Source organism: Glycine soja, chromosome 15 (genome assembly GCF_004193775.1).
Source record: "Glycine soja cultivar W05 chromosome 15, ASM419377v2, whole genome shotgun sequence".
NCBI classification, from domain to species: domain Eukaryota; kingdom Viridiplantae; phylum Streptophyta; class Magnoliopsida; order Fabales; family Fabaceae; genus Glycine; species Glycine soja.
Genome location: NC_041016.1, coordinates 9,029,832 through 9,174,010, shown reverse-complemented (window position 1 = coordinate 9,174,010; position 144,179 = coordinate 9,029,832). Strand labels below are relative to the sequence as shown.

Here is a 144,179-nt window from a genome sequence, read left to right as displayed (position 1 = left end):
CCAAAAAGCTTATATTTTTCCAACATAGAGAATAAAGGTAAATGTCAATAATAATTTAAAGCCATCCATGTCTCAAACCTTAAGCTCTTGAAGTCTTTTACGGGTTCTATGTTCAGAGATAACGGTTCTAAGCAACTCCTCATGCTCCTCCTTAGTATGAAAGCGCATGAATAAGTCATACTTCCGACATATTGTCTTCTCCTCAGGTGTTAAATCCTTCTCAAATGGATTTGGGTATAACAAATTTCTTTCAAGTATGAAATCCTTCCTACGCTTTCTTTCATCAAGCCTGCAACATTTTTCAATTTAAAGATGAGGTGAGCAATGCTAAGCCAATACCCTGATAATGTCATTACTCTTAATGGTAGACTGTAAATGATTCAGAAAGAGAAAAATATAAAAATAAATTGGTTGTTTACCTTTTTGCATAGAAACGCAACACCCGTAGTTTCAGCTCTCGCTCATCATCAGTGTCAGTGTCCTTAAATTCCATTTCAGCGAGTAGTTGTTCAGCGTCATTATCATATTCAGGATCAAATTCCTGCCTTTTGGCGTTATAACCACTCGATTCTACTAAAGAAGGACCTTCATTTCCAGAGGAAGTAGGCTTTTTTCCTCCAAAATCTCTGTCTAGTTGAGAATCTGCCAATGACGGGAATTACAAAGTTTGATACAGAACAGTGTCAGTAATTTCCTCAAAGAATATGCATGGTGGATAGGTTAGCTAATGTCAGTGAGGAAAAGATATAAAAGTGTCAAGAGTTCAAAGCAAGAAGCTGCTCCCCCTTTACCTTACCTCAGCCAGCATTCACAAAATCTGTTTTAGTTATACTAGTAACGAGTATAGAAGAATTGCAACATTTCCTCAAATTTAATTTATTGCTAAGGTTGAAAAATCATGCAAAAACACACAAATCCTTCACCTCTTTTTTTATAGGAATAAAAGTATAAGGTATTATTCCAAGAAGTTGGTTTTTTAAATTTTCTATGGAAGTGAAAGTCCAAAGGATAGAATTCAATTGGGGTTCAGGACCAAAAATAAAGATGCACACCTTCCATTTTAATGATTCCAGGACCACCTTTTCCACGGCCCACATTAGATGCCTTTTGGTTTGCAGCATGTGTGTTACCCAAGGGGCCATCGGACTCTGCAATATATAAACAAGTTAGAGATCCAAAGAAGATGAACACAGGTAACTTGATGCAAGAAAGGCTAAAATTAGCTATGAACTTATTTTGCTATACCTGAATTCAAACCGGATGCCAAGCGATTAGAGGAGCCAGCTTTATGCGAATCTTCAACCCTGAATCAACAAATCAACATCAAAGAATGTGGTATAGAGATGACATGGAAGATAGAGGATATAAAAAAAGACAGCTTTACTTGGCTCTAGATGGAGAAAAGGAAGATTCTGCCTTTATACTAAGATCCCCCATGGAAATTCCTGTGCCAATCACAAGTGACCAATGATTATAAAAATGTCACCAAAACAAAAAAAAAAACTGTCAACCATGCAAAATAATCTGAAGCCACATATGATGTAAACTTATTCTCCTTTTTCTAAAATATTTTATGCAAATAACAGCATCATGAGGTACATTCATATTAAAACAATCTGCAGCAGGCATCCAGGTTTATTATTATTTGGACATAAACTTAAGTAAAAGCCAACAAGCTCATGTCATCCAAAAGAAATGGTAAATGAGATATGTCTGCTTATAACAACATACTATGCAAGTGAAATTAAGTTAAAAACTAATGCATGTGATGCTATGGATTGTGACAAACCTTTCTTGTCTTCACCCTGCCCTTTGGCCATGGCAAGAAGTTCTTTTCTGTTTTTCCCAACAACATGAGACATGTCCTAGAAAATAAGACAGGTCAGGATGTAAATACCATAAAATAAATATAATAAAAAGCATTCGTTGCAGCTTCATTTGATGCCCATCATACCGGAACAGGAAAGAACGGGGAGTTCAGGTATACATTCCTATAGTGTTCTATGCATGACTCTTTGTTTTTGGTTCCAACATGCTCAGCAACTTCTGTCCAGTTTCCCAAGCCATACATTTCAATTCCCTAAAACCAAAAAATTATTGCTCAAAAGATCAGATATAAGTAAGAGCTTTCTTCTCGGAACACATGCTTTACAGTTTTGAACCACTAGTCACCATTACTCCTGGGAAATAAATTTGAAGTACCTCTAGAAGCAAGATTTCATCATCTGCATTCCAGTCTGGGCAAATAAGAGGGAAAGACAAATTATCCTGTCAAAATAGAATCACATAAAGCAAACCATCATAAGAACAACACTATTCGCAAAACTAGCAGTAACACAATTTTCTCAACAGCTTGGGACAGATTCACTTAAACATAAATTCTCACAAATATGAATCAGATTTTTCATAAGGTAACAAAACAATTTCAGAACAAATTTCCAATGTAAATTAAGTGATTAATCCTGCAATTGACCAGAGACAGTCAGACTGCTCAATTAGCAGTCTGGCGGGAAAAATAACAAAACTTTCTCTGTAACAAAAGCTTTAAATTAACTAAACATTAAAATGAAAACATTTGAGATTAATGTTTACTGACCATAACCCTGTAAGGGTGGCTGCTTTTATGAGGTGTCACCTCAGCTCCAACAGAAAAGCACTCTATACACAAGTCAAAATCTGGGCACATGGCACACTTAATACGGATTTTTCCTGTTATATCTTTATTACAATAATTGCAGTGGTACAGAGCCTTTTTCCCTTCACCTGCTCCTTGGCCTGGTTCACATGAAAACCAGTAAAATTTTATTTTCAAACATCCATATACATGATCAAGATCAACAAGGAAATTTAAGGTCCAAGTAATGGTTACTTCTATAAATTTTTGTGTGTGAAAAATAATTAGTTGGTTTCTTTAACCTAACAGACATTCCACATGCCTTCCAGCACGACTTCAATAAATCCCAACCTTTCTCCTTGTTTCCTTCATTATAAGTGGAAAAAGAAATTCCGGGCCACACTTACATAATATCTTCAGCAAAAGATTATCCAGTGTGTGCATTGAGAGATGAGTAAAACTTTGTATTTGATGGATGTTGACAAAATAATTTAAAAGTTACATCTATAATACACCATAGTTACAAACTTTTAGTGGTTAAAATAAATACATCATAATATATTCATTGTCAATATGTTGTACATACATGAAGATGGTCGAGATTATCTCATTTTACAGCAACTAAGTGAGATTGGATACATAGATCACACAATGTCACCCAGTTTTGAAGAATTCATAATCAATTATCATTGATAATTGATTATGAATCATAAAACAATTACGTTCATATGTAAAATAGCACTGATAAATGATAATCGATTATGTCCCATTGATAATGATTATCAGTGACCGAAACACAGTTACTGCAATTTCTGCACATATCAGTAAAAAAATAAAAGGTGCGGGTCTCCCCACCTATTTCCACACGATCAAACAACCCCACCTTTTCATTTCTCACCTATTTCTTCTCCCTCTCTCCTACTTCCCCCACCATTTCTCAAATACCAAAAAATCCTATAATTTCGTAGTATATTGTATAGGATCAAAATTGTTCAAAAACTGCAGAGAGATGGAAAACTTACCTGCAGCTCCAGATTCTGAATTCTCTCCACTGGCAGCATTCTTTTTTCTCCTTGACCTACACAACCAAACAAAATTAAACAGAGAAAACACAAGGGGAAACCAAAAGAGATTTAGTTGAGCATCAAAGTGAAAAATAAGCATAGCATTTTAATGCATGTGATCAATTAAACACATTCAGCACAACAACAAAATTCAACTGCAATTGGCATCCTTTCTCTCACAACGAGACTTGCATTTGGACGAAGGAGTAAAACCATTAAGTGTAATCAGATAAAGATAAAAAGAAAAGGAAGAAAAAAAAAACCTCTGGTTGGGGTCCTCGTCGGCGTGGTGAAAATTCCCACGAGAGCGACCCATTGATTCTCTGCGCGAACTCCTGAATGAATTTGAATTTGTTGAGGCGCAGGATCAGAATGGAAGAAAAGGGTAGCTATACTTTCTACTTTTTACGATAAAAACCCTAGATTTTTTTGAGGTTGCAATTAAGGAATAGTGCAATTGGATCACTCGAATTGATACAAAAACTGAAGCTTTTACGTTGCCGCTGAGGATTTAGGTATTTACGCGCTAAAATGCAGCGAAAAAAAATATGAAAGAGGCAATTGTCGAAAAAACTGCGACAAAAGAGGATTTTTTTAGCGTTGCATAGGGTCAAACCAAGTTGAGTTCGATGCCGTAAGTGGAACTCAGTTACGAGGAATCTGTTTCAAGTGTAACTGATTTTTTTTCTCTAATTTAAAATAAATTGTCTTTTTGAATTTAAATTTGATACATTTTTTTATTAAAAAAATTATTCACACGCTCTTTTACGGTCCATTTCAACTTATCTACCTAACAATGAAAATTGAAAATAATTACATAATTATTTCCAAAAACTTCATGAATTTAAATTACTTTACTCCTACTCTTATACTTATTTTTATATTATAAGTTAGAATGTACAAGTTAATACCTCTCCTTTTTCTTTTATCTCAATTTAGATTATTTATTATAAACTAAAATATATTTTTTTCTATCAAATCAGACAAAAGTATAATTTAGGATAAAATATATTAAGTCCATATGAATTCTATTAAACTTTATTTTTATTTTTTAATTTTAACTTTATTTATTTGATTCTAAACTTTATTAAAAATAATTGTTTTTGTTTCTCTTATGATGAAAATTAGGCATAACAAGTGTATATGTCTCTTAGGATCAATTTAGATTTGGTTTGATTTTGATAAAAGAGATGGAGAGAATACATATTTTTTTTCTTACTTTCCTTTTTATGTTAGTTTTCTTATTTTCTTTAATAGGTTTTGATAGATATTGGTGATTTTCAAACATTTCCATAACTATAACAAGTTTTTTTTTTTAACAAAAAAAAGTGGTAGTGGGTTTTCACCATTAATTTGTATTATGTTTGGATAGTTTGGAATAAGTCTACTTGGAATCTAATCTGACCCAATTATGTTGGATAGAATTTTTTAAGTGTTTAAGATCTAATGATAAACGGATTGGATAATAAATTATTATTTTTAACTTAATCAAACCCATATTATATAATTAAATTTATTATTATGTATAAATTAATTTTTAAATATAAAACACATTAATTCTTAACTCACATACTCTATTAAATTACCCATAATTTTTTAAAGTGTATGTTTTCATCTCAGCTTTGATTTTATTTATGTTTTCTCAAGCTAATACATACTTTATTTCAATAAAAAATAAAATATCATATTGGTATTAATTTTTATTAATCAAATATTATTATAATTTGATCTCTTTTAAGTATATTAAATCATTATATACTTACAAAGTTTTTAAAAAAAAAATTATTACTCTAAAAAAAATATTTTTTAAATATTCATACTTGATAATCGTGACTCATTTATGATCCGATTAGTTTTGGTTATGTTTATAAAAAAATTACACAAATCCAATCTAATCGGTATTAGAAAAATCGGACCCAAGAATGCTCCTATACCGTGCTCCTTCTACATAGCCCTTCGCAAAATAATTGGTTGCACCCTTGCTAGTAATATTTGTAACTTTTTGCCTAGTGGTAACTGCTTGATTCAACAAATGGAATTAGAGCAAATGAGTTCAAATTCGAGATTGTTGACTTAGCATCCAACATCTCCCCTGGATTTGATGGACCTTGAGAATTCTTTAAGGAAACCAAGTTGTGCCTTTACTAATAGTTATAGATTTCGGTCCAATGGTAAGTTCTTGATTTAACATGTTTGCATCCTAAAAGCTATGAAACATTGACCTACACTGAAAGTGTTTCAAGTTTGGGGTTTGTTCAACTTTAGAATCAAGATACCAGAAGCTAGAAATGATTTTTATGGGAGTAAATACAATACTCGTACTTACCTATCAACTTTGTAAGGATAATCTGGTATTTTTTTTATTAATTATATTAGTTAAAAGATAGGCGGTGCGTGCCTTAATTATTATTATTATTTTCGTTAAATATGATTGTAAATAATTGTTTGAAAAAAGATGATATAGTAACTACTTGTGATTGTGGGAAGCTTTTTAATAGTAGTTGAAAGATAAATTAGAAATAATAAATATGTACATAAAATGAGATAATCGCCTTTATTAATAGTCATAAATAATTTCATTATTTTTATTTTTGTTTTTTTTAAATCAAACAATCTCATATTTTTTTAAAATATATTTTTCATACCTTTAATATATATTTTTTTCAATTTATTATCTATAAAACATTTTATTTTATTATCTGATATTCTTATTTAACAAGAGTATCACATTATTATATAAGGATGATATGATAGATTAGCAAAGTTTCACATAATCATTTAATAGATTTAGACTAACCACATATATTCAAAGTAAAAAATTTGAAAATATCATGTAATAAAATGAAAATTTATTTTTTAGGTAATAACCTAAAAAATGAGTATGTTATAGGTATTGAAAACATTTAATTTTTTTTCTATTCATTTCTCTTAAAGTAACCATATGTTTAATAGAGAACAAATAAAATTTTAAAATTTAAACCGGAGGAAAAGTGGAAAAAAAATAAAAATTTAATTTTTTTTCTTGAGGTAAACTTTTTTTTTTCAACCAAACAAAACAAAGTACGTTGTTACATGTGTTTTCTTTTCTTTGACTTTGAATCCTTCTAAACTCATTGTTTCTACTCTATATTTTTTCAGACATATTTATCTATTTTCACTCCTTTCATCTTTTTAGTTTAAATTAGGTTTTTATAGTTTCGGATTCTTATCAAAATGATTATAACAAAATTCACGCAAGGGGAAACAATTACAGAGCATCTGCATCTGTTGCGCGTGCGGTGAGTACTGAGTAAGTAGGAAAAGAAAACAATTGTTGAATGAACAGAATAGGACAGTACAAGTTGTGCACTCTTGATCCGATCCGCACTGTTTTGGTGTCTTTTTTTTTTTTTTACAAATGTTTAAAATTGAATCAAATTGTCTATAAATAATTAAATTGATAAAATAAAATTGAAAACATCCTAAATTAAAAATAATAAATTTAAAAAATCACATTTTTTATGATTTGGTTTGATTTTAAATTCCGTATCCAACCAAACGGAATAAACTAAATATTATAATAATATTAATTTTTATTGTGATAATTAATGATAAGTATTAAATAATTTATTATTTTTCATTCTCATTTTATATATATATATATATATATATATATATATATATTACTTTAATATGTTAAAAAATGATATATTAATATTATTAAAAAATAAAAATAAAAATAATTACAAAATAATTAATAATAATATTTTATATTAATACTAAATAGAAATAAAAATAAAATTCATATTTAAAATAATTACTTAGGTTTAATTGATAAATTTAAATTATAATAATAAATTAACAAATAAAAAATCATAAAATTAAACCGAATCAAATTAAAAAAATTAATTTAATTTGATTTAAATTTAATATTATATTTAAATGAAACCAAATCAAGTTATATTTTTATTTTATATTTAATTTAAATGACTTTTTTATCTAAAAATTAAATTAAACCGAATCACATATAACCTATGCAATCAATCAAAACACAAAGCCCGCGCCCAACACGTGAAAATTTGAATTAGTACCAGCGGCAAACGGAACATCCGCAATCATCCGCCACGTGTCCCCGACCAAGACATCCTCTGTTCTTTTCTTTCTGACTAACACAGCTCTCACGCACACTCCTTGTTTCTCGCCTCAAGTTAGTAACCCTTCCTCTCTTCTTCTTCTTATTCTGTTTCAAAAACCATTTTTTATTATTTTCCGGATGGCGTCCGGTACTGTGAAACCTTCTTCTCGGTACCGTTCCTACGATTCACGCTCCTCCACTTCCTCTCATTTCTCCGACCCTTCCTCCTCCCATGAATTCAACAATCTCAAAACCAAAACCTCTTCTTCTTCTTCTCGCGCTCTCGTCAAGGCCAAACCCTCAAACACCGCCAAGGTGGACCCCACCTTCACCACCATGGTCAAGAAGTTCATGGACAGGAAACCCAAATCCTCCTCCTCGGCCGCCGCCACCGCCACCAGGTTGATTATTCCCTCCGATTTTCTCGCGAAGGATTTGAAGAAGGACGCGAAGAAAGTGGCGGGGTTCTCCGCGCTGCAGAAGAAGCTCTTCGGAAAGGGCGCTTCCGAGAAGAAGGAGAAGGTGAAGGCCTTGACCGAGGTGAAGAACAACACCAGGACATTGGCCATGGTGCTCAGGAGCGAGAGGGAGCTTCTCAGCATCAACAAAGAGCAGGAGCAGCAGGTTTCTCAGCTCAAGCAAATGCTTGAGGACAAGAACAAAGAGGTAAAAAAAATCTTGTGTTTTTCTTCGAGATCCCGCTTTGATCAGTGATGCATAAAACAATGTATATTAGTAGGAGCAATTCTCACTTCATAAACTGGCTTTTGGGGTTGAATTATGTTTAAATATGATACTATTAAAGTTTTCCTTAGTGATTATTGTTGGATTATTGGATTTATTGATTCATCTGTTATCGGGCTATTATCAAATCACTTGCAAACTTATGTTGGAGAGTTCAGTGACATGCCTAAAATACCATATATAAGTGGGAGCAATTATAATTACATGAGTTAATTTTTGAGTTGAGTTAAGTTCAAAATTTTAGAGATGTTTTGGATCTGATTCACATTGGGAATGGAAAAGGGCGTGTGTTTCAATAATGGGTGTTTGGATTTTGAATTTGCAGGTGGAGAAGTTGAAGGATTTGTGTTTGAAGCAAAGGGAAGAGATCAAATCGTTGAAGAGTGCGATACTGTTCCCTGATGTTATGAATTCTCAGCTTCAAGAGCTTCTAGAGAAGCAAGGTTCGGAGCTGAAGCAGGCAAAACAGGTTATTCCAGCTCTGCAGCAGCAGGTTTCTTCTCTCACTGGCCAGCTTCAAAGCCTTGCGGAGGACCTTGCTGAGGTATTATACTATATATAACTTGCATCCATTTATGGCAACAATTTATTGTCAAATCGGGGAAATGATGGTCATTGAAATTGGTTACTGATTGAGATGAACATGTTTTAACTACATATGATTATGCCTTTCATTGAAGCTTTCAATAACTGTATCTTCTTTAGGATACGTTTGAGTTCTATTTCAAAATTTGTTTTCAGTTTTCAAAATGCTACTAAAAAGGTTGTTCAGATGGTGGAGGAAGGCGCAAGACACTCAATGGAGTGTGGAATTGATTAAGTCAAATAAGATGAAATAAGATGAGAAAACATCTTCTAGAATCTAGATGTTTCTATTTTTGGTTGTTGAATAGTGTTGAATTGTTTTAAATACTTTTTTTAAAACAAAATTGAGAAGAGAATCAAACAAGTCGTGATTTGTTTTTGCTTTTTCATTTGCTTGTTAGGTCAAGGCTGATAAGTATTCAGCAAAAGCAGGTCTTCCAGGTTATGGAAGTTCTCCAAGAACACCAACACATGCCCGGGAAGATGCTTCTAACTTTTGGGTAAGCTTGCAATTATAATTCAAAATTATAATTATATATGATGGATTACTGGTCACAGAAATAAAAAAAGTCCTGCTATTAAGCCATAGAAAATGTCCTTAAGAAATTCTATTTTTACCTTCTAACCTGATAAGCATAAAAATTCTGCTATTAAGCCATGGAAAATGTCCTTGAGCAATTCTATTATTACCTTCTGACCTGACAAGCAATTTGGTTAATCTGCTCAACAATTTATGCAGGAATTCAGCTCTGATGACCAATCTGACGACCTATTACTGAATGATCTAAATCCATGCTTAACCCCCTGCGCTGTTAAATCAAGATCAAGGGTAACTAAACTTCTCTAGTAAAATTGTTGTGAATTTTCCCTTATGTTTCTGAAATTGGTTTCTTATCAAATGACTCCATTTCCTGCAGGAATTTGAGGGTAGGGGCTCTGGCTCTATGCATGATGAAAGCTTATCTGATGAGGATGATGCTAAAGTCTATCCTGGGATGAAGTTTAGCTCTCATGATCGCAAGTTTTCCAAAAGTTCCGACTGTTGCCATAACTCAAGCAAAATAAGCGTGGCAACCAAAGCAGGTCGAAGATCTGATGAGAGCAAATTGGCCTATGGAGGTAGAATGAACCATAAATTTGCATGAATAAATTTCAATCCCCTTGTTGAGATTTCTTATACCTTTTCCCCGTTACCAACTTTCAGTTTTGTTATTATACCGTCAATATGTCTGTTTCAGAAGTTGGACATTGTCTCTTGAAACATGTAAGATTAAATTACTCCTCGTTGTATATGTTGCACATGAGCATAGAATAAGGCCAAAATCAAGATCCTTCGATATGAACTACAAAGTACAAATCCTTAAACCCTGGATTTTATTTAGTCTTGCAAAGAACAATCAAGATCAATTTTTACATTTGGACTACCATTAGATCGCCTGCTTTCTATGATACTGTTTTTGCCTGCAAATACAGATCAATTTTAACGAGTCTAGTATCTATGTGCATGTTTGGTTTTTCATCTAACTTACTGTCACATGAATTTCGAGACAAATTCAACAATTGAATGCAAATTTAAGGGTGTAGTTGCTTTTGCAAATGGCCTCCTAGTCGGCTACCAATGTCTGTTTGAAACGGATACACAAACATGCTCTACATTTTCACCTATGGCTTTGTGACTTTGACAATTTGGAATAGAGCACGTTGACTTGAGAGTTGAGCATAGATGATTAGAGAAAAAAAAGGAAACACACCTTATAAGAAATGAAATATTCGTTTATTAAGCAAAGTTAAGTTCTCATTTCACTCTTTATCAACACATTGCTGATCTAAAGTGAATTATTATGTTTTCGACATGTCTACTTGATATATATAACATTTCACAAACATTCCTCCTGCCTTAGGCCATCCCACGACTAGTAGCTGTCCTAATAATCTGAAACAGAGCTGTCAACAAAACAACAATGAGTCATACATCTTAACTGAAACAAAGTGGGGGCAAGTCATTAAATTTTTAAACCATAGTCTTATTTTACTAAAAAAAATGAGATATTGCAATAGCATTAATGTAATCAAGTTTTTTTTTTAAATTTTTTTTGTTTGTTTTGCAAATCATTTAAATTTTAATATGAATAACTCTGGCAAGAAAACAATGCATAAATTTCATTAGAGATTTGGACATTCATGGAACACTTTCATGGGTTGAAGTGTCCAAAACAAAAAAAAAAGATATATGTAAACAGGAAATGAACATGTTTCGTGCACAGCTTTTCTACTCCTGTAGATGTGGCAACAAATTGTAACGACTCAATTATTTGCAAACAAAGTGTAATGTCGCAGACTGATGGGATATTTTTTGTGTGTGAACATATTGAAATATTGATTAATTTGAAAGTATAAAATTGAACTAGACTGTTGGTGTGCACAACTGCAAATAAAAATGTTAAGATAACAGAAGAACACACATGATCCAACGACAACAAAGACGAAGAATCCAAGCACGATGGGGCCCACAGGATAGGCATATCCCTTCTTAGAGTTTTCTGAACTTTTCTTGCTAATATTCTTTTCAAACCTTGCAATTTTCCTGTCCGCTAGGCGCTTTGAAGTAGTCTATGAAATCAAACAAGTTAAAGCAAACACAACAAATATCACCAATAATACAAGTGACAAATAACTCAGCTCAGTACTTTAGAAGAGAACGCAGAACCAAGAAGCATGTGACAAATAACTCAACTTAGATGAAACTAGTTCAGAATATACATAAACAAATTACACAACAGAGATTAGTCATAGTTAAACTAGGTAGATACTAGGTATCAATAATATTGTTTAAAAAAAGCTTAGCAAATACAGTACCTCGTTTTAACATGTTATTTTTTGTAAAATCCACTGGGAAATGTACATTGTTACAAAATAAACAAACAAGTAACAAAGGGGTTTTCTTTTTCGAAGGCTTGGCTAGGTGAGAATTCAAAAAAGATAAAAGAAAAGAGCTCGCTTCTATTTTATTTTTTTCGATACAAAGCTTTCTTCTAATTGATCACTTTCAAACAGCCCCACTTCCTTCATAATCAAAAGACTCAAAAAAGGTGAAATTTACGGAAAACAGCCCTTTCTTCTGACTTCTGAAACTGCAATGTCAAAAGGCAAAAAAGAAAAAAGATAACATTTTGCAGAGTGCAGACATTTTAAAAAGCATACGAAAAATCAGGAATTGAAATACCAAAAAATAATAATAATCAGGAATCGGGAACAGAAGAATGCAGCTTTATCATTCATGTTTTTTGTACAAATTTTATAGTTACAACGCCACGTCAATTGCAATTTTTTTTATAAAGCCTCAATTACAATTTAAAACCATGAACTTTGTATGCGAATATCATATCAATACAATTCAAAACAGTTTTTTTATTGGCTATGAATCGAAATAAAAACACAACAATAATATAGTACAGTTTTATGCTTGTAAGCTAAGATTTTTTTTGCTTTTTTCAGAATTACCTTCAGAAAAATCATGAACTAATAGAACCAACAAATCTGATTCTCAAACGACTCTGTAATACACAGTAACTAACACCGCACATACAAACTCCCAAAATCCACTCTTTTTTCTTTTTACCATTATCAAATATACGTATGGTTATTATTTTGTACTAAAAAAAGGTTAAAGAAAACCACAAACAAAAGCAGTAAGACAAGTCAAGGGGATCACAATGACATTCAACCAAATGCAGCACGCAGCATTATCACAAGGCAAAATTGTTCAGAAACAAAAGGAAAATAAAATGGAAAAGCAACCAAAATTACAGAACAAAATGGATGAGGGAGAGGAACTTTACCATAGTGGCGAGCAGATTAGAAACCAAGCCAACAACCCTTTAGGCGCAGTTTTAAGACCAAAAATTATATATTGGTATTATTATTTGGTTGTAAAATAGCTGCAAACTGAATAATGCACCGTTCCACACGTCCACAGTTTGCACTCTAACCTGACCACTGTTTTTTGTGCTTATTAAAAGGAGAGAACAAACATTTGTGTATGTCATACATATGAGTGTGCCACCTCCTTACGCTGACTCGTGGATTCTAAACCTACCCCTCTCTTCCACTTTAGGACGTTTTATTATTGATTTTTTATTTTTGGGGAAAAATATATGAAATTGGTGAGATATCTCTTGCGTTACGCCTCATATTAAATGAGTATGTAATTACGGACGTTACAATGGATAATTGGGGAGTTTGTCTTATCAACGGATACGTTGTGTTCAGGAATTAAATACAACCATAAATCTGGTCAATATATTTAATAAAATTAATTTTGCATTAAATTGAGTTTGACTAAAATTGATTTTAAAATAAAATACTAATTTGATTTTTTTTTAAAGTATACTACTAATAAAATTTAAAATAATTTCTTAATTCAAAATAAAAAAAAATTAAATTAATTTTATTTAAAATTATTTTTTAAATTGGTAATTATTTTTCAATGTAATTTTTTCAGAACATTTTTCAATGTAAATTAAACATGTAAAAATTTTACGTTAACTAGCATTTTAATTTAAGTTATGCAAAATAAATTGACAGGAATGGAACAGATTTTCTTAATTAGGTATTAATTTTTTTCTTGAAGATTTTTAAGTACTATCTTGGATTGTCTTATAAATGGGAAAAAAAGTTGATTGAAAAGTAGTCAATTTGATGTTACCAGCACGTAAATATAAAATATTACTTTTTTTTACACAGCCGTAAATATTATTTATATCATATTAATTATTATAGTATATTCAATATCTTTATCTCTTTTTTAATTTCTATATTTAATAATTTGACTACATAACATATTCAATAACTATGCAAACATTTACTGTTTTTAAATTGTCAATAAATATACTTATAATTTGACTACATATTAATTATGATATTTATTAAATATAATATAATATAAAGAAATAAAATATAGTTGAATACAGATATTAAAGAGTAGCTAATAATTATGCATTTTTTACACTTTCACTTTTTTGTAGTTATCAAAAAAGTTAATAATATATATATATATATATATATATATATATATATATATATATATATATGGATGAATCAAATTATATTGGTATAATTTTAATAATTATTATATTATTTTTATAATTTGATATAGAATATGATTTTTATAAATTTTTATTTGTGTCAAATTTTATCAAAATTGAATAACAATAAGATGATAATTAAATGATTCATATTTTTAGTATATTTTGAAATGTTTATATTGTGTTGATTTTAATATCTATGATCAAAATAAAAAATAATTTTAGATTAATATGAAATTTTTCATATGTGATATATATAAAAAGAATTTTCAATCTAAGAGTGAATTTTAAGAAAAAATTATTCAATTAAAATTTATAAAATGATGTAATAATTGTTAAAGTTACATCAATCTAATTTAATGTTTTCTCTTTTTCTATACGATAATTTATGACTGAATAAAAATATAAAACTACATTATCCTGTCAATAATTCTCTATTTTCTCAATATTACATGTATAATTTATTCTGAATTTTTATTTTATATTTTTATTAATTTTTATTCAATGAAAATTAATAAATATATTATATTCAAGGAATATTACATTTGACCATATTGTTTAATTTGACTATATATTATGTCTTATAAATATTGTATTTAATATATTAATATATATTAAAATCAATTCATTTTAAATATTTAATCACATTATTTAGTTTGAATACTTACTTTATATAATAAATATAATATTCAATTTTAGTCAAAAATCAATTTTATTTATTATATTTTCATCATACTATTTATAAAATATATTAATTAATTAATATAAATAATATTATTAATATTATATTTATTAAATGTATTTGTTTAAACATAATATATATAATATATCTTTAGTAAACATGTGACCTTATAATATATATTCACAATTAATTATTATAAAAATTACTACTATGCTAAATATTAATGACATTATTTAGTTTGACTATTTATTATATCTAATAAATATAATACTCAATATTAGTATAATCATTTTCTTAAAAGAAATATATAATCATTTCAGCTCAACTGAATTTTTTATTATTTTTTTACAGTAATTTTTTTAATTTTGTCACTAAGACAAGTATTATTTTTTTTCCGGGTTATTCTTACCCCTGAACCCTCTAAACCTTAGCTTCTATTCCATCCGAATTAAAACTATTAATGTTTTTTTTTCCCAAAAACTATTGATGTTTTATAGTTTAACAAATTACAACAACATCTTTTGAAATTTCGTGTAATTATACAAATATATTCAGTTTTTTTAATCATATTCACTTTTCTTATATGAGGGTCTTAGTGTAATATTTTTTATTCATAAAAGGGAATTAGTGTAGAAAAATAAAAAGAGTTGAGTTCATGTGTTAGTATTTAATAAAAGTTCAGGGCATTACGGTAATTTACTCTTTATAGTATTTAAGTCTCATTAATTATTTTTCTCCACATAAATTTCTATTTAAAAATTATGATTTATTTCATAATCACTCTCATCATAAATATTAAATAAATGAAGATATTTTAAACTAAATATATAGTTTGGGAATAATATCAAATATTTTTTAAACTATATACATTAATTCATTCAAGAGAGAATACTATTCTTGAAGCTTGTTTTTCAGTGTTTGAAATTTCACTGTTTTTTTTTTCAAAAAAGAAAATAACCCCTTCCCTCTTTTTTTCTTTGGGGTGCAAGAGAAATTGATGAGATTTTAAGTTTAACCAATTATACTTCACATGCACAAATGTATTTTATACTACATTACTTGAATTGGATATGTCACATCTTAATTTATTTGAGAATTATTTAATTTGAGAAAATATTTTTTTATTTCTTATTTGTATAGAAAACACAAAAAGTAAGTTTTTTTATTTAATATATTGAAATTTTTAATTATAATTTCAGAAAAAAATAATTTTTTTAATAGATTGATCTCTATATATCAGTATAAAAATATTTAAGCACATAGCTAATAAAAAAATGTAATAAATATAACATTTGAAATAACTATTATACATACAAATTAATAAATTTACCATAATTTCGATTCGGATAAAAATATAAAAAGTAATACATTAACTATTTACTCTTTTATAACATCAAAACGCCCCTTAACTTTTTCAAGCATCGTGAATTGCGCAAGATAAAGAGTTATCCGCATTTCAGCTTTTATTTATTTATTATATCATTTAAAATCAGTGACTGCTTTTATATTTGCATAAGAAAAGGAAAGCAAAAAAGTTGATAAGAGATTCGGGCACGCTACATGAAAATCTGAAACATGCCATTTCTTTTCTCACACTGCCAGAACTTTCCAAACTAAAAATTACCAATGTAAGAAATCTGACTTCCCAGCTTAAGGTTCCGTGGTTATTATGCACGGCAAAATCTAGTACTTGCATATGGTAATATATCATGCCTCTCAATTTGTTATATTCTTTTAGTTCTTTTTAGTCATACAGTACTCCCTTAACAGTTTGACCATTTACCATTAACTGTTAATTCATTTCTTTACAATAGTGCTACAATGCACTTGAATAAAAAATGGAATTTAACAGCTTTTAGTTTTATCAATTGATAATAATTTGGCATGACTCATAAAAATTATGCAAGTTGTTTGTAATTTCAGTATTATTATCACTAACTTCAGAATGTATTGGTTTGTTTTCACGAGTAAACACATTCTATCCGATTAATATTCATAACAATGATATCGAAAATGACTACATAACGTAACCCAATAACTATATACTGAGTTTGTTGATTGATATCACTTTTAATTATTAAGATCAAGATATTATCATATTGTTTGAAGTTCAATCTTACATGTCACCTATTGGCCTTTCGTATAGGTGACAAAATGTCTATTTACTTTAAATAATTTATAATTATAGTTAATGGACATATTATAAAATTCATAAATTTTTGAATGATTCAAGTTTATAAATATTGATGCATAAACCACCAACCCAAGTCGCTTGTCACAACTTTGTTTTGGGCCAATTTTTGTTCCAACATTAGAAATAAAGGCTGTGCAAAGTGCAAAAAATATGAATCGTGTTTATATTATTCGCCGTGTTTGTGTTTGCACTTACAACCATTTAAACGCAAGTAGCTGCTTCTCTGTTTTGGACTTTTAATGTATTAATTGGAACTCGTGCTAACAGATTCACAAACTTAGCCTTAGCCATACGGGATGTAAGGATATGCAAAAGTGGCTAAATTTATCAAAGAACCTAAACTTTATATTACTGCCATCAATTATTAAGTGATCATTGCAATAGATATTACCATAATCATTCACTACTACATATACAAGAAGAACCTTGAACCACTGGTAGTAGTTTCTAACCTACCAATGCACATTTTTGGTTTTGTTACCACCATACAAACGGAAGAGGCTGAAAGCAGAAATACAAGACATGACCACCATGCTAAGGCTAGCCACAAAAGCACTAGCTATCCCTTCTCCCACTTGGTTGCAGAATTTCCCATACATGTTGCATATCTTCATCCATTGCAGTTCTGGCTGGCCAACCCTTGCAATCATACCCGATTGCCCTGCCGCCGCCAATGCCACCACTGTTACATAGGCCATTACCTTCATACATAGAAATTTTATGTCATTAGTGTAATTATTACATTATATAGCACATGTTTAACTAAAATACTAACTTATGTTAGTGCAAAGGTTTCTCACTATGTGAAAGTACAAGTGAGAATCATTATATGTGGCCGTACCTTTCCATATGTAAACAAGTTGTTTTCAGATTCGAATTCATAGCCAAGGTCACCAAAATGCAACTAAAAGAAAAAATGTGTAAATCTAGTACCGAGGTGTTTCAAGATTAGTACTTGTTTAGCTAATCAGCTATAAAAGACAAGGAAAAAATATGTTCTGTAAGATGAGGATCCATTTAACGAAAGTGAATAGAAAATTCTTTCATTCGGTAAAGGTGTATTAAAGTTGTAGGATAAGACCATATCTACCATGCCCATTGTGTTTTAATTGATTTGGTCATTACTCATTCCAACTACCATTAAAAATCCCAACAACCAGCACACACTTGGGATACCCCCCCCAATCATGGAATTAAGTATGTCTTACGGTGAATAATGCCCAAGTCTTAACATCAATCAGGTACGGTTCCCTAAAAGGGTCCCCCACGGTACCAGTTACCCTTGCTTGACAAGACAAACTTGAGATCCTTATGTTTTGCTGTCTAAATTTGAGCCTTAATCTCAAACCGACCCAAGTTGGGCCTCTGACACATGTAGAGAGCATAAATTCTAGAAAAGAAAATATCAAATGTTCAAACTGCAATTCCAGGAAAAAACATCTCCTTTGATGGTTTAGTCTAACTAGTGATATGTGTTCACAATTCCATTTCATTGATCAATTAGGTAGACTAAAAGGAACTAATTGGATGCAATCAATTAACAATGGTTCATATGAATTTCTTTGAAACTAAGAACAGCCTACCGAGCTAGGCTTCAACTTTAGGCAATTGTCGTAGGGAAAGCTATCAAAATTCAATAAAAAACAGGAAAATCAATATGTAATGAGTATCCAATAAGACAGTGATGCAAGCATTTTGAATGTTGATACTTAAGTTTTGGTCAGTACAAAAGAAAAGCAAATATGCAGTGTTTTTTATGTATATAAAATATACCTGATCACCAGAAAAAATGGCCCAAGCTAGGGGCTTGCTGAAGAGTACTCTTCCCCTGATCATACTAAGGATACAGCGCAACCCTTGGATTAAGGAGTAGCCAGCAGCTAACCCATTTGCAACCACCAGGAACCTGCAAAGTTTTGGCAATAAAAAGCAAGGTTTTAAACTGTGGTTCCTGTTTGAGATTTTGTTGCAATTCTTGGTATTGCGGAAAATTGCAGACAAATGTATCCACAATTGTGATTGTAGATACCCAAAAGTTGTGGCTGAAACCTTGTTATAGACTTTTTTTAAAATCTTGATCAAAAGAGAAGATTGGAGAGCAAAGAGCTTACACCAAAGACTTCATGTCTGTAAATTTAGCTTCCTTCTGAAATGAGAAAAACTCCTTGACTTCGGAATCAGTCCCCACAAGAACAGCTGCAAGAACCCCTAAACCAAGGATCACACACCTCAACACCAATTCTGTTATCTTGATCTTCCTATCTAACACTTTCACATTTGTGCTGTGGTAAACTGGGACATTCCCAGGACTAACACCTACACCCAAATAACTACTCATTTCTCCTCCAAAATCAGCACTCAGAAACAAGAAACACAGTTCAATATAAAAGAGTTCCTCAAATCCACCTAGAGAGAAAACCAGTGAGAACTATGGATGAGAACACCAACCTTAACCCCCTCACTACTTATTATATATAGACACAACACAAGTTGTTATTTCCCCCCCTTATAAGATAGTGATGGTGGTGCTTAATTAGCTGCAATGCTGCACAGCGTGCCAAGTAGTGAAAACTTAAGGTTTCTAGGACAGACTAGAGAAAGTGTATAGGTAGATAAAAAAGGCACTTCCACCTATGCGTACAAGGCCATTAAATGGGTCTGCTCTGACCTCTGGTTCAGCATTTAAGGATTGGTAAATGCAAAGAAGAAAAAAAATGTGGTTTTGAGCGCTCCTTTATTGTGTCTAGGAAGAAGTAACAGTTTTCCCGTCCCTAGAAAGGATCTGATATGATAAAAATGAATTGAGGAGACTACCTTAATTCTGATCATATAAGGACACTGGTTCAATTTATGATGCCCCATTTTTCTTTTTGGCCTAGACCATACCAAACACATGGTGAAGGAAGATATGGTGCCTAGTTTTTACCATTTTTTTTTTCTGGTGTTTAGGGAATGGATGGGGGTGCTAAACAGAACAAAAAAGTGACCTTCCCTGTGGTAGAAAATTTACTTGATAAAGCAGAATAAGAGTTAGCTTGACCTAGTGTAGAAATTTGGTTGTTGAAAAGTTACTCAAAGAGAAAAGCTGGTGGAGGAATCAAGGGTCATCAAGAGTATTGATTATTTGGATCTTTTGATAGGTAATGTGCAGGTAAGAGTATTTGTGATTATGCTCAAAAAATCTGTCATTAGTCTCATTAATAAAGAATTGAGTGTGTTCACACATGACATGAAAGGATAACAAACCATGCCAAGTATAAATGAAGATAATGCCGTCCCACGACTACATATCAACAACTTGGTTCCACTAACACAGTCCATAACGCTTGCATAATTTACCCTTAAGAATTGCAAGATTGTCTTTACATGTAGAAAGAGAGTTTATCTCAATTCTCAAGTCCTTCCAAGGAAAGGCACGTTGTATTATCCTTTGCTTCTTTTATAGATGGAGTTACTATAATATGATTTTGACTATATTTTATTTTTCTAGTACATATCTTGTGACCTGCATTTGCTATTTCCCAATTCCCACCATGCCTGTCCATTTGAAGTAAAATAAAAATAGGAGCTTTTATATCATGGAAAGCTATTACTGACTGACACATACCTTTGCGTATGGTGCAATGCCGTCTGAAGCACTGAGCATATGTTCACGGCCTTGCTCTCTCAATTTTGAGTGTTAATTTTATTTTATCTTTTATGCATAAGTTATCATATTTTAAGCTTGTATTTATATAAAAAAAACATATAATAAAATATGAACGACCTTGTAAACAAACCTATAATTTTAATAGCTATATGGTTGTACATTGACGATTTACTTTTCTCTTTCTCATAATCACCCTCTTGTTAGGCATCTCTTTAGATGTAAAAATATTGATGATTGTTCAAACTTGAGAACCTACTTGATGCAGATGGGAAAGGGAGGGGTTAAGAGTGGAGGGCCTATATCAACACGCGTCTTGGGTTGGAAGAGATATTAAAAAGTGTGACTGATTCATGTTCAAATATGATATGATATTATGAATTGTCTCAATACATGGCTTTTGTGGGATATCCCTCGGAATTCACGGCATCAAATGAGTGATAGCATTAGCAGCTCTCTGTCCCTTCTCATAGGAATAGAATCAACTTGATGATGCTACTCTCCCATGCCCTTAGATCATAACGTGATAGCATTCGATAAGATGAGATTTGCCAGAGTATAATAAGTGCATGTTTAGTTTGTAGTAGGATAAATTATTATTTTGTTACTTAATATATAAATTGATGATAATTAAAAATTATTATTTAAGTTTGAATGCGTACAAATGTAATAATTATATCTTGAACAATTCAATAATAAATTGATTCTTAAATTTTGTTACTTATGTCAAATAAATTATCAAAAATTATAATTTAATGTTTGAATGATTTCACAAAACTTAATATCTAAACATAATTATCATACATTTTATTCATTCAGATATTAAATTAATTTTTTATATATTTAGAGATTAAATTATCATCCATTTAAGGACTAAAATAATCATTTACTCATCTTCAATTTAAAATTAAAAAATATGTTATAAAAGTAAAACTAAAAAAACATTTTATTTGATTTTCAGTTGAGTTTAATTTTAAACTATGTTTTGTTATAATTTTATCTTGAAATTCAATTTGAAAGTTAAGTTGTTTTTTTAAACTCAATTGTAAATTTCATCCAAACTTAAATTTACAAAATTTAATGTAGACATACTCTAAGTATGCGTTTGATTTTCCATTCACAAACATTCTAAGTACATGTTTGTATTTGCGTTGAAACAAACACAGCACCAATGCTTCGTGCCCCTAGCGTTTGCATTTTTTTAAGAACGCGTGAAATGTCAGTTGAACGTGATCCAAACAGAGCCTAAAAAGACCCTTTTCCACGTGTAAATTGTTAGACACGACAAACCCCTCCGGGCCAGTCCGAAAGGAAAAAAGAGCTCAAATTGTAGTAGTGGAAACCCGAATCTCCCACGGACGTCACATTCTTCAACCAAACATCACTTTCTAACATTAACTATTGACATGACTTAGACTTGGAGCGGTGTACTTCAGCCTCACGCCACAGTATTCAGTAAAGTCTAGGCGAATAAGACATTCATGCAGTTTTTTTTTTTTAATAGATATTAATCGTTAATTTATTAACTTTTTAGTCAGCAGAATCGATCGAATTTATAATTTTTTTATTTTTTATTTTTTAGTTATCCAATCAATTTTATATCTCTCTTTCTATATATCTATATATATGAATTAAGTTACCTCTACATGGATGTTAGTTTTGATTATGATTCTGTACAGATAAGTAATAACACCAATGTAATATTGACTCTTCCACCCACTAATGAAATGATGATCAAAATAATAACCCTGCATTTTCAAAGGCTATAAAAAGTACAAACTGCTCTATGTAAAGTTGTAAACAGCTTAACCATAAAAATGGAATATAATTCAATTGGGATGAACTTAATAATCCACCGACAGGAAAAGAAATAAAGAGGTAAAACAGATTAATTTTTTCTTCTATTAAAAATCAAATTGTATATCTAAATTTCTGTAGAAGATGAATGAGATTATTTTTAAAGAAATTAAAGTATATGGATTGATTTTAATTTAAAACAAATTTATTTTATTTTATCTTTTTTTTCCTTATAAATACTTGTTGAAAAATTATTCAAATATTACCTAATTCAGTCATTTTCCATGTTGCAAAAAGAGGTAAAACAAAACAGGAGGTCAACTTCTCCGTGAGGACCGTGACACTTCTTATGTGGAACATTGTTAAGAATTTAAGAGACACATATGGTTCTCACTACCTTTTTACTTTTAAAAAAATGGCATTTAAGGCAGAAACACTCATGGGAGTCACCACCTGTCATTGAACAGAAGAGATATTATTTACAGTGACATTCTATAAATTTAAATAAAATTGAATAAAATCATAGATAATGTGATTTTTCGTTTTATTATTTACTCAATATAGTGCTACTAATACAAGTGTTGTAGTGAAAGAACTCAACTATTCACAATTGCACAAATGGCTAAGAAAAACTATTAGATGGGACTACCCGAATTCACATAAAGGAACCAGCTTTATTCCAGAACATGCAAACAAATAAGAAATAGCTTTACTCTACTAGCTATTAGTGTTAGTGCATAGAAAAAAACATAAAACTTTGAAGATTTTTTATATTAATTAATCTATGATTAAGCTAAGGTTGAGTATCAACAAGTAAGTAGTTGGTTTAAGGAACCTTGGTCTCCTTCAATAAAATTCTGATTATGAGTATTGGGAATGAAAAATAATAGTTAGAAGGAAAAATTTCATTAAAGATAGTCAATTAGATTTTTTAGTTAAAATTAATCATTAGTAAAATTAATAAATACTGCTCAATAATATTATGATGACACGAGAGTTACTGGTAATTTTGTAGAGATGTCAATGTCAATGGAGGTTGCAGCTGCATTGAAATAGCAAGAGTATCCTTTATGCTAAACTGATAATTGTGGAAGGCACAATAGGATGGTCCCTTGCATTTGTTAGGTAAAAGGGCTGGTTCATAGTTCACTTTTAATCTTGCTCCAATTATTCCTCCCACAGCCCAACACATGGCCCACTTAAATTCGTCACATGGGCCCTGCTCTTTTAGCTATTCGACACTTTAAACATGTCCCAAAATTACCCAATAGATAAGATGAATTGTTTAGGGGGAATTCTATTTGCATTTTCCGTTTTTTCTTTTCTACATTTCGAAATTAGTTTCTGGAATTTAAAAATACATTTCAAAACTTAATTTTTGGAAGATAAAAAAAGCCAAATGTAAGAAGAGAAAAAAGTGAATACGAATAAAATGGGCCAATTGCTTTTGTCCTCAAAACTCAGTGGCTCTGGTCCTGGTCCAGGTCCAGGTCCTACCGACAGGTAAAAACAAACTGCATCCTACGGCCACCACCGATATGAATTAATCTCCGGCTCAGCTAAGTTAATTTTTATTTAAAAATAATTAGTTTAGTATAGAGCAGTAATATATCAATCCATCACTCCAAACTTCTCATTAATACTTATCATAATCTCTTTAAACTCTCTTTCTTTTCAACACTCCCACAAATAAAATTACACACTCATAAATGATTATGAGAACACATACAAAGATTATACCGTAGAAAAATAATAACAAACACAATAATTTAATGTGACATCCATGAAATCATCTAAAAAAAAGTACATCACTATTATAAAAATGATTACAAGATTATAATTCACCCTAAATAGTATATCACTTTACAAATCCGAGTACCTCCCTCAATGATTACAAGAAATAACAATATTCTCACATAAAAACACTTTTCTCTCAACAAAGTGACCTTGTTTCACTATCTCTCTTCTCACACTCTTTCTTCATGTGTTGTTTCTCCACTAAATTTCTTCTCTTCTCTATTTATAGTGAAGATTGTCACCAATTATAATAAATAAGTTCTATGTGAAATTGAAATAAAAACAACTTCCAATGCATCCATTCAACTAAGGTTTATATAGTAAAATGTAATTTTTCACTTTACATTTAAGTCACCTAAACCTTAGTGATAAAAATCCAATTTTCAATATACATGTATCTTACATTTTGACGTGAAACTCTATTCTTTCTAACACATTTTATATTATTACTTATGCTACTTATATATTGTCTATCAAAAGTAGGATGAGTTCCATCTTAATAACTAGCAACTGAATCAATCTTTATTGTTGGCTTATCACATCTTATTTCTATTTGCCCCCAGGAAATATAGTGCTGCATCTTGGGATTGATTGGGTTAATTAGAGGGTTAATAAAAGCTTAAACAAAGATTCTTAAGTTTTTCCTATTGATAGCACAAATAATATTGTACTAACCTAAACTTTGAAAAGCCTACCTCAGTCAAGCTTTGTATGGTTTCAAAGAAAGTGTTTCCTCATGTACAACCTACTCTCCACTACGTTTTGTTAAAGAATATTGTGATGAGATCCTCATGCTTTTTACCCTGCAGGTGCAAACACCCTCATCCCTTCCACCATGTCTTCTTATTTATTCACACAACGTCCCTACCTTCATCCATGCATCCAAAACCCTCTTCTTCTCTTCTCTTTTCTCTCAAAGGCCCTACTACGACGATGTTTGTTTCTCAGTCTTTTCCTACTTGGATTTGCAGAATCACAGTCACAGCCTTTCAACCACGCTTTTAACCACACTGACTTACAAGCAACAATAGGTGACATGAGAGCAAAATCTTACTACGGATTCGTGATGCTTTTGCAGATGCTGAATGGAACATCACAGCCTAATAGAGACCTAACTTTCTTGATGCCAGATGATAAAGAACTATCTGCTTCATCCATTTCTACTGATGAAGTGGAAGAGTTCTTTCTAAAACATGCCCTTCCAATGCCTCTATACTTTAATGATTTATCTCATTTTCCAACTGGGACCCACCCAACTGATTAGGATCCATAACCGTGGCAGGGGGATTTCTTTGTTAATAATGCTCAAATTGTTTCTGTTAATGTTTGCTTGAGCTCTATGATCAAATGCCATGGAGTTGATGCAATAATTGAATATAATCGTAATGGAAAATACATCACAATTCACATAATACATAAGTCACGTATTAGCCTCCTTCAGGTGCAAGCAACCCTGAACATCAGAAAGGATTTCATTTGTCCCGGTACATGTTCCAAACTCTATCCGACAGAAATAAAACCATTGCTACGTTTCACGTTGTTTGTTTTCACTTGTTTAGACATTTTCTCTGTTTGCACTTTTAATTATAAAAACTGCCACTTTATTCTTAATTTGTTTTCTTTTATATCAAATATTCAAATAGGAAACAGTGAAAATAGTTTTTTTAATCTGTTCTTTACTGTACAAATCTTGAAAATAGGAAACGTTAAAAACAACTTAACAATTTTGTAATTAAAAGTGAAAATAGGAAGATATTTTCTGAGAGTAAAATAGTCACTCATATGCAAAGTTTTGACTTGATGGTATATTTTGATGGTTGATGTGATGAAGGAACAAGCAGCCTAATTTACATTGGCGATAATTTAATATGTTTAACTCTTGTACTCTTCGTTAGTGATAAACACATATGATCATAGAGCAAATTTTTTTTTTATCTTAAAAGTAAAATTCGACTAAAAGATAAATAAAACCTAATCAAAAATTATTTTTGCCTTAGACTCGAATGATATCTAAATCATCTAATTTTAACTTTTAACACGTTAATTTGTGATCAAGAGCAAATTGTTTTCAAAGTAAAATGGTATTAAAAATATTGCGTGCACCTCATTTTGGAGCAGTAAAAAAGGATCCATGTTTTTTTTTGCAGTAAAATCCCCGGCATAAAGCCCCACTAGTGTGCATTGAATCGATGCACTTCATCCTATATATATATATATATATATATATATATATATACACGATTACTTAAGTAGTATTAAAATGGTAATATATTACCAAGTGAGGTGCATGGACTTTGGGAGGTTATCTCATATCCAAACATACAGAAAAAAACAATTTGGATTCATTGAACTTTGAAGTCATCTTCATGGTTGTATTTTTTGTAAATCTTGTTTGCATGAAAACCGTTTACTTGTTCAGAGGGATTTGTTTCCTCATTTTTTATTACTTTATTTTATACAGTTGCTTAACCATAGTACTACCTTCTCCTTCCCTCATTGTTTTCTGAGACATCTCATTACCTTAAAATTTTCTTATATGGGCCATGTCAAAATCGCAGTACGGCGCATTACCGTTATATTATTAACACAGTTACACACCCTATTGCATGTTCCTTTTAGAAGGAAAAAATAAAGTTTATTAATTACTAAGCAGATTTGTGACAATCTTAAAAGATTGATGCTAACTAAAAATACACTATAACTAGATTATAGACCAAAACCAGAAATTAAAGGCAGAAACCTAAAACCTTAACCAATTAAGAAAACCAAACAGATCATCATGGTTCGTTGATATTCTGTGACTCACTAAAATACCCAAAAAGCCCTCATGCATGTTCATGCTATTTCAAGCCTTACCATTGAATCTTTTCTTTGTACTACTAGCTAGTAATAAAGAGGTAGTGATATCAAATATCTAAGCTGACTTGACGATAATACACTCGTGCCAATTAAGCCACCATAGAGATTAGAGAGGCCATTGTGTCACATCACAATCACTACTAGGTTTTACATGATCCATCTGAAGCAACACCATTAGACAAATTAACACATATTCTCTCACAGGTGAAGAGAAGTGTCAACACCCGAATCGGCGCCAGAGTCACAATCATAGATGTTCTTCCATGAAACCTGCATGGACTGTGAATGTGCATAGTTCATTGAAACCGGGGTTTGAGCACTTCTATAGTCCTCTTGCTTGCCCTGAGATGTTGGCCAGAGAGAGAGAGAAACATGGGGTGGTGACCTTGATGGCATAATCAATTCAGGGTGAGAGAGGATAGAATTGTTGGAATTGTGATAAGTACGACTCATAGAGGTGGTGGTGTTGGAACTGAATTGTTTAGGTTCATTGAGCATCTTCTGAAGCTCCCTCTCCTCCCTCATTTCTTTTACTCTCTGAAGCTGTCTAAACCTCTCTTGTAGAAGGGCAATGGAAGAGTGAAAGGAAGTGGGGTCATGGCTATCCCTACCCATTATGGTAAGCGAGTGATTGATACGCGGCAGCAGCAACAGCAGTAGCAGCAACAACAACAGTAGTAGTATGATATGTTGTAGCTATAGCTATAGGAATGAATAAGAGAGGTCTAAGGAAGCACGAATTGATCTACGTGTGTTTATATAGTGTGATGGCAGCATGGTTAAGAAATTCTACTTGATATTAAAATATGATTTTTTTTTTTTACTTTACTTTTAGTCTAACGATAAAATTCTAAATGATTAAAAAAAGGGGGAATGAGAATCGGCAGATAGGCTGCAAAGTCCAAAAAGAAGATGTTGATTGGGCAATCTAACCGAGTTTTTAGCCTGTGTATGTGGGGGAAGGAGGCACAAGCATATCTTTCCTTTTTTTGGGTACGAAGAGGCAAAAGCATTGCTAAAGCAGAAAAGGACAATGACAAAAAACCAAGGGGAATGTCGGAAGTAGCACATGGAAGGGTGTGTTTGGAGGAATAATAAGTCTTGGTGATGCTCTGCCAACATGTCCCAAAAGGCCTCTTCAACTTTGGGGATGGTGGAGTCTTTTTTGGTAGGCTTTGTTTGGATATCACATTATTAAATTTAATTTTAGATTATTTACTTACTCCTTTGTTGCTCTCTATCTCTAATGCGCTCCCTAACTTTTATCCCTTTGTTGGGAGAAGGGGGAAGTTGAGGAATTGGGGGCAGTGTAATTAGTAATAGCAAGAAGACAAGGCTTAGAAGGAGGAATAATCTTGGGAGGTCATCATGCTTTGATTGAACAATTATGTATGACAAGGACAAACATACCAACATTCTTCTCTCTCTCTTCATCTCTATGCAACTTGTTTGTCCCCAAGTGTTTGGATGTGAATGGCATGCAGAAATGAAAGCTGCAGATGCCACTAATGGTTTAGACTGGATGCTTCTTTTATGCGGCAGAAGCGCCCCCCTCCCTCTATTATTTTCTTTTGATCTTTGGAGTTTGGAAAAACATACTAGTTTTTTTTCCGATCATGGTATTTGCATAAAGTTGTCAATGCAAAAAATAGTCACTAATCTTTGTTGGGAGTTGTGAGTGTACTTTGAGTATTTTTTTTACAACACAATTTATTTCATATATCCAAAGATCAATTAAGATTTAAATCCTGAATCATTTAATTAAAGAACATAAATTACTATCACTTATATCAATCGTTGTTGGAAAAAATAAAAGAGTGTTTTTTACATTAAATTACACTCAACACATACATAGTTATGGACATTAGACAAGGCGTGCATTATAAATCCTATTATATTAAATTTCCATTTGGCCATCTAGTTAAAGTATAATTAGCACATGTTGCTGGAAGGATGTGAGGAAATTAGCAACATACAAGCATAAGAAGTTGATGAGGCTATACAGGTTAAGGGACTACACTTCACAGATCCATTTATCTGAAACAGTGGCGCTGAGTGAGTACTGCTATAACTTGTGCCTCGCTATATATGTCCAATAAAGAAAAAGAAAAAGGCATTTGGAGCTGAGTGTGAATGGACGTACCATACCAGCTGCCTCATATAAAAAAAAGAGGTTAGATGACTTCAAACAAAATAGAAAAGTAATATCTCAAATCAACAAAATGCCTAATGACCACATTTGACCCCATTATTGAGGATGCCTACGATATGGTGGGAATCTATCCATTAAGACCCTGATTATACATATCAGGACTGATATATATGTCTCAACTTCCGAAAGTGCTAACCACACTGCTCATTCTGAAACCTGAGATCTAAAACTACTATCAAATCAGGTTTTTAGAAACCATCAAATTTAATTTTGCTTTGAATTTGGTGGTTTTTAAGAGTTACTTAATTAGGAAACAGTGACACTAAATAGAAACTATGGTGTACTAATAGAAACATTCTGCTACATAAGTGGAATCTCGAGACCATCAATGACACAGTTTGATTGAATCTTACTCTTTCCATTTCAAATATTTGTTACTTTAGGATTTTTTTTCCCTTCAGAATATTTATTACTTTAAAATATCAATAAAGTAATTTTTTTAATCATAAAAGAATCTCTTATTTATTGGTGTTTCGGTTAAATACTTAATTAATTCAAAACTACTTAAACTCTTAATAAGGACATTTCACAAAAGCAAAGACTATTATCATAGTATACAACTAAACATTTCTTATGAGGTATGCATTATTGAAAGGAATAGTTTTCTTTAAGCTTGATTGAATACTTTATGTATTTGATTATTACCTTGAGTGTGACCGAAGTTTCATGTCTAAGTCACTACTGATCCACAAGTTAGACAGAGAGAGCGGGGATAGATATTTAAGCCGAATGGGTATATATTGACTTTTTTTTTATTAGATAAGTAATTATGTGGAGTAACCATAGCCCATAGGAATAGAGAGAAAGACATATTTAAGCTAAATGAATAAACATTGATCAAAACAATCACAAAAACTAATGTTTTAGAACTATAATTTGAATTATATTTCAGAATTGTAATTTGAATTATTATTTTATCAGAAATAGTTTTTTTTTCAAACTCAATTTATATTTTGAGTTATGTAAAAAGTTATAGCATAGAATTATAATTTTAAGTTGAATTTTAATTTCATTTTGACAACTTTAATTACACTTGGTTACGCGAGATTACTTTGGGTTTGAATAAACGAAATCAATCCACCTGTGATGATGGCAACAATAAAGGAAAAACTTAAATATAATTTTGATACTTTTATTTTTAAATATATGTAATTTTGTCTTTTTATTTTAAAATGGAACATTTTAGTTTTTTATTTTTTAAATTTCATAATTTTAGTTCTTTTATTTTAAAATAAAGACATTTAGTCCTTTAGCTTTGTAAAATTCACAATTATGATTCTTTCATCAAATTTAAAAAACATTGATGGTAAGAAATTAATTTGATGTGGTCCAAATTTAGTGACAAAAGATAATTTGTTTAATTTATGTCATATTCATTATTAATTTCTTAACATCATTGCTTTAAGTTTGAGAGAATGACCAAAATTATAGATTTTAAAAGCAAGAGACTAAATGTCTACATTTTAAAATAGGGGATTAAAATTATGGATTTTAAGAAATATGGGGACTAAATGTCTTTATTTTAAAATAAGAGATCAAAATTACAATTTTTTTTTTAAAAAAAAAATCAAAATTACATTTAAGCTTGAAGAAAATAGAGAGGTGATAACAATGATTGGTATAAGTGGTAGAGGCAGGGCTAACAAGTGTGGTGGTAGAGGTGAGGACTTGTGAAAATGATAGTTAAGAGTGATTATGATAATAGTGATAAATAATAATAACAATGATGATCCGAGAATATAGTGTAATAATAATGGTGACAATGATCGACATTGATGATGATGATTGTGGTATTAATTCATATCAATATGATGAAGGAGAATTTCTCAAATCCTAAAAACGTAAAAAATAAAAAATTATATAAGTTAAGTTATATAACTTGAGTTGGTTCGATTATAAAAAAAAAAAATATGAAGTCAAGAATGAAACAATAATAATCACATTTCATTAGTTTGATTTGAATTTGACTCAATTATATATAAAAAAAAAATCAATGATTCAATTTGTTTATGGAATCCAATACTTTCTAATTTTAATTTTTTTTTAAGTTTTTTTTTCCTGAGTCAAAGAATTTGGTGTTCTCTTACTAGAGCAAAATCAACCCCAATTACAATGTGTGACTACCAATGACACAGAAATTTGATACCTAAAGAAAATCAAACATGAATTCTTCCATGTGGACACAATTTGTTTATCTTATATCACTACACAAACTCTATGAGTTGAATTATATAAATATAAGAACAAATATTATAATAATAATTAAATAAATATTTGTATTTTATTGACTAAAATGTTAAAAAATTAATGTTGGATATCCTTAGAGTATCTCAAATGGGTGTAATTTAAACAATTCATTTTAAATTCCTTACCTTATGTTAATTGGTCCCGTTCCTATAATAGAAAAATATTTTGTTTCAATGATATAGTTTAAGTAACTCTTAAATGATCTTTTTAAATAATAGAAAAATATTTTTTACTCATAAGTAACCATTATTTATATAAGTAATTAGAGCTTAATTAAACAATTAATATGACACGTAAATTACTTCCAATAATTAAAAAAAAATAACTCATTTTGAGTTCCTTACCTTATGTTAGTTGGTCCCTTTAATATCACATTATAATTAAATAATTCATATATTTTGTTTCAATAATATTGTTTTAAATAATTCCTAAATTATCTCTTTAAATGATAAAAATTCATAAATAATCGTTACTTATATAAATAATTAAAACTTAATTAAATAACCAATATGAAACACATATCATCCTCAATAATAAAAAAATTAAATAACAATATTAAAAATAAACAACGCTGTTGGAGATGTTATTGTAATAATCTTTTTCATGATTATATTATAATCGTACATTGTCTCTATCTATGTGTACACATGATTAGTGATTTGATAGTCTAATACACCTGTTGAGATGGATGCAAAATGTGATTACATCGAGGATGCAGCACGAATTTAGTCCATTACTCCTTTTGGATAACATTAAGAACCACCGGACTCGCGGTTTCCTATCATACTCCTAGTGTATTAAAATTGGAAAATTTAAGCTTCAGTTTGCGTTAGTTTCTAGGTTCGGTAATCTTTTAATTGATTGATGGAATAATGATCTCTCGACACCCTTATACTAATAGATGATACTTGATGGAGGTAATCTTTTAATTGATGGACTAATAAGAAGAGAGATAGCGAGAAAAAAATTATAAAATATAGTATTTTTTCATCTTAAAATAAATATTATATATAAAAAAATTGTCTCAAAATTAATATCATATTTAATTTTTTAATGATATTTAAATTTTTAAATTTAATATCAATATTATTCTCTTTCATTTATTTAATATGATTGTAAAATAATTTATATTTATTTACAATCTTTTAATTTTTTTTTACAATATATATGAGTATTTTTGTATCATTATTCTAATTGATGTCACTATTTTAATTATTCTTAAATTACATAAAAAAATCTTGATAAAATTATAAATCTGACTGATCTTTTTTAGTAAAATGTTTTTTTTAGTTATATTTTTTTCATCCACAAAATTTAAACACGAGATCTTACTTATGAATTACAATATCAAATTCAAAATTATTCAAATCAATGACTTATTGCTATTAAAAAATTATTTGAAAGTTAACTACACTATTTAATTTTAATTTGCACGATGAATTTGATTTAATAATTTCACATCTTTTATTCGATTTAATATTTTATTTTTCTCATGAGAAGTTGTCAAGACATGTGTGCAAAGTGCCGTACGTTAAAATAAAAAAGAAAATTGGGAAGTGTTCTACAGGATGCCCGAGAAAAGAAAGCCTGATTTATGGGAATATACTATTCATGGGCTATTATTCGAGTGGTGGTGTTAAGGCGGCTCACAAAGCGTTTCAGATTACCAATGAACCAAGACAGCAATCTAATGGGGCATCGAGGCTGTTTCATGATATGCAACTAGCTCATGTTGCAGTGTCTGACAAGATCACTCATAGCATGTTTGGTTGGATCTTTTAATGTGATTTTGCATTTTAATTTGATGTGATATTCAAAATAGTTACGTGTATATATTTGGATAAATGTCAACAAAATTTTGAAAATAATTTTAAATTAATGTAATTTATATTATTTGAATGTTTTTATTATAAAAAAAAATTAAAAGAAAATCATAATATAATTTTTTTTATTCAACATAAAAGATAATAAATTTATTTTAACTTAGATCATCAATTATAAATCAACCCAAATTTAGTTGGGGATTATTGTCCAACATGAAACATGAAAATTAATGAAAAATTAATTTTGGACTCAAAATTCAACGTAAAAGCAAACATGCACGGTAATTTTAACATCTCAAATATGATTCTTCTGTTCTCAACAGGTTTCAAAACATGTTATAGTTAAATAGTATACTTATCTGTGTTTGAGTTTAGGCAAGATGATTCCTAGATGGGTCTTGCAAATCAAGGATTTCGGTGAGCTTACTCTGGGATGATAACTGAAGTAATTAAACCAAATGATGTTGCCTTTACATGTGTATTAAGTGCGTACGGTGCAGCCATATTTGATTGAGGACCAGTGTACGTACTTCAAAACATTGAATAGTTTTCATGCACAAGAGTTGTGAACCAAAGGACAATGATGAATAAAATGTTCAAAATTTAAATATTCACAAGCTGCTTGGAAAGTAGCTGTATTGACGTTGATAATGCAGTTCACGGCTTGTTCTCATGGATATGCGAAATGTTGGATGAAATACTTGAGATTACAGTATATATTGTAGCCATACTAGGCTTTGATGAACAAGAGAAACATAATATATATATATAGGTGAGATTTGGCTTAATTTAGGAATATAATTAAAATAGTATATATAAGTTTGAGATAACTCTTACTTAATAAGCTAATAAGGTTGAATTTTATTGAGTTAAATCTAAACACAAATTGTTAGAATACATTTGCAAGAAGTAAGGAATAGCTTTTGGACTTCTCATCACCACAGGTCCCGGACCTCAATTGAGAGTTATTGAGGATTCCAATTTGGTCATTGAATTGATTTGCAATCTTTGCGAAGGGACAGAACAGAAATGATTGCAATTTGAGTCTGCGACTCACCACGTTAACTGGCAATGGGGAACGTGGCTTTTGGTCCAGCCTCTTTTTGCTGAGCCACGAGAAGATTTGAAGAAATTGCAGAGGATGGACCACACTAGACAGTTCAGTTTTGCACTCACAAACACAACTGATGTTTTATCCGACATGTGGTTGGAACTTTATGGTGCAACGGCAAAAAACACCCAAAGAACTAAACAAATGTCACCACACTAGGTGAGTAATTGGTTTGATGTTGTTGAATTGATTTTAATTTTAGAATTGATTTTAAATGTATTTTTACATGTTTCACTTTATGTTGAGAAAAATATATAACTTTTACGTTAGATTTAAAATTTTATAATAAATTTTATTTTTAATTCAATTTTATAATAAAACATAATCATATAATTTCAAAATCAATTTTATAAAATTAATTATATTCAAAACTAATTTTCTCAAAGTGAATTCAAACATATGATTCACTAACCTAGCTATTTGGCTCATCACACCACTGAAACAAAACATCGCTCGATGCCACTAGCTAGCTTCTTGTGGTGAAAGAATCTCGGTTAACCATGCATGAAATCACCATAAAATACTATATTATTTATTAGAAAGAGAGGAACTAAAAAGGACAGAAAAAGTGAGTGCGAGCCTGAAAGTGAAAGGTATGTAACGATGCATTGCAGATTTCTCTTTCCGAAAGAGACAAAAACCTCTAATAAAAAACATGCAGTTAGGAAAAAGGGTGACTTTTCACATTATTGGAATACAAAATTAAAAAATAATCTACCAAAGTTATTTTGGATGAAAGTAATAGAATCAAGGCCCTAGAATCAAGTAAAACTGTAAGAGAAATGTGATAACTTGCTAGTAAGAAATCTAAAATCTGGATTCAAAACCCCATGATATCCTTAACTCTTCTTAGAAAGCAGGAAACAAAAAACCATTTGCTCTCTTTGAACTTCTTGTTCCAACTCTAGGTTAATCAAATTATGTCATGTGAATTATCTAATTGAAGAGAAGATGGTCATTTTACTAAATAGAATAAGATAAATTCCTTTTAGCCACTTGAATAGATGTAGCAAAAATAAAATACAACCTCAATATTTTCACACGTTGCACTACAAATACAATATTTGTTATGAGTTTTATTTTCACTTATATGGAGTTCAACCTTTCTATTTTTATTTGATGTGAAACTTCACCTCACACTTGTAGTCCAACAATCTTTTCCTCAAGTGTGAGTCTCTTTCACATGATAGTCTCTTCCTCAAACGAAAATCATTTTCAGTCTACAAGTATCCAATGATGATCCTTAGAACTTAATTGTGACTATCCTGACTTGCCTAGCCATTACTGCCAACATGCTCTAGTACTTTGCATCACCGCAACACTTGTGAGACCCGCTACCTGATTTTCTTACATGGACTCACCTATCAGGAAGACTTTTGATATAAGGGATTCATATGTCCATGGATTCATTGTCGATATTTACTCATTTGAGCTAGTCACCATGTGGAATCATTGAATTTGATATCAATTGTTGTGAAACAAGGGGGTTAAAGCACTGAGAAGATTTACAACAATGAGTTATAAGCAATCATATAAGTAAACTTGACTTCACACTTTAACTCAAAACCTTAAGATTCAAGTTTATAAGTTTTATCCTCATTTATATGGTGTTCAACCTTTACATTCCTACCTAATATGAAATTTCACCTCACACTTGTAGTCTAACAATCTCCCCTCATGTGTGAGTCTCTTCCACATGGTAGTCTTCCCCTTGAGTAGAAACTTTTTTCAATTCATAAGTATCTAATGGTAGTCCTTAAAGCTTAGTCGTGATTTCCTTGACCCTTCTAAGCATTGCCATTAACATGCTATAGTACTTTGCACTATCGCAACACCTGCGGGACCCGATGCCTGGTTTCCATGCATCGACTTATCCATTAGGAAGATTTTTTATTTAAGGGATCCTTATGTCCATGGATCCACTATCGTCATTTTACTTGTCTGAGATGTGCTCACTATGTCAAACTATATGCTCTAATTTTAATTGTTATGCATACATACAAGGGGGTTAAATACTAAGGAGATCTATCATTTTCACTAAAGAGGCATAGTAACCACATAAATGAAGTTTGATATCGCACCTTAATCCAAAACCTTAAAACTCGAAATTATGGGGCTTATTCTCACTTACATGAAGTCGTTCCAATTCCTACCCCATATGGACTTCAATTCATTCTTGTAGTCCAACACGGTATAACTAACAAATAACAATGATAATTCACCCTATGTAGATGCACAATCAAATTGAATATAATGGTTAAAATGCCATGCAAAGAAGTAAGATCTACACAGCTCAGAAGTCAGGATAATAATGACTTGAAAAATTACAATCCTAGTAAGATAAGATAAGACTTTTTTGTTGTTGTATGAGTGTGAGCAATCCTAGTGATTCCTTACAAGTTAATAAATAAATAATATAAATATAATAAGTTAGTTTCTCAACTATGATATGATTCCTAGCAAGAATAGATATTTCTCAAAATACACATAGTTGTCATGCACGTTTCATGATAGGTTTGAGATTCTCTCCCCTCCAATCACCAGCCTCACAATCTACATCATCGGCAAGCAGAGCCAATAATTGTCATCGCAACATTGTTCACCAACATGGCTTACGAGAGTCTACCCTTAGAAGAAGATGAACAACAACAACATTTATTTTGTTGAAACACCCAATAATGCACAATGTGGGTCAAATGAAAAATAAATGTTTTCTAAAATCACCCAATCATGCACGATGTGGGTCAAATGATAAATAATCATTTTGTAAAATCACGCTATCATGTACAATGTAAGTAATATCGTAAATAAATATTTTTTGTTAAATAAACTAGTTTTTTTTCAAAAAAATAAACTAATTGTTAAATACTAACATTTTAATTTAGACTAAAATATATTTTTGGTCCCTCGATCTATTTTTAAATCAAGATATTTACTGTTTCAATTCTTAAAAATTAGAGTCTTATTAGACTTAAACTCATAAATTTTTTGATGACAACAAAGGAATATGCCATTTACTTTCTTGGTTGATATTATAAATAATATTTCTTCTGGATCATCACATCACGGGTTATTAAGTTTTTTTTTATCTAACTCTAAAAGTTTATAAATTTAAAAAAAAATTGATGAGTAATTTAAAAAATAAATTACGTTAATTTATACATAAATTATTTTATGTAATTTACACAAATTGCATAAATTTAGATTAGCATGTAAATCATCTAAAAAAATTAAATATTAAAATTTTATTAATTTAAATAATTAGAATAAAATAATTTAAATATTAATTTTTTATGTAATTTGCGTAAATTACTTAAAATATTTTATATAAATAATTTACATATTAAATAAACTTTTATAGTTAAAATAAAAATATTATTATGTAATTTATATAAATAATAAAAAATTAAAATTTTATGAATTTGTATAATTAGAATGAAAATAATTTACATATTAAAATAAATAAGTACATAAAATTATTTATATAAATGATTTGCATGTTAACTCATGTAATTATATTCATTTATATAATTAGAATAAATATAGTTTATATATTGAATAAATTTACATAATTTATATAAATCAGATAAAATAATTTACATATTGATTTATGAAATTCAATTAATATATATAACTAGGATAAAATAAGAACAATGCTTTCATATTAAAAATTTATAAATTTATATTAAAATAAATTTGTATTAATAAGATAAAAAATGTAAATTATTCAAAATTCAAATATGTAAAATGGTATAAAATAAACATATTTATATATTCCATAAATTTTTTAATTTATAAATTTTTATAATTATAAAAAAGTTAATAATTCATGATCTCATGATACATAAGAAATATTGTTTACAACATCATCCAAGAAAGTAAATGATATAATGGTTGGTTTCTTCATTGTTTTCTAAAAAGTTGAGTTCAAGTTCCACTAAGATGCTTTTTATTAATATGTACAATCACACTGGTGATCTTCCTAGCAAAAATTTTCAAGGAAATGCAGCAGAGGTATGTTTTCTTCTTTAGTATTCATCGATCAACTGGAAATTCAATACGATCTCTTTTCACTTTGTCCATAAATTAATATATGCTTTGACATAGTGTTTTTCCTCAAGTTATCGTCTTGATAAGCGATTGCTTCACAATTCACTAATCAGGCTTCCTTACTATTTCCATTTTGTCTTGTAGCATCAGAACTCCATTTCCACTTTTTCCCTCCTCACGCCACTCCAATTATTCACAATCTGTTGTAGCTCTTCCAATCAAACCTGTTCCCACTGGAAATTTTTTTGCCAGCAGAAAGAGCATAGAATGAGCCAGAGTTCAAAGGTCTGAAGTTTTGTGGGTCCCTCTGAAATATTTCATTAAAGTAAAAAGGAAAAGAAAATTTATCTTTTGATTAAATCTTCTTGTATTTATGCAAAATAAATGAAGATAAACATAAATATATTACAAGATGTAGCCCCATTTATACATCTACTGTTTCACCTCGCAGAAGCCAGGGATATTATTTTGATGTACTAAACTTACAAAAATGAGAAAACTGCATTTTATCAATGCGTTTAGGTATTTTATATATTTATTGACAGTGTGCAGGTAATTGAATAATGTTTATAAGCTTGTTTCCATCATGTAATAGTTTTTTCTTAACATTAAAAGTTACCCATTATTTGAAAACTCAAATTTTATAGACTTCAACATGGGCAGTTGGCATTCTTCAAGAGGTTACAGGTATAAAATGAATAGTCTATATAGTCACTGGCAGTATGACATTACATCTGTCGCTTGTCAGCATATTGACTATGAATACCTCTAATTACCTAGTTGCATGCTTTTGCATTTTAAACCTGTAGGGTGAAATCTTTCTGAAGCCGCTATGCATTTTAAACCAAAACTTCTGCAGCTTCCTTTTCTACTGAAAACTTCACCAATTTTCTTGTATAGTGCTATAAATACATTGGTCAGCATCAAGAAAAAAAAAAGTTGCTGCTTCACTGTACTGCCTTTAAAATGAAGCTAGAAGAAAAATAGAATATCTTCTGTGGAAACCCAGATTATGCCATGGCATCATCTCCTGTTTTCTGGTTAACCGTGCATACAAACCATCTTTTAAGAGAAGTTCTCGATCCCTATGACTTCCCATCTGCATGGACAGAAGTTAATGAAAATTATGTTTCTGATTAGGGCAAACAAAGGATATGAAAATATAATAAGCATAGCTTTTCATTCAAACACATAAAATCCAAACAGTTTCAATAATGCTTGGGATGTTAAAGAAGCCTTATTCTACCCGTAAGTTCAGTGAGGGCAACTTGATGCGAGTTTTATCTACACATTATCGAACAAACAGATAAAATCCAAACAGTTTCAATAATGCTTGGGATGTTAAAGAAGCCTTATTCTACCCGTAAGTTCAGTGAGGGCAACTTGATGCGAGTTTTATCTACACATTATCGAACAAACAGATAAAAATAAAAGGATGATTCAATGCACGAGGTTCCCACCAAGTGGGTCTAGGAAGGGTAGTCTTATCCCTGTAAGAAGAAAGGTTGATTCCAGGATTTGAATCAGTGACCTCTAGGTCACAAGACTACAACCTTACCAATGCACCAAGGCTTAGCCTAAACCAAATGAAAATATGGCAACTATTACTGTCTTCATAGTCCTATCCTATGCTATTTCCGTCATGATCCAACAGAAGAGTTTGAGGAGTCAAATTCATTAACACAAAACATGTATAACCTTCAAAAACCAACTTTTCATGTGAGTTTTACACTGTTAAAAAAAGGCTGATGAAAATATTAAGGATAAGTTTCAAAAGGGAATATTGATGATATGAATATTTTAGGGCATTCAAAATGAATCAACAGTTTACCAACTTCAACAATTTGCCCACCATCCATCACCGCAATCCTGTCAGCTGCTTGTATGGTAGAAAGCCTGTAAGAGGTCATACACTTCAAAACTAATAGTTGGAATACCACTTAATCCAGTTAATTGATACTGAAAAGCAAAATTATCACCTGTGTGCAATGACGATGACACTTCTGGTTGCAGAATCACTTCTAACAGATCGAAGAACACCCTACATATTATGAAAACAGAAGCATCAATATCATTGCAATCTCTTTCACACTTTAATACTTAGCGTGTTTAATTGCCATCTGGCTTCTATTAGTTTCAGAGGCACCCCTTGACATTATGCTCACTTTCAGTATCTAGTGCACTAGTGGCTTCATCAAGGATCAATATTTTTGGGTCCCTAAGAAGGCCCTAGCAATAGCAATCTCTGCTTTTGTCCTTCACTTAACAGATCATCATCAACAAGTGTTTCATAACCATTGGGAAGTGCTGAGATAAAATTGTGGGGATTGGGTTGCTTTGCAGCCAATTCAATATCCTCCTTGCTTTACATCTTGCGTACATCCATATCTGATGTTTGAACTAATATCCATCCCGAAGAGTTTGGGTTCCTGTACAAACAAAAATTTGGTTAGAAAAGAGCTATATATATTTATTTAGTTTTGTCTATGTTGATGACTTAAGAACCTGGCCCACAAATCCAATTCACCGAATTGAATTCTGGAATAGGAATAAGTAATCTAAAAATCTATTTCTGAATACCTATTTCAAGATATGAAAACCGTATTCCAAAATATGTGTTCTGAAATAGAAATAGAGGGTAATATGAGAATTTTAAAACATTTGGGGTGCATGAAACAATTGGCTAGTTTATGTACCACTCATGCACTCTCACTATTGCATCTTGCTTCTCCAATTGTATTCCCAAAAGTTCATTTTGAAATGAAAATTGAAGGTGCACAATGCAATAGTCCCCCAAACGATGATATTGAATTATGAAGCCCAATAAGGTAGAGTGCAAAATTCATTGGGCTATTGCTTCCTAAACTCTTGTTGTTGTTTTCTGCACTTTTAATTGCATTCGAAAATGAGTTTTTTTATAATGCAATAGGAATAGGAAGTGTAGGAAGCAATAATGAAAGTGCAAGAAGTTTTACCCAATTCTACGAAAGTGGGCCTGGCTGGGAAAACTGGACAAGAAAGGCCCATTAGAGCCCACAAATGATCTAACGTAAGAACTAAGAACTAAGCAAGCAGCAGCAAGTGTTGTTGTTAAGGTTGTAGTAGAGAAATCCAGTGCGTGTGTGTTGTAGCAGCGAGAGAAGGAAGGAGGAAAGATGAACACAGACATCACTGCATCGACGAAGCCAGAGTACCCTGTCATTGATCGTAACCCTCCCTTCACCAAAGTCGTCGGCAACTTCAACACCCTCGACTATCTCCGATTCGTCACCATCACCGGCGTTTCTGTCACCGTCGGCTATCTCTCCGGTCAGTACCCTCACCTCTTTTCTTTCCACGTGTCATTCTAAATCTAATCGAATTGAATTGGGAAATTGAAATTGAAAATTGAATTTGTGTTTGTTAGGGATTAAGCCTGGAATTAGGGGTCCGTCGATGGTTACAGGGGGCTTGATCGGAGTGATGGGTGGGTTCATGTATGCTTACCAGAACTCCGCTGGTAGACTCATGGGTTTCTTCCCCAACGATGATGAGGTAGCTCGCTACAACAAAAAATAATCCTTTTTTTTCGTCTCTCGTTTCAAAAAAAAAGAAGAAGAAGAAGAAGAAAAACCCACTTTTGTAGCATTTTTTGAACTTCAATAATCACATTTCGCCTCTGCTATTTGTTAAGCTTTTATTTGTAACGACTTTACTTCATTCGCCTTATAGAGGAATGTTAAACCTTGCTTGTTTGGGATTCTACAATTTCTCTTATGTGGAGGCAAGACCAATGTAATGTCATATTTGAGACTCTGTGGGTCAATTTGGTATGGAAGTTTGTGGATTCCGGTGTAGGGCTACAATGTAGTTGTTGATTGAATTTTTCATTCTCTTTGAATGTAAGTGTCTAGGAATAAATTTTTTGTGCCTTTTATCAGCAATGGAATAAGAATTTTATTAGAATGCACTGGAAGTGTAAAATCTAGAATGGTTTCTGGTAAAATTGTTAACTTTTCTAATAATCACTTTAAAAGTAATATCTAGAATGATTTCTAATTGGTTGACAATATAAAAATTCATTACCAAGCCTCACAATGTTAAAGTCGTGGAATTAGTTTCTTGCTTGATCATATTTCGACTTTTTTGAATGTAGGTTACCAAGCCTCACAATCAGGTTTGATGACTGAAATGCAATTTTACTGAAAAATGTGTTTTTGTGATGCTCATTAAATGTGATTTTGATCCTAAAAGCAGCACATAAGACTAGAAGTGAAAAAAGGTAGCTTTTTGCATTGAGTTTAAAATTCATTATTAAGTTTTAGGCTTAATTGTGTTTTTGATCCATGTATTATGACACAGGTATTTTGGTCCTTCTAGTTTAAATTGCTTAAACCAGCTTCCCATGCTTTTAAATTAATGAAATTCAGTCCAAGTATTAATACTTTGTCCAATTATTAACATTTGAGCTCATGTGGATATATTTTGTGATGCGACAACAGACTCAAATGACATGGCATGCCACAAAATGGAATGTTGTTACGGCAACAAATGCTATTCACATCAGCTTACTATGTTAATAAATAGACAAAATATTAACAGTTAGACTGAACTTATGCTTTAATGGACCACCATGTCATTAGATGTTGTTGACTCATCACCAAATGCCATTAACACCATCTTAGAATTAGATGTTGAAAAACGGACAAAACATTGACAATATGACCAAATTTCATTGATCTGAAAAGTATGGAGACCTGATTTAGGCAATTGGAACTTTAGGGACCAAAATCACTCATTTGTTATTGTAGGACCAAAAGTACAATTAAGCCTAAGTTTATTACAGACTTACTCTTAAGACTAAAGTTTTCAAATAAAAATCACTTCATTTCATTTATTTTTAATCAAAACCAGGATCATCTGAAATCAAGTTTGTAAATACTCACCCAAACAAACACTTAAGGATATACCTACCAGTAGTTATGAATTTGTCACCACAATAAAAATGAACTTTAACCTTGTTGTCTATAATCATGAACATGACATATTTCTTTAATTATTCTATTTAAAAAAATAATGTGTACATATCAAAAGTTTCTTTTTAGAGAAGGTAAGGGTATAGATTCTCCTGTGTTGAGGATGATTTACAGATGAAAGAGTGTTCCACAGTGTCTATTCTGCTATTTGCATTCTGTTTCTCCATGCATACAATTCTATATCGTGTGGCCTATATGATTAATAAATATATTATGTGCTCTACATATCAAAAATTGAGTGCCTTTCTAAGGACTTGTGTTAGAAAGTTAATGAATTTTGATCTTAAAAGCACTTTGTTTCTTGCACTGTTCTAATCATAATATAAAATGGATACTATTCACTACCATGTATAGATATATTAACAATTTAATAATTAAACAGTTTAACTGCTTGGTGAGTAGAAAGGGAAAGGAAAGCATGCGGTACTGATTTTACTTGTCAGAGTGGCTCATTATGAAAACAAATAAATATAAATTCTTACATGTTCTGTGCCCTTAATATAATTAGGCAAATCATATAAAATTATAGCATCTCGGGTCATATAAAATTCTTACATGTTCTGTGCCCTGAATGGATGGAGGTTTATTGCAGAGTTTGAAATGCCCGTTATGGTCCGTTTTCTTTTACCTTTCTATTTATTTTCCTGTACTTCTTGCAGTAATGCAGTCTCTCTATCTGTTTTACTGAACCAAAGATAATAATATATAATCTCTGTTTTCTGTCTTCCTTCTACATCTAGATATTTGTCTCTACTATTAGCTCACCTAGATTGCTGAGTTGAATGAATTGAGCCTTTGTACTTCAGAATATCAATGTAGAGTTTGAACCTCAGCTTTAAGTTTTCCATTGTGAATTTTGGAATACTCAACTTGAATATAGTGTTTTACCAGAAGAATTTGTCATAATCGTAAAGATGAAGATGGTTTCTGTATGGTAGCACCAGAAGGGTTTTAGCTCAGGTATACCAACTGTGCTAACAAGTCCTTTTAAAGATAGTTTTGTCTCTGAATCAAATTCTTACCCCCAGCTTCTTTGTCTAACATTTTAGCCAAATGATAATTTATAATTATATACTGAAGTCTGCAATTGAGGATGAGGAGTAACATTTTGGAACATTCTTAACTTTCGTCACTGTGCTTTGCCTAAAGTTATTATAGGCTTACAAGAGAAAGTGTTCACAATTTCAATTTAACGACAACAGTACAATTGGCCTGTTCGAGGGAAGGAAAGGGAGGCACTTTCATAATCTTGCATGACTTCTCTTTGATGTGAATGCTTAATTTGATGAGTAACAATTAATCAGCAAAAATAAAAATGGAAAAACTTTTAAATTGGGAAAGGTTGATTAACTATCAGAATGAGTTTGTTTTCAATGTCCTCCCTTCATTAAGTGTCTGGCTTTTCAAAAATAAAAATAGAATATAAAAAATATAGCAAAAATAAAAGATAAAAAAATAGAAGAGCAAATCCATTTTATTGGTAAGAGGAAGATTGTGGAGCACTTTAGGATTGACTTGCTCTTACTCCAAAATTTTGGTTTTACTTCACTCTACAATCTTACCACTTCTCCCACGCTAGATTTGGTATTGCATATTTTGCTTAGTGTCATTATTTTCAAACGCAATTCTCAAACACATTTTTGGAGGAGCTACTTGTTATAATATCTTTTGATTTTTATTTTTTTCAAACAAAAATATAGAAAAGAATGGAGAGCAAGAGAGATATTTGTTGCACGTAACTTTTTTTTTTTAACATTTACAACATTTGTTTATCATGTGTAATGTTTTCAAACAATTAAGATATGTCAGAATAATATTTTTCAAATATTTTTTTTATTGACAAATGTTGGTGTATTAGTTTTGTTAATAGGATCCAAGCCCATATAGGTAAATACCCTTATTAGCCAGCATATAGGTTTGTATTGCAAAAGATCATACAGGTAGAAGAAGTCTTTGAGACAACTGAATTAGTGAAAGTGCCACACTGGCTTTGTTTTCTATTCCTTTTCTCCCTTTCTTTTTCTGTGGAAATCCCTATGTGCGTGTGCGTGTGACAAGTGAGAACTAAAACCATAAGTGTTGGTAACATCAGTTGTTGAGTTGGTTTTAGAAAGCAGTTCACACCTGATTTGCTTGACTGGACAAGATTAGTAATAGTGTGTTTGGATACCACACAAGAATCAATTTTATTATATAAAATAATGGTAACACCATGAAAAAGTAAAAGTAACTATTTATTATTTTACATTCACCATGAAAATTTAATTAATTATTTTTCACCATGAATCTAATCCAAACTATAAGTATGTGAAGTATGTGTCAGTTGATCGCAAGGATTGCAAAATGGTGAGGCTAGAATTTGCCAACAAAGGATGAATGGGCTTCAATTCGCAATTGTAAATCTCTTGGATGGTTTAAGGGGTTGTTTATATGTGAGTTAGAATTTGGAAATTAACAAAAAGAAAGAAGATAATTTTTTTTTATTTCTAATTTGATATTTTCAAAATGAAAAAAGTAAAATAATAATTTAATTTAATATCTTAATGATTTATTTATTTTTTAAAACATTACATGATTTTGAATTTAAAAGTAAAAAAAGTATCCTCTTCTTTTTTCCTTTCATAATATTACTCGTAAACATACCCGTCATGCTTTCCTGGTAAACAAGAGTGTAGTTGAAAGGATTGATTGGAGGTGTGGACAAAATTAAAAGTAGCCGATTCCTTCACATCCGAATGCCCAGACGAGTAAAGAAATAGAAAGAATGTGGAAAAACAAAAAGTAAACATAATTTTTCATGGGTTGAAAGAAGAAATTGGATTTAAACTATCCTATTTCTATTGAAGCCTTTTGGGAAATGGGAAATTCCAGATAAATCTGTACACTGGCACTCTAACAGTTACGTAAAAAAAAATTAAACACATTCAGTGTGTGTGTGTTTGAAAATCCATTAAGTCTATGTTGAAAAGAATTTTAGCATTTTAATACACAAATGATAAAGAAATTAAGGGGGCATTTTTATTTCAAGGTATCATAATGAATTTCGAGAAAATGAGCTTGAAAATATCACATTTTTATAATCGGCACAAGTTTAAAAAAAATATTTGCAATAATTATTGACTTCCAAGAATATAAAATCTTCTTATTGAAAAAAATATCTTACTTCTTACTTTGATAGTAAAATTTGAGTATACTATATTTTCATTAGAACAAAAGTTATTTCCTAGAACAATTATCTCTCTCCACTTCATTATTTCATATTTTTATTTTATTTTTTCAATTTTTAATTAAATATTTTCTAAAATTATCAAATGTCAACCAAACATATATGCGAATATTATTTCGAAAAATATATAATATTCTTAGAAGTATAATTCTCAAGTATATAATAGTATATTTTAAAACAAACACCCCCAAAAATATATTGAAGTTACATTAAACATAACTGATTTCCAAATATTTCCTTTAACCCTAAATAAGTGTTTCTATATATCAATCATAAAAATCGTGGATAATTTTGTCTTATTAAATGATCAGACTCTCTAGAAAATATAAAAAATGTCAAATGTGGAGTAGGATTGGCCGGCAACATGTGAGTATTTTTATCAACATGTGACATTTTTTATTTTATAAAAATATTTTTTTTATTGATTTATGTTTTAGTTACTTTGTTCATGTAACAATCCTGAGGTGGAGTGCTGGAAAAGAAACTAATCATGCTTTTGGTCGTACATATGTTACATAAGCCGCACCACTTTAAACATCTCAATCTTAGCTTTATAGAATGAGCGAGTGAAATTTTGAAGATAACTTTACGCACTTTGTTCCCTGTAACTGTAAGGAGTGGGGATTAGTATAATAACAATTATTGTTAGGTTAATAAAAACATGCAGCGTTCTCACTCTTCTACCATCGTTGTTGCTTTTCCAGATAAAAGAATTGCAACTTGCAAGCAGGCTACGTGTTGCCTACGAATTTTCTTGAGAGGCAATTAACTTATATATGTAAAGCCCTTACAGTGATTAGTAATATAACACTTTTCATAAACTCTGTATAAATCTGTCATTAAACAATTCAATTGTATACGGCGAAAAGGAATCTGCACAAAATATTATTGATTAAAATTGCGTGTTAGCCCAAATAACATATTCGAAGAACATTCAAACTAAGCTGTACTTAATTACATTCATAATCATCTATTAAATTTCCAAAATAACATGCATATAATAAGTAGCGTTATTAATTAGCATTACACTTTAAACTTGTGAATTTATTGGTGGAGAATAATTACAGTACAAGGAGGGAGGTAATATAGATAGATAGAGGGGTATACTTACTTCAAAGATTAACTTGTTTTAAAGTTATTTTTTATTTTTATTATTCATTTTCTTGAGATTTAATAGTTAAGATTATTTATTTATTATAATTATTAAATCTTGAAAAAATAAATAATAAAAATGAAAAAAAATATTTTTGGAATAATTGAATCTCTCCGTTTATATATATATATATATAATTTAAACTATAAATCAATAAGATTTTAGTGTATAATTGTAAATGAATACAAAGAATTGAGACTTTTTATCATAAGCTAAAACCCATTCAAACAAGAGTCTAATAACACAATTTCATTAAAAAAAATGTTTTATTAAAAGAAGGAAGTAAATATAATTGTTAGGATCCAACTGTAATGTATGAAACTATAAGATTCTAGTATTGGTCTTGGACTCCCTAACTACAATAACTAACTTTCCTATTGTGATTCTCCTAAGATTCTTATGAATTGGATTAGAGTCTTTCATCATGCCTCTCAAATGCAACAGACTAGTGGTGTGGATGGTAATGCATTTTAGTGTTCACTCATGGCTGGTCAATAGGGCTAGTGCACAAGCACACTCAGTGGGAGTGGGTGCTGGTTTTGTGGAGCATGGTGGAGGGTTAGGATCTAATTACAATGTATGGAATTTAACTATATTTAAAGTATGAGATTTTAGGGTGGTATTATAAGACTTTAGGCTCTCCAACTATAAACAGTTAACTTTTGCAATGCGTTTCTCCCAAAGATCTTATTAATAATATAAACTAGAAATATAGATTTGTTCCAAAATTGTTGGGTGACAAGTTAGCGTTTGGATTTCCTACAAATGTAAAACAACCGCAACATTGAATTATAAGTTTTAGGGGGGAACTAAATCATTAGATTGTGACTATTGGATCAACATTTATTTTCCTGACAAAGTATATTATTAAAGGCTAATGATATTTTTAGTCTCTATAAAAATGACTCACTATTAATTTTGGTCTTCATCACTTTTTGAAACCAAATACATTTGAATTACCCAAATTATGGTGCTTCAACTTTACGATTGATGTGCCTAATGCAAGTACACCACAACACAATACAGGTGGACACCTTGAGTGACGTGGTAGCCACATAGCATCCATATGTCACTCACATCACATGACATTTTGTGTAGCATACATGATATATGACGATGCGTGACATCTACATGGTGTTCATATTTTAGACCAGTTACTGAAAAATTAATGTAGAAACACATTCTAGATTTGTTTTCATATAACCAATGTAGATAATATTTTTCAAATCAATTCTGTCAATAGATCTAAAATGTCCATCTTAGTATTATAAAAAATGTCATCATCTCGCATAAATACTATATTGATTTCAAGATATCAATATGATTAATTATCAAAGTAAGAAACATTTTTTTGTACTATTGGGATTAGCTTTTTTTCCTTACAAATAAATTATGATTTTTTTTATCAAAAGCAACAACTAAAACAAAAGTTACAAAAAAATATATTTTAACATTGTTAATGACCAAAGTGTTGTTGTACTCAACTGCAAGATAAGTAGTAATGTGTTTGTATAGTTATAGTATTCATTTTTTTTTTCTTTTCTTCACAATTTGAAGAGAGATTCTGAAGTTTTCTTTTAATATTTTAATAAATTATAATTTTGATCTTTCTTTAATTTTTAATTTGTGAATATGATTTTTTTTTATTTTTCACAAATTTTAATTTTGTTGGATCCTCAATTTTACATATGCTTTATTTTTTTATTTTGAGTCAATTGAATCACCTAGGATATTCATCTAAGTTACTATTTTTTTAAAATAGGAAACAAAAATGAAAAAAAAAGAAAATAAAAATCGTCAGTCAATCAACCATTAAGGAGAGACTAAAATTGGAATTTACTATTTAGACTAAAAGTAAAAAAAAATGTTATGTCCATTGTTACAAACTGAAAAAAGTTTTCTATCTTTCAGTCGTTCCCATCCTCTCCTTCTCTTCTTTCTTCACTATTTCTACCATAACAGACAAAAAATAAGCAATGTGAGACAAATTTAAAACTTGGAGACAGAAACTGGCAGTTAACTCACGACAAATCTTTTTTTATAGGAATTATCATGATTGGAGTTTTTTTTTAAAGATGTACAACTAGTTATGATAAATTTTTAATCAAATACCATAGAAGTTAGGAATTTATAACGTTTACTTTTTTTTTATCAGCCAAATAAAAAAGATTCATTAAAATTTAACGTTTACTTAATTTTTATTATTTATTATTACTCCCCCTTTGCTGACTGTTTGATTCTTTAATCACCGAATATTGGTAAATGATAAGTGAGATTATTTCTAGGGCGAAATTAGTGTTGATTTTGTCTGACTCGCATGACGTTCTAACTGACACATTTGGACCCATTTTTGTGACGTGAGATGATTATTAAGTATTTGAGTTTAATAGTAATGTATGATTAGCGTAAGAAATTATACACAATAATATTCACCAAAAATTTATACACTATAAATCAATAAAAAATTATTTTGAATATAATTTTTAATTTAGTTAACAAAAATTAATAAATTTATTATATATAAATAATTTTTAATTAAATAATATTATAAAAACTACTTTATATTATCAATATATGACTTATTTTCTTTTTCCTTTAGCGAAAAAAATTCTGTTTTTTTTTTTTGTTTTTTTGTTTATCGCTGGTTTCGTTTTTTAAACTTCATTTCGGTAGCTGTAACTTGTAACAGTAGCCAGATGGTCAACTTTTCAATCTCGTTTTTAAATTAAATATTTTGTTGATACAGAAACGTTTATACTAAGCATGTAAAATATATAGCTATAAAAAATGATATATTTTTTCCTGATTTTTTTTACGGCATGTTCGTGATTTATTTGTTCATTTCTTTAAATCAAAGTGAATAAAGATTTTAATAGTAATTAGTTTTCTGTTATTAAGTCATGAACGATTAAGGAAAAATAATACTTTGTATCATAAAAATGAAATAACTTTTATTATCTCCTTTAAGTTTTAGAAAACATGATTCAGGTACGAGTATATAGAAACAAATATAAATTTAAAAATATATTGGATACAAAAAGTTATATAGATTGACAAATGAAATACTTAAACAACTAAAATATTCAAGTTAGGCAATACTGCAATAGAGCTGACAATTAGAGTTACTCATATTGCGTTATTGATTGGTAGTATAAAATGTTTCTTATACTACTAATAATATTTTTTATTAGTTTGTAACATTTATTTTAAATATAAAGAATATTTTAAATATTATTATACATTATTTTAAAATTTTACATTTACTTATTAATAAATTATTTTTTTTTCATTATAAATATATTTTATCTTATTTTTCATTAAATTTATTACTATAGTATTTTGTTTATTAATTTTTTTAAAAGTATAATTTAAAATTATTTTTTAGTTTACTTTATCTTACAACTTGTACTAGTTTTTAATTAGAAATTAGAAAGGTGAAAAACAATAACACAAACATGTAAAGAACGTGACGTAAATTATATATATTATATAAATTGAAAACAATAACTCTACCGAGTAAATAAATAAAGAAAAATACTGAGAAGGGTCTTTGCAATATTCATTAAAGAGTTATAAAGATAAAAAAATTATCCGTAATTATTTTTAATGCTTCTGTGATCTTTATAATAAATAATTGTTTTTCTTAATTCTTTAATTATTGTTTGAAGACGGATAAATAAATACCACTGCCGGGTAAGGGGACATGCTAGGTGCACCCAGCAACATTGCTGGTGCACCCAGCAATTAGGTGAATGGGCAAAATTGCCCTTGTATTAAAAAAATAATTCCTTCTTTCGGAAGAAGGTTCTTCCGGTAGAACAATTTATTATATCAGAAGAATCTTCTTCTGGAGAAGTTACCGGAAGAAGTTCTTTCGGTAACTTCTCCGGAAGAAGGTTCTTCCGGATGAACAATTTGTTCTACCGGAAGAACCTTCTTCCGGAGAAGCTACCGGAAGAAGGTTCTTTCGGTAGAACAAATTTTTCATCCGGAAGAACCTTCTTCCGGAAAGTTTTCGAAAGAAGGTTCTTCCGGTAGAACAAATTGTTCATCCGGAAGAACCTTCTTCCGGAAAAATAAATTATTCTACCGGAAGAACCTTCTTCCGGAAAGCTTCCGGAAAAAGATTCTTTCGGTAGAACACAAATTGTTCTTCCGGAAGAAGGTTCTTCCGGAAAGTTTCCGGAAGAACCTTCTTCCGGAAGATTTCCGGAAGAACCTTCTTCCGGAAGAAGAAATTATTTTTTTTAACGCAGGGGCAATTTTGCCCATTCACCTAATTGCTGGGTGCACCAGCAATATTGCTGGGTGCACCAGCAATATTGCTGGGTGCACCTAGCATGTCCCCCGGGTAAGGTATCCAAATTCCAAACAGGAAGGAAGGAGGAAGGGTCCAAGGGTTTCCTAACTTTATTGCCTCTGCTGCTGCCACGTGCATAATTCATGTATCATTACAGAACTAGCCAAATATGAAGCCAGTTTTTCATGTCATTATTGTTATTTTGTGTTTTTGAAAATGTAAAGACATAATTATTATTTTTAAGTAATTAAAATAATTTAATACATACTGTTAAATATTTCTAAATGAACTCGAGTATCCTTAGAATTACAAAATCAATAAGTTTTGCATCTATATTTTTACAATCATTTTTCACCACTATATTAAATCAGCCATTAAAAATTGGAGAGAAAAAACTGTAATATATACATATATATATATATATATATATATATATATATATATATATATATATATATATATATATATTTAAATGTAAAAAAAAGGGAAAAATTTGTATCACACTTATTTTGTGGACAGTCGTTATTCCATGTGATTCTCCAAGAATAATAGAATTTTCGAAGAAACTGAGTTGATTGGTTGGCCTATCCGTGGAAGCCAATGTAATATTGGTCAAATTTTCCAGGGGAAATAATATAATACCCCGCAGACTTTAATAAATCAATATTCAACAATGCCATGTGGCGTGTACGTAACCTAATGCCAATGGCAATTCTGTCACAGGATTCTCAAATTAAGGTTATGGTCTTTTATTAATTTTTTTTGTTATGATGTGAAATTTAAAGGATTTAAATACATTTTTGTGTTTATAATTTATTTCAATTCTAAATTTTGTTTTTATATTTGAAAAAAAATGAATTTTAATTCTTATAATTTTGCAAGTTTAAGATTTGTTGGGAGTGGTTGTTAGTTTTAAGTTTTTAAAATCATTAGAAAGATCAGATTTAGGTGTAATATCTTATATAATTATATTTATATGCTTTTGATCTTTTTATTTTAATTGATATTGGAGTTTGCCTTCGTAAGCAATTTAATTTGCATTTTAAAGGTCATCAAGTGTTTACTAAGATGGAACTCTAGCTAATATTAATTATTTTGAGATCTATTACATGTATAAAAGTTATAAATTTAAATTTTATTTATTTAAAAACTAAAAGTAGTTTTTAGTTTTATTACTTTCAATTATTTTATAGTTTTAATTTTTTTAAACTACTCAAAAAGTAGTTTCTAAGAAGTGTTTTTTTTATAAAAGAAAAGAAAAATATTTGTGAACATGTTTTTCGAAATAGTTTTCTCTTCTCAATACATCAACATTAAAAATAGTCTTGACGGTGACCACTATTGTTGTTATTTAAAGTATATTTCATAAAAATAAGAAAATTAAATATGCCCACATATAAATAATTGGAAATAAAAATATTAGCTAGATGGAAAAAACTGCCACATTTTGAAATTAACAGATATAAAAATTGAAAAAAAAATGTAACTACTAACTTATAAAATATGCACTACTTCAATTAATTTTTTTACAGACAAATAAATAATATGTTAATATAAGAGTACCAAAGGTACCATAGAGATAGAGATAGACAACCAATTCCCGTCACATGTTAGAAATTATAATATCAAGTTATTGAATAAAATATCACTAAACCCGAGGATCCAACAAAAAAGAAAGTTACATATCAAGCCAATAACATTCTCACCCATTGAAATCACACCCCAACCCAACTAATAAACCAAGATTATGAATTCCCTCCTTTGGATTAACATTCAAATTTTGAAATTCCTTGGAGAGTGGCAATTCCCTCTGCACTTCTTCCTCATTCCTGTCACAAAGATATCTTTTTGTCTCTACCAAACCCTACCAACATTGATATTTGCACCCCACCTTCTACTCTTGTCTCAACCCCTTTCACCTACAACACCATCGAGTACTCATCTCCTTGTATCTTCACCCTCTGCCTTCGTCTTTCACCTCAATCTCTCCTTTCCCCTAGACAAAACTCCCACCCATGAAGAATGAGCTTCTCCTCCTCTTCCATCACTAATTGCTTGATCACACCCTCGTCACTCATCACACTACTTCAATTAGTATGTTAAATCAGAGCTGTTAAGCTAGTGGCTTAAAAAACAACTTGACCAAACACTTATTTTTTGGTTAAGTACGATAGTCGACTAATTTTTAAGTTACCTAATTATTAACCTAAAGAGGTCATGCGATATATTTGAAAAGAAAGTAAATTAAAAGAAATTTTAACCCTCAAAAGAAAAGGCAAAGGATAGACACCTGGGTGAGAGTGCTTACCTTACCACTCAAACCAAGCCAAATTTACGCTTCTTTAAGTTTGTTTGTACTTGTTATCTTAAACAGTCATTCTTTTATCTCTTTCAGTCAAATACGAAATATCTCATTAAGTAATAATTAATGATACAAATACAATATTACATATGTTTGTCATATACGAATCATATAATGATATAAAAGAGTGGAAAAACTTCTGTTCAATAATGGTACTAACCAATAGCATTATAATAATTAAGGAGGGCTTGAAAAAAAAATTATATTTGTATTTTTATCTTTACAAATGATTATAAAATAGTATCTTATTATCATTATTTTTAAATAATTATACTGATATATATATATATATTTAAGTAATTACACACACACACATATAAATATAAATATTTGAAAATAAAAGGATTTTCATAATAATTTATAAAAAAAAAATAATAAAAAACATTTCTTATCAGCAAGTTATTGTTTCAATTAATTAACGTTAAAATTAGGCTGTCAAAATTGAACTTCTAACTCCAAATTTATGAATGAATTGATGGACACAAACTTGACATCACGGATGATATCAATATTTTCAAATTGTTTTCCTTTTCACGATAAAATAATGGTTTTCCAATCTGCTGCTTTTGGATGGATAGTACGCGAGATCTCTTGGATCAAGCCTCCTTTTAATAATCACGGATCCACGCTTTTAATTAGTAAGGCTGGTCCCGGGATTCAATGTTAGTATCATTTTAGGATTGGATTAACTTTAATTAAAGGTTAAAAAAGTATTATAATTTGATTAAATTTAATTAAGTTGGATTAGATTGACTTCTTGTACCAAAAACAATTGATTTTGTCAAAAATTGTAAATAAACTCAAGTTGAACTTGATTAGAAGTTAAATCAATATATTTACAATTTTAAATTTTCGAAAAGGAAACAATTCTTTAAAAAATAGTTGTGCTTGAACAATTCTTTAAGAGAGGAAATTTCGTATCATATATAAGGTGATAAGGTGTGCTTGAAAGAGTTATGGAAAGTTTATTTAAGTTTATCAAAATATATTATAGTTTAATTATATGATTCTATTAATATTTATATATAGTTTATTTTTAAGTCTCTTTTCTAGTGTACTTGATGATGATTCAATTCGACCAAGTACACAGTTTAATACTCGATTGGATAATGTTGGATTGCTCTTGAATCTTGATGATTCAACTCAACTAAGTATTCAAATTAACCCAGTACCTTTTTTTTACAACAAAAGGGTATAATTTTCTCGGTAAATTATACATTTGAGATAAGTTACATGCATTAAAATAGAAACTTAAAATTAAGTTGATTATTAATTTATGTCTTGTATAAACTTCATTTCAAAATTAAATTATTTTTTTTATCTCCTACATCTTAAAGTAAGTAGTAAATAATTTTTAACTTCATTCCCGCTTTCAACATGATTTCCATGATTTTGGACTCTCTTTTAAATTTGTTTCTTCTTAACTTCCGAAACGTGTGTCCAGTCCACACGCTAAATGAAATCAACAATCATTAATGAGTTTTGAAATAGTAACCGTAATAGTAATCGCTTACAGATTAATAAAACACTATGCGAGGTTAAAAAAAGTCAGCAACAAGATAAGGTACATATATGAACATTTTTTTTCCCTTTGTTTTTTAATGTATTAGTGTGAATGTGAGACTGCGAGTAAAAGAACGGTTTGTCTGATAAATGATAATTACTCGGAGAACCTACTTTACTCGGAGTCGGAGAAGAACCTTCAATAGTTCTATTGATTTTTCTATGCTCTGTTCTATTCCATATCTTTCTGGTGGCTGTTGCTAACTCTGAAACCGAGTGGCACTGTGACATGCCGGTCCCACGTTAAGGGTCATCACGTAATTATATTTCATTCATAAGGGCAATTCTTAATTAGCATGCATTTATTTATTATAAATTTATATGTCCTATGATGATATGATGTAATATGTAACATTAAAATCACAGAAACAACGCTCACTGATTACCAATCCATCGTTTTTTGGACTCCTCATTCACACAAGGCTAAACTAAACTAAACACCTCTCTCTGCAAAACAAAACAAAACAAAGTTACTCTCTTCCTTCCCACGAATCTCTGCCACATAGCACATAACACTGAACATATCAACCTAAGACCTGCCTCTGATTCTGAGTAACAAAAGGTACGTTCTGTCCTTTCTCTATGGTTGATGAGTTGAGATGAGATGGGTTTGTGTTGTTGGCAACATATATTATTTACGTGGTGTTTTCTTTCTGTTCTTGTTGTTGGACTCTGCTAATGGTTTTGTTTGAGCCTTTGAGGACCATGTTTGACTATAGAATTAATCTGGGTTTCTGTTAGAATCTGCTGAAACATCGGTTTCTATTTTCAAAAGTCAAAATTTTCGGGTCTGATTTGTTGTTGGAAGACATGTTTCTTGTATCTCGAGCTTATTGGTTCCATTTCTTTGACATGGAGGTTGTGGGTGTGCTTGGACCGTGTTTGGGTTGATTTTGTTCTAACATATGGCTTTTGGAGCATTGTTATTTGTGTTCTGGTGTTTTACTGATTTTTCTTGCCGACTTTGTTAATACAAAAAAAACAAGAGAAAAAACTAAAAACTACTTTCTCTTTATTTTGGGCTTTTGGCAGTTACCCTTTTTCTCTCTCCTAAAACTTTGTAGAATTTACATTTTTTTTCTTGGAATATATGAATTTTTATTTTATCTCTAGCAATAATTATGCTTGTTTCATATTTCCTTTGTTAATGACTTTCAATTTTGAGAGTCCTTATGTTCTGTAAAGTGAATTACGTGATAGTCTATAAGCTCAAAGTTATTTCTCAGGAAAAAGGAATGAAACTTGTTTTTGCTTCTTGCTTTGTGCTTTTGGTTGCCAAACTCTTCTCTGATCTCTAATTACATAAACTATTATAAGTTTTACTAGTGGATGATTTTTTTAAAGGTATTGCTAATTAACATCTATAAGATATTAGAGTTTTGACAGCAACACCTTGTTACATGAAAGAAATTCTAATTGGAGTGCGCATCTGTTTGCCCTTATCTTTTTCCCTTTCTTTTGACCCTTTCTAAATTTGACTCACATTGAGTTTGCATCTCGTGATTTCTAGAGCACCTGAATGGTCTTTCCCTTTTTCTATAATTCTCTTTCCCTTCCTTTGCCTTGTGGTAGAGAACTTCTAAAACAGAAATAAAATATAATCTTCTTAGTTTTTTTCCCTTTCTTTTGCACCTCTAGAAATTGTGCTACCCTTCCCAAGTCATCATGATCACAAGGTTGGGATATGTTGTGGGCATGCTATAATTAAATTTTTCTATTGTGGTATATTGTATTACATGATTCAATACAAACAAACATATCCTTGACTTGTTATTTGAGTATGAAAAGACAAGTGAGTAATTAAAACTACTCTCTTCCATAGTGATGGAGTCCTTGCTTCCTTTCATTTTTTGTGTTCCAATTGTGCCATCAGTGTTTGTGCTGGTGGATGCTAGCATGATTTTAGATTTTTTTCTCTCTATATAGAACCTCCTCAGTGGCCTGAAATGTTTGTATTATAGATTGTATCAGCATCATATTTCCAAGTTTGAATGTACTTTTATCTACTACATCTTCATTTTATCAGATCTTGCTTTGGCAGACTGTTAAAATTTTAATTAACATTTAACTTCATTGACACTTTATTCTATTATGCAGGCTTTGGCTCTTTTAACACATTGGTGAACCTTTGTACACAACACTTTTGCTCATATCTAAAGCATCCTAGCAGCTTAAAAAAGGGAGACTAACCATCCAGAAAAACTGTATGGTAGAGCTTTATGCATTTGATGAAAGGGTGACCAGGAACTGCTAGGAATACAATTACAAAGTTTGACCACTCATTGTTCTGATAACTTTTCTCCACTAAGTAAATAATTTCTTTTTAGATGCAAACTTCTCAGAAGCACCCAACTTCAGCTGGTATCCATTTATACCACCAGCCTGCACAAGATATTGATCCCTACACTCATTACCAAATACTACAAAGCAATTCATGCCATGAAATCCATGATAATAGCAGCAGCCAGGGAACCACTATTTCTTTTGAAACCAGCAAGGATCAATACTTTACCCTTGAATCATCCCCAGTAATCAATGATCTCATAGGTTGTGATTCTCCTTCCTATGCTAGTGTGTCATCTAATAGGAGTCCTTTTTCTCCACAAGCTTCTCATTCATACCATTCTGACCAGCATCAGTCATCAGACAACACATATGGATCACCAACAAGTTCACACTCTACTGCTGATGACAGCTACGAATTGAAGAACAAGCTTAGAGAACTCGAGATTTCGTTGTTGGGGCCTGATTCAGACATTGTTGACAGTTGCCACTGCTCCTACAAGGGTGGTTGCCACGGAGCATCTCCAATGGCTAAATACAATTGGGATCAGATTGTGGAAATGATTCCAAAATTAAACTTGAAAGAAGTCCTCATTCGGTGTGCACAAGCCGTGGCTGATGATGATATTGAAACAGCAGTGGGATTTATGAACAATGTATTGGCAAAGATGGTATCAGTTGGGGGTGATCCAATTCAGAGGTTAGGTGCTTACATGTTGGAGGGTCTAAGAGCAAGGTTGGAGTCTTCAGGGAGCATAATCTACAAAGCCTTGAAATGTGAACAACCAACAAGCAATGATCTCATGACTTACATGCACATCCTGTACCAGATTTGCCCATATTGGAAGTTTGCTTACACATCTGCAAATGCTGTCATTGGAGAAGCAATGCTAAATGAATCAAGAATTCGCATAATTGACTTCCAAATTGCACAGGGGACTCAGTGGTTGTTGCTTATTCAGGCTCTTGCATCTCGTCCAGGTGGACCACCTTTCGTTCACGTAACCGGTGTTGATGATTCCCAATCATTTCATGCAAGGGGTGGAGGACTTCACATTGTAGGGAAACGCCTCTCAGATTATGCCAAATCTTGTGGAGTGCCATTTGAGTTCCACAGTGCTGCAATGTGTGGAAGTGAGGTTGAACTAGAAAACCTTGTAATTCAACCAGGGGAAGCACTAGTTGTGAACTTCCCTTTTGTTTTGCACCACATGCCAGATGAGAGTGTGAGCACAGAGAACCACAGAGACAGGCTATTGAGATTGGTCAAAAGCTTGTCACCCAAGGTTGTGACACTTGTTGAGCAAGAATCCAACACCAACACTTCTCCCTTTTTCCAAAGGTTTGCTGAGACCTTGAGTTACTACACTGCTATGTTTGAGTCCATAGATGTGGCCCTCCCCAGAGATGATAAGCAAAGGATCAATGCAGAACAACACTGCGTGGCTCGCGACATTGTTAACATGGTAGCTTGTGAGGGGGATGAGAGGGTGGAAAGGCATGAACTCTTGGGGAAGTGGAGGTCAAGATTTTCAATGGCTGGTTTTGCACCATGCCCTTTGAGTTCCTTAGTCACGGATGCAGTTAGAAATATGTTGAATGAATTCAATGAAAATTATAGGCTCGAATATAGAGATGGTGCTCTCTATCTAGGATGGAAGAATAGAGCTATGTGTACCTCTTCTGCTTGGAGATGTTACTGACTCATTGTCATAGCCTCATAGGTATATGTATATTTTCCTCCTTGTTAATTTCTTCCCTTTTTTGGACACTTAGTCATTATTCAGTCGTATCTTCAGTTTCTCAATAGAACTAGCTAGTTAGAGACTTAGCTTTCTTCCAACGTGTATCCTTTACCTTTTGTGGGTTCAGCTGAGTCTTTTAACATTTTTGTACATTTCAATGCTACATAGAAGGTAAGAGAAAACCTCAGTTATTGACTTACCCTCTTCTGCAACTTTTTGAGTTCAATATAGTAGTTACTTACTTACTTTGAGATGAGGTGGTAACTCATTTTATTCACAACTTTATTTCCTTTTCCTTTTTTTTTTTTACATGAATCTTTAAAAGCTAAAGCTTTAATAGTACTACTGTTTGCTTTAAAGAAGAAAAGGAACAAGATCTTAACGAAAGAGAGACACAACTTGTTTTGTTAAAAGGAGAAAGACGAGGAGGAGAAATAAATATTATAGTATAATATTATATATTTAGAATAATCAAATAAAGCCATTGAGTTAATTAAGGATAATTTAATTTAATTAGTGTAAAAGTTACTCTCCCTACCAAATGTTCCAATTTTAGAGGAGAGTCAAAATTAATTGGGGAGGGATTTTAATTTTCCTCCCCTTTCCTTCAAAATTTTGAACTAAACAACATAAATTTATAAAAATCCCTACCTCCAACCAAACACTATATTTAAAGTACATGCATGGATCACAAGGGTTTGGTCTGTACTATTTTCCTTTGCTATTTTAAATTCAGAAAACAGCGAGTAGAATATTATTGAGCACGTTGCGACAAATTAATTAATGTAAACTGTTACAATAATGTAAATAGTCATTAATATATGCTGAAAAACATGATAGAATCCAAAGAGAAAAGATCCATTAAGAGGGATTGAAAAAAATCAGTAAATTTTATTATTAATTGAAATGAGAAAGATGAATAAATGAGGATAAATGAATCCAATGTGTGGCCCAAATGAAACAGGACATGAATTCTATAAATAAGGTATTCGGATGAAAAACAAGGGATTAAAATGTGACTTATCATAAATACTTTGCGTCAAAAAAAGCTAAATGAACCTTATATTCAAGGGGAATTAACTAACTCCTAATCAAGCAATGTTAATTGCGTAGCTAATTAATTGTAACTAATTAGTCAATCTTTTCAATCATATTTTTTGTATCCGCAAAATATATGTGACACATTCAGAGATATAACCCTCCATGTTTGTTCCGGTTACATGAGCACGGACATATGATCCTTAGTACTGGGCTCTCCAACAAATATGTTATCTCTAACATGTTAATATTTAAATTTATTTGAATATCTTATTTATTGATAAATAATTAATTATCTATAACCCCACACATTATCTATAAGCAATTTTTTATCTCTACCATTATCTATAAGCTCACACATTATCTACAAAGGTAAAACATCTATAAACAAATGTTTATCTCTAACATTATCTATAAGCTCCGAGCTATTATCTAGAAGCCTGAAATTATATGCAAAAAGCTGCAACAATCCCTACAAATAAGGATCGACAATCACCCTCAACTAATATAAATACAAAACTCCTCTATGCTATTTCATCACACACTCAACACACAAGCAGTAGCAAGCTTGTGTCTCTTTCACTCATATGAGTTTTACTTAAATTTATACTTGCTTATTTCTCTTCACTCATATTTGATTTGAGTGTCCGAGTGATTTGTTTTACAGGTCTCCTTCCCGTGAAAGATATATTTCCAAGCCAACGTGTGAAGCCTGAGACCCACTCAATCAAGTCCACCTTAACGTGTCACCCTTCCAGATTTTGGTAAGATCATCATCTAATTTCTGTAAAAAGATACTCGTGTAGAAACCTTGTTATGCAAAACTCATGAACAGCCGGTTAATATATGATAAGTCGTGCGTGATATACTACCTGAATACTTTTCCAAAGTTTTAACAAATTCTATTTTATTATATAAGGTAGATAATAATCTTTTGAAAGAAAAAAACAATACGTTACTTAAAAAGCCGATGTTAAATTAAGAATTTGTCATGCAAAAACGTAAAGGATGTCGTGATTCGTTTTTTTGGCATGTAAAACGAAATTAAATAATCCCTTTTTTTTCGGGTTTGCTACTAAATTTAAACTAAATAACAGTCATATTGATTACAAGGCATACCTTATATAGAAGCGACCACACCGTTAAGTGTCAATCACTGATTTGGCAAATTCTCCATTGAACCGTTATTATGGGACGCAGAAGCAAGGGAGGTCCACGAACCTTAGTCATGCAAATCTCAAGCAAAAAAAGAAGAAAAAGACTAATTAATTAAATAAAGATTTATTTTCTTTTATCATTTGCATCCCGCGTTTCATTTCATTTTAATGCATTTTATGTAACACACAAATAGCTTCCCTCTGTATCCCTAGTATTAATTCATATCTGCAGTGACAGGTAAGAAAATGTCTTCTTTCCCAATCTTCATTTGCCAAATCCACACATACTCACCCTTTTCAAGTATATAAGTATATTATTACTATTAGCCTTCTAAATAAAGAATGATCCTTGAAACTTTAATGTTCAATTTTCATAAATGAACCTCTTGTTATTTCATATTTGATACTACCAGTTTTAGCTTAAACACCATTATCATCATCTGGGATTTAGCTGGATTTCCATGAATTTCTAATTTGATTAGAGGCTTTACATTTAAGGATTCCATCCATATGAAATGTGCTGCATAATATAAGTTTCATCTTGATTCAGAATTCCTGTTCCTTGTTTTTTGGTTAGGAAAGCACATAACTGTCAATGTTTTGTAGAGGGTCAACAATTGTTATTCATCCAAAAAGATAAAAGAAAAAAAGTGGGGTGTTAAGAAGAGAGGTTATAAGGGTGAGTGAGCATCCAGGAGTTTCCAGAGAGAGGAGAATTAAGAGAATGCAGAGAGAGCAAGAGAGGGAGAGGAGGCGCATCCGTGACAGGCAGAGGAGACAATCAATGACTCGAGAACAAAGGGAAAGACATCTTGCAAGACGCCGCAGAAACTATCAGCTTCGAAGACAAAGAGCTGCAAATGCTCAAATTCCATATTCTCCTGTTCCTCAACTTCAACTTCTAGAATCAAGTGCAGGTGAAGCCAGTACCAGTGATGAGCTTCAAGTTGTCACTTCTTCTACCTTTCTAGACTATGGAGTCCTTTCTCAAGGCATTGTTTCCCCTCATCATGGCCTCAACCAAGGACAAGAAACATTACATTTTGGAACCAAAGTTCTTGAAGGTGAATTTTTCTTATTTTCACAAATGGAAATTATAAATCAAGATCAGACAACTACACAAGAATGGTCAAGATTATAAGTTAGCTGTTGATGTTCACATGATCACTTAAAAAACTTACGTGCATTTTTTTTAATCTTGATTATTCAATTCGGATCTAATAGTTAATATATATATTCCTTTCTTTTCAAGTTAGACGAGTTTATGCTTCTTTTTTTCCTTATGGTGTAAATTGTAATGCAACCAATAGGATCATCACTTCCGTTGGAAACTCTAGTTTATAAACCAGCCAATTCACCAAGGAGGATGCGTCTGAATCATATTAAAGGTCTTATGCGAAACCGGACACATTCAATAGATGATCCTGCTGTTACTCACCAGTTGGCAGCAGAGTTGATAGCTAAGGAAGATCAAGATGTATCACTTGGTAATTTTGGTGAGTTGTGTTATTTGATTAAAGAGAAATGTCCAAGAAAATATTTTTAGTGGAAAAATATGTTGTTGGCAACTTTGATTATTATTAGTTTGATTGTCCTAAAAATAATTCAGGAAGCACACCAAAATCCATGCGTTTGAACTGTGTGAAGCGTCTTGCCCGGTCAAAAAATTCTCCTCCCAAAGAGACTGCAGATCAAAAAGACCTTAAATTGCCACCAGAAGGAATTCAAGTACTTGGTAACGAGAGCTTCATAGCCTCTAACTAACTTTCTGAAATGAAGCCAAATAGTTCACTCAAAGGTACATTACAAACTGTTGCATATCTATGAATGTAATTGATACATACAGAAAAACTAATTATGTCTGTGGATTAAGTAAGTCATTTTTACTTTGTTTTCGCTAAAAATAATCACATCATGAATTTCAGGTAAATGCCTATCAAGTCTTTTGAGGAATGTGAGTTAGCATAGCAATTTCCAGTGGACACTGACAGAATATTCTTATTGAATAAATGTGAGTTTGCAGTGACATGTTGAAGATTTTTTGCTGATTTATCTCCATTTTATTATTTGAAATGCCATTTTTATTATGACATGAATGAAGAGTTTGTGGTTGGTTTTGACTTTTGATAACAGCTAACTTGCATTTAAGCGTCACATACACACACAAAAATTTACATTGGAAGGAAATGACTGCACTATGGTGGAGTGAATAGTGATAATCATTAATCAACGTCAACATTATGATAATTCTCCAGTATACATTCCTTTATATTTTATTGCGTCTAGCTGGTAGATGATGGCAGATCTTACTAGACTGATTTCTATATTTCTTTACATGTTAGTATATTTAGATAAGTACTAGATGAACTGCTTTCCTTGTCCTTCTTTTTACATTTCCTTTTTCATAAAGCTGAGATTGGTTCCCAATTATAGTGTTCACTGTAAAGAATTTCACCAATTGAGCCAATTGACATCTTTTCACATTATATAATAAATATACTTTACACCCTGTTGATGTTACGAATCTTAATCATTATCTTTCTTTTCTTTTCTTTTTTTCCGTTACTATCCAGCAATTGCATTATCAAGCATCAGCATTCATATACTTAGTTTAACTAGTAATTTCTTAATTCATTTTTGCCCCAATGAATAGGATGGAGAAAGCACGCGGGTAGCAAGAGATTGAAAATTTGGTTCTTGAAGATCAGCACCTTGGTGAACTGGATGGGGAAAAGAATCTTTCTAATACTTGGTCTTTAGCCTACAAAGATTTTAAAATACATAGTTTAAAAAATTAATTATTTACTCATGCTAGATTTCTCAGTCTGTTATTTCATTTAACTGTCCATTTATTTTCCCCATTTTCTTGTATACGACACTACCGAATAATTTGTGGTTTAAGAAAATGATGAGTATAATTATTACGTGTTTCACATTAGATAATTGATTCTAAGTTTAAAATTAATTTTAAATAAATGTTATATGTTTGATATAGTATTATAAAAGGGTTTGATTTAATTATAAGTTGAACCTTTGGATGTTGAACATCCTTTCAAGTGAAGAATCATAGATTAATTTTTTTGAAATACACAAATTCATTTAAAGAGTTTACCTTTTCACCATAAATAAATAAATTTAGTATTTATTTCTTTTAACAAATGTTCTTTTATATACACAATTTTTATTTGTTTCATTTTACAGCGCCTATGCACCCATTCTTAAAGAGTTTAATTTCTTGCTCTATTATCTTATCATATGATCCTATTAGAAGTAGAAGATGTTCTGGTGGATCCTCACACACAGAAAAAGATTATATTCAGTTTGATATGGGTTAAGTGACGTAGTTTTTTTTTAAAAGCTTCCAATTCTTCCAATAAGATTAAATTGATTAGTTAAAGGCTTAAAACTATTTAAATTTGATTAAACCAAATGTAAACTTTTGTTTGATGAATTGCGATTCATTTGGATATTCAAAAAATTAAAAGGGTTATGCTCAATTAAAATTAAAGATTTACCAATGAAGTTCAACACAATTGATAGATAGATAGTTGAATCCTATAAATATATTGTTGATTTCTAGTGGGAAGCCATTCAGTCCCGAAAGATGGTATTTTGGTGATTGATATCATCATCGGCTACATTTCGGTTTTAGAATAATAACACAAAGGAAAGAATGAGCTTTGATTCTTCACCTGATTTCTAATGGGAAGCTTTGAGAACAGAGAGGCGTGGCCCATGGGAAACATTAAAATAATTGGAAATATATTTTTATATAATAATAATAATAATAATAATAATAATAATAATAAAGGGAAGTGAAAATAACAATTTTTTTTTCAACTGAGTTATTGGACATAATAAAGCAACAAAGAGGGTGTGGCCCATAGGCCCAAATCAGCAAAGTCTAGCATCTATAAAAAAAATCTAACGCTAACAGCAAAAAGCAAACATAAACATAGCAAGAGAAACCCTCTTTTTAAACCTAGTTTTCACTGTGGTGCCGCCTCTCTGTTCTCAAAGCTTCCCATTAGAAATTAGGTGAAGAATCAAAGCTCATTCTTTCCTTTGTGTTTTTATTCTAAAACCGAAATGTAGCCAATGATGATATCAATCACCAAAATACCATCTTTCGGGACTGAATGGCTTGTTTGCCTTGCTGTTATTATTCTGCAATTCTGAGGCTGCTTGCAATTTTAGTTGTTATTATTATTTGATTAAGATATAAGTCTTTGGTGTTGTGAAAATGGCTTTTGATTTTGTGATTTAAAAAGTCTTGAATTTGTTGTGGGCAAACTCTTGTTTGTGTTTTCATAATGGTCCCAATCGAAAACGTTGGTTAGTTGATATTGGTGTTCTTGTGGTGAGGCTACATGTACCAAGGGAAGGGTTTCAGCAAAAAAGTGTACCCTTGATCTTGAATGTGCCATAGTGGCTGTAGCTATATCAATTCTATTACAGAAGCTAACTGGCCGGTTGTTGTGATATCCTTTTGGGGTCTCTGTCATCAAATCTGCTTACCGAGCTTCTCACATTCACTCTCTTCCTCTTGAAGTTCTTTTCTTTTTGTTTTGTTTGACCCTTTGGGGTTTGTGCTGAGAAGGGGAGAAGAGGAAAATAAGCCTACGATTTCGCTTTTTTCAGAGACCCTTCTCTTACATTGAACACTCAAATGGGTCACTTTCCAGGCAATCTGCTTTGATATTCCAGCAGTTTGCGTCTATGAGTGCCTACAGACACAATACTGCTTTATTATAGATTTTTTTTCCTTACCTTTGCTAAAGTTGAAATTCCTATGTGTGAATCATATATATTTTAATATTCTAAGCTTAACTTTGATTGCTAGTGTGTGTCCAACTTTTTTCATTTGTCTGTCCAAATGACAGTATAGCCACCTGCCAATGATGATAACATTTACCATAACCATCTTTCGGGACTGAATGGCTTTGTTATGCCTTGATGTTATTCTGCAATTCTGAGGTCTTGGCTATAGAAGTTTTATATTGTTCTCTCTGATTTTATTAATTGAAAATAATCATTTTTGTTACGAGGCTTATCGATTTCTCATGACCTGCTATCGTTTTGTTTTTGTTAACCTTGGTTTTATATAGTTTGCAATGATAGTGAGTGCCTGAAGAGAATCTTTGAAAGAGGAGTCGTGGAAGGGAAAGGTGATGAAAATATAAATGTATCTTTAAACTGAGAAGAATGTCACGATAACATCCTTGGTTTTATCATATAAATTAACAAAAAAAAAACTGAAAAATGTCACGAAAATAGTGTTTCATGATACTTAAAATTAATACGATTAGTAAATAAAATTGATGAATGACCAATTTATTCTATCAGAACCATCCTAGAGGACCAAATAAAACTTCCCTCATCTACCAGGATGTCACTTTAACCATCACTAATTAAAGAAAAAATTAAAATCGATTAATATTTTAATAACCCAAATAAATAATTGCATCAGAAATGGCCTTAAAAGTGCAGCTATGCAGCAGTTCTTTGATATCTGAAACAATCAGGCAGAAGCACAAGACCCTGAAAGGACCAAGTACTAGGAGGTTAGGTGTTCACCGATTCTCAGAACAAGAAAAACAAACTGCTATTGACTAATCCAACCCTGAAGTTTTGTACTTCAGTACTCCTTGAAAGCCATATAGAAGTGTCCAGTCAATTTGGATTTCCTTCACATTCACAGGTATAATAAAAGCAGCGATGTTGAACACGGGAAGATTGAAACTGGGATAGCAGTGACAATAGAGTGGTAGAGATTACTCAAGTGGTGCAGCACGAATAAATTGTTATTTTCAGATTGATTAATCCACATTTATATAGTCCCAAGCTGCACCAACCTCACAATCTAAACACAACATACATCAATGGTTTCATCTTAAAATTTGAATTGGGAAGAAGGGCGTTATATACTCCTCCCTGGCCCTCGTCTCTTCTCTGAGCTATTTGATCCACATTGACATGCTTACTTGAAAAATAATCTACTAGTTTCTTTCAATATATAGATATGGGACAACCATGAATAAACACTAGACAGGCAGGCAGGCAACCTGCTAAGAAATGTGGACCAATTCATGTATGGGAGCCACATTCAACCTTCTTAGATTCAAGGACATGCCTTGTGGCTTCCATGGCTACCTGTCCACTAGCATAGTGCTGCCGACACACTGGCATGTAGACATCAACACCACCAATCAGCTCAATCTGCTTATCCTGTGTCTTCCTCAGGGTAAAGCAAGCACGCTTCCCACATATTTCACATCTAGCAGTTAACTTGGTTACTGAATCAGCAAGGGGAATTATATCAAGGACGGAACCAAAGCTCCTCCTGCCAGTAAATGTAGAAACACTTTCAGCATGGACTCGATAATGTAAAATTCAACCATAACCTACTGGTAAAACCCCTATTAACACAAGAATAAACAAATAGAACTTATATGGAACAAGTCAAGCTTGTGTTATGACAAAACATCTGAAAGTATGGCTTCATTGCAACCCTACCAAAAAAAAATAATTTTAAAACTTAGTATTACCTCAAATAGTTACCATCTAGTCCTGCAACTATTACTGTTTTTCCATCATGATCAGCAGCTTGACGACAGAATTCATATAGGTCGTCAAAGAATTGAGCTTCATCAATACCAATCACATCCAGCTGTCATCATCAATAAATTGAGGGTCAACAAAATGCAGGAAGTAAACTAGTATACCTTGGAGGGGAAGGGGGAAAAATAAAATCATCAACAGTCATGCATCACACAAACCAATCATATAATTACCAATTAGAATCCATGTATACAACTACACATTGAATTTTCTGTGGTATAAATGATAAATAAATACAAGTTACAGAACTTCAAACTACAATACCTTCTCATAAGCATCCATTCCAAACTTCTGCTTGAATGATGATAAGTTTGCCAGTGCCCAACATGGTAATTTTGCACCATCGTGTGTAACAATTGAGTCTAATCCATATCTTGTATCTTTGCTTGATTTAATTATTGCTACATTTCTGCATCAAAGAAACATAAAATTAAAATATGCATCTCATGAATCATGTTATTGCCAAACCATTTAGTGAGTTTCCTGAAAGATAAACAAATATAACAATCAGGAACTTGCTATACATCCAGAGTCATCCCAGCAACATAAGCTTCACATATCAGTCTATCAGTATTCACATCCAGAATTAACTTTCCTTGCTTTCCAAAAGATGAAAGTAAGGAACCATTTGTTTCCAACCACTAGGTGTGACTCAATTGGAAAATTGAGCTCAAGGTGAGCAGACTTTAATGCAGTATAGGAATTCAAAACCCACCAAAGCACCTTATGCTCAGAGCCAAGCAAGCAGGTTAAAGATACATTATAGGTATTCAAAACCCACCAAAGCACCTTAAGCTCAGGGCCAAGACAACATTCCAATGCTTGGGGAGAGATTAGACTCATACCCAAAGGATGTGGACCAGCAATCCTGCTGTGACCAGGCTCCTTTGTAGCCCTAACCTCCTTAACATTGTCCCAGAACCCAGAGGAGGCATAAGCATTGCCAAGGCAACATAATATCCAGCATCTACACGTTTAAATTTAAAATACTTCTTAAATGTAATTTTTAACATGTCTAAGTCACCATTAATGTTGCAAGCCCCAAGGCACCCCATATCACTGAGTGCTCTTTACAAAGTGACTCGAGAACAAATCATAAGCCTCTTTTAAGTTCCCAGCATGCACTATAAGGTCAACATTGGTGCCTAATGTTTAGCTTGTGGCATAGTTTCATACTCTTTAATCATTGATTGAAAATACCTATGCCTTTCGCCAACCAAAACTGTAAGAAAAGTAACATAATTTGGTTTAAAATCTTCAGATATCTTTGAAAACAATCTAAAACCTCCACCCCTTATACTATTTCCAGAATAAGCGTTCCTGCAGCATCAGAGAATAAGAACCAATCCCATTGGGAACAAGAGCCCAATTACCTTCTCCAACCTTTGAGATATACACTATGAAGCACAGACACCTCTCTTATACGAAGTGTCGCTGCCGTGTTGGACACATTTCCAATACTGACAAATCCCAACACTTGTTCGGCACTTCTTATTAGGTGTCTAATTCAAAAATTACTTTTTTGTTGGCTTAATACTTAAGCCATCATCTATACACAATTAATATACTTGGAAAATAATAGAAGGTTGGTTTAAAAAGATGAATATACCATCAATTTAGATACTTTGTTATATGTTACTCACATTTCATTTCATTAGAATCTATGTTTGTGTGTGTGTGCAGTGTTCCCGTGTCTTATATTTTAGAGATTAGTTGTGTCGTCCTTGCTTCATAGGATATACACAGACCTCCCAAGAGGCCAAGACCTTACTCAAGTTGGGGTCTTTTCTGCAAGGCTTGACCTCAAAGTTGACAATATCTGACCAGTGAATATGGCATTGCACAGAAAAAGCCTTTCCAAGTCAAAGCACAAAACAATAATGACTTTGGGAATCAATAGTTGCAAGCATGATGCCCCTATAACCGTAAATGCATCTAGCCATGGCCCATGACAAACTACACTCAACAACCAATTAATCAAGCAGATAAATTAAGATAAGCAAAAATAAACAAACAAATAACCACTTCAGGTGAAAGGGTTTTGTTCTGTTAATAAGAAAACTAAAGATAAAGAGAGAAGAAGGGTTGACCTGCCGTTGGCGGTTTCTGACTGAATCCGACGAAGGAGCGAGGTGGTTTTTCCGGCGAACATGGGCCCCACAATGACGTGAATCTCGCCGGAGGGAGGCGGCGAGGGCTCCGTTTGCAAGCTTCGATTTTGAATGGCGCAAATGAAATTATTGGACGAAAAGGGTGGTGGGTTGAGGCGGAGGAGACGATTGGGGATTCGACGCGGGTTGCTGCGGAAAGAGAATCGAGTTGTGGATTGAGAAGGAAGTGAGAACAGAGCAAAAGGAGAGGCTTTGGGAGATAAAGCTGAGAACTTTGGGTTCAGAAGAGACTTCATAGCGTGGAAGGGGTTTAACGGTTTTGCAACTGGGAACAGAGATTTTGCATTTTATGCACTGAGTTGGAGGGAAATCTTGGGGGAACCACACTGACACACTGCTATATTTTAACTCAAGTTGTAATATTTTTAGGGTGAGCAAAGCATTCATGAAAATTAAAGAAAAATAATGAAATTCGTCTAAAAAATTAATACGGAGATAAATTAATTCTATTAAAGTGTAATATTTAATAATTAATTTCATCATAAATTATATTTTTTTAATTAATTTAATATTAAATTATATGTAAAATTAATTTATCGCATAGGGCTAAATTTAAAATTTTCAAATAAATTTACTGTCATTTCACAATTTTAATATTTAATCGAGAATTAATTTTGATTGGTTAAAACCAGATTTTTGGTTAATTAAATGTTATAGCCAAGTCTTCATTATATGTCAAGATGGCCGAGTTGGTCTAAGGCGCCAGTTTCAGGTACTGGTCCGAAAGGGCATGGGTTCGAATCCCATTCTTGACAATACTGTACCATTTATATTTTCTTATACCACACAGCCCCATAATAATTACATCATATTTAATTCATTTTTTTGTCAATGCCTTTGCGTCTTTTTAGATTTCACATTTTAGAGCTCATGGCCTTATTTAAAATAATAATAATAAGTACCTTGATCCGAGCAATGGGTTGGATTAAGTTAATATGTACGTTTACACTAAAATGATTATCAAATCAAAATAAAAAAGGCACCAAATGTTGTTGTAAGATTAACAAATAGTAATTGTGTTTATTGAATTGAAAGTGATTAGGCTATTTGGACATTTCACCATTTTCAACATTTTATGAATATTTTTTATTTCTTTTTATTTATGTTTTTTTATCATATCATATCACCTATTATATTTATATATTTTTTAAATTAACTATTAGTAACATGAATTAGTAACATGAATTAGTTGAAAGTATTTTATAATTAGAAACGAAAGAAATATATTTTTCCTATCGAGATAGAAAATTGTACTATCAAGAATAACAATAATAATTTGTACATTCTCTTGTGATTTTTACACTAAATATTTTTTCTTTTAGTTTTTTAATCAATTTACCAAGACATTAATTAACAAGAACATTTCTATTTACTTCAACATCACGTTAATGTAAACATGTCTCCTTTAGAAATATATTGTTGTAGCTTCTATGTCATTTAGATAGTTTGAAGCATTTTGGGTATCGGATGATGATATACACTTTGACATTAAGATAAAAAAAAAATTATTCTTTATTTATATATAAATTATGACAAATGTTAACTACTGTTTTTACAACATGTTAAAAAATTAAAACAATAAATATTTTTATTAAAATCCGTAAAATTTTATTGTTGATAATTTTTTTATAATTTTAATATTAAATATTTTTTTCTTTTAATTCTTTAATCAACATCTAAAAAAATTATTAACAAGACTGTTAGACATAATTTATAATGCAGCAGGCATATTATTAGGCACAAATCCAATAAACACATACATACGGTGGTTCTAAAAAATTACTATAGTATGAATTTCCGTAAGATTGCCACCTGGGGGGAAAGAGTGCAGAATTGACAATGTTCTTTAGGAAACTATGGAATTCACAGTTGCAATTCATGAACACGCCATGTGGGTCCAACACATCTTACTTGGATTCAGAGAAGTTTCACATGCGTTTTAGGGTCATTAATTATTAATAATTAATTTGACATGAAAACCATGTTCTTCTTCTTTAGTTTTACTTGTTCCATTTTGAGTTTTTGACACACACTTCACTTCCATGCATCTGTAACCTTTCAAGCTTCAAGATGGAGGAAAGGGTAGCAAGCAAGACCGAGTTCACAGAATGCTGGCGCAGAACAACTGAGTCACCTTACATCATGCGCCTTGCTTTATCTGCTGGCATAGGAGGCCTCCTCTTTGGTTATGATACAGGTCATACAAATACAAGCCTTGTTCAATTCACTTTTATTCTGTGTTTTGTTGAATATTTGTAAAAATGATTTTACAAAATTTATTTGGTTCGAATTGATATTGAAGTGAAGCAATTTATGTTTAAATGCTCGAGTTACATCCTTGATTTTGAAGTAAGTTAGTAGTCATATTTAGTCTAAATTTTTCTTATCCAACACGTAAGTTACACAAAATTATTTCAACTCAATCATCAATTTTGTACTTGAAATAATTCTTTTGACTTTTGACCAAACCCGTGAATATTAGTCTAAAATCATGTCAGTTGATGTTTCAATGTGATTTTACATTACTCATTGCAAAACCAAACATGCACCAAGTGTTTATTAGAGATGTTGATGTTGTGATCACATTGAATGACATTTATTTTTGACAAAATTACTCGCATATAGGGGTGATTTCTAGGGCTTTGTTATACATCCGTGATGATTTTGACCAAGTTGACAAGAAAACATGCTCCAAGTAAGTTTGTTTTGCTTTCTTCCATTTGGAACTAAGGGGGTGGGGGGCATTGATTTTTTTTTTTTATCCAATGTTCTGCAGGAAACCATTGTGAGTGTGGCTGTTGCTGGAGCTGTAATTGGTGTGCATTTGGAGGGTGGATGAATGACAAACTAGGGAGAAAGGGAACTATTTTGGTGGCTGATGTTGTATTCTTTATTGGTGCTTTGGTTATGGCCATTGCTCCTGCTCCATGGGTCATCATACTTGGAAGAGTGTTTGTTGGTTTGGGAGTAGGAATGGCATCTATGACAGCCCCTCTATACATCTCTGAAGCTTCCCCGGCTAAGATCAGAGGTGCTTTAGTCAGTATCAACGCTTTTCTCATCACTGGTGGCCAGTTTCTGTCTTACCTCATCAATTTGGCATTCACCAAGGTACATGCATATGCAAGATTGGAAGGCTTGTAGTTATTTGAAGTTCATTAACTTGAATGGTGTATATAAACACTTAATAAAGTGATTGTTTTCTTGTCATCAATTTGATTTGTTTCAGGCTCCTGGAAGCTGGCGTTGGATGCTTGGGGTGGCAGGAGTTCCCGCTGTGATACAGTTTGTGTCAATGTTGTCCCTCCCTGAATCACCTAGATGGCTCTATAGACAGGTAGTAATGCTGTTTGTCATGCATCATATTTTCCCTGCCATGCCAATGAAAATTGAGTTTTTCGTGCATTCTTTTTGACAGATTCTTAATACACTAAAAAACTTGTTCTGTTCGTGACGAAATATTTGCTTAAATATGTTTGTTGGGTGGCTGTGTTTTGATGTCTTAAGCATAATTAAAAATTTACGATGGAACCTGTCTTTCATTAACTTCTCTTACAGATTAAATTCATAATTCGGTCCGTGTACAAGTTACTACTTTTTTTTTTTTTTCTGTAGTGCCTACATAAAAAAGAAATCTCTACATGAAAAGAAAGTTTACAAGTCAGTTGTTTGCCAAAGTTATAACTTAATAAGAATAAAACAAAAATGGTGTTAAATATAAGAATAAATTTTAATTTAACGTACCTAACTTAACAAAATCTAATATCATCATGTTTGAAACTTTGACAAACGAAAGGGATTGATTTAATAAACATTTTTCAATGTAGGAACTAGAATGTTAGTTTTATTGTACAGACTAAAAGATATGGTGTTGAGTTAAGGGCCATGTTTAGAGTGTATCTGGTTTTTTGTAATACAAATTTCCAAACATGCAAACCAAAAAGTGATAACTAGTTATTTCTTAACAAATGTATATTATGCTCTATCCCAGCTAAAAAAACAAACTTTATCTTTTTTATATCTCACATTCACATTGCATAATGTTAAGGTTAATTATTTCTGAGCGTTCTCAGTTGCTATATATATTTAGCTGCGATGTGTGTATAAAGTGCAACTAAATTGTTACCTTTACATAGGAGTCTTTTAAATTGCATTGAACGTGACTTCATTTCTAACTTTGAATGATTAACATAAAACACAAATAAGTCCATAGTTTTCTTTTTTTGTAAGACTTGACTCTATAGATATCAGTGTTTTATTTCATGGCTCCATTTGTGAATGATCAAAGAGTAACGTCTTAATTTTTCACAAATATACTGTCTAAACAATCCTTTAGTCAGCTTTATGGCTTTTTTTTGGCTCATCTGCTATCGATCACAACAACAAAATATTATCCACAAGGGAAGGTCAGCTATATAAATCACATGATACCATTAAATTTGGTTAAAAACACTGCCTATGTTTTCATCGTCGGTCCCAAGCTCTGGTTAAGGAGGGTGTTGTTAGCCTCTTGGCAATTATCATAAAATTTGCAGATATACTGAACATGAATCACTCTTTTGACTACTCTCCTACCCCGTTAAAAAAATCGTTTTTGGAGTCTATTTCATGTCCACTATTTAATTTCTTTTCCCCAGAACAAGGAAGAGGAGGCAAAGTACATTCTGTCAAAAATCTATCGTCCAAGTGAAGTTGAAGACGAAATGAGAGCCATGCAAGAATCAATTGAAACTGAGAGGGAAGAGGAAGGTTTGATTGGGCATAGTCTAGCACAGAAACTGAAGAATGCCTTGGCTAATGTTGTAGTTCGAAGAGCGCTCTACGCAGGCATCACTGTCCAAGTGGCTCAACAGTTTGTTGGCATCAATACTGTCATGTATTACAGTCCAACCATAGTTCAGTTTGCTGGAATTGACTCCAACTCCACAGCTCTTGCCCTTTCTCTGGTTACTTCTGGATTGAACGCTGTTGGCTCTATCTTGAGCAAGGTTTTCAGTGATAGATATGGAAGGAGAAAGTTGATGCTCATATCCATGATTGGAATCATTGTTTGCCTCATAATGTTAAGTGTTACATTCAACCAAGCAGCTCATCATGCTCCTGCCATTAGTAACCAGGATACCCTTAGCTTTGGTGCTAACTCTACATGCCGGGCTTACACAAAGGCCCCAAATTTCTCCTCATGGAACTGCATGCATTGTTTGCAAGTGGACTGTGCCTTTTGTGCCAGTAGCAAGCGTGATGTAAGTGTTACTAAAGATTTGAGTTTACTTTTGATATAGTGTTAGTATAAAGTTTTTCACACAATCAACCAATTAGATATCATCCTAAACAAGTAAACATAGATCCTAAACTAGTAAACATAGAAATTATTACAAAAGTCAACAATCTTATCATACGTGACAATTTATGTTTGAAAACTCATTGAGAGGTAAGAAATCATGTATGATATGTGGAAGTTATAACTATTAACTTCTCAGCACCAGGTTAGCAACTGAATTCCGAACATTCTCACCATTGGGAATTACGAAAAGATAGGAGCGGAGAGAAAAATCCTTTTTATCCTAACTTTTTCTTTTCCCGTAGAAACCTAAAATTGTCTGAGTAAAACTATGATCATAAACTCGTTAATCGTTGGATTATTGTGAAATTTTGATATGTGGTTCAAGATTCATTTTCGCACATCTTCACCGTTGGGATTTGCAAAATATTGTTTGTGGAGGGATAAATACTCATCGCACATAGACAGTGGAATAAAGACTTCAATTCTTTCTCCTTCTCTCTAACGTTTAGGAATCCTATCAAAGCAAAAAATTTAAGGAATAAATTGCTAGAGATGCCGCTATTGCTGCCGAAACACACGTGAGCCGGCTTAGAGGTCAGGGATGAGTTTATCGCAATTGAAGTTAGAATGAACATGTGTAGAGATCCTTAGAGGATTAAATTGGGGTTTATTTTGAGATGTTTATTGAATTATAATTTTTCCTTTAAGATTATAAATACAATATTGTTATGTTTTACGTACCAATTGATGTTCTTATGAGAATTGATTGATAAATTTGAGTGTTCTTGATGTTTTTATGTTTTGACCTATGATTTTGATATAATTGTGCGAAATTATTTGGGGGATTTTACTCCCCATGTTGTGATAAACCTTTTGTATGAATTGTTATATTGAGATTATGAAATTTTGATTCAAATCGTGAGTATGTGATAAATTGAACCTGTGATTAAAGGTAAAATGCATGTATTGAGTTGTGAGCTATAAACTGTGCAATCATACAATTGTAAGACCCTTTAAGGGCGACGAGTATTGTGATGAGATCCACTATGGGAACCCGACGAGTTAAAATGATTTTGAAAACAATTGAATAGTTGTGTGTATTGCATAGTTCATAGGTAAGTGTATATTATTCATGAGGTGTGATAACGTGTTAAATTGAGATTATACCATTGTGATTGAGATCGAGTGTATGTGATAAATTGAGTATGTATGTCATTGATATGTTGTGTGCATTGAGTTATGAACTATGAATTGTACAATCGCACGACTATAAGACCCTTTAAGGGCGACGAGTTAAGGCGCGATGATTATTGTGATGAGAACCACTATGAAGACCCGACAAGTTTAATCACAAGCACAACGAGATAAAACTATTTTGAGAACAATTGAGGAGTCGTGTGTTTTGTACAGTTCATAGATAGAGTCTGTGTGCTAAAATGTTTTCTGGGTTGAACCTGAATCAGGAGGGAGAGACCTTGACGGACTCTTCGGAGTGTAAGCCTTGGGAGTAAATACACCCGGTTTACGTGCTCCTTTAAGCTTACGTCGATCCCACATGGTTGGAGCATTTTCGCAAAACAGTGTGACCCTGACTGGTCTCCCTATAATTTTATCTAGTGAGAGTGACCTGACTTACTAGTGTGTGGTTTGTCTTGTCATGTACTCTTAGGTGCCCGACGAGATTTTTCACTAACATGGTATCACATTGCATATAGGATTGAGTCTTAGTGTATATGTTGCATAACGCTTGTGTATTGATTGATATTGATTGACTTGGTGATATTGTGCTTTGATCCTTGAGTACGTGAATGTTGTGAAAATGAATGAGACGTGTTGTGTTGTGATGTGATGTTGGGCAACAAAGTGATGAAATGACGTGAGCTATGTTTGAGTAAGTTTTATTTTGTTTATATGATATTTATACTTACATGTTGTCTTTTTTCTCTCCATTAGTTAGGAATGTGATAACTCACTCCCCGTGTGCTATTTGTGTTTAGATCCTGTGATGATCTCGAATTTTGTGTTCCTGGAAGTAGATGGTTAGGTGAATGACTATGAAGAACCTCATGCTAGAGGACATGACAACACAATACTCTGATAGGATGTGACATTGGGGTATAGATTTCTATATTTATTGCATGAAGTCTTGAATGACCTTGTTTTGAGCCGAGATAATTTATTATTTATTTGGACAAATTTTATTATGATGTTAGAAAAGTGAATGTGAGTCTTTTACCCTCTTTAAAGACTTGTACTTAAATATGTTTTAAAAACTTCTAATTAAATCTGATTCTTTATTCCTTTTATTATTAATACATATATACTCTCCTGGAATGGGAATTGTGCCTTGGGTTCTAAACTCTGAGATTTATCCATTGAGATCCAGAGGTCTTGGTGGGGGTATAGCAACAGTTTCCAATTTTGTGCCTGAAACCAAAGGTCTTCAGTTCGAGGAGGTCGGCTCTGTCATGTCTTTTGTTGGGGGGGGGAGGGGGGAGCCCATGACTGGATTTCATAAAAATAAACTTATGTAACTTATTTGAATGAAGTGTGAAAAATATTATACCATTATGTATAATTTGTTTTTATTTTCAAGAAATTGATTGAGAAACGTAAATTTATGATTAGGTATTTTAATTCATTAATATTTTGGGATTAAGATTGATGCTTGTATTGTAGGAAAAATTGTATTTCATGTGTGTTAAATTACCAAAAAGAGCGTTGAGGCATTTGGGGTAAAATGATATTGGGGGGGGGGGGGGGGGGGGAGTTTGCTAAATCTGAATGTCATAAATAACCAGCTATTATAATTAATTTAAAATCTATGTAGAAAAAACAACTAAAAGGAAGTTGTCGTTATTAATCATTCACAAGCATCCCCTTGGTATATAAGCAGAACTAATGGAAAACTTAGTCAATATATATTATCATAAATAGTAAGAGTAACATTAAGTGTATAACTCTTATAGAAACCCTCCTCCCCCAAAAAAGTTTGATTGGTAGGGATTAAATAATTGTTAAAAGTTGCTGAATTCTATTTTATCTACTGGTTTTTTATTTTTTATTTTTCATTTTCTCCTGAAATGATGTAGATGTAAAAATTGAATAGTTTGAAGCCAACTTTGAGTAAAAGTTTTGCAAAATACTATAGAGGTGGTAGCTTAGTGATAGAAAACGTGAGAATTCAACTATCTTGGTGAAATCTTCTACGTTCCAAGATGTTTCAAACTTTTGCTTAAGATAAACCAGTACCATCTCTCACCAAACAGATTCGCCTTTTGATGATGCAAACAATGAACCTAAGTAATATATATAAGGCCCATACTTTTAAATGAATGAAAGAAGAGAACACCGACACGGGTTATTCAAAACCTCAAGATTAGAAAGTGCAACCATCCAAACAAACGGCAGGACAAAACATACCTGCCCTGCCAGCTAATTGGTGATTATTATAAGCGACAAGAAGATTTGAAAGGGGGAAAAAGAAAATAAAAATGATGCAAGGTGCTAGATGAGGAAAAATTGTACGGCAAAAATGATGCAATCTGTGGTGGAATTAAACTGCGAGGTGGGGCTATGATTTGCCATACAGATGTAACTAGGAACTTGACATGGTAGCATGCAGCGGGTGTACCGCTTCACAACAAGGACAACAAGCCTCAGGGACCTACACCATGTATCATAGTTTTTCACTACCAAACATTTCTTTCGATCTGGGTTAAGATCTTCTTCCACTACCATCTAAACGGTCCTTCTTACCAGGCTCATCTTAACTGAATTTATCTGAGTCGTGCTTTACTCTTTTCAGAACTTTGATTAAAAAAAAGTTTTCTTAAAGACTCTTCTGTCTTTTTTAGAATTCAGTTATATGCTGAGAAATTTCTTGCAAGTCACCACAAACCTAGTCCTTACAGAGTATTCCTAAAGACTTCAGCAAGAACATATTCCATATTTTATTTCTCAACTCTCAAGGCAAGCATATTCCAATATTTCAATTTTCATGGCAAAGTAGCACAAAATAAGGAATCAAATAAAGTACTGGCCACTGGGCATGAAAAATATGTATACGTTTTCAGAGTAACAGTTGAATCGCCAAAAACACCACACTCCAGTTGATCTAGACTGTCCAATACACAGTATCAAATCAAATAAACGAAACTCAAGCTGTGCTGACTCGAGAAATTATGGCCACAAACATTCCTGGATTTGCAGTACAAGCTCCGTACTTTCATTACGAGCGCAAATTAATTACCATACAATAATACAATCAGAAACCCTTTTCACAAAACTAGGGTCATCTAAACAAAAGGGAACCTAATCAACCCGAAAAAGACAACCATGTAACTCCAGGAAACACCAGCAAATCGAAACAAGGGAAAGCAAACTCCCAAACCTAGCTATATTCATACATCTAAAGGGTCAGTCTATAGATCGCTAGCTTCTTCTAACTTCAATAAACACGGTTCCAATTCCAACTATCTTAACCACACTGTACAAACCATCAAAAACACTATATATACAACAACCAATTACATTGTATAATTACCAACTTCCCAAGTAGCAATGTAATCACTTGTCTAAGAACTTGAAGTAGATGCTGCCTCTTGTCTTGATTCCCTCAAATATCGAAGAAGTGTTTCAGCCTGCAAAACAAACAAGCAAGCCAGAAGCGTTAACATCTAGTTCCATTTTTGAACATGACCATAAATCCCCAAATACAATTAAAACATACTTACATGCAATGCCTAGTAATGCTTAAGAAAAGACTAAATCAAACTAGTACTTTAGTATGTATCTGAGTGTATGTTTAGATTTCAGTTGGGAGAGCTCAAAATTACTATTACTTTCAAAAACATTATTTTTTTCCATAGCCTGGATGAGCATTTTGAAAAATGATTCTGAATAAAATTCATTTTGATTAGAATTAATTTTGAAGCAAAACCATTTATGTATGGATTTTTTTAATTCTAAAAGCAAGCTAGTAGCAAATCTCAGGAAAAAAAATTATGTAATACAATAAAACTAGTTGCTTCAACTCAAAATCAACTCTGACCCAGAATCAATTTGTCAACTTAAAATCAAACAAGTGAACATTCACCTAAATTTAGGTTAACAGTCATGTTATTATCTGAATACCATAATGATATGATTTGGGATGACTGAACATGAAACCAACAATCCATTTAATACAAAGATTGAATTGAAGTTTGTTAGTATGATCGAATAGAGAGGTTTGATTTGAGTTTGACTAACCTTGTGCTTAGCTCGAACACTCCCAGTTTGAGAAAGAGCAACGAGAGGAGGAATCCCACCCTCCCTAACAAGAAACCCTCTGTTTCTGACACTATCAACACAGAGCTGAAGAAGTGTCAAAACCGCAAATTCCTTCCCTTTCACAGACCCATCCTCAATAGCTTCCACAAGAGCAGCAATTCCACCTTCTTCAACAATCGCATTTTTCCCTTCCTGAATCCCCGCCAGGCTATTCAGCACCACCATGGCCTTCTCCGCCATGCCGCTCCCCTGCTCCGCCACTAGCTCCACCAGCGGCTTCACCGCGCCGGCACTCACCGTTCTCTCCTTGTTCTGCCTCACCGAACAGAGCTTATAAAGCGTCGTCAGCGCGTCCTTCTTCCCTCTGCTCGAACCATTCAGAAGCAAAGAAACCAGCGGCGGTATCGCACCTGAAGCCCCGATCGAGCTCTTGTTCTCTTCCACCAAAGCAAGGCTTAGAAGCGCGCACGCCGCGTTCTGCTTCGAAGTTTCGGTTCCGGTCTTTAGAACATAAACCAGAGACTTCACTGCTCCGGCATTGGTTATCAGCATTTTATTGTCCTCGTGGAGAGAGAGGTTTAACAGCGCGGTGACAGCGTGTTCCTGCGTCCACGGATCGCTGCACCGGAGAAGCGGAGCGAGGACGGGGACGGCGCCGGACTCCGCGATCAGAACGCGGTTGTCGGCGCGGTTTTTTGCGAGTAGGCGGAGTTTCGCCGCGGCGGAGCGCTTCACCGCCACCGACTGCGACTGGAGGCCGTCGATGCACATCTTCACCGTCGGCTGGAGATCCTCCGGCGAAATGCTCTCGATGATCTCCGTAGAGAAATTCTCCCTCTGCAGGAACCCCATGCAGGGCTCAATCTCCGGCTCCGGCGCCTCGTTCTCGCCGGAGAAGTCGCTCTTCTTCGGCGACGGCAGCGTGGCCAGACGCTGCAGCTCGCCGGAGATGTCGCTGCTGCAGGCGGAGAAGTCGCTGAAGGCCTGCGACAAATCGAGGAGCTCCTCCTCCGTCGGCGAGTATTTCACCGATTTGCTGTTCCGCAGCGCCAGCTCGCCGAGACGGAGGTCGACGACGGAGTCGGTGAGGTTTTCCGAGAGACACGTGGATTTCTCGGTGAAGGAGCAGCTGCTGCTGTTGTCGTCTTGGAAGAAATTGGAGCGTATAGTGCGCATGGACCTTCCAATTTGACGCTGCGTTTTGGACGAAACCGAGGAGTGGTACTGGTAACTCCTCGCCAAGGGGAAACGGCTCGAATTCGAGCGAGATTCCTCCAGCGAAACCATTCTCGAACCTTTCCACGCACAGGAATTGCAGAGATTAGGGTTTTGCGTTTTGTGTTATGTTATTTTGATCTCATTTCAGAGTTTCATAGTGGAAAAAAGTGAGTGAAGGCTGCGCCAGGTTGAAGACGACGAATAATAATTAATAATAATAAAGAGAAGGAGAATAACTGTTTGATTTTTCTTTTTTATTTTCGTATTATATTCTTATTTGGCTGAGTGTGAGTGGGGGAGGGCTTTGGTATGCGGGGCGGGCTACTCTAAGTGGGCGTTCAGATTTGTAGCGTGACAGGCGGTGATGATAAGGTGGGACCCTTTGAATCGACGTGACAAATGTGTTGGAAGGTGAACCAAGTGAGGGAGGAGATTGGGATAATAGTATCATGTGGGGTCGTCGGCGTCGGGCAGAACCGTCGTCGTTTTGTGCGACCTTTTTAAAACTTGAGTTCGTGTCTGGTTGAAATGACCTGATTTGGTGGCATGGATGGGAGGATTCTGGTGCTGGGAAATACAGTTGTCAAGTATAAGGAACGAGTGGCACGTGTTGATGGAATCAGAGCATGGGTGTTGCACTTTACCTGAACTTACTTGTATCTGCGCCGTATGATCTTGTGATCTGAGTTATTTATTGCAAGTCAAAGTCTTATTATGGCACGTAACCCAGATATGTTGTATGGGACTATGCCTTAGCTAAGACCACAGCTATGTATTGCATGGCCTTTGCTTTCGTATCCCAACATTTTAAAATTAAAAGAACGTACTATTGTTTGCCTTTAATTAAAAAGTAAAAAAAAAAAAAGTATTATGATTATACATGCAATGCAATGAAATCTGCACCCGTGGTATATGTGTCCAAACTCGTACTTATTTTGATGGAAAATACTCCTCGAGTTGATTGGACACAGATTCAGGAATTATTTAACTTTTTTAATCGGGAATAAGAATGTTAAATTATTAAATTTTTATTAATTATTTTTATAATTTTTATATAATTTAATTTTTTTTTATGATTTTTATAGATAAATCGGTTGCAAACTCAATCAATTTTTTAAATTAGATTTTTAATATTTTTTTTAAATAATTTTTTTTTTATAAATTTGATCCGAGAACCAGAATATCCAATATCCAACTGATACAAATATAGGTAACAAATTTCAAAACGAATACAGGTAATACCCATGTCTGGTCGCCATGTATAATTATGTTCTTGCTTTATTCAATTGTTATTGCCCGCTTTAAAATTAATATCTGAAAAACGTTTATAATTTAATATCTGGCTTCAACTAGTATCTCTCATCTCTCCCCACGGATAGTATCTTGTTTGGTGGTCCTCCGCGTACAGCCATAAAATGAATTTGTGTTAAAATTAGATAGTACTGGCCAAATGATCGTGGGGGAGTAGTACCAATCAACCATAGGAAATGGTAAATTTGACTCTTTTAAAGTAAATTAACATTTAAAATGAAAAAATAAAGAAATATTTAATATTGATTTGAGTAAGAATATTTTATAAATTTAACAGCGGTATTTTTAGTTTCTTTTCCATTTTATGTACTTAGTTACTTTAAAAAATAGAGTTAAATCATGAATTGAAATTGCCAAACAATCATTGAATTGGGTGTATCTAATATTAAGGTGATGTTAAATTTCAAGATGCACTCAATGAGTAATTAATTCTAATAGTAACACCTAATTTCTTTTAAACAAAGTCATGAATTTGATTTTTTTTTATAAAAAAAAACACTAAATAAAATCTTTGTACTTGAGTGTTATTTTAGACTTAAAAAAGCTTTAAACGTTTACACGTGGATAAATGTTCAGTTGGAAATCCATGTGCCTATGGGTGCTGGCATGCTGGGATAGCAAATGCGTTCTACTTGCCTAAATTTCGTGGCGCTTCTAGATTCTATGCTATGAATATTTTTATATTAATTAATAAATTATAAAAGTAAATAAGTCTTTGAGGAAATTTTGAATATTTTATTTAATTAATCAATTATAAAAGTAAATTAAGTCTTTTGAGAAAATTCTTGTATATTTGAATGTTTTACTAATTTTATTTTATCATTTATAATAAATTTATTAATTTTTATGATAATTATTTTAAAAATCATATTAATGATAATTTGTAATTATATAACTACTAAACTATTTAATTATCCTTCGTGAAACACATGTCTCTAGAATTAAGTTAGGTAGACCAAAGTGATTAAACTTGACTGCAAGTCAATTTTAAATTAAACTATAATTAGTAATAATATTATTGAGAAAATTATACGAACATGCCAACACTCTTGCGTGTAAAATTGAAGATTTATAGTAATTATTATAAAATTAATTTTCCTAGAAATATTATAAATTTATTTAAATTGACATAAAAACATCAGAGAAAAAAAATTCAATAAATAATTATTGTGACAAACATTATCACTTGACAACTTGGATTTTAAATAAAATTTTAAAAAAATAAAGAATTTAAACATTTAGTGACTAGAGGCCTCAAGCAATTATCTCATTAACATAATGATACCCACGGGGCCACGGTCCTATATATACAGATATTGTAAATAATAATGTCTTTGTCAAAAAAATTGCAAATTGTAAATAATATAAATATACGCACATAATATAGATTGCAGTACTACGTACTCTGCATCCTTCAATAATTAAATTAAATGTAATAATTTAATTTTATTGTTATGTAAGGATGCAGCATTATGAGCTGTCCACAACCTTAGTTGTATTTTAATATAGATATAGAGTATTGGTTTCGTTCATACTTGGCAGGGTTTCGCTTTTATGAAAATTTTATTATCTTGTGCACGCAGCGGATTCAGAAAATTTATATTACTGAAATTAACATTTTTTTTCTTTGAGAGTGACTGAAAATAACTAATGAATGAAGCAAATTGGATTGCATATCAATGAACAACTTGCCGAAAATGAAACAATAATTTCAAAGTCAGTGCGAAAGTTGAATGTCTAAGCCACACCAACACTTTGCCAATTTTCAGCAAATCCATGAACAATATAAAATTTTGCAGCTTACATTATTAATTAACTAGTGGATGATCCTGTGTGATGTATGGGACAAAATATAAATGGAAGTAATATTTTTATTATTTTAAAACTTACGAAGAAGAAGAATAAAATAAATAAATATTTTTTTATAAAATTAATATGAAATTACAACAACAAAAATTATTTTATCTTTAAATATAAAAAAAAATCATATTCATAACCATTGGATAATGTTAACAGAAACGTTAAAAAAAATACTCCTTTTTATTTTTAAAATACGATGCTCTGTTAAAAGAAAAGAATACAGTGTAGTTTCTTAAGCTCTAATTAGAATATTTGAAACGTACAAATGAGACGTAATGATTATAACTGATACTTTGAAAAAAGTTATAATTTTTTGTTGGAATAGGTATTTAAATAATTAAATTACTTGAGTTTAATTAGTTGAACTAACGAATGTGATCCACGACAACGCGTTTTTGACCAAAAAAAAAATCAGAAAGCCACCTACTGATGCCATCAGCTAAAGAACGTACTGCAAAGTGTTGGTTAGGGAATTGGGAAGTTGAACACGCAAAGAAGTGAGATCACAAAGAGTGGGGTTTACAGGAAGATCATTAAGAAACGAAAGATTATTTTGTATTCACATTAACAAAGTTACTTTTTGAGCTTTTAATCTCTTCTCTTTATGAGACTAATGATGGCTACGCACACTTACTTATTTGTGCTCGCACTTTTGTAAATAATATAAAACATAGAAAACTTGTGCCAAATAAAAGGAATACGAATACCACTCGTATTAGTGGTCTTAATCACGTACTACTTACATTTGTGCACTGTCATTCAACTACATTTTGCAGCTTATGTATCTCGAATGTTCTATTATACATTAACAATTATGAAATACTGGATTATATACTTTATTATGAATTAGATTTATTTTTTAACTCATGTACCATCTAGGGTTAGCTTTTTTTACGGTCCATCTAGGGTTAGCTTGCTGCGAGAAACTTTGAAATTTTGGATAGTGAAAATCAAAGTAATATATACTCTTTAAAACATATTAAAATATGAATATGATTATCTTTTTAGTTTCTATAAATAATATATAATTATAATTTAACAGTTGGATTAATTAAATTGATGTGTTATAAAAAGTTATTGAACTATGTAATAATTTATATAAGTTATCTGATATCACTTGATCTCTCCGTGTATTTTTTACATAATTTATATTAAAAAAATGGATTGTGGGAGGAAAGTTAAAGACAATAAAATACTAATGAGAACCTAATTAAATTATACTAAGGAATTGTGAAAAAAATCTCTTAAGTAGATATGTATTAACTAGTATATGAAAAAAATGAAGAGAACAATAATTATATAAAATATTAATAAATTTAATGTTATTAATGAAATTTCTTCATTTTATAAATTGGTTAAAAGAATATTAATTAACTTTGGGAAGATCGGGTTGTTGTGGAACAAAATAAAACGAAACATGTCAAACTACTTAAATGAATCTTTTGGAATTTTATTAAATTATGTGGGTAAACAACTCTTATTATTGTACATCAAAAAATAGGTAGGAAAATGATAATACTAAGCTCGATGACGTATTGTAGTAAAAGACAAAATATTAAGGACAGAATTATAATTTCTTTCATTAAAATAAAAATTTCACATGAATAATTCATATAATAAAATTTGATTTTAAAAATTAATAAAAATTATGTAAATAAACTTTAATTTTAATTAAAGAATAACATAAAAAAATATGTATAATATCATACTTAATTTTTGTCGTATTAATGATGGTTAGGATGAATGCCATTTGAAATGGACAATAATGTGTTGACCTCACATTACTAGGTGCTTATCTCAAAATTAATGACCCTACAATGTTATTCGGAATCTCTTAGTCACAATCCACGTGGGGGCAGTGTATCCAAGAGCTAGAGTTTCATTTTTCAATGGATCCCTCCCGAGCATTCAAAAGGTTACTAGCATTGCATTATGCCTACAAATGAGTGTGTGGAGTGACATTGGTTGTTTTTAATTTTCATTTTCCTTCATCATTCTTCCCTGTTTACCATTCTTTTGAAATTGGATCCTTGTACAGTAGACACCTTGTTAAAAGAATCATCAGTTCCTAGTTATCATTGAGGGGATCGATTATCATTTTAATAATCGCAAAGTTTAACATTGCTTAAGAATCAAGATCACATATTATTTATTAACATTATCTCCTCTCAACCTAATGAAGCATCTTTTACAAGGATAAAATTGTGGCGATCGTCAAATATCAAAGCAGACAATAATTCAGATAGAGAAATCCTAACAATGTCTATAAATTTGAGGTTGAAACAATAATAATAAAAATGAATGCTATCTTATTCATTCTAAAAAAAAGTTGTCCTGGATAACTATCTCATTAAACAACACATTGGTTCATCCTTGCAACCAAAAAACGGAGGTCAATGTTAAAGATTGCCTTGGTCTGTGCATGTGCTATTGACCAGAGAAGAATTTTAAAATAGTGCTCTGCTTTTGGTTTTGACAGTGTTGCACGCTCTCTTTGTTTTTGCTCTTCCTTTTATCCTTCCCGAATCCAATTATAATATCAAACAAAATGCAAAAATTAAATATTAAATTTAACTTGTTGATGAGTTTATTATTTTTTATTCTAATTTATGGCAATCTAGTTCACTTTCACATCAATAGTGAGTTAGGAAAATAGACCTTACGATTCTGTAGAAAGAAATTATTTCCGTATACTCTATATGGTCGTACCAACCGTGTTCAAAAATCAAAACCAATCCCTCTCGTGTTGTCGTCTGCATTGTTTTTATATATCACCGACACTTCACCTATCTCTAGTTACAAGTAAAATAGATAGTACTGTACACAGTTGCAAATTAAACACTTAAATATGAATTTATTCTATGTAAATTTGTTTTTTTAGTTCTGGTAAGTTTTTTTCAGTTTTTGTATTTTCGTTTTTTAAGTTTTTCTTTTAATTCTTATAAGGTTACATTTTTTTTTTATTTTGATCGCTAAAGCACAAACTTAAAATACAGGAACTAAAAATTAAAAAAAAAAACTAAAATCTTAAAAGAGACTAAAATTGAAAAAAAACAAACTTACATAAAATAAAATGAACCAAAAATAACTTAAAAGAATCAAAATTGAAAAAAAATTAAAACTTATAATAATTCACATGAAAAAATCGCCAAAATGTCATATTATTACTTAACCGCTTACGTCAATAATAAAGACTAAAAATAAGATGAAAAATTATAAGACACTAAGACTAATAATTTATGTTTAGAAGGAGTTGGTAAATAAACTTATCTTCTTAACTTTTAATATTTTCTTACAATAAATAAAAAGATAAAATATGTTATTGGTATGTTTATTTTCAATCAAACTTGGTCTTAGTTCATAATAAAAAGACTTTGGTCCCTGTATTCTCTAAAATAAGTGTAATTCACCCTAACTCTATCAATCATGTATGTTGACGTAGCAAGTTTAAGGAAAGATAAATACACCCTCGAACTCGACTCCACTTCTATAAATGGTTAGTCACTTTAGTAAACAAGGTTAATAAAATTAGGATGAGGGATCAATTCCACTAATATAAAAAAAAGAGGATCAAAAGTACAAAGAAATCTAAAACAAAGAGATCTAAGCTAGCTTGATCGATAATAGAAAGACCTAAAACACATTTTACTCAAAATATAAACATACACTCATTTTCTTTTTCATGACATTTTTTCCCACCTCTTTATTCTTTTTTCACCATATTACTTATACTATACTAGTACACTACTAAAAATTTCCTTTTTTATAAGTATTTTCTATAACAGTCGCCAAAAAACCATTTTAATATATAAGGCGGTGATAATTTTATATAATTTTTTAATGAAAATTATTTTTATAAAACCGTTCTAAAAACTCACATTCCACGACAATTTTTGGTAAAAATTTCCTTTATATCATTTGCATTACACAAAATAAATGTTTATTTTATACAACTAAAATTTATAATTTATAATAAATAATTATTTCTAAATATATACAATATGTAATAATAAAAATTTTAACATATAAATTATATTTTAAATTAATAATAAATAACTTATGTTCCGATACGTTGTTATTTTTTTTTAAAAAAATCATATTCAAGTTAAAATTAAAGATGTTGAAAATGATAGTTTGAAAGAAAAAAATTAAAACATATTTAAATTTTGAAGATAATGTTATATATATATATATATATATATATATATATATATATATATATATATATATATATATATATATATATATATATATATATATATATATTCCCTTGAAACTGTTTTATTTTTAGTATGTTAGTAAAAAATGAAAATAGTTTCTTTTACTTACAAAAAAGATCATATCCAATATAAATTCTTTATTTAGCATCAAATAATTCTATATCCTAAATCAAATTTTAACTTATTTACTGGCCATAAATTAAGCTTATTAAAGAAATACACTACGCCTATACCATCTGTTCCTTAGCAATTTCCTGCGGGCAGAAGAATAACAAAAAGTTCAAAACGACAGCTACATCACTCATGCACTCAAGCAGAACAGAATCTGCAAACATAAGGGAACAGTTGCAGTATGGGCCTAATTCCTAAGATAGAAAAGAACAAATAGAGATTTTATTCCCCTTCAATTACGAATCCCATCGTGAAGATAGTGGGAGCAAAATATTTTGATAATTGATTAGAGATTTTTACGAATCCATTGTTTTTCAGAGGCCCGTTGGAATCACACAGTGTAGTAGCACGCATCATAGACATTGAGATTTGAGTGAGTGTTTAAAAATAGGAACACAAAACTTTGGAGTATTCATTCAGAATCTAGCACCGTCCCTTGCATATCTAAAATTAATCTATCCCTCCGAAATGCAAATCATCATGACTGATGATGGCTGGCAAAAGAACGTAATTTTTAGTTTTTATCCACTCGACTGGCTGAGGATTTGCATATATATTAACGAGGATAATGATATTTACAATGTGAATCTAGTCTTAATCCAATTTTATAATATTGACTTATTATATATTCAATCTTAAAATTATTTCTAGTAAATGTGAAATTATGTTACATTAACTAGAATATGACAATGTTAGTTATTCTTTACATAAACTTTTCAAAATAAAAAATAATTAAACAAGTGTAATTTTAGTTATTAAAAGTAAAAATTTTAAAAATTAAAATAAATAATCTATACACTTTTAAAAAAAATCTCTTGAACCATTTTTCTTCCTCCTATTTTTTCTTGAAAGAAAATAAGAAATATAGTGCATAAATGTCTTATCCTAGCGGGTTGGAATAAAATTTTATTGACATCAAAATTGTGGATTGAGATTTAATTTGTTATTAGAGTTTATATAATTACATAAATTAGCTCATATATTGTATTAAGTTTAAGGAAAGGAAGATCCCTTGCCAAACCATGACAAAATTCAGAGGACAAAAACATGATGACTAAATATGTTTAGGAGCATGTCTTTGAAATGCAAATGGCGAGTTTGTTGCTGCAAGAACGTCATTACATGCTGGTCCCATTCCCATTGCTGAAGCCGAAGCTTCATCTCTTCTAGCAGCTATCAACTGGGTCATTGACTTGAGGCCACACAACGTGATCTTTGAGCTTAGTTGTAAGTAGGTCTTTGTTATGATCAGAACTTTGAAAGGAATGATCCTCCAAAGGAAAGGTGAGAAAAAGAGAGTTTTATTTCTGCTTGTCCATTAGAATACATCATTCATGCTTATATAGGCAATGTTCTAACAGATTTCTAAGGGAATTTGGCACTACTTGCCTTAGTGGAATTTAAATACAAGGGACCAAGGGAATAATTCCTAACAGAAAAGGAAATGCTTGCCAGCTCATCATTCTTCTTCATAGACAATTATACGAAATCCTTGAGGCGGCGAAGTTTGCTGATTTTCCTTTTGGACCTTTGATTCTCTTCTTTTTCTTTGTCTGATTGTTGCTCTGTGTCATATTGCCTACTGCTCCCTGTCATAACAGTCTTCGACAACGTTCACAACAGCACAAACATGATATCAGAACTGGGCTTCATTTTGAATGTATGTAATTAGAAACTTGGTTTTGTAAGCAATTCATCCATGAGTTTGATTCGTAAACAAGTCAATTAAGTTGTTTATATTCTTGGAAGGGCTGCTCAGTTTTTTGCTAATCCACATTTTATTGACACTCCCCTGATTACATCTATATATTGTGTTTATTAATGATATTTTGAAGTAAAAATAAATATGTTGAACAGAATAGATAAATAGATGGTGACACTTGTACATATGTATTATTTAATGTATATATTTAATAATAAATTTTAAGAAAATAATAAATCTTATTAAATACAATTAGTATGTATTTAATAAGTATTTATTAAATAATATTATATAATTAGGTAAGTGTTAATCAGTGTTTTTAAAATATTGATTAAGAAATTAAAAAAATTATCGGGATGTACAAAATTAAGCTACTATGACTTCTTTTTTTACGTATTATTATAATTTTCACTATAAATATTTTCTTTTTTTATTCATACCCATATAATTAATATTTTGTTATAAAGTACTATACCATTAATGTATGTATTTAATACAAACATATATAATTAACGTATCAAATAGTATTAATGTATATATTTAATTAATATTTAATATTGGGTTTGTGTCTACTCATTTCTCTGTTGATAAAATAAATATATTTGTACATTAAATCTTTATTAAAGAAATAGCATTGCTATATAGTGCAAGGTTTTCCACACGAACCCAAAAAGAAATGACATATTTAAATCTCATTGGTTGATATATTAATTCAAAAAATAACAAAAAATAAGTTTTTGACGGAATTCACGCAATATGTTACTAAAAAATGGTTTTCGTCAAAATCGTGCAGTATTTTTTCATATCATTAAGTATTTCCCTTAAACCAAACCAATTATATCATATCCTTTTTAGAAAGAAATAATTCACCCAAAAAATATCCTTTTTAGAAAGAAACAAAATAAATCTAATAAATGATTAACATTCTTTCTTTATTTTAATTTACTAGTTATAAATTTTCTATTGATTATGTTTAAAAATGAAGTGTATATGTTGAATTTGTACCCAACCAATAGCTTCTCATAGATGATGACGTGTTTAAGATTTAACTCCTTTTTTTTTTAATAATGTCTTTTTCTTTTTCTTTTTTCGATTCTTTTTCTTGTCTCAAACTGGTCATCATTGAACGTTATAGAATCAAAACAACTATTCCACTCCTATAAAAAAAAAAAAAATCCATTTTTCCTTCTTTTTCTCTCACAACTAGTTTATTCAATTTTGAGAAGGTTGGATTTGTTATATAGAAGCAGATTGGAGAGAAACAACAACGATACAATAAGTTAGATAGCAACATGGTTGGAAAGTTGTTGGTGATGAGGCTTGTGTTGGTCATCTATATGTTGAGCACTGTCATTTTGAAATCCTCAGCACAAGCATGCAAGAACAAGACCTTCAATGACAACAAGGTGTTCGCCAAATGTCGTGATCTTCCTCAGTCATCCTCATATCTCTACTGGACCTATGATCAAGCCACAGGGAAGTTGGACATGACATTCACACATGCTGGAATCACTGCACCAGAAAGGTGGGTCGCATGGGCTATCAATCCCAACAACAACCTCAAAACAGCTATGGTTGGAGCACATGCAGGCTCTGGTGGTGCTCCAAGGGCATATACTACTTCCACAACCAATTACTCAACTCATTTGGAAGAAGGGAACATCTCGTATCCTCACTCAGGCTTGGCGGCTACCCGTCAAAACAATGAGATCACTATCTATGCTATCCTGCACCAAAGTTGTTCACCTTTGGCAAGATGGTCCTCTCTCTAGTTCTATCCCTCAAGCCCATCAACTAGCTACTTCTAACATCCAAGCCAAGGGAATCTTACATCTTGTCTAATTTTGGTATATGTATCTATTATCAATTTCCGAGTACATAATAATCATGAATTAATGAAGGAAGTTTAATTCGATTGAGTGAGCACTGCGTGAGTTGTTGTAAACTTCTAGCATTATGTTTAACTCTTCTATAAGAATAAAAAAATAATCATAAACTATACAAATATATTTTATATATAACAACTTATTATTATATTTAAATGTCATTTTGATAGATGCATAGAGAAAACTAACTATGAGAAAAATTATATACAAATATATTTTAACTCTTCTATAAGAATAAAAAAATAATCATAAACCATACAAATATATTTTATATATAACAACTTATTATTATATTTAAATGTCATTTTGATGGATGCATAGAGAAAATAATTAAGAGTATAGAAGTCAATGTATTAATTTTAACACATGACGAGAAGTGCATGAGACAAGATCTAAGATTTAAAATGTGTTAAATGTGTTGAATCGTTAAACAGATCTCCCATGGGGGCGTAAGGTATAATTTACTTGTAAAGTTTGAAATTAACTTATTTAAAATAATTGGCCTCAACTTTAAGTTTAATAATATTTAGTTTCAGTTAAATAAATAAATGTAATTAAGTATTTAATAAACTTAAACTGATTAACTTACTAATAGCACAACAAAAAATAAGTTTCTGTTGTGTTTCTGAAACTGTAACAACATAAATTAGTTTCCGTTAAATCAGGAAACCAAAAAAAAAACCCTAATGGGCGAGTAAGCAACAAAAGAGAGAGAACAGAGAGCTTGACAACTATAGTGAGAAAGGGAGAGGGGATGGGCCGGGCTGGGGACGTTAAAAGTTTAAACGGAAGGGGGTTGAAGTTTAGGAATAGTTGATATAATTTTTAAACTTATTCTTTTTAGTTCCTATATTTAGTAAGTTGATTTTTTTAGTTCTAAAATTTAATAATTGAATTTTTTAATCCCTGAAATTTAAATTTTAATTCTCAAAATGTCTTTACTATTAAATTTTTTTTAACTTCGTTAGTTAAAAAAAATTAACAACAAGGACCTTTTTGGAATTAAAATATGTAAATTTCAAGGACTAAAAAATCTATTTATTAACCATAGGGCCTAAAAAGGATAAATTTAAAACAATGGATAATTAAACCTTTCATATATTTTTAAATAGAGGGTTAATAGTAAAATGTAGGGGGCCAATAATAATGCCCTCAAAAAATTATATGTAGCCACTTTGTATTTACAAAATGGGCCAATAGAATAGAAATTTGGCTGAACAAAACCCAACATTGTGGGCTGATCACTTGGGCTATCTGAATTATTATTACCAATAAAATAGTTTTCGGATATTCTCAACATAAAGGTGCTTTTTAACCCGAAAAATATTTTTTAAATACAAATTTAGTTTTTTAGGATATATATTTTAGATTGTATATATAAAAAAAAGAAGATAAAAAGCAAGTAGAAGATAAGAAAAAATATATAATATGTTTGATGTTAGGGTAATGAAATTATTTTTACCCCAGGCATATTAACTATAATTAAAAGGGACATGACCACAAAAATTGTCGAGATTGAAAGGAAAAATATTATTAGCGGGGAAATGCATTATATGGGACATGAGAAGCAAGAAAGGCTATATTAAGCCCAATATCCATGCGAAGCATTATTTTGATCTCTAACAACATTTCACAGTGAGGTTTCCAGCAATAATTTTTCTTTTGAATAATTTCCTACGTTTTGTTAATCTCTCTTGTGCATGACCTAGTATCCCACCGTCCTTATTTTGTTAATCTCTCTTTCTTTCCACGCTATTTTGTTCTGTAAAACCTTCACCTTCAAATAGAAATTAATATCTATATAAATTAAAGCTAGTTCATAAGATCAAACCATTTGTCGCAGGCATGCACTGCTTAACTGGTCAACCTAGCCCAAAGCCCGTAACTGGGTCTAACAAACGATTCGATACTCGCAAATTAATATCTATATATATTGTTTTGTACGGGTGTGAGAGAGAACTAGTAAACAAAACATAAATATTATTTTATTTGCCAATAAAAAAGAAGAATGCATTCTTGAGAAGGCTTCAAGTTAAAAGCATTTGTCCCGGATCTTAAACTTCAGAGATTGAGTTTAAAAGTTAAAAATGGATACTGATGGAGATGTTACACGAACCTTGGTTCCAAGACCATGCCCATCAACAAAAGATCTTGTTTGAAGCTTGAGGGGGTCAAGGTTATTTTCTGAAGACTTTCAGCCACCTACCTTATGAAGTAATATTATATTTTTTAATTAAATATTATAAAGAAAAGAAACGTTAATGGACAATTATCTTGAAAACTTGTGACTTGACTGAGATATCTCCACCAACGACTCCGCCAAATTTACTACTCGTAACTTCTAATCAAGCTTCAAGCATTAAAATCATCTCGGATCTTTTTTTATTATTATTTTTATTTCTTGCAAATTTCTTACGCTAAATATTTTTCAATAGGTCATAACACATGTCAATCTCCCAAGCAACACGTCACTCAGATCAATGGGGGTGTGCTGGGAACGAAGAAAAAATCGTTCATATAAAACAAAAGTCTTCATATATCAACCAAGCGGTGACGAATTCAGGGCTTAATATTCAAATTAATGCAACTATTTCGGAGCTTTTTATACCTTCCTCATCAAGCATGCTTACGTAGGTCCTGGTGCGGTTCTTCTAACTTTTTTAAACGTCTCTTTTTATTCAGTTGTAAAAAAAAATGAAAAAGGGTTTAAGGGCATGACAAATACTACGATTAAGCTTAAATGTTCACACATTAATAATATTTTTTTGATTAATAATGAAATACGGTACTCCTTGAATAAGCTATATATATATATATATATATATATATATATATATGTAGCTTGCGGCTTCTTCCATCAAATCATACAATGATGTGAATATAATTAGCTAGAAACATATAAGAAGAACATGCATGCAGTATATATGTAGCTTTCTAGAGTATAAGTACAAAACATTCCTACTCCTTTATTTTTGTTGGGTTTCTAAAGTCAGGTGAGTCCAACATACCCAATTTCATCGGATGCATGTCCCCTAATTAAGGAAAGGTGAATCCGATATACGCACAAGTCAACTACGAAATTAAAGTAAAACTTAAATCGGAGTAGGAATTTGCACAAGCATACTTGTGATGCAGTTCTCAATTGCACCTCCAACTCTTAATTTCTTAATTTCGGACCTTTGTCGACTTGTTACATTAATGGCAGTTGTCAACACAAGAATTAGTATCAATATACGTTTAATATACTATTTAGTATTTGCAACCCATTTTTATTGAATGACTTTTATGTAAATATAATTCAGTTAAACAGCGAACGAACTTGTATAGATTATTTAGTAATATACACATGAAATAATAAACTAATAATGATAAAAAAATAATGTCAAAATTAATGGCACGTTTTTTTTCTTCTCAAATTAAAGGCATGTTATTACAATCTTTTATCATTAATTCAAATAAGGAAAATGATCTACACAACATTACGGATTACGGTCCATTCAATTTTACCAATTACCACCTCTTTTGTTAACTTCAAATACAATAGGTTTCCAATATGACTTCCACAAATGACTTCAAACATTTTATTAATTAATAAGGCTCTTTCTTCCATTATTTTTCTTTGTCTGTACCTATACGATGAAAATGCACGGCTTTGGAATTTTGAAAGTCTGACCATTACGTTCTCAACCATGAATTGGATTCACATATCTAAAATAAAAAACGTAAGATTATAAACGGAAGAATTCAATAGTATATATATTACTTCCTCCATTTTAAAATATAAAATAAGCCGACCTTCAAGTTTTTCTTTAAAAAAAAAAAAAATAACATAATGACTATAACAATTTTACTAAATTATATATTAATTGGTTGCTGAAAAATTGATGCACAAAATACACAAAAACCATTATGTTTCTTTTTTAGTATAATTAGAATAAAAGGTTCAATATTTTATATTGAAAACTAAAATGCTACGTATTTTGAAATAATATAAATAAAATTATATATAACAACGAGGTTGTCACTAATTAATATTTTTCTTTCCTTCACATATATATAACACACGTCAATTTAGTGAATTTACATGTGATGAAGAACACATAGTTGATCAATACATGCTAAACGATCGATATTAAATTGAGAAGACTATTCAACTACTCTATATATATTTGGTTTCCAATTAGTAAACTTGGTTGACAAAATTTATTTTGACTCTATCACGTATTAATTGAATTAATAATTTGAATGTAGACTCCTTTTTCCTTCAACGGTAAGATCAGCATGCGCGATTGCTTTTGAAAGCTTTTAATAGTATTATAAAAGTTTCTGTCACAAATTAATAGTCTTATAATTACGTTCACATAAAGTTATGTATCGTGACATATTACATGAGTCATATGGGATCCTATTTACGTCTATTATGGATGGTATATAATGAATTCACACACACACAATTCAAAATAGAAAATTTTGATGTATTTCCAACATGAATTACTATAAAAAAAAATAGATTTTGCATTAATTATAAGAAATTTTATTTTTAAAAGTTTGGATATATTAAACTTTTGTATTCTCTTACACACACATATTAACCTTTATACAATAACTAAACTAATTAATTATAAGCATTTTTATTTTTTAAGAAGTGTGAATATATATATTAAACTTTATTATTCTTTTACACACTGACACACACATGTTTGAAGTGGTAAGGTATTCACCAATCGTTACTCTTGAAAATAGTCAGTAAATCATTTAGCCTTTATACAATAATTAAAATAATTAATTATAAGCATTTTAAATTTTTTGAAAGTATGAATGTATTAAACTTTATTATTCTCTTCCTTTATTAATATTTTATCATTTTACTTGGTAGAAATATTAAAAATAAACATGAAGCGAAAAAAAAAATAATTAACGTTTTTTAATAGATGAATAATTAAAATTGCAGAACTCGTGAACTTTGACGAGTGTGTTTTCTTGCTATGATATTTAGCCTGTCATTGTTGCACATGGCAAGTTGGCAACGTAGATAAGTTCCGAGGGTGATAAGTGATAACTGATAAAAAAAAAAAGATTGACCCATTAACGTTGGAGTTGGGGGGCTTTTCTACTCTGGAAAACCATTGAGGGAAGGTGATAACTGATAAAAATGACACGGAAGAAAGAAATATCAGAGAGAAGCTAAGGAGATATAAAGTTGAGCAACTTATTAGGGGAAGAGGAAGAGAGAGAGGGAGAAGTTACTGATCTAATAACATTTGTCAATAAAAAAACCATAATAAACAAAGAGAGAAGCTATTTTTCAATACTTTCTTTAAATTAAAAACTAAGGTGTAGAATCGAACTTGATTGACGAAGCAAATAAAATTTGATATTTATTTTTACACATATTCTAATTAGCATGCAAACACAAAGAAAGAAATGGCATGAATGTAGTTTCTTTCTCAACCAAAAACCAAACTCGTACAAAACAGTGAAAACAAATGTTACAATATAACATGCTCAACTTGTACTGGGTTCATAATCTGTAGTCTGAACCATTGGATCTGCATACTTAATATATATTTATGTATGGCTCTGATTTTTTCACCTAGGCAGTGACACACATCATCTATGACTGGAACTATATATAAGGCGTAATAACTTGCTTCAGCTGTTACCTAAAGAGGGATGTAAGCGTAGGCAAAGTAGATAGAAAGCAAGCAAACCAATAGTGACATTAAACAAGAATCGCGTGCTACAAATTGACTTGTTAAACAGATGTTTTAACTATAAAATACTATTATAATTCCATAGTTTAGTGTTAATTAATCAATATACTCCAAATTACTCGTTTCAGCTTTTCCGGACTTATGCTAAACTTGTCTGGAAAAAGTCAGTAACTCAACCAAAGGTTTCAAAATGAGTGATAACTAATCAATGTACTCCAAATTGCTCGTTTCATATTTTGTAACTTCTGTTAAACAAGTAAGGAAAATGTTAATAACACGACAAAAATGTGGAATACATTGCCATATACGTACCCAGAGTTACTAAAAAAAAGAAGGAAAAAACAACAACCGAGTTAATTATTAATTTAAGTCTCTTTATTTATTTAGAATGTTTAATTAGGTCATTTGATTTCTAAAACTTATAATCAGCACCTTTATAATTTTTAAAAAATACTTCAATGCAGTTCTTTATTATTTAATTTGATTTAATTTCATCTTTTATTTTTTTTAAATATCTTAATGTAGTCCTTTTTTGCCGGAATTTGCAACTTAATATTGCTATCTCAATTAGATGGAAAGAATCACATCGAGGATTTTTTTAAAAAATAAAGGATCATCTTGAAGCATTTTAAAAAACAAAGAACCTAAAAGTTTTTAAAAATAGAGGAATTTTATTGAATATTTCAAATAAATAAAGGAACCAAATTAATAATTAAATCAAAACAAAAAATACACATGGAAGTTTGCTTCAAGGATTATTTTTTTAATTTTGAGAACATTTTTCTTAAAAATATGATATGAGAATGTTATTCTTGAGTATTTAGAAAAATGTGATATATTTTATAATAATTATTTTATTACTTCATAATAAACATGAGAATAATTTTTTTCAATCTCGTATTTCTTTTAAAAAATAAATAATCCATGAAACAACCTCTCCCTAATAATTTTGATATATTGGTGAAAAAAAAGAAGTAAATAATACTTCAAACATGATGAGTCTAATTATGTCAACAGAGTTCAAGTGGGAGCAATATATATAATTTAATTCAGAACCTATTTATTATTTTTCTAACAAATATTCTAAAAAGTACAAAATGAGAGAAGTCAGTCAATAGACTTTTTAAGTTTGTTCTCGTTAGACATAACACTCAAAACACTTACATGCAGAACTAACGAAGTAGTTTCTCATTGTCTTTTCTTAGTTTAGGAATTATTGCATACGTCACATTAAAATGTCATAAGCGGAAATGAAAGTTTGGTAGAATTCAGAAAATAGAAATTCAATTGTTATTCATTTTAGAAGAAAAAAAATACAATTTGCTTTTAGAACCATATTATATTAATTTAAGTTTAATTTAAAATACAGTACAATTATCTGTAATATTCTGAGTAGATTTTGGTTTTATATTGTTTGATTATATTAAATTACTTCTTTAATGATCAACACAATCAATGATTTAAATTATGAGAACCATCTTTTTCAAAAGTAAAAATTATTTATTTGATAAGAATAATTTAATTTTCATGAATACAAATTAAAAGAACATAAATAAACAATGAAAATTTACATAAATAAAATTAACAATGAAAATCTAAAAAACGTTATAAATGTTAAATATATTGTATTTTCTATATAAATTTTGAAAATATTATTTTTTTCTTTATTTTTTTTATTACATCATTTTCTCTCTTTCCATGTTATATCTTTTTTTGTTTATTATTTAAATACAATCTTCCATAGTAGTAGTATTTTCAGCGGTGAATTTTTTATTTGTGGTTTGAATAAAGAGAGAAGACCGGCGTACGGAACGATCGCCAGAATGGAAAAAAAGTGGCAACGTATAACGCGGGGCGCCCTCTGTGGGTCCCATTATGAAATCTGAAACCCTTTGACGCGGTGCTCCTCCTCCCCCACACGCCGGTGTACTGTGCGGTGCCGTTTAACTTTCCGTTGGTGAAAAAACGTTTTTTTGTCTCTTTCATTCTCTACCTCATTTTTTATAGATTAGATTAATTTATTGATTCTCTAATTTATTTTTTACATTTATTTAGTTTTTTATTTTTTTATTCATTTTGATTTTTAAAATTTATTTAACGTTATTTTTATTTTTATTATCCATCAATCAATCCATGATTTCAATCCTTGTTGTATTTAGACACTCAAAATTGGAAGATTATGTACCTTAATGATTATTCATTGACTCACCCAAGACTTCTCTCACGTAGTCTAATCTTTATTCATTGGTTTCCACCCAATTCCTTCCTAGTAACCATAAATCATTCTTATAACCTCATTTGAAATTGGAATAGTTGTCCAAAAGTCATTATAAAACACTCATAATAATGATTAATTGAAAATTAAAGGCAAATGCGATCAATACAAAGCTTAGGAGAAGATCGTGTCTATAAGAACCTCAAAAACAGAGCCCAGAAAATAAGTTACATTTGATCTCAATTGAATGTTCTTGGATTAGGTCCAATAAATCTTAAATAAGATTTAGTCATAGGAACATGTTTAATTTAGTTCTCTAATTTTTAAAGTCTGCTCAATTTGATCATGTGTCTATATTAATTAGATTGATCATATAATCTAAATTTGATCATATGGTAGTAGCAATCTAAAACCATCACTAAATAATTTTGAGTAATCATAAAATGTGATTTCTTAATATTATTTATCTAATTTAGATGATATGATCAAATTAAATCAATTTTAAAAATTAGAAAATTAAATTAAATTCCAAAAATTAAATAACAAAATCGAACATAAGAAATAAATTAATTTAACTTTTTATATTCTTTTTAATTTATGTACTATTATTCCGTTCTTAAGAATTCCCATATATCATAATTATATAATTACCTCCGAATAGAAACTAATTAAATAACAAAAGTTAAGGATAGGCATAAAAAAAAAAGAATGTAGGTGTAAAGAAAAAGTTGTGGAAAATTTAAAGTATTCCCAACACCTATGTACCAACCAAGCCGATTCAATTTATAATATCTGAGATTTAAAAAATATTGATTGACTCGAAGTTACACATTGTGGAAGACTACTCAGAGTGGAAATCTACGCGGAATGTATACTTCAAAGTTCAAGCAGTGTTTTATCACTTTAAATCACTTCGGTAGCTTTTTAAAGTGACTTGAATGAGATTGAATAGAAGGGAAATAATTTCTTAGTTTAAGGTCACTTATATGAGAAACATATTTAGGATTTAAATTCATTTGTTTAAAATTAAAATAATTTCATACTTAATCCATCAACTCAGTAACTATAAAAGTGAAAGAATTAATAAGTTTTACATGTGCATGTGTTTATTACTCTTAATTATTTAATATGCCAATATTACTTTTTAATCAAAATATTTACACTATTACATGCTTTTGGCACATCTTGTCCTTAAGCTAGTTTTCTTTTATATAATTGAATCTTTTGCTTAAAAAAATATAAATGATTTAAACATAAATTACTTCAAACTTATTTTTAATCAAAATAAATTTATAAAATCTAAATCATTTAAAATCAAGCCGCCAAACACATGGGCTCTCAAAGGAAATATAGTAGCTAGTTATGGTAGCTTTCAAAACAAATATTTTTTCTAAACTTCATGTAAACTCAATACTCCCCTTGAGAGTAATATTATTCTATATATAAAAGTAATATTTTGGATTCAAATATTATGAATATGAAAATAAAAAAGCGTTAGAAAAATGTAACCCTTGCTCGTTCTATTTTAGATCAAAATCCAAAATGATTTTCTGAATACTATAGATTCTAAAAATAACATTATAAAAACATTTCAAACAAGTACACTTTTGCTCAATCAAACAGTCTAAAAGCTTACTCGTTGATTTATTTTAAGAAAAAAATATCACTTTTTATTGTTTGTTTATTGGAAAGGCATGAAAAAATGCACCATTATTCCTCTAATATGGAGATGACCTAATCTGGACAAAATTCCTCTTCCACCGCATTAAAGGGTATTGATTCGTTGGTTGTTAGCTAAAGCACATGTTAATGCTAACTAATGCTAATGATCAAAAACTGAGTCCCAGTCTTAGGTGTATGGAATTGGTTGCATTAGCTTAGTTCCGCTTGCGTTTCTTGACTTGTGACGCGTCTTCCAATTTCCATGTGAGTGCCAATTCTAGCTTCGCTGACTAACTCAAATGAGGCAGCCACAATAGTTGAAATAAATTACTCATAACTAAACACCTTCTCCAAGTTGACTCCCACCCAAACTTGCGGAGAATGCTAATGCCCTGTGTCATAATCTATATATTGCTCAATGAAAGACTATGGGGAAAAAAATAGAACACTCAAAAGAAACAAAAATTAAGAATCTTCTAACGTTGACTACGACATTTTATTGCACTTAACAAATATGTTTGTTAACTCAATATGCTTTGATGAAGATCCCTTAATTATTCAATCATCAGTGCTAAATTTATTTCCAGCCACATGGTAACGATGTACCGGTTAAGAAGTCTTCTCTTTGCCCCGTTAAGGCTTATAAAAAGTATTCAGAAACTTAAATTGGAAGTCTATGATTATTCGTTTTGGAATAATTATAAATTTGTAGTTTTCTTTTTTAAGTTAGCTTAAAAGAATTTCTCTAGTTAATTTAACATAAATGTGCTTAATTCATTCCGTACTATGGAATTATATATAACAAATATCTGCATGTTTGATTCCCGGTCTAACATCCTATACCGTGCATCAAAAACATGAAAGAAACACAAGTTATACAAAGTTATTTTTACTTGAAGGTGGAAAATGGAGGTGTATTACTTTTAATGTAATGTTAAACCAAACACTCGCTATATCGATAAATTTTCAAACCTTACATGCAAAATATCATAAAATCAGTCTTAAATTCATAAAATTTAATATTATCCGATAGTTGAAACTTCAAAATCGTGTTTTGAGAATATAAATACACACAATTTTTTTTTGTATACGTCGACATAATGAATTGATGCTTGTGAATTCGAATTCTAAGTTATATTAACATTTTCATCGAAAAATAATATATATTAACCTTGAAGCCAACTTTTGATGGGAAACATGAGATTGCATAATGCTTAAAAGGTTAAGTAAATATTGGTATCTAATGGAGTATACATAATTAAATACCACTACCGCACCGTATGTCTATGTCATGGGGTAAAAAATACGCTCAACCCCGTTGGTGTGGGACTGACGATATTACAACGCAAGCAAGCCAAAACGGATGAAAGAAAGAGGTTGCTAGACAGTACAAATGGCACCGTTTGGTTAAACCGGCCAACAATATTATTTCTGATCCTTCACTTCAACCATAAAAATCAGGTTTGCAAATTTATATTTGAAAAAAAAAACAAAAAACAAATGTGCTTGTGAAGCCTTGAGTTGCACAAAGAGACAGGTGTGAAAGGGGGATGGGCGTTTCACAATCACAAGTCGTAATTCCAATTTATTTTTTGGAACAAATCAAATTGCTTGTTCATGGCACACGTAATGGAAACTTCCTCTCATAGGGAGGGTGGACCAGTGGTGAGACATAACGCGCCGTTTATAATTGATATTTTAAGAGGTGTTTCTATGTCAATAAAAAAATTATACCTTTTTTTAATTTTAATTGATACAAAGGAATAAAAAATAAATAAATATTAATAAGTGTTTTAAAGACAAGAAATATTTTTGTTAAAAGATGAAAAATTACGTTTTCTTATCATTTATATAATAAATATATTTTTTTAATTTTTTAATTAATTTCCTTACGAAAGTGGTCAGTAACATCCTAATGAATATCATAATGTAAAATAAATTCATACTTTTACATGAATTAATTAGAGCATCTAGATTTTGCGGTGTTTTAATTTAAGATTTAACCCTTACTGTTTGTTTTTTTGTTTTTCTTCTCTCAGACTTTAGTCATCTTGGACATCAACCACTCAACTACCTAAACCCACCCACCCCTATAATAACCCCTCTCATCCCTCTTTCTCTCCCACAACCTGCTCCAGTTCATTAAACTTGTTTTTTGCTAGAAGCAGGAAGAGAAGCGAAACAAACAAACAACAAAATAATCAATTGAGCCACTTACCATCAGATTTAGATCTCCCAACAGAGAGTTTCTCAAAATTGCCAAGTACCCTTTTCAGGATCAAGGAAGAGAATCAAGAACCACCAAAAGGTGTTGTTCTTTGTTGTAGTTGTTTGTAACTGTAGCAACATGAAGATGGTTAGAAAGTTGGTTGTGGTGAGGCTTGTGTTGGCCATATCTGTGTTGAGCTCTCTCCTTCTGACAACCTCGGCACAGACAGCATGCAGGGGCCAGGCCTTCACCGAAAACAAGGTTTTCTCCTCATGCCGTGATCTTCCTCACCTATCCTCGTACCTCCACTGGAACTTTAACCAGAGCACAGGGAAGTTGGACATAGCATTCAGACACACAGGAATCTCTGGAACAGACAAGTGGGTTGCATGGGCTATCAATCCCAGCAACAACCTCAATTCAGCTATGACGGGAGCACAAGCACTGGTGGCTATCATACCATCTAGCGGTGCCCCAAATGCATATACTTCTTCCATCCAAAATCCCGGAACCACACTGGCAGAGGGAGCCATCTCTTATAATCACTCAGGATTGACGGCTACCCATCAGAACACTGAGGTCACCATCTATGCTACCCTCACTCTTCCCAGTGGTACCACCACTTTGGTCCACCTTTGGAACGATGGTCCTGTGTCTTCTGGTACCCCTGCAATGCATGCTATGACTTCTTCTAACACCCAATCCAAGGAAAGCTTGGATCTTCTTTCTGGCTCCAGTCAAGCAGGAAGTGGGAATTCACTTAGGAGAAGAAGAAATGTAAGTACCTGTTATTCTACTTGCTTTTTTTTTTTCGACAAATGTTGGTTTTGTTAGAGAGGGGATTGAACCCACCACCTTTCCCTTCCCCCTTAACCATCCAATCCACCTTATATCTCCCTGCATGGTTTCCTTGGCATCAAACCATAAGGGATGTTTGGAAATTCGTTTTCTTCTTTTTTAGGGAGATTGATTGAAGAGTGTATGTTGATTTGTTCAGGTCCATGGAGTCCTGAATGCACTGAGCTGGGGGATTTTGATGCCCGTTGGTGCCATAATAGCAAGGTATTTGAAGGTGTTCAAATCTGCAGACCCTGCTTGGTTTTACCTTCATGTTACATGCCAAACCTCTGCCTACATAGTTGGTGTTGCTGGGTGGGGAACTGGTCTCAAACTCGGAAGTGACTCGGTTGGTATTAAGTATAACACCCATAGAGCACTCGGGATCACCCTCTTCTGCCTTGGAACCCTTCAGGTATATGACTTAGGAGATGTTCTTGATTTGTTTGTTTCTTAAGCCTCTGGAATGTTATGGGACTCACAGAAACTATCTATTTTGTTGAATACAGGTTTTTGCTCTGCTCTTGAGGCCCAACAAAGACCACAAAATCAGAATCTACTGGAACATTTACCACTACGCCGTTGGATACTCCACCATAATCATCAGCATCATCAACGTCTTTAAAGGGTTTGATGCATTGGAGACTTCTGTAGGGGATCGCTACAATGACTGGAAGCATGCTTACATTGGCATCATTGCAGCTTTGGGTGGCATTGCTGTGCTTTTGGAGGCCTACACATGGATCGTTGTGTTGAAGAGGAGGAACTCAGAGAACAAGACAGCACATGGCGTCAATGGAACAAATGGGTATGATTCTAGGGGACAGCAGGTGTAAGGGAAAGTGGCCTCAGAGATACTGGATTTTTTGCTTCGGAATTCTACTTATATGAGTTTGGTTGTTAAAACTTATAACATTTTCTGTTTGTATATTTGTTCACTTATATGGAGTGTATTTAGGACACTCCCGGTAGCTTAGAGTCTGGTTTTGATATAAAATTCTTTCATAGGATAGACAGTGAGTTCCTGGGGCATGGTTTCCGGAGGATACCTTGTATTGATTTTCTTCATATTTGTATTTATTGTTTACGTTTATCTTACTCTTTCTCCATACCTTCCAGTTTCAAATATCTTGGCTTGTTATGTTATCTCTCTGGATTAGATGAAGGTATTCGATTCTTCTTTGTTCCTTTCGGCTGGGGGCAACAACCTAGTGGATTTTATTGCATGTACAATTTGGTAAAGTTCTTCCAAAAACTTTGTATCGAATCAAATTTATTTCTGCATATTGGATTTCAAAAGTGAAGCTGCGAATAGCATAAAGGCTATAAAGAATACAGTCTGTACATGACATATTTTGGTGAGCATCATTGACCAAACCTCTTGGGAATCGTTTGAATTTATCAAACCGAAGGGATGGATGCATTATGCTTCCCTGTTTGTCATATTCCTTCCTCTATTTGGACATTTGGACCATTCTCTTCGTACCTGACTTTACACTATTCCGCATCAATCATTTTCTATATTTAATACACCGTGTTCCCCTTTTTCTGAGAGTTTGAAAACCAAACCCACAAGCGGGAGCGCACGCCATCTTATTTTAATTAGCAATGAGTTGCTAGTTGCATGTCTTCTCGTATTTCGGCCAAACTTTGTTAACACCGTGCCAAGAGACAAAGGCACAAGGCCATAGCGGTATCACAGTAAATTAGATTAAAAAGAAAAGTCACGAGAAAATGTCAAAAGAATCCCAGCATAATCCATGACGAAAGTTTACGGGAAACCTCTCATACCCCATGTGAATGGAATTAATTTAAAGCGAGTTGCATCGTTAACACGTGAGACAATCAATCAGAATTAGAGTATATATGCTCAAACAATCACATTACCATCAAATTCTATCAGAGTAGCGCTATTCTCACTAATTTTTTTCTGCAATACTTTCTACAGAGAGAAAAAGAGATAGAAACCAAAGAGAAATGTGAAATAAAATAAATAATGTGATAAAAAGGGATAGAAGAAAAAAATGAATTGCTAAAAAAAAGTTATGAAAATTTTCAGTGAAAATATCATTACTTATTCTATTATTAGATGATAAAAAAATTGTAGGCCTTGCTAAATAACTGTACTCAACCCTTTTATTTAATGGGAGCATTCTCTACCCAATCACCGATGATGAAAAAAATATCAAAAGAGCGTGTTTTAACATTCTTAATATACTGATATTTTAGCAATGTAATATAAAAGGAATTGTACTTGTTTGAAAGGATTTAAAGTGATTTATTATTGAATACTCTGAATCCACAGAAGAAGTTAAAAATTCTAAAACATTTTTATCATGCAACTTTTACTTAAAACTGAGAATCTAAAAAATTATTTGAGCAAAAGCTAAACGAACTAACAAAGATGGCTTATATGATAAGTTCTTGCCATTGATTAATAGTAAATTTCTCACACCATTTGGCGCAGAGTATCAACAAGTGCATCCTTTAAGAAAGGGTTTGAAGCTGCTACTCGCTGAGATGTTATGTCAAAATCTGCACCGGACCTGAAGCAAGTGAAACATCAGACGTTGACATAAGCACGAAATCTTTCCAACATATCTATGCAACTTTGTGTTATAGCTTTATAAAGTGCTAGTAAGTCCTGTCAACGGTGCATAAAATAATAAAATATATCACAATGCATGTCCATCCAACAATGTCTACATAACTGTCCACAAGATGAAGATGCAACATGCGAAGAGCCAAATGGACTATGTACCTAACTGTGCGGAGACTATCTAGAACTAAATACTTAGTCCCTTCGTGAAGAATAAGGATATCTAAGCAAAGTTACTTACGGATCAAATACAACACCTCCAGCTTCTCTAACAATGACAGCACCACCTGCTACATCCCTGGAAAAAGAAAGAGGCCTTGTGAATCACATTATCGCATTACCCAACATTAATGTAGAAGGAGATATTCATACCAAGGACCACCAAAGCCAAGTTCAAAGAATACATCCAGCCTTCCACATGCAATTCCACACAGATTCAGAGCACAGGAGCCACTCATTCGAAGAGATCTCACCTGACATAGAAAAGGTATGGTTATGGCAGAATCAGCAACATCAACTTAGTCCAATAGATTCCATGGTAAGTCCCAGCTTTACCTTGAAAAGTAAGCTTTTAATCCTATCGGTAGAGGCATCTACTGTTTCTTTGTCACGTTTTGTTCCAGCCTGCTCTTTCAGAAGGGGAAAAAACACTTAATGAATTTCAAATTTGTCTTGTTTCAAAAGGCAAAATAGTTATGTGGATCTGACCAAATAATCTGGGACTTCCTAGTTAAGTTGGTATAAGATAACCTTACTGACCAAAAGGACCAGATTTGTAGGTAATTAAGCACAATAATGCAGGTAAAAAACACATGCACGTTCAGTGGGGATACAACCTAAAGCAGACTTAGTAAGCACAAGTTACAATCTGCTAGATGATCACATTGATATTTTGGGATGTTTGCAGTTTCCTAAGACTAAAATATACTCATATAAAATGCAAATTTCACTTCCAAAATTAGATTCTTATTATTTGTTCAACAACTCAGAGTTATAGCCTGATTAAAACAAAAAGTTTAGAAGTTGTTGCTTTCAAGAACGCAAACAACACTCAACTGATTACAAAGGTTATGATATGCATACATAGGGAATAAGCTTAAAACTTGGAAGATTTGGGTGGCATATAGGAATCAAAATGTAAGGCTCTAATATAATTTGCCTGCCCTGACATGATTTCAAATCATTTTAAAAAACATCTAGATGTGGAGGAGTGAGTAAAAATTTTAAATTCAATCAGGCAAATTACAGACATACGGATAATTTGATACACATTTTTTTAGAATAGTTTTTATGAAAATAGAGACACTTCAGAGGGGTTACTAGCAGTATATAAAGTGGAATCATAAAAAGGTACCATAAGGGGAAAAGTGAGTATCATGATTTAAATGGGTTCAGCAGTAATGGCCATGACTTATGCACAGTGTCATAATAAAAAGATTACACACTAGCTACTGAGATTTAAAATGTTAAACAACTACAGATCTAAAAAGTTAGTCTGATGCAAATTGTGTTGAACAAGACTATTTCGTTGCAATAGGAATCATCTACTTAATAGAAAGTCATGCCATATATAAGTCGAATTGGGTGTTAGACCAACCAAATACAGGACATAAACAATATTACTATTCACAGGGTTTATACGTAGCCAACTTGATTAACTGAAAGAAGCATTCTTACTTAGAAGGCCATTCCACCCATTGATATTTTGCAGCAAACTATATTTATCAGTTCCATGTGTTATCAACACAAATGCACAGTAAGGACAGGGAGTGAAATGCACTTCAATGATGCAAAAAATATATGGAAAAAAAATAGATTTCACATAGTAAACTATAACAGGTTTGACTTACCTCAGTTGCAAGAAGAGAGCTGATTAGTTCAGTTTGTGACGATACTGTGAAATTTCAAGGCATAAGCATAACATTTTTTTTAATGCAATAAGCATAACATTTAAATTAACAACAATCAATCAAAACATAAAGAACAGATGACACACCTTTTATGGGATTCCCATTCAAAAAGGCACCTTTTCCATGGATTCCAGTAAAAAGCTACATACAGCAATCCCAGATTTTAATTTCTATACTAAGCAACAGAGGAAAATAAATTAAAAATACTACAAAGTGTCATACTATTAAGGCTAATTTACACATAAATTAGAGTGTCATGCCTAAATAAATCACTTCAAAGTCTAGTCTCCAACAAGTCTTTTATCACATCAAGGATACAAAAAAGAATGATGATAAAAGAAGACAAAAGAACAATTGATTAAAATTTGCCCATAAAATTCAATTTTGTCCTGTTTCTACATTTTCAGTGTTCCAGAACCACAAACAAAAAATACTACATACAGAATTTTAACATTGTATAAAACTTTGCATGTTTCTAACTTATGGAAATTTTAATTGTTTTGTAGTCAATCACTTATAAAGCATCAGTAAGAGGGAAGATTTGTCACCTCATTAATTATTGGATTGTATACAACACCAATTGTAGGAGTTTTTCCAATTGTGAGACCAATGGAGACACAAACAAAGGGGAACCTACAAAGTACAAATAGTAGAATTATAGTCAACCAACATGAAAATATTAGTGTATAACTAATCCACAGTCAACTTAAAAATCAGAATTGATGATTACCCATGCACAAAGTTAGTAGTTCCATCCAGGGGATCAACTATCCATGTGGGTTCATCCGTAAGTTCTGTAGTGCCATAGGCAGCTGTGGTCTCTTCCCCAATGAACTAAGAACACCAATTTAAATGAACTTAAGGAAATATATACTGGCAAAAAAGAGAAAAAATAGCCACTCATCTTAAACTTGATTAATGATTATATGTATGGTTGTTCAGTTTAAAGGAGATATGAATTGACCTTGTGAGTGGGATAAAGCTGTTTCAGATGATTAAATATGAGTTCTTCACATGCTTTATCAGTTTCTGTGACCAAATCAACCTGTTCATCACATAAAAACATTAAAATACGGTAAGCAAAAGAGATATAATTCAATGCATAACAGTCAAAATGAACTTCAAAATAGACAAAGACTATGTAAGGGTACACTTTCACAGTGGCTTCATGTAATAACATCCTCTTTACATAGTGGCTTCGCATGATAACAACCTCTTTCTTTTTATTTGCATGACTCATTTTTCACCCTTTCGGATCATGGAGCACATGCACAGGACACAACAACAAAATAGAGATATAACAGCAAAAACAAAAAACAGAGTGTAGGAGACCGTGGGACCTTGAATAATGAATGCAAGCAGCAATAAATACTAGGAAACACAGAATAGATGAAGCATGCGAAGTGTGTTGGAGACTGGAGGGAGGGGGGAAGACATTAATTGAATTGATCCAGGGCGAAGCATGACCCCTAGTTTGAGATTACTACTAGGTGAATACACCTGGGATTGTGATAAGCATGATATGTATAGATGAGTTGAGTACTTCTCGGCTAGAACTTATTTGGTTCTTCATACGTGTTGGAACCAAGGGCATTTCATGTTCATAAGCCCTAAAAGTTTTGATAACTACCTTTCCTTAACAAAATTGCCTAGAGTACAGAATCAGATGATGTCCATAATAATCAGCGATAGTCTGAAGTCTTCGATGAAAGAATCATATAAGGATTGTCTAAAGTATTGTCTCTTGAAAGCTTGTACTACCTCGTTTAAAATCAAACATGATACACTTAAATTTTAAAGTTTGTAATGTGCTCAGTACACTACAGTATAAAGACACAGAGAAAAAAAACAATGAAGTTCTGTCATTTCAATACAGAAAGAAGAAAAACACAAACAAAATACGATAAATCTTTGAAAAGTAGATTGGCTCCCAATTAAAGCAAACTATACCACAAGACAAGTCCAAAAAGGTGGCACCGTTTTAAATTTAATATTAATACTATATTGAAATCAAGGTTTAAAAAACGGTTGCAAACCACAATTGCAGCCACAATGTAAAGGTTTTTGAGGTCTCTGCAATCACATTGCAGCTGCAAGTGTGGCCCCACCAGCTGCATTTTTCGCGATATTAAGAATCGTCACAAAACCACAAATTGCAACTGTAACGCAATTTTAAAACATTAATTAAAATTATAAGGTTTTAGGTACAGACTGAATCATCTGAAAGTGGTTTTAACTTCATATGATGTGATCTATTACAATGCAATGATAAAACATAAACTAACCCTTATGTATACCAATTTGAAAACTGATTTGAGAACTTCATTCATCACCAAAAGTTTAATTTAACACAAATACTCGTACACAAGCTGACACCACAACATAAGTTTGAAGTATGCACTAGTGAAATCGACCTGAAGGCGAGGAAGAAAAATGAAACAAACCTGTCCTTTGTGTTCCACATTTTTGGTCTGGTAGAAGCCTTTTCGAATAATCTGGAAAAATGGAAATCAACAAAATACAATTACAAGAGAATCAGAAAAGGAACGAAATCGAAAAATGGAGAGGCGTAGAATGAAAATGAAGTTACCTCGCCAGCTTTCTGAGCCGCGTCGACCGCAGATGCGAGGAATTCCGAGAGCGAATCTACAGTTCAATTTGAGTGAGTGAAGTTCATAATCAATAATTAGGTACGGCTACGAGATCCCACATCATAAAGTAAAAGGAGAGAAAGATAGTAGGAGGTACCATTGTCAACCATTTTCTTCTTCAATTGTTGTGTGTGAGAGACTGGGAGAAAGAGAAGGTACTGAAATGTGAATGTGATGATGTAGTAGAGGCTCTGCTTTCTTCTTGCGATTTCCTTTTCACGTAGTGTACACTATTTCCTACACCTGCTATATATAGCTACATTTTGGAAAAACAACTAAATTCGCTATTAAATAAGTTCTTATATAAATAACTATTATATATAATTGAAAAAAATAGAATGGGATTATTTTCATCCAAGCAAGCAATTTTTCAAAAGTTGAAAGCAACTTATTCACGTATTAGAGTTTTTTTTTTAACTTCTCTCAAAAACTTATGCAAGTGTTTATAAAATAACTCTCAACAAATTGTAATTAAGTTCTTTTAAATGCATTTATATCATGATCTTTTATACTAAAACGAAAATGGAGACTTCTGTTAAATGGAAAGAATCTCTACTCACTTAGCAATAAATCAAGAAGGAATTTGTTAACTAATCCCTTTAAATATTGATTAAGAAACTAAAACGAAAAAATATTTATTATATAAATTATACTATGAATAGTGTATTTTTTTTTCTCTTCATAAAAATATTTATATTTTGAGTTTCTTGATCAAATAATCTTGAGAAACTGGTTAGCATTTGTCAATGAAGAAAGTAGAAAAGAGAGATTATGAGTTCAAACATCCTCCATTGATTAAAAATTAATCATTAATAATTAATATTTATTGATAAAAAAATGAATTTTAATTTTTAAATAATTCTGAAGACATATGGAATATGCTCTAGATTATGCTGATGCGTTGTTTTCATTCCGCACCATACACTTTTCCAAGTTCTAGGTTCCGTAGTCATGTTCACATAGGTACCGAACATATATAACTGAGAAAGTGGGGGATGGCCCCCCATCTTATGATTCTCTTTTATTGGTTCGTAAAAGCCTCCTCTCAAGTCTCAACCACAAATGAAGAAAAGCCCCACTCTTAGTATTATTGCAAAATAGAGAAAAAGGACATGTATATACTTGATTGACTGCTAGTTCTTCATCCTTCCAAGAAGAAATGCAATTATGATTTCCATTTTTGGGAACTTAGGTTGGAAATTATGGTATTTGAAATCGACCAGCGTCAAGGAAACAAAGTCATGGACGCAAATCAACAAGGCCTGTGGAGAGTGCAAACTTCCAAAACTTTCAACTAGTTTTGGAAATAATGAAGCCTTGCTAGTACAATCTCATCCTATGAGCAATTTCCCAACAGATCTTTGGCTGAAAATTAATTTCCCAGGATAAAAGAGAAAAGGAGTAGTTCACTTGACAGTATAAAAACCTTTGCTGAGACATCCAATTTAATCACAACCCATAATGTATATTGTATGATAAATTTATTATTTTTTCAAAAAATTATCTTAAATTAATTTAAATGATGATTTAATATACTTTCACCGATCATAATTTAATAAAAATCACAAAAACTTGCAAGTTGCACATCTTATCAAATTTTTCTCTCTCAATAGTTTTTAATAAATTTTAACTAACAGGATAGAATGTGTTAGAAACAGTACTTCCTTACCATCTTCTCCACAAAATACTAGATTATATCCCAACCAAGCAGCATAACGCCATCACCCATGAGTAACAGTTTAGTTAAACAAATGTGATTGTCAGATTATTGCATGACCTTGCACAATTAATAATTTACACGGCAGCTTGGAAGACCTTATTACTAACACCTACAAAGACACTAATAATGTAGCTCATTTAAGCAATTATTTATCTACAATTTTAAAGGACGGTTATAAAATTACAGAAAGGAAGCATTGAAGTCTGTATGAAACGGATGGTCTCATATCGTGATAAAGACTAACAGAACTATTACAATACACAATTCGCTAAAGTGAAATGCCACATTGCAACTTGCCACTTAACACAATTTGCAGTTCAGGTGCGTCGTTGTTCCCTTGTTTAAAGAGCTTCAATTTCCCTCATCACTTGAGCTTTGTCGGCTTCAAATTGTTCATCCTCTGCACAATCACAACACACATGTGATCATGAATGAGAAACTGATAATTGATACCATAAAAAGCAACTAAACTATCCAGAGATGACATCACTTACCTTTATCAATTTTGAAGTCTTCCAATAGTCTCAGCATCTTACTTTTGTTCGCAACAAATATACTGACGATATCAGCTGGCTTATGTTGGTTGGCAGCAAATAGCTGTTATGACAAGAAATCATCAATAAACGCATGATTAAGACCAGTCACTTCCAAATGTGTGCTATAATATTATTATAGTACCTTGAAAACATGAAATGCTTCAATCTGTATGCTCTTGCTTGACTCCTGCAGAAAGAAATCAACACCAACCCATTAAATTCAACTTTAAACACATACCCAATTTCTTAATTTTCTCTCAGAAGCTCAATTTGAACATTAGTGTTCAGTATTCTAATATTGATGCTTAGAAAAACTGCAACAATAGCAGCGGGGTGAAGGGCTATATATTTTGATGGAACTGATGCACTTGCACTAGCTAAAAACAGCAAAATAATCGAAGATAGGAAAAATATAACAAGGATACATAAGGATTGGAAGACAGGCAGCACACAAGCAAGGCAAGAAGGTAAGTAATAAGACATACTCTAAGAAGATTCATTAAAATCCTCAAGTTGTCTCTTGAGCTCACATATCGTGTCATTACAGCTGAATTTGAACGATCAAGTAACATATCTCCCAACAACTGTGAAAGAGAAAGAAATCAACTCAGCAATCATATATGCATCTATTCAACATGAAACTAACATTAATTAAACAGTAGACTGCAAAAACCAAAAATCCAAAATTCTTGGGGGGAAAAACAAAGGAAATCCACTAGCAATGTAACTGTTGACTAGATGTGATTTTTTTTAATTTTTCAGGAACATTCATAGGTCAAATGAACTGCAAATGTATACACAAACAAGAGAAGGTTTCTCAAACCCAAATTTAAGTTTTCAACAGGGAAATTTCTAATTCCCAAACATCAGCCGCTTACTCCATTCAATGTTCTTACAAATTAGCAAGTTATAGTTGAGGTCAAAGTAGAATTTATATGGATAGACCAAAAAAATTATATAGAACCTTGACAGCTTGGCGCCTTGTAATATAATTGGAAGATTCCAACAGCTTAGTGTTATATTCTGCAAAAAACTGAAAGCAGCAACAACGACGTTAGCAGTTGATAAAAATTGACATGTAACTACTTAAATAAACCAGGTACAAATAAAACATTAATATAATGTTAAAACAAATCTTAAAAAATGTAGTATTTAAAAAAAAAATCACTAAATATAGTGAAGGAACATGCTTGTCTGGTTAGCAATCATATAGAAAAATACGCAAGTTAATAACCACAAAAACAAATATGGCTATTTGATAGAAAATGTGTTCATCCACCATGCATGCAGAATAATTTTCCAGAAGTGTGTATTTTAATCTGTACAGAAGTCAATGTTTAGAAGCAGAGAAACAAAAAATATAGATCTACTAGGACCATGCCATATGAATGAAAAGAATAAAAATTAGAATAGTAGTCAGAACTAGAGGTTCTAAAATTGTTTGTCAGATTATAATTTATACCAAAAGCATTGCCCATCAAAACTCTTTAATTCTAAAATCAAAATTTATGCCATGCCCATATTAGCACCAAACTATAAACCCTTATACGAGAACCTTTATCAATCAAATATTTCATCCATGCATGTTATTTACCAATAGAATGTTAGGAAAAGAAAAAGGCGGTATACAAGTGTATAAATTAAAATTAAAATGCTACTTTAAACTGGGGTTGAAAGGGAACCTACCCATTCATAATTCTTGGATAGGAATTCAGCTACAGTAGATTTATGTCTTGTCAAGAGCTCCTGAAACAACACAACACCATATACCATTGACTCTGCTGCAAAAAAGTGCATGGCACAAAATATGGAAACTGTGATCACGACTTCTTTCACAGAAAACCCACCTTAAAGGTTGCTGCAGCATCTGCAGCAATGTCAAAATTTGGAAGTTGGATATAGTCAAAAAACTTCTTCATACGAGGTGAGTTCAGCACATATCTGATACAAAACCATGAAGAATTACAGCAACACAATAGTTATGATGGGGAAAAAAATTATAAGACCTAGGCCATTTTCCCTTTTCTAATTCTAGTGTTCAGTTCTTTATACGAGCTTCCTACACAGCTACACAGCACCATCCACATTTGGCAAGAATCTAGAAGTGCACTTAAAATGAAAAGTATAGGAACCAAAAGTGCCAGCATATGACTAGAAAATGCAATACTATTCTAACAGAGATTACAACCCTGATAGTTTCTAGCAGTCATCTACCATTAATAGCTTTGAGCTTGATAACACACAACACAATGAATTATCACATTCTTTTTCCTTACTTTGCAACAATCTGGTGTCTTATGCACTCCCTCAGCATCGCACCATAGTGTAAAGCCATATCTTGGTTTTCATAGCTGAAAGGCAACAGTTGTTAGTCATTTGCACACTAGAATTAGAGCCTATAAGGGTAAGCGTAATTGGGCATCACAAGATATGAACAAGACATACATAAGACAAAACTAAATTTAAAAATCACCAAAAATCAGTGATCAGGGACATGACATTGCCGTGTCTAATTGATGGAGATATTAAATTTTCAAGGTTGGTAAAAAAATTGATTTCTATTCATTTGATCAAGCAGAAGAAGAGTCCACCATACTGATTGCAAAGCTTACTAGAAGAAGAATCAAGAAATCAAAAGTGTCATCCAATGTTTTCTTACCCAACTATCAAAATATCCATAAGATCCATATTTTTCTCCAGGTAATCAGATGCAATCAACTTAAACTGAACCTGTTGCCTTTGTAAATTTGCAACAACTTGAGTGGCATCTTTTCTGGCCTGCAAAGCCCATAGTCTCCAGGTTACCAAATAGTAAACAATCGCAGTACAGCATCAAAATAAACATGTGATTCCACTGATCACCCAGATTCTTATTTCTTAATAAGCATAACCATCTTTCAGAGGGAATCTAACAGAATCAAACAGGTAAGCACAACATATTTATTGACTGCAAGAGGTCTATCATAAATTTCTTTACTACCTCCAAATTCAATTTTGGAAGACATTTGATAAGCAGTCGCAACGTGTCCTCCTTAAAGAACTCCTGAGTCAACTGCGCACAAGCTTCTGAGACTGGTTCAGATTCACTATTTCCATACAGGATTGACTTTAGCTCCCTGATATTTTTAAATAGCTCGGACATCTGCTGTTAGATGGACCACACGAACATCAAATAAGAACGGGGCGGGTGACTTTGCCGGCCCAAGAAGCCAAGATCCAATAAAAAAAAACAAGCAAAATAATTCCAGCAGTTCATTTTTGCTCACACAAATTCCCACTACTGCTCGTATAATGCCTGATGATGGCATGTCGAGCTCAATTATACTTACCACTAAGCTCCGCCTCGCAAAGCCAAACAAATGAACAAAAATTGGAATACCAAAACGCGAGCATTAACCACCAACAATTGAAATATGTAAAACAAATCACCACCTACTACAGTGATTAATCATATTATGCGCTAAACTGAACTAATAAGATACAGTAGCAATCATCAAGTAAAAGAACATCATCAACAGCACAGAGATTATTCTGATTCACCAATCAAGGCTCTAAGGTTCCGCTCAACGGTGATGTAATGATGTTATTAAGCATTGGGAATCCAATAAAGAGCTTTATTTTTATTTATTTATCAGCGAGCAAACACAATTGCAGAGAGTTAGTTGAGATCAGACTCACGAAGATAAAAACAAAAGCATAAAAATTTAAAATTTGAGATCCAAAGATAATGAAACGAGATGAACCTTCTCCTCACGTTTGCTTTCGCGGGTTTCGGGGCTGCGATCAACAAAGAGCAGAAGATCTCTGGTCTGGCGCACTACATCTGCAGGAGTGCGAGGCTTAGACTTGAAGAGACCCTTCATCTGTTTAAATTTCTTTATCTGAAATCCCAAACACTGATTAGGGTTTCTGATTCGGGAGACCAGAAGAAAAAGGGGGCAAAATAAGAACAAGATGAATCCCGATATCTTTATTAATTGTAAATAAAAATGTTATTTTTTAATTTATTTATGTTTGAGATTTTGTTGGAAAATTAAGGAGGAGAAGATAAAATGAAAATCCACACAGAGGAAGCATGGATACATAGAGCTAACACTAACACCAGAAAAAACAACCCTGCTTTCATAATTCATGTCTACCAATTTTAATTTAACCGCTCCAGTTTCAGCAAAACTAAAAACACTCCCATTTAGCAAAAACATAAACCAATTAAATTGTAAAAAAAAAAAAAAAATCCACTGCTGTAACGGAGCAGCAAATTTCTTACCTAATAATTTGTTTTTTTAACGGAACAACGGTTCTGTCGCTGTTATTATCCATTCGTGTTAAATAGTACTAACTACTAGTATTATTTTAATTTAAGTAGTGGGTTGTAGAGGATAAATAATTATTTTTATATAATTAAATATTTAAATTTATAGTAATATTTTTAATCTATTAATTATATTTTAGATTTATCATGAATAATTAAAGTTCTAATCTCAGATTTTTTTAAGTATTAATAAGTTTTTGCTAATTATTAAATTTAATTTAGAATTAAAAAGATTGGTATACGAATAAAAATAAAAGGAGAATAGTAAACAAATACTTTTTAACATGTAAATCATATCGTAGTAAAAACTCATAATTTATAAATAATTTAAGTTATAATGTAAGGTTGTTTTTAATGACAGTTATTTCATTTGTAACAAAAAATATTAAATTCAATTTAGAAGTAAGAAGATGGGTAGATAGTTAAAAATAAACGGAGAGTTGCTTGATATGACTAAAAGATAAATTTTTGTTCATGCACAGAGAAAAAATATATTAAAAATATTTAATTAAGAGAGTAAAGATATCAAGGATGAATTTGGTGATTAAAATATGATAGATAAGATACAAGAGTATGATAAATTTAAATTTCATCTAATAGTGCATAACAGATAATATATCATCTCAATTTATCTATAAGAAAATAATTAAATTATGATTTTTATTTATATTATCATAAATTTAAATTTGATTTCAAAATTATCTATAGAATTAACGGGTTTAAGTAGTGATCAGATATAATAGCACTACTCGTACCTATAAAATGATTTTTTCAACCATGACCTATTTTATTTATCAATATATTATTAATTATTAATAACTAAATAAATGCATCAACTTTTTTAAAAAAATGGACAATATCCATCATAAATCATATACCGCAACCATCTGTGAAAAAGAATGGTGATGTGTGAATTATGATAGATAATTATGATAAATAATTTAAAATTAATTTAATTGACAAAATCCGCACAATCGCAGACTTTAAGGATTAAAAGTAAAATTAAGTTTTAATAATATTATATGTTCCGTAATTAACATAAGTTTTTGTAATAAAAAATAATAATAATAATAACATAAGTTGGAGATCGCATATGCACTACCCATTACCCAAGGCCTATAACACAAGTTTCCGGCATTTATGACATTCACATGTTTCCGGTACTTAGCCAATTAGCTTTTATGTAAGTTCTACTACCCAAGCTAGGTTAAACTAAATACAGTAACATGTGAGGACGGGTTAGCACTTTGCACAAATATGAACCCAATTTAATGCTAAAGGACTTTTAAGAGTCACAAACACGTATCTTAAAGGAAGAGAAGTGTTTTAGTCGAAGATAAGGTTCAAAACGACAATTATAAAGGACATATAGTTACCCACTCTAAAGAGATGAATGCAAACTTTGCTTATAAGATAATAAGATCGATCTTATGCTAAGTTTTCTTCATATTTGTGGTTTTGATAAACAGAAAATGAATCTACGTACATTTTTTTAGTTAAAAAGATGACTGTTTATATCAAATCAAGTGGTTTTTAAATCTATGGTTAAAATATATAACTCAAAAAATATTATTTTTCGCACCTGTTTTTTTCCTTCCCCGCACCTTACATTTTATGGTAAGAATTAGGAAAAAAATCGTTTCAGATTCTCTTTCATCCTTGATGGTTGTAAAAATAATATAAAAGAATGTTATGAAAACGATCACCATCAAATTTATGGTAAAGTATTTAAAATTTTCTCCTTTAGCGCATATTTTAACAACTTATCAATCAAGCAATTCAACGTGATTTAACTTAAAATACTAAAATAATATATACCTTTGTCGCAAACTAGATATGATACATTAATAGATTGATTTGTAAGAATTTTATATTATCTTCGTATCTTACCTTTTAATATAAAAGAGAAAATAAAAATTCTCTCTTTCGTTTTCTAATCATGAAGTATAAATAATATATTTTGGTAGACTTTATTTACATGATTTTTTTAGAGTAAATTATACTCACACTTTAAAGTTTTTTGAGAGGGCACATAACTCATCTTCTTTTTTTAACGTTTTCAACAATTTTCTTCGTTGGTTTGTAACATACAATGTTTTTCAAACAATTAAAATAAGTTAATGTAAAGTTTGAGTCGTGTCAACGCAATAATTTCAAAGAATTAAATGGATATAGACATAAAAAAATATTAGTAAAATATTTGTTATATCAGAAATATAAAATTACCACTCTGTATACTTTATTTTTTTTAGCAAAAACTTTCTAATTTTAATTTTTTAAAATCAACCCCTGACAAAATATTTTAAAATTTCCGACATTTATGCAACCATAATTTAATATATTATCATGAATTCAACACTACACTACACGGCAAAGAAAAATGTTCGCAAAGATTTAAATGGAAACGGCCCTACACAGTTCCATATCCAAAACAACAAGCTGCAAACAAACAAGAGGCGAAAAGATCAGACTCTAATAATTCATTTCTCAAACAACTAGCATGCATCATCAAAATTTTAAATTATATACTACTATGACAGTAATATCATGATTTAGAAAAATTTCACAATCACATTACCCATATTTCTTCATAATTTTTACACAAGTTGTTCAACAATCACTATTCACTACCCAACGTCACAATATTACTAAAGACTCGAGTCATTTAAAACCTTGAGCCGCATTTGACCCCGTTCCACAACCTTGCTGCTTTTTCTCTTCCATGGTTTCAAAGAAGAGAAATTATACTTGTATAAATGTTTGTAAAATTAATTTTGAATGAAATTAATTTTTATAAAAAAGTTAAAAATAATTTTAAAATAACATGACTTATATTTAAATATTTTTATTATAAAAATAAGTTAAAAAATTCAATTTTTTATTTAATATAAAAGTTACTTGATATATACTCCCTCCTGTTCCAAGTATAAAGAAAAAAATATTCACTCTAATTAAAAAAAGTTAATTAATCACATTTAATTATATCAATCTCAATTAAAAATTATTTTTCTCAACTTATCCTTTCTTAAAACTTATAATGAGAAATAAATAAGAGCTATTGGAACTAAAACATCAAATAAAGGATGTCTTCAAGATAGATGGTAACATTAAATAAGTTAACAAATTTTATATTTGACTAAAAAAATATTTTCTCTTATATTTGAGAAATAGGGTAGAATTTAAATAAAATCACGTTAATTAATATTTCAAGGTTATAAATTGACTTGTTGGTTGGAAATTTAATGGTGGAAGGAAGATTGAGGGAGTTGGAAGTTTAAGGATAAAATGGAGAGGAGAGATGAATCCATTATTAATCTTTTAACAAAAAACAAAGAACAACTACTCCCCCTGTTTCTTTTTAAGTGCCGCATTTTTTTAAATTTTTTTGTTATTTTTTATCTGTCATTTTCAGATTTCAAGGTAATTTTTTCTCAATTACACCTTTGTATCCTTTAATTATTTTATATATTTTTCATAAAATTAGATAATAAATAATTAAAAAATCCAAGGGTATACTTATTACCAATCAACCAAAAGAACATGAATTGTTGCATGGAGAGAAGTTTCAATACTTTGTATCTCACAAAACGTTTTGTTTTCCAATAAGAGAACTTGTTAGTGCAAACTTTAAAAGTGAGAGAATAAATTTATGATAGTTAATTTGAAGAATTATGTGAAAACAAATCATTTAAAAGGAATAAAATAGGAAATATATTAACAAAATCACTTAAAAAAAAAATTTACTCGGTTATGTCAATTTAAATTAAAATGAAAAAAGAGGAGTAACATATTTATTTACAGGTACAAAATCATTAAATTACTATTTCAAATTGATATGGGTAACTAAATACACACTTAGACATTGAAATTACAAAGTCGAATCGCCCACAGAAATAAATATGAAAACCTGAAAAGCAGAAACCACAAACAAAATTTCCAGAAAAACCCGAGAGCGAGAGAATAGAGGAATCCATAATCCAACATACAATTTGAGATTCATTAGCACATGACAGGAACCTTATTGAGAAAAACAGAATAGCTAACACATGAAATATGATAAGAGAGAAAGTGAAGAAAAGTATGGGTCTAAGATTAATGAAGGGGTTTGAAGGAAGTGAGATTCATGAAATGGAGCCAAGGCTTCTCCCAGACGATGGCTTCGTAACTGGCCGTGGCGGATCCATCCTTGGCTTTGAGGACGAGACGGTAGTTGGTGCCGGAAACGACCTGAGTCTCGCCCTTGACGACCTTGACAAGGGTGAGCTTGGCCCCAGAACGCTTGTCGTACTCGCTCAGCGCGTAGTTGGCGATCTCCGCCACGTGGCTGTCGTTTACGTCCTTGATGGGGCTCCAGCCGCCCAGCGCTGATTCCGACCGGGCAGCGTAGGAGACCAACACCAGGGAGACCAGAAGGAGGCACTGATGTCTCATTGTCAAACAAATGCTGGATAATCATCTTAAGCTATGGCCTCTGCTATTTATAGCATTGCAAAAACGCGCTTAACGCCCTTTTCCTCAATTTTCTCGTGTGGGCTAGCGCTACCGTATCTTTGCCCTCTCAGTTCCTATCATATTGCGGGTGAAACACGCGTTCCTGTCCCCGCTCAATTATAAAAGTTACTACTAGAGTGTTAAGGAATCAAAGCTAATTTCTCTCCCTAAACAAAATTACAATTTATTAATAAAAAATAATCATTAATTAGTTTTTAGAATATTAGTTAAGAAACTTAAAATAAAAATATCTTTATTGGAAGGTAGAAAATTATGTTATATATATCATTCTTACATTTTCTTATGAATTTCATACTAAATATTTTTCTCTTTTAATTATTAACCAATGTTTTAAGCACATCTCGAATAAAAGATGAAAATTTATAATCTTAATCATCCTGCACTGTCATGTTATTTTAGAGATCTCTCTAATTTTTTTGTTTTAATAAAAATTAAATTTTGTGATCTTAAAACACTTTTTAGTTTTATAATTGACCAGATGTGTATCTAAATTTTTTTTAAGAGAAATATTAAAATATTTATTTTTTGAAACACTTGCAAATCTTGTTTGTACTTATAGAAGAAAAGATCTCCAGTGTGGAAATCAGGTTGGAAGAATACTTATTGGAAATACTTTAAGGAGACCAACTTGCAGGATCCATGCAAAAATACATATCAATCTCTAGTTATCATTTAATTATAATTTATTGCATATGATAACATAACCGATAATTGAGTCTCGTAACAGTTTATATTTGAAATAATATATGATTAATTGATAATATATTTTTTATCGATAATTTATTAAAATTGAATTCTTATTTTATTTTGTCTTATAATATATATTCTTTTTAGAAATATATAAACACCCGGGGATCAATTTAATAGTTGGTTAACTTTCAGATGAGAAAATATCGTCCTCTTTAGTCTTGCAAAAATTGTTTTTTAGTATAATAAAAATAATAAAATGTTATTTTTTTCTTTAATTTTAGGAAAATATATTTTTTAAAAAAAATACCCATAAAATAAAAAATGTCGTGTGATTTGATTAGTGGGACGAGAAGGGAAGGGATGTGATATAGAAGCCCATGGATACGCATGGCCGAAACCATGTGCGCTAATGAAAGAAATAATAGATATGGACGATTTTATCATAATAAATTAATAATGTAAAATGGACTAAATTTGGAATTGAACTACGTGCTACGGCCCACAAATCAAGACATCCAATTCCACCTTCCTCCCTATGACTTGTCACAAACGTTGGGATTATTTGGTGATAATGACTCTCAAATCCACTAATACAAGGCACAATGAGTAAATGAGTAAATCATAAATTCAATTATAAAAAAATATATATACCCGCATATTTTTATTTTTTGTTATAATTAATTCCATCTTTATTTTTATATAGTAAAAATCTAATACTGTTAATTTGCCCAAGTATACATGATATTTAACTATGAGATGATTTTTAATATTTTATCACAAATAATCTTATTTCCTATATTCTATGAATTTGTCTTGATATGTAATTTACAATAATGTTATTTTTTTCAAACAGAAAAATAATTTTAATTGGTAATTACGAAAAACAAGTATTTCAAATCATTAGTATAATTATTAATTATTTTTATGTATATCTTGATTATTATTATATTTTTATAAATGACTATTCTTTATTAAAAGTAATTTTGTTTGAGGTAAATAAGATTTTCAAGGAGAAACAAAATTTTTCATTTAAATATTTAATGTAAGTGGCACATTTACATATTTAAGACTTTTATATAAATCAAAACAACTATGTATCAATTAATTTATACGCTTGATGGCATGTATATCTTCGTTAGGGGTAAAAAAATATTATACCACATGCACAATCTATTACAGATTGGATTTAAGTAGCTTAATTCGTACCTACAAATAAAAGAAAAGGCAATTACTAAATATATTGCTAAATGTACTCCTTTTTTCAAAATAATTTAACTTAAATATATTTTTCTTCCTCTTTTCACCCATTCCAACACCTCTCACTTCCATATTCATTTCATTTCTCTTACCTTTTCTTTCCTTTCTTGTTCTCAAGCAACACTTTTTGGTTTTCATCCTCATTCCTTAGATATTTAATTCTTGTCTTCCAATTATCTTATAAGCTTCAGCTAGGTTATCAATTTAGTTAACTTATAAATTAGTTTTCCCAAATACACCCATTTTCTACTTCTAATATTATTCTTTATAACACGTACATATATAGGATAACTACCCAACCCACTCAAAAATTATAAAGTGGAGTTTGGAGAAATTGACAGCACCGCTATTCAGTAAAATAGCACAAGACATGAAACACACATAAATTTAAATAAAGGAAATGATCTTCTTTTAAATAAATATTAATTAAGAATTAAGAATATATATATATATATATATATATATATATATATATATATAGATTTATGACAGAAATCAGCACTTTCTTGCTAAAATACCAAAACTAATTCGAACCAAATAGTTTTTCTTTGGAGAAAAAATCAGTTTCCTAGCGACAAAGAGTTTTCCAGATCAACAAAATGCATTTTACACAATAAAAAAAATCAATTCCGTTCATCTATTACTGGTTTAAAGATTTACAACAGCTGGAAATTCATCCTATACTTAATAATTGTATCTATATAATATAACCCTGTAAAAAACTTATAAACAAATTAACAAAGAAATACAAAATAGAAGCAAGAAAGAAAGAGATGGAGATCTTTCTCTCCTTCTCCTTTGCCCTGTTGATATCTACACAGGGTATTCCCCATTACCTAAATATAGCAGAAGGCCCTGCACATTTAAATTTTCATTAACCTCCTAGACAAACAAGATTCTGCAATTTGGAGAAGAAATCAATCAATTTCCAAACCAACGAGAGTTTTCCTTGGTCAATGTCCCTTATTGAGTATCATTGTTTGTTCCAAAAACAATAGTTCCTACAACAACAAAACTTAAAACGTCAGAATACCTTCAACCAAATTATTTTCTCAAAGCATTTGTTTACTAGAACAGAGATTAATTGTAGGCAACTCACCTAGTGATGGCATGAGAAGAGATAACACAACAATCCCAACAACCTTGAGTGGCACGCCAACTTTGAGCATGTCTTTAATTTCTATGTGTCCAGTGGCAAAGCCAACTACATTTGATGGTGTAGAAGTTGGAAGCCAGAAAGCAAACTCGGTTGCTATTCCTCCAGGGACCATAAGAAGAAGAGGGTGCACATGCATTGTTCTTGCTATGTGATAAAGAAGTGGGACTAGAAGGGTGGCAGTAGCATCATTAGAGGTGATGAACTCAGTGATAATACTACATATTAGACTAACAGCAGGAACAATTGCCAAGTATGGAGCATCTTCCAAGAAATCCAAGGCTCTTGATAACACATCTGCCAGGCCACTAGATTGTACTCCATCAGCTATGGCAAAACCAGCTCCTAGAAGCAAAATGAGGTTCCAAGGTAGCTTTTTGCAGTCATTCCAGCTCATTAGCTTCTCCCCCTCTTGCTTCATGTTTGGGATTATGAACAATAAAACAGCCACCATAATCTACATTGTATAAAAAAGGCTTCATTTTGGTTCTGTTTCAATAATATTTGGAGACTCCAATTCTTGGTGTAATTAATGAGTCATATATAAACAAAAACAAAACCTCTATAGTAGGTACAGTACTTACACTGACACTTCCATCTCCAACAAGGTCATGGAATAAAGATCCCCATCCAGGAATGTCATCTGTTATTCTTCTTGTCATCCAAAGTATGATCAGCAACTGCATTCAATTCACCATTTCACTTCAGTTAATGCCATATTTGAAGACAAATTAATCTCTTTCATGGTTAAGTGTAAGAATTTAAAACGTGTTAGTTAGTTCGGTATACATACCCCAAACACAGACAACACCATCTTCTCGGCAAAAGCCATGGGACCTGCAAACATCAATAAAAAGTATTGCAACTGTCTTAACTTTTTGAAGTATTTTTTATTATTAAAATTAAACTCGAGTTTATTTATTATTTATAAATAAAATAATGTGAAGGACATGTCACATGTGAGATGTGTCCATAATGTGCATTGTTAAGACTTAAGATGCAATGAGCAATTTCCATGGGAAGCGTCATTCCAAACATGTCCCTTATTATCCTTCCGACCCGTTTCACGCGAGGCCAGACACGAAGATCACTCCTTTCGGACTACTATGCAAAAATACATTCAAGTTGAAAAAACCAAACGTGTTAAATTTTACTTGCTTTTGGTGTGTCCGTATCTTTTTCTTTTTCACTTTCTCTAGCTTTCACGATTTAATTAATCACTTCCATACAATATAATACTTTTTTTTTAAACCAACAATGTAATACTTTTAAAAACGGTTATATTATATTACCTATTTTTCTTGAAAATTTTGATTAAGAAATTGATCAATGTAGTTTCATTAAAAAATACACTAATGATATTTTTTTAAAGAACAGTAATGATATTAAAGATAACGAATAACCTAATTGTTTTTAAAATATTGTCTTGAGTCTTAACAGTCTGACATTCCCATTTTGATCATAGATAACTGAAGATGATATGTCGTGCCTTATCCATCTCATAAAATATGAGTAATAATATTCCTCCTAATAATAAAGATATTAAATGCCTTATCTTTTAACTTATAGTTAAAATATTAAATTACAATATTTATTTATTTATTTATTTTTAGAGCAAATGGCTAGATTGAAGTTGACAAGTGTCCTACGTGCCAGATAAGCATAAACTTTTTCTGAAAAATAGTTATGTAATGGTTAAACAAGAAAAAAATAAAATTAGTCAAATTCGTTCAAAAAGAATGATGGTGACAAATTGATATTAAAAAATAAATAATATAAGTTTAATTTTTAAATATAAAAAATATGTGACTAATTAATTTGATACTTAAAATTAAAAGATTATTTTATTATTAAGTTATATCATTAAAAACTAATTTAATATTAAATTATCTACAGAATTAATTTATCATATTTTTCATGTATTCAGAAATTAAATTTAAATTTTTATTTTTGTAAAAATTAATTTATCAAATTTTCACATTTTTAATACGAATTTAATTATTTAAAAAAAAATGAATATGATTGAAATGAGAAACTTACCGAGAGCTTCGAGGTCTCTCTTCAAGTGAGCTCTATCCAAGTAAGCAGACAAAGCCCGAGCCGAACCTTTGGGCACATAGAGGAGGCAAATGATGCACCAATAACAAATGAGGATGAGAACAGCCACAGGGAAACCGTAGAAGAACCACGTGTTGAAGCTTATTGGCTTTGCCTCAGGGAAGAGGCTCTTCCACATTCCGATTATTATCAAGTTCACACCCGTTCCCGTTAGAGTGCTTATTCCACCGATGGGCGTGGCGTAAACCACCGTGAGAATCACCGCGCGGCAGAATTTGTTCACCGCCTCCGACTGCTCGTGCGCCTGCGGCAGCCGCTGCACGATCCCCGTCGCCACCGGCATCATCATCACCGCCGTCGCCACGTTGTGCAGCCACATGCTCACGAAGAATATTGTCGCGCATAGCCCTAACAGTAACAGCGCTGGATTCACCGGGTCGCCACAAAACAGCAGTGTTACCTGTAGGTCCCACGCCACGTTTACAAATCATATCACGCTTGGTACGACGCTGTTTTTTTTTTTTTCCCATAAAACAACAGAAATAGGAAACATTGCCTCTTCCCCACCCTAATAATATTTGTTTTTAATAATAACACATTTTTAACGGGACACAAATAGAAAATACTAAATCATCTTATATTTCTCTTATTTATCTTCTTATAATTCCTTATAAATATTAAATGAAAAATTAAATATTCTTAGTATTTTGTAATTAATATGTGTTCCATTTTCAGTCAAAAGAAAAATATTTGTTTCATTTAATAATTAAAAATATGAAAAAAATTATAAACTAACTTTATATTATCTTTCAATTACAAATTATTATCTCTAATAAATTTATTAATTTTAAAAAAATATATCAAACAATAATAATTTTAAAATTTATTATTATGATTAAATGATAATATAAAATTATTTTATTAGATAATCATTAAATTCTAAGAAAAAATATAGAATTATTCAATACAAAATTGCCTTCCTCTTGGATTGAGAGAGAAAGTCCAACTTTAATTATTTCCAAAAGCAAATAATTGAGTATATCTGGTCATGATATTGACTCCCCAAAATAATTGCAAGACACGTAAATCAAATCTGAATAAATTTTAGAATAAATAACGAAAATTATTATACACCACTACTTAATCACAAAATTGTCATGAAAACTCAGTTGTAATTATAAAAATAAAAAAAAAACTGCAAAAATTTAAAAGTTAGGGAAAGTCTGTTTTTTTACGAAACTAAAGTAGAGACAAAAAGGAAGTGACTCACATTCAAGGCCAATCTCCGGTGAACGTTGTAGCGTTCGACGGCGAGAGCGAGAATGAAGCTTCCCAAAACGAGGGTGATGACGTCGTCCATGTAAGAGTGCGCCACGCTATCAGCTGAAGCTATCCCAAAAATTGGGAACAGAAACAGAGGACACATGGAGGTGACGGGAAGTGGCACGGCCTGCGTCACCCACCAAGAGAAGACCCAAGCAATCACACCAAGCATTTTCTGGCTGGTGGGTGGCGCGTCGAGTTTCACGAAGAGGCATATGAAAAGAGACAGCATAGGTCCCAGAATCACGTAGAAGTTTTGTAGTGTTAGAATCGATTTGGTGCTGAAGGAGATGTTTGTATGTGTTCCTTCCACTGGCTCGTGAACGGGAAGAAGTGGTATTTTGTGATCACCGGAGGCTGGTGACGTCGTACTGTGTTCTCCGACCATCTTGGAGAGAACAAAAATCCTGTCGCAGAGAGAATGAGTTTGCGGGAGACGGTTTTTGTGAAAGAGATGAAGTTATGCGTGAGGGCTTTTATTATTGAATATTGGACTTTTCAGAATTAGTGGGCAAATTTGCTTCCTTTTTTTTTATTATTATTTGGATGGGAACAAATGAGATTAGTGTTAGAATTACGGTTACTCGTTGCTACAACCTAGGTCTGATTAGGATGCTTTTGGCTGACGTGGCTCGTGTTGTATGAGTTGTTCGAGTTTTGAAGTCAAGACTTTATGGCAAATCTTAACTTGTTAAGCATGTGAAAGTGGTTGGTGCGAGATTCTAAATTGCGAGAGAGCATTTTACTCATAAATCTTAAATCTTAAATTGAGATTTTAGATTACTTTCTTTATGTATCTACAATATTATATAGAATTGAAGATTTTTTAATATCTGTCTTATTTTTTTTCTTTAATCTTAGATTTTATTTTGGGATCGTAGATAATTTTTGTAGATTTTATATAAATATTATTTTTAAATATTTTATTTAATTATTTATTAAATTAAATATAATTAATTAAATAATTAAATTTGATGAAACATTGAAGAAGAAAAATTATAAATATTAAGAAATAGGAAAATGAGTATAAATTTAATTTTTATAAACTGCTTTAACTATTTCGATTGATCTTTCAAAAGTCATCAAATATGTTCTATACCAAAATCGGTTCTTTCATCTTCCTTCCAAATGGCATATGTATTAAGCATGATATTGTTATTTGTGCAACAACTTTTTCTTCAATGATACCGTTTGCTTGTAAGTTGTAATGACCTTTGAATTTTTGCACGCTCAGATTAATTTTTTGTCATCGTGATTAACTACTGTTTCATGGAGTTCACCTCAAAATTTGTTATAATTTTTCATGACTCTTGATAACTCATGTGCATAAGTAGATTTTGTAATTAAAACATATAAGAATTAATAATTTTCTCTCATTTTTATTGCTTCTTTTGTGTAAATCATTGAAATTTTGGCATCCTTTGAGTTTTTAAACTGTTAATTCATACTATTTTGGTGATTTTAATTTTGTAGAAATACAGGCAAGGGATAGGAAAAGAAGTTGAAGTCCGAAGATTCGCGCTTAGCGCGCTAGGCTCGCTTAATGAGCTGTTGTTGCTTAGCGGGAGGGTTTCCACTTAGCATGAAGAAACAACATGGAGAATCTACAATCATGCGAAGGGGCGCTTAGCGCACATAGCACGCTCAACGCATTTTCATGAAATCTCAAGCTCATGATGGTTTTTAAGTGAAAAAAAATAGAGAGGAAGGGGGTTCGTGTTCATAAAGAATGTAGAGCCCTAAAGCTTGAGTTAGAGGAAGAAGACAACCATTGGGAGCCCATCCTCTTCCATGGATTCATCTTCATTCCTTACCCCTTCATCTTTTACACCCTTTTGTACAATTGAGTTCTTCATGATCATGAAGGGCTAAACAACTCATTGTTTATGGAGTTTTCAACCAAACTCTCTTGATGCAATGACTCTTACTATCTATTTAATATTATTACTAGTTTCATTGTTCCTTTGTGTTTATTTCCATGTGTTTGGTCTGATCATCCATTTATATGCTGTTAGGGTTTAAGCATTGGAAAATGTGGTTAATCCTTAGAACTTGGAAGAGCATCTAAAATGCTTCGTTGCTAGGGATAGTGTGAGACAGTTTAGTTGAATTGTACATCTTTATTAATCATGCAGTTCAACTAATTTAGTTCTTGAGGGATTAAGAAAGGAACTAGGGGAATTAAGCTCTCTCATGTGAAGAATCACGATTAAATAGAGAAAAATTAACCAAATTACATCAAGAGAAGTTTCGGTAGGAAGTCCCCAACATAATCAACTCCTGCATTCACTTTTCTTCGCCAGTCTCAATGTTTGTTTTTTTTTTTTTGCTGAGTCTTAGTTTAAAATCACATGATTGTCTAATTTACAAACAAAATGATTCACTTCGCATTTCTCAATTTTATTCATTAATTGCACACAAATTGAATATGCACTAGTTTGAGTACAAACAAAATTCCTACGGAAAATGATACTTGATTTTACCATTTTAAAATATTACTTTGACAAATTGATACACTTACCAAGGAGTTAACAACTCTAAACCAAAACGCTTATTTTCCTTGACCAGCACCAATAATTGGATCGGTTGAGATATTGAGTCATTAACTAATGAGGTGTATATCTTCTTCTACTACAAAGGTGACTCGAGGCTTCCTTTATGTCGAAGACCCTCCTATTTCGTCAACGACGATCTTGTCTAGTCCAATTTGAGTAAAAAATTATGGAAATTACGAACCAACGTCATTATTTGAAACCATCATAGGACTATTTGCTGGGATTGAAGGAAATGTTTGTGAACTTTGAGAATTAATGGTATAAGGGATTAAGTGTTTGACATTAAATAATTTGGTGGTGGTGGTAAAATGGGGGGTGGGGGGAGGACAATTTTGTAAATTTTGGGTTGAAGGAGGCATGTTGTAATTTTGTAAAAAAATTATATAACTTCATCAATCAAATTGATTTGGATCAATTTGGGAAAAAATTAATTGAGCTTAAATTTGGAAAAAAAAAATTAACTTGGCTTGAATATGAAAAATAGAGGTTCACAACTGAAAAATGAGAATGACAATGAGATGTACAAATTGGTATTGTTTCAACCAATTTATACTATATAATTTTTTTTTAGGATTCGTTGTACTATGTTTTTTCATTTTTTTCGACCGTTCGCGCTTCCTTCGTTCAATTTTTCAAACATACACAATAACAGTCATTGTGTACACAATGACCATTCTCTCCTTCCCAACGTCTCACTTCCTCCTTCTCCTAATGTTCACTTTCTTCTTTCTTCTTTTTTTTTCTTTCAATTTTTTCTCCTCCCCCTCTTGTCTCTTCTTCCTTCTCCTTTCGCCCCTCCCCCTCCCACGGTCTCCCCTCCCTCTCCCTCCCCCTCCCCCTCTCCCTTCTTCCTTCTGCCCCTCCCTGACCTCCCTCCCCGTTCGCGGCCTTTAGGTATGTTTTTTTTTTCTTCCTTTTCTGTTGGAATGTTTTTCATTCTTGTATTTTTTTTCCTTCTTCCATTTTTTGCTTCTTCCCGCGTGTCGGTCGGTTGGTTTATTTTTAAGTAATTTTTTGTTTTCTAAACTTGTACAAAGATCTTTAAAATTCTTCTAAAAAACTAATTCTTTACTCTGCAGATCTTTGAAATACCTTTATTGTAAGATCTACATAAGACCAGATCTTGAATTTAAGATCTTGGCTTAATATCTGACACTAAAAATGCTCTAATGAAAGGTAGGGTCTTTGTCTTTGGCTTCAACATGCGTGGTCCATTCAATGATCATTAAAAAAAAAATATTAAAAAATTTAGGTGAATTAAGGTCTTATTGATAAGTTATATATATATTTTCAGATCTTCTACCAATAAAATCCTTAATCGATCTTTGTTGGCTCATGTTCATTATTTTGATTAGTTTGGCAGCTACTGTGTACTAATTGTCGAAAACATAAAATTATTTTGATACGATGCACCGAGGAAAAGCACACATAAAACGTTGAAAAAGGTAAATTCTATGCAGGGTGGTTTCTAACAAGAATAATACGAAATGAAGTCTCTTTCCAAGTAGGTTCCGTAGATGGCAGTGTTTTTCTTCGCAAAATTGGAAATCATTATTAACTCATGGCTAGCTACATTCACGTGGCCAATTTTTAATTTACACGGAATATAATGGAAATTGTTTGAAAAAAAAACTACATTGATTATTTCTTGGCTTGCGATCTGCCGTAAAAACTTGAGTATGTGTTGATAGTTTGTCTATTCGTAAAAGTTTTTTGTTGAATCATTTTTTAGTTACTAATATAAACAATTCATGTTGATCTTTTTGTCCCAATTTTTTGTGATATAATTAAAGATAAACGAATCCAAATGATCGTGTAGTGAATTAGAGAGTATATGTGTATTGCATGATTTTTTAAAAAATTATATGAAATTAATCATCTAAACTAATAAAAGAATATGTATGAGTAGAAAAAAATATATTCGCTTCCGTGTAAGATATTTTTGGTACCGTATCAAATAATAATAATAAAATTGAACTTAAATTTTAATTAATAAAATCAAAATGATATGTTCTGTTTTGAAAATTAGTGGAATATATTATTTCTAAGAAAAAAAATTAAAAATAACATTTGGTATCTTTTGAAAAATAACATTATAAAATTTAAATGTAAATATAATATAATTTAATAAATAAAAATAAATATTTTTGAACCCTATATTTATGGTTTCATATCACTTGTTCCAATATATAATATCCATATTCAGTTTGTCGATCTTCAATAAATTGAAGTTTTCTGCTTCGTTGATCTTGGATAATTGTGACAATGTGTATGGATTTTATTTTAGTGGTCGTCGCACAACTAATCTACTTGTTGAATGGTATTGGTCAATCTACTGCGTGTTTCCATCTGATCACGTTTTATTACAAATCTTCATGATTAGCGTTGAATATTAACAATAATATATATTAAATTAACTTCGTGCACATCAATACATCCAATAGTTGTCCTGTGAATTAAAATGATTTTTTAAATTTAATTGTAATATAAATAATTTAAAATCATTTTACATTTAAGTTTTATAATAAAATATTATTAAACCATATATGATAATTTAAAGATTTAATTACTCATTTAATCTCTATAATTTCACCATTCTTTCTTATAAGTATAACGTACTGAAAAGTAATTTTTTTAATTCTTATAATTTATATTTTCTTCTTTTAGTTCTTTTAATTTGAAAGTGATATTTTTAGTTTTTAATTTATATTTTAATTCTTTTTTAGTCTATATAGTTTAAAACTAATTTTTTTAGTTCCTATATTTTATATTTTAATTTTTTTTAGTCCTTATCATCAAAATATGAGTAATCAATTACAATCAACTACAAAAATATTAACAAATAATTTGTAATAAAAAATAGTTAATAATTTATAATTAATCTGTAACTAATTATTTTTATATATTTTTTTATAATAAGAATTAAAAGATAATTAAAATAAAAATTATAAGAACTAAAAAAAGCAGATACAAACTATATAGGAACTAAAGAATAATTGAAATACAAACTATACGAACTAAAAAAATAACTTTTAAACTATATGAACTAAAAAATAATTAAAACGTAAATGACAAAGACTAAAAATATCACTTTCAAATTATAGGAACTAAAAAATACAAATCATAAAATTATAAGAATCAAATGAATAATTTAATTTAGTATAAAATAAAATAATGGTTTAAAATTCACAATATATATATATATATATTATAAAGGATGAAAACTAATAAATAGTTAATATTTCTTAATTGTGGTTATTTGGCTGCACTGAAAATGGATAAGATCTTTTTAATGTTTCTTCTTCTTCTTCTTTTTGACGTCCATAATAGGAATGCTTAGACCTTATAGATAATGCATAATAAAATAGAATTTAGTTTATGTATATTGTCAATAAATTTTTTTATAGATATATATTTAACAGCATATGATTATTTCACCATATCATCGTATTGATGACTTAATATAATGCGGTGATAAGATGAAATCCGATTAAATATTTATGTAAAAATATTTTATAATATCTATGCATAATTAATATTTTAATCAAAAAATATTTTTTACGCGTGCTTTTACTTTGCATGCACACATGTTAACATATGTGAAACCAATAATAGTTAACATAAATAATATTGATTTGTATTTCTTAATCAAATGGTTCAGAGATATGATTAATTCTTGGACATGATGAAACAAGTCGAGCCAACTCACTATCAATATGACGTGGTGAGATGTAGATCTTGGTCCGTCCCACCTAACCTGTTAGTCTGCTAGGTTAGAGGTAAGGCGGGACGAGTTGACATATTAGCTTGTAATATTAATTATTTATTTATAAGTAATAATTATATTAATACGTGAGACTACTAAAAAAAAGATAGGAAAAGTTTTTTAAGTATGATTTATGTTTAATTATTTTGTATTATTTAAAATTTTAAGATTAATTTTAGAATTTATGATTTTATATTGTGATTAGTTACTTGGTAGACTTATTATTATTAGTTATTATTGAAGATTATTAGTATTTTATGTGATTTAAATAGTTTGTGTAATTTAAAATTTTAAGACTAATTTGTCATTTTAAACACATTGTATTGTAAATTATTTTTTTAAGAGTTTTTGTTTATTTAAAAGGCAAGTCAGTCCACCTTTAAGCAGGATGACTCAACATGTTTAATCCGTCCCAGCGGCCAACTCGTTGCGTTCCATTTTTGGCGAGTCAGTGGCAAGACAAGCCAAAATGGCTTAAGACAACCCATTTTATCATCGCTATCAATTCCTGAGTGACCATGGGATATATAATAACCTGTGTTAAAAAACATGCTACCCATGCTAGACAATACAAATTATTTTATGATTGGTTTGATTTGTACAACAATACATTGGTTATTTGATAAACAAATTACTTGAATGAAGTTTGCATCTAAAAAAACGCTTACTAATTTACCCCATCCAAGGCTTTAAACCAAAGAAAGCAAATTGATTCATGCATGCAAATTGTATACTTAAATTATGTTATAGTATTAGACAAATTGTATGTCCTTTTAACAAACAAATTGATTCACCCACGTCGTATATCCAAATTATGTAATATTTCGATTTTAACAAATTTTTATATCAAAAATTGATTCATGTAATATGTTTGCTTTAAACTTAAATATCATATTCAACTTATTATTTTTTAAAATATTAGGATGTTATTTTAAATTTTTGTCTTTAGACTGAATGATATAATGTTATTTTATCTTACTAAATTATTTTTCAATGTTATTTTTTATGATTATGTGTTTGATAAAAGATTACGGTTGACATGTTGAAGAATGATAATTTATAACTCTTTCTTATTTTTTAAGAAGAAAAATTGATTCATGTAATATGTTTGCTTTAAACTTAAATTTACAGTTGACATAAGATTCAAATAATTCACTACAAAGTTTTGAACTTTATGAATGATTTTTAAAATGTAGAAAAACTCAGTTAGAAGAAATTGATGTCATTAATATAGAGTGTTGGATTAAATTTGTCTAAACATATATACATAATAGTTTTCTTTTAATCCAAGATTAAATATCACATGTTTATCTCAAAATTAGTCCATATCAACTAAAAAAATATAATTAAAATATATTTTCTTTTTCAAGAGGCGGGGACAATTGTCAATGATTTCAAACAATTATTAATAATGAAATTATTTTTTATTAATTTTGGTGATAATTTTTTGTCCTTCCTCACATTTTTTCTTAGTTTTATTTTTGTGCGTACTGATGCATAAAAATTAATCATTATTTTTTATATAATTATTCTTATCAATAACATAATTAAGAAAAAATAACATACACAATGCCTAGTAGTATTTGTTTATTTATTTTTGTCAAAGTATGCATTATTTAATAAGGGAGGCCCACTAATAATGCATACCTGGGTCCTGCATGTTTCTATATTCATGATTCCTTTGACCAAAATAAATAGAGAAAAATGCATGATGTGTGACTGGACTACTGCCCCATCGAAGGACGTGGCAGTGACAGGTGGCAGAAGTGTAGACATGGTCGTGGAATGTTGCCATGTTGGAATGAGAGGCACAAGAATGAACACAGTGTGAAATACGTTTGCAAATCCTGAATCAAAGTTGAACGTGTCTTGATTGCTTGCTTATCCAGAATAATGTTCAATATATAAACCTATTTATTTCTTTTTGACAAAAAGGACCTTATATAACTTCATTCATAATCAAAGATTCGTACCTAGGTAGGAATGAAATAAAATAATAAAAAAAAAACATGTGACTTTAATTTATTGTATCAGCATAATTTGTTGGTTTGAACTAAAATTAATTTATTCAATTTTGAGAATATGTAATTAGTAAAAAAGTTGAAGTTAAAATTTATTATGAACTGCTTCTAAGAAGAAGAAGAAGAAAAACTCAAACATATCACCTCCTTTTAAATTTTCTTTTTGGAAAAAAAAATTAATTCACAAAGTAGAAGCTTAAGATAATTCGAAACCAAATTTATACACGATCACCATCCAAATGACGCCAGCTACTTGCAGACTAGGATAACTGATAAGGTCAAAAGCCGCCTATTAGAAAATAGGAATCGAAACTACAAGGATTTTGACAGAATATTTTAAAATGTAACTATATACTGTCATTTTTATATCTCTATTTATTCTTATTTGGATATTTCCATTTAAAATGTTTTCCATATTTAATAATTAAATTAATAATCTTAAAGAATTATAAAATTTAATTAATCAAAATGACAATAGAGTGAATAGACATATTGAATTAACAATAAATTCCTTTGAAAAATTGTGATATGTTTAAGTTTGAAAAAATCGTGATATGTTTAAGTTGGATTAACACATTGGAGTATCTTGGTTCATTTCTGACTGAGCCACTGCCTCACTGGATATAAATTTAAGTAGTTATATAAAGCAGGTGTTTATGTCACTCGCTATAAATTTTGAAAGATAATTGCATTTTTTTTTACTCATAAAAATAAAAAATAACCAGTGTCAAAAAATTTATAACAATTTTTATACATTTTTATTTATCCAAGTGAGTTATACCTCTTCACAGATGATAATTGCATTTGAAACAAATAACAAGTATCCATAATAAAGATGACATTTTGTATCTATAAATGAGTTAAGGCTTGGGTGCAAATATTTTCTATACTAAAAATTGTGCAAATGAGTGCCACTGTGCAGATCAAGAAGTATTTTACAGTTTATCCCGTCTCAAGTCAGAATATTATTTGACAGAAATTCTAAGCGTGGCTCTTGTTGACTTTAAAATAGATACAAGCCTGTTAAGAGTGGATATATATATATATACAGTATAATTTATAGGGAAGCAAACTCTGTAGTAGATTGGTCGGCTAATTGGGGCCATTCACTACCCTTGGGCATCTCTGAACTGTTAATCCCTCCTGTGAGAATTAGTCATATGTTATTATATGTTGTAAGTGGTGTTGCTAACTCTAGATCGATCTGTGAGGTTGATGCGGTCTTTCAAGGTTTAAGATTCTTCTTATTGGACCAGCGGCCTCAATAACTTAAGAGGAATAGACTTAGAATGTAGAAGAAATAATAAGCAATTTAATCATGTTATTTAAGCATGCAAGAGAAAATTGATTGCAACAAAATAAATGAGATAAGGGAAGAGAGAATGCAAACACTTTATACTGGTTTGGCAAAGTCCGTGTCTACGTCCAGTACTCAAGCAACCCACTTGAGATTTTTCACTCCCTTTGTAAAAATCCGTTTACAAAGTCTGAATCACACATGAACAACTCATCCCTTGTGTTCAGGAATTCTTACAACTTAAGATACCCTTAGTTCCTTAATCAATCTCTTTGAATGAAAAGAATGAAAGAATAATTCTTTCTTGAAGAGAAGGATATTACAATTGAAGTCCATGGAGAAACTCTTAATGGATTTGCAAGTGTTTGTCCAAAAGTTTCTTTTGAGAGAGCATTTGACAATGAAGTTCTCTTGGAATATCTCTCTCATACATTTTGTGTCCCAAGTCACCTATTTATAGACCTTTGATGACCATTCAAAAATCTCTTGAATAGATGTGACTCTCAGGAGTTATTTTCTGAATTTCTGAATTCTTGACTTGGATCAAACTTGAAAAGCGCTTATCTTTGACATCATCAAAATCATGTATACATACATTCACATTTTCCCCTTTTTGATGATGATAATCAAGTGATTTCAATTCGACATTGTCAAAACAATGCATGATCGACATTCTCCCCCTTTTTGATGATAACACTCATTATCCAAGGCTTGATATTTTTTACATCATCAAAATCTTCATGATTTACACTCCTCAATACCAACAAAAAAAAACTTTTTTCCTCTACTTTTGTTTCTTAAATCTATATTATAAATCATCAAATCAATCTTATAAATTCAATAAACAAAATATAATAATAATTATATTTGACAATTGGGGAGGTGCATCAGAAATAAATTTTTACAATAAGAGGTTGTATAGAGATTTTTTTTTATTTAAAATCACTAGCCCTGTTTAATTGAAATGAGAATTCTGTGATCTTTTTTATTCTCTGTATTTCTATCATAAGGGACGAGCCTTACAGGTTTTGGAGCGGAGATTCTTGAAACTGAATGACGACTGTAACAGTGCCATGTCAATTTGAAGAAAATTATGTAGAAGCTTTACATAATTATGATGAGGCTATGCGATTGGAAATTGATCCCTATAATCAAATCAAAGTCTATACTTTATAACTAACATAGGCAACTGGACTTGGGAGGTGCAAGAAGCAAAACTAAGAGTTACAAGACCCAATAGCCCAAAACTTGTTTGCCTATTTTGATCCATCAAAAAGGCTGTTAGTGAGACTGGGGCGAGCCAACTTGATGGGCATTTTGTTTAAAATTTCATTTCGATATAAAAGTAGTATTATATCTAGGACACAATATTTTAAAGCAGAGGATGATCGAAGAAGATAGATGCAAAGTAATAATAAACTATTGGTCTTTGAAGCATCCTTCCAACGAATGAGTTTCTAGAAGTGTTAATATTTCAACACTTCAAAAAGCTCATTTTTTGAATATATTGGATACATCCCATAAACTATTTTTTAAATCATTCAAAAGTATTTTCCAAATGAAAATATTTTTTTTTGGGAGGATAATAATAAAAGTGTAAAAGAGAGCAATTTATTATTTAGGGTATGTATTTTGTAATTCTTGGCATAATGAACCAAAATCAACTTGACCAATCAATTATGATCACATACATATTTTATGGTAAGCAATCATATTTAATCAATTATGGTCACATGCATGTTTCATGGTAAGCAGTTATATTTAAGTTAAATATGATCATTAGAGTGAAAATTATCTTTTAAATATTTAATATAATTGTATATTTGAGTATTTGAACTCAAAATTGGTGGTTAGATTAGAGTAATCGTGTGAATGTCAGATGATTAACTTTATTATGAGTCATGAATGAGTATAATATTATATCATTTATGTTTCCGTTCTTCTATTTTTCATACTTTCTTGTATTTTAGTATTTTATATAAAAACATTCTTATTCTTTATTTTCATATTTTTCCATTTATCATTATGTCAAGCCATAAGTAAGGTGAAATAGGGGCGGATCAAGGATTTGAGAGAAAAGTAAATTTAAAAATAAGATATTTTATTTATTTATAAAATAGTTTATAAAAATGATCACTGTTTTATTTAAAATTAATTTTTCTTTAACTACTAACTATTAAATCTCTTTTTTCTAAACAAAGTTATTATATTGGTGAAGATTTATTGTTAATTAATTATTACTTAAGATACCAATAAAAGAATTAATAGTTACTTATAATATTTTAATTAAAATTTATTTTCAAATATAATTTTATAATATTTTTTTAGGTATATTAGTATTAAAAAAAATAATCGAAACTTTTTTTTGGAATCTAAAGTCTTTGCTTAGATTGCTTAGGTCTTAAACAACAGTGTAAAACCCTTACCTATCCCAAACAACAGTGCAAAATCGATTTTGTCTCCCTTTTCCTACCAAACGAGCAACTTTATGCAATTGCACAATTGTCCAATAACTACAACACTAGCATCTTCATGGAAACCCCAATATTGACCATCTCAACCAAATCCTGTACCTTCTTGTAAAGAGAGAAAGGGGGGAAATAACGACAGCAAGGAGAAAAAAGAAAATTGCTAACCTGAGGCAGTAAAAGGGACAACTTTGGATTAACAATTTATTATAATTCTTTTATTTTTTTTATTAGATTTACCAATGAATATTTTGATCAAACTAATAAATGAGATTAAAAGTAATGGAAAAAAATACAAGTGTAATAAAAGCATATTAAAAAATAATCATTATAATTAACTTTTTTTTATCAGATGGTAAACTTTATCATAGTTATTAATATGTTTTTTTTTTTTGGAAAAAATGTAAATTATATTAAACCTAAAATGATACAACAATAAATGGGACATACTTCGCAGTTAGAGAAAATCAAAAGTCTCCCTAATACAAGAAGGTCTATATCAAGATGCTAAAACAAATGCAACAGGTG

The 144,179-nt window shown here is 31.2% G+C and overlaps 15 protein-coding genes, 4 non-coding genes and 1 pseudogene across 20 annotated transcripts in view; 11 read left to right on the top strand and 9 right to left on the bottom strand.

Moving 5' to 3' along the window:
* The window catches only part of LOC114388468 (transcriptional adapter ADA2b-like), a 6,108-nt gene extending 1,756 nt beyond the window's left edge, over positions 1-4,352 (bottom strand). The window contains exons 1-11 of the mRNA XM_028348968.1: positions 3,942-4,352; positions 3,637-3,692; positions 2,597-2,775; positions 2,203-2,268; positions 1,955-2,080; positions 1,790-1,865; positions 1,385-1,445; positions 1,246-1,304; positions 1,053-1,148; positions 420-642; positions 79-289 (exon numbers count right to left, since the gene is read on the bottom strand). Coding sequence (XP_028204769.1) covers positions 79-289; positions 420-642; positions 1,053-1,148; positions 1,246-1,304; positions 1,385-1,445; positions 1,790-1,865; positions 1,955-2,080; positions 2,203-2,268; positions 2,597-2,775; positions 3,637-3,692; positions 3,942-3,994 — 1,206 coding nt within the window. The 5' untranslated portion in view covers positions 3,995-4,352. The remainder of the gene's footprint in view (positions 1-78; positions 290-419; positions 643-1,052; positions 1,149-1,245; positions 1,305-1,384; positions 1,446-1,789; positions 1,866-1,954; positions 2,081-2,202; positions 2,269-2,596; positions 2,776-3,636; positions 3,693-3,941) is intronic.
* Positions 4,353-7,835: 3,483 nt separating this feature from the next.
* On the top strand, positions 7,836-10,551 carry LOC114386704 (desmoplakin-like). Its single transcript, XM_028346743.1, has 5 exons — positions 7,836-8,458; positions 8,862-9,080; positions 9,523-9,621; positions 9,861-9,950; positions 10,039-10,551. The coding sequence occupies exons 1-5, from the start codon at positions 7,931-7,933 to the stop codon at positions 10,264-10,266; spliced, it is 1,164 nt and encodes a 387-aa protein (XP_028202544.1). The 5' UTR covers positions 7,836-7,930; the 3' UTR covers positions 10,267-10,551.
* A 322-nt stretch (positions 10,552-10,873) lies between these two features.
* LOC114386705 (probable stress-associated endoplasmic reticulum protein) lies at positions 10,874-13,210 on the bottom strand. Its single transcript, XM_028346744.1, has 3 exons — positions 12,961-13,210; positions 11,584-11,731; positions 10,874-11,065 (listed from the first exon to the last, which is right to left on the bottom strand). The coding sequence occupies exons 1-3, from the start codon at positions 12,961-12,963 to the stop codon at positions 11,019-11,021; spliced, it is 198 nt and encodes a 65-aa protein (XP_028202545.1). The 5' UTR covers positions 12,964-13,210; the 3' UTR covers positions 10,874-11,018.
* Positions 13,211-17,400: 4,190 nt separating this feature from the next.
* On the bottom strand, positions 17,401-20,346 carry LOC114387189 (CASP-like protein 2B1). The gene is made up of 3 exons (XM_028347333.1): positions 19,193-20,346; positions 18,855-18,987; positions 17,401-17,782 (listed from the first exon to the last, which is right to left on the bottom strand). The coding sequence occupies exons 1-3, from the start codon at positions 19,417-19,419 to the stop codon at positions 17,534-17,536; spliced, it is 609 nt and encodes a 202-aa protein (XP_028203134.1). The 5' UTR covers positions 19,420-20,346; the 3' UTR covers positions 17,401-17,533.
* A 21,349-nt stretch (positions 20,347-41,695) lies between these two features.
* On the top strand, positions 41,696-42,572 carry LOC114386590 (NADH-ubiquinone oxidoreductase 20.9 kDa subunit-like). The gene is made up of 2 exons (XM_028346611.1): positions 41,696-41,932; positions 42,030-42,572. The coding sequence occupies exons 1-2, from the start codon at positions 41,779-41,781 to the stop codon at positions 42,179-42,181; spliced, it is 306 nt and encodes a 101-aa protein (XP_028202412.1). The 5' UTR covers positions 41,696-41,778; the 3' UTR covers positions 42,182-42,572.
* A 14,005-nt stretch (positions 42,573-56,577) lies between these two features.
* LOC114388206 (scarecrow-like protein 13) lies at positions 56,578-60,521 on the top strand. The gene is made up of 2 exons (XM_028348566.1): positions 56,578-56,804; positions 58,340-60,521. The coding sequence occupies exon 2, from the start codon at positions 58,570-58,572 to the stop codon at positions 60,226-60,228; it is 1,659 nt and encodes a 552-aa protein (XP_028204367.1). The 5' UTR covers positions 56,578-56,804; positions 58,340-58,569; the 3' UTR covers positions 60,229-60,521.
* Positions 60,522-62,488: 1,967 nt separating this feature from the next.
* Positions 62,489-65,372, top strand: LOC114387719. The gene is made up of 5 exons (XM_028347925.1): positions 62,489-63,529; positions 63,776-63,961; positions 64,075-64,263; positions 64,391-64,476; positions 65,119-65,372. Exons 1-3 carry the CDS (start codon positions 63,190-63,192, stop codon positions 64,227-64,229), a joined length of 681 nt encoding a protein of 226 aa, XP_028203726.1. The 5' UTR covers positions 62,489-63,189; the 3' UTR covers positions 64,230-64,263; positions 64,391-64,476; positions 65,119-65,372.
* A 1,185-nt stretch (positions 65,373-66,557) lies between these two features.
* Positions 66,558-66,649, top strand: LOC114388812. The gene has a single exon (XR_003661605.1). It is a non-coding gene; the product is annotated as a small nucleolar RNA SNORD96 family (small nucleolar RNA).
* Positions 66,650-66,894: 245 nt separating this feature from the next.
* LOC114388799 lies at positions 66,895-66,999 on the top strand. Its single transcript, XR_003661592.1, has one exon. It is a non-coding gene; the product is annotated as a small nucleolar RNA snoR109 (small nucleolar RNA).
* A 358-nt stretch (positions 67,000-67,357) lies between these two features.
* Positions 67,358-67,446, top strand: LOC114388813. Its single transcript, XR_003661606.1, has one exon. It is a non-coding gene; the product is annotated as a small nucleolar RNA SNORD96 family (small nucleolar RNA).
* A 769-nt stretch (positions 67,447-68,215) lies between these two features.
* Positions 68,216-71,586, bottom strand: LOC114386740 (thymidine kinase a-like). Its single transcript, XM_028346774.1, has 4 exons — positions 71,177-71,586; positions 69,351-69,495; positions 69,014-69,135; positions 68,216-68,808 (listed from the first exon to the last, which is right to left on the bottom strand). The coding sequence occupies exons 1-4, from the start codon at positions 71,491-71,493 to the stop codon at positions 68,553-68,555; spliced, it is 840 nt and encodes a 279-aa protein (XP_028202575.1). The 5' UTR covers positions 71,494-71,586; the 3' UTR covers positions 68,216-68,552.
* Positions 71,587-71,931: 345 nt separating this feature from the next.
* On the top strand, positions 71,932-72,012 carry TRNAL-CAG. Its single transcript has one exon. It is a non-coding gene; the product is annotated as a tRNA-Leu (tRNA).
* A 1,315-nt stretch (positions 72,013-73,327) lies between these two features.
* On the top strand, positions 73,328-76,625 carry LOC114388146 (annotated as a pseudogene).
* Positions 76,626-80,587: 3,962 nt separating this feature from the next.
* On the bottom strand, positions 80,588-83,658 carry LOC114387999 (U-box domain-containing protein 4-like). The gene is made up of 2 exons (XM_028348320.1): positions 81,795-83,658; positions 80,588-81,184 (listed from the first exon to the last, which is right to left on the bottom strand). Exons 1-2 carry the CDS (start codon positions 83,100-83,102, stop codon positions 81,119-81,121), a joined length of 1,374 nt encoding a protein of 457 aa, XP_028204121.1. The 5' UTR covers positions 83,103-83,658; the 3' UTR covers positions 80,588-81,118.
* A 9,901-nt stretch (positions 83,659-93,559) lies between these two features.
* Positions 93,560-94,187, top strand: LOC114386966 (cytochrome b561 and DOMON domain-containing protein At5g47530-like). The gene has a single exon (XM_028347049.1). The coding sequence runs from the start codon at positions 93,590-93,592 to the stop codon at positions 94,067-94,069; it is 480 nt and encodes a 159-aa protein (XP_028202850.1). The 5' UTR covers positions 93,560-93,589; the 3' UTR covers positions 94,070-94,187.
* Positions 94,188-105,760: 11,573 nt separating this feature from the next.
* Positions 105,761-108,007, top strand: LOC114388731 (cytochrome b561 and DOMON domain-containing protein At5g47530-like). Its single transcript, XM_028349379.1, has 3 exons — positions 105,761-106,760; positions 106,981-107,235; positions 107,330-108,007. The coding sequence occupies exons 1-3, from the start codon at positions 106,122-106,124 to the stop codon at positions 107,654-107,656; spliced, it is 1,221 nt and encodes a 406-aa protein (XP_028205180.1). The 5' UTR covers positions 105,761-106,121; the 3' UTR covers positions 107,657-108,007.
* Positions 108,008-109,074: 1,067 nt separating this feature from the next.
* Positions 109,075-114,236, bottom strand: LOC114388732 (inositol-phosphate phosphatase-like). The gene is made up of 12 exons (XM_028349380.1): positions 114,078-114,236; positions 113,920-113,975; positions 113,774-113,824; positions 112,294-112,374; positions 112,060-112,163; positions 111,878-111,962; positions 111,416-111,470; positions 111,270-111,313; positions 109,975-110,043; positions 109,792-109,892; positions 109,661-109,717; positions 109,075-109,366 (listed from the first exon to the last, which is right to left on the bottom strand). The coding sequence occupies exons 1-12, from the start codon at positions 114,088-114,090 to the stop codon at positions 109,270-109,272; spliced, it is 813 nt and encodes a 270-aa protein (XP_028205181.1). The 5' UTR covers positions 114,091-114,236; the 3' UTR covers positions 109,075-109,269.
* A 1,467-nt stretch (positions 114,237-115,703) lies between these two features.
* On the bottom strand, positions 115,704-120,449 carry LOC114388390 (putative MO25-like protein At5g47540). 2 transcript variants are annotated; one of them, XM_028348849.1, is made up of 11 exons: positions 119,980-120,099; positions 119,217-119,381; positions 118,896-119,014; positions 118,513-118,587; positions 118,084-118,177; positions 117,923-117,982; positions 117,201-117,269; positions 116,722-116,820; positions 116,379-116,423; positions 116,195-116,297; positions 115,704-116,100 (listed from the first exon to the last, which is right to left on the bottom strand). In XM_028348849.1, exons 1-11 carry the CDS (start codon positions 120,097-120,099, stop codon positions 116,042-116,044), a joined length of 1,008 nt encoding a protein of 335 aa, XP_028204650.1. In that variant the 3' UTR covers positions 115,704-116,041. The 2 variants fall into 2 exon arrangements, with proteins under 2 accessions (XP_028204650.1, XP_028204651.1); XM_028348850.1 differs by having other exon boundaries at positions 115,816-116,100; positions 119,217-119,378; positions 119,980-120,449.
* A 3,893-nt stretch (positions 120,450-124,342) lies between these two features.
* LOC114386531 (cysteine proteinase inhibitor 1) lies at positions 124,343-125,124 on the bottom strand. Its single transcript, XM_028346547.1, has one exon. It carries the CDS (start codon positions 124,977-124,979, stop codon positions 124,641-124,643), a length of 339 nt encoding a protein of 112 aa, XP_028202348.1. The 5' UTR covers positions 124,980-125,124; the 3' UTR covers positions 124,343-124,640.
* Positions 125,125-127,611: 2,487 nt separating this feature from the next.
* On the bottom strand, positions 127,612-132,319 carry LOC114388550 (tonoplast dicarboxylate transporter-like). Its single transcript, XM_028349094.1, has 6 exons — positions 131,492-132,319; positions 130,204-130,681; positions 128,957-129,000; positions 128,748-128,843; positions 128,107-128,620; positions 127,612-128,008 (listed from the first exon to the last, which is right to left on the bottom strand). Exons 1-6 carry the CDS (start codon positions 131,930-131,932, stop codon positions 127,971-127,973), a joined length of 1,611 nt encoding a protein of 536 aa, XP_028204895.1. The 5' UTR covers positions 131,933-132,319; the 3' UTR covers positions 127,612-127,970.
* Positions 132,320-144,179: the final 11,860 nt, after the last annotated feature.

Bases quoted from the DNA above. Each gene is read 5' to 3' on its own strand.
- LOC114386704 (XM_028346743.1), top strand. From the start codon at position 7,931: ATGGCGTCCGGTACTGTGAAACCTTCTTCTCGGTACCGTTCCTACGAT. The intron at 8,459-8,861 runs GTAAAAAAAATC...TTGAATTTGCAG, and splicing joins TTGAGGACAAGAACAAAGAG to GTGGAGAAGTTGAAGGATTT. The intron at 9,622-9,860 runs GTAAGCTTGCAA...CAATTTATGCAG, and splicing joins AAGATGCTTCTAACTTTTGG to GAATTCAGCTCTGATGACCA.
- LOC114386705 (XM_028346744.1), bottom strand. The intron at 11,066-11,583 runs GTGTGTTCTTCT...TTTTGTTGACAG, and splicing joins CTTTGTTGTCGTTGGATCAT to CTCTGTTTCAGATTATTAGG.
- LOC114387189 (XM_028347333.1), bottom strand. From the start codon at position 19,419: ATGAGTAGTTATTTGGGTGTAGGTGTTAGTCCTGGGAATGTCCCAGTT. The intron at 18,988-19,192 runs GTAAGCTCTTTG...AAAACTTTGCAG, and splicing joins ACAGACATGAAGTCTTTGGT to GTTCCTGGTGGTTGCAAATG. The intron at 17,783-18,854 runs GTATATTTTATA...CTATGTATGAAG, and splicing joins CCATTTTTTCTGGTGATCAG to GTAATGGCCTATGTAACAGT.
- LOC114386590 (XM_028346611.1), top strand. From the start codon at position 41,779: ATGAACACAGACATCACTGCATCGACGAAGCCAGAGTACCCTGTCATT. The intron at 41,933-42,029 runs GTCAGTACCCTC...TGTGTTTGTTAG, and splicing joins CACCGTCGGCTATCTCTCCG to GGATTAAGCCTGGAATTAGG.
- LOC114388206 (XM_028348566.1), top strand. From the start codon at position 58,570: ATGCAAACTTCTCAGAAGCACCCAACTTCAGCTGGTATCCATTTATAC.
- LOC114387719 (XM_028347925.1), top strand. From the start codon at position 63,190: ATGCAGAGAGAGCAAGAGAGGGAGAGGAGGCGCATCCGTGACAGGCAG. The intron at 63,530-63,775 runs GTGAATTTTTCT...TGCAACCAATAG, and splicing joins TGGAACCAAAGTTCTTGAAG to GATCATCACTTCCGTTGGAA. The intron at 63,962-64,074 runs GTGAGTTGTGTT...AAAATAATTCAG, and splicing joins TGTATCACTTGGTAATTTTG to GAAGCACACCAAAATCCATG.
- LOC114386740 (XM_028346774.1), bottom strand. From the start codon at position 71,493: ATGAAGTCTCTTCTGAACCCAAAGTTCTCAGCTTTATCTCCCAAAGCC. The intron at 69,136-69,350 runs GTATTGTAGTTT...TGATGATGACAG, and splicing joins GAATGGATGCTTATGAGAAG to CTGGATGTGATTGGTATTGA. The intron at 68,809-69,013 runs GTAATACTAAGT...ATTTACTGGCAG, and splicing joins CTAGATGGTAACTATTTGAG to GAGGAGCTTTGGTTCCGTCC.
- LOC114387999 (XM_028348320.1), bottom strand. From the start codon at position 83,102: ATGGTTTCGCTGGAGGAATCTCGCTCGAATTCGAGCCGTTTCCCCTTG. The intron at 81,185-81,794 runs GTTAGTCAAACT...TTTGTTTTGCAG, and splicing joins GTGTTCGAGCTAAGCACAAG to GCTGAAACACTTCTTCGATA.
- LOC114386966 (XM_028347049.1), top strand. From the start codon at position 93,590: ATGGTTGGAAAGTTGTTGGTGATGAGGCTTGTGTTGGTCATCTATATG.
- LOC114388731 (XM_028349379.1), top strand. From the start codon at position 106,122: ATGAAGATGGTTAGAAAGTTGGTTGTGGTGAGGCTTGTGTTGGCCATA. The intron at 106,761-106,980 runs GTAAGTACCTGT...TGATTTGTTCAG, and splicing joins CACTTAGGAGAAGAAGAAAT to GTCCATGGAGTCCTGAATGC. The intron at 107,236-107,329 runs GTATATGACTTA...TGTTGAATACAG, and splicing joins TCTGCCTTGGAACCCTTCAG to GTTTTTGCTCTGCTCTTGAG.
- LOC114388732 (XM_028349380.1), bottom strand. The intron at 112,164-112,293 runs GTCAATTCATAT...TGGTGTTCTTAG, and splicing joins AGCTTTATCCCACTCACAAG to TTCATTGGGGAAGAGACCAC. The intron at 111,314-111,415 runs GTGTGTCATCTG...GAAATTTCACAG, and splicing joins GAATGGGAATCCCATAAAAG to TATCGTCACAAACTGAACTA.
- LOC114388390 (XM_028348849.1), bottom strand. From the start codon at position 120,099: ATGAAGGGTCTCTTCAAGTCTAAGCCTCGCACTCCTGCAGATGTAGTG. The intron at 119,382-119,979 runs GTTCATCTCGTT...TCCATCTAACAG, and splicing joins AAAGCAAACGTGAGGAGAAG to CAGATGTCCGAGCTATTTAA. The intron at 116,821-117,200 runs GTTCTATATAAT...TCTCTTTCACAG, and splicing joins CAAGGCGCCAAGCTGTCAAG to TTGTTGGGAGATATGTTACT.
- LOC114386531 (XM_028346547.1), bottom strand. From the start codon at position 124,979: ATGAGACATCAGTGCCTCCTTCTGGTCTCCCTGGTGTTGGTCTCCTAC.
- LOC114388550 (XM_028349094.1), bottom strand. From the start codon at position 131,932: ATGGTCGGAGAACACAGTACGACGTCACCAGCCTCCGGTGATCACAAA. The intron at 129,001-130,203 runs GTAAGTTTCTCA...TGATGTTTGCAG, and splicing joins GAGAGACCTCGAAGCTCTCG to GTCCCATGGCTTTTGCCGAG. The intron at 128,844-128,956 runs GTATGTATACCG...AATTGAATGCAG, and splicing joins TGGTGTTGTCTGTGTTTGGG to TTGCTGATCATACTTTGGAT.